The 144,179-nt window shown below is 34.1% G+C and overlaps 1 protein-coding gene across 1 annotated transcript; it reads right to left on the reverse strand.

Moving 5' to 3' along the window:
• Positions 1–8,142: 8,142 nt before the first annotated feature.
• Positions 8,143–96,564, reverse strand: ccbe1 (collagen and calcium binding EGF domains 1). Its single transcript, XM_073825050.1, has 11 exons — positions 96,376–96,564; positions 96,170–96,250; positions 41,833–41,885; positions 40,850–40,984; positions 38,524–38,661; positions 33,332–33,438; positions 29,012–29,120; positions 28,794–28,933; positions 15,995–16,030; positions 11,020–11,055; positions 8,143–8,700 (listed from the first exon to the last, which is right to left on the reverse strand). Exons 1-11 carry the CDS (start codon positions 96,480–96,482, stop codon positions 8,443–8,445), a joined length of 1,200 nt encoding a protein of 399 aa, XP_073681151.1. The 5' UTR covers positions 96,483–96,564; the 3' UTR covers positions 8,143–8,442.
• Positions 96,565–144,179: the final 47,615 nt, after the last annotated feature.

A 144,179-nucleotide genomic window follows, 5' to 3' on the forward strand; every position in this document is an offset into this window, starting at 1 on the left:
TTAATGCGTTAAATGTCGCTGGCCCAAAATTAACTTGATGGCGTCACTTATTGGGTAAGAGAATTTACTTGCATTAGTAGTTCACTTTCAGAACCAAAAATTTACAGATAATGTACTCACCCCGTTGTCATCCAAGATGTTCATGTCTTTCTTTCTTCAGTCGTAAGGAAAATTACATTTCGGGATTTTCTGTCCATATAATGGACTTCTATGGTGCCCCTGAGTTTGAACTTCCAATTATTATTTTTTTTTAAATTACAATTTATGTACTTTTTTAACCTCAAATGCTCATCTTGTCTAGCTCTGTGTGTATTCTGTGTAGATTAAAAAAGTATATGAATTGTAAAATGTTTTTTCGTTTCGCTAGATAAGACTCTCCTTCCTCGGCTGGGATCATTTTAGAGCCCTTTGAAGCTGCATTTAAAACTCCATTTTGGAAGATCAAACTCGGGGGCACCATAGAAGTCCATTATATGGAGAGAAAATCCTGAAATGTTTTTACTCAAAAAAACATAATTTTCCTTACGACTGAAGAAAGACAGACATGAACATCTTGGATGGACAAGGGGGTGAGTACATTAGCTGTTAATTCTTGTTCTGAAAGTGAACTACTCCTTTAATGATCCCAGCCGAGGAAGAAGGGTCTTATCTAGCGAAAATTAACGATCTTATTTTCTAAAAAACATTTACAATTTATATACGTTTTTAATCTCAAACGCTCGTCTTGCCGAGCTAGACAAGACGAGCATTTGAGGTTAAAAAAGTATATAAATTGTCATTTTTTTAAAATAACGCATCGTTTTTACCTTCTTTCCTCGGCTGTGATTGTTTAGAGCCCTTTGAAAACTGCATTTTTGGAAGATCAAAACTTGGGGGCACCATAGAAGTCCATTATATGGAGAGAAATCCTGAAATGTTTTTACTCAAAAAAACATAATTTCTTTATGACTGAAGAAAGAAAAAACATGAACATCTTGGATGACAAGGGGGTGAGTACATTAGCTGTAAATTTTTGTTCTGAAAGTGAACAACTCCTTTAATAACTTTATTAGCACAGCGTTTCTGTCTCTTAAAGCGACAGTTTACCCCAAAATAAAAGTTCTTTAATCATTTTCTTACTCTCATGTCATACAAACCTGTATGACTTTTTTCTTCTGTAGAACTCTTTTAAAATGTCTTGTATACAGTGGATGTCTATGACTTATTGGTGAGTAAATTCTGAAACAAACAGACAAACAAAAAAACTACTACAGTGGTGCCGTATTTTAGCATATTTTGATATAAGAGAGAATGGGGTTAGTTTATTTGATCAAAAATAAGAAAAAGGGAAATATTATGAAATATTATTGCAGTTCAAAATAACAGATTTTTATTTTAATATACTTTAAAATATTATTTATTTCTGTGATGCAAAGCTGAATTTTCATCAGCCATTACTCCAGTCTTCAGTGTCACATGAGCCTTCAGAATCACTCTAATATACTCATTTATTACTGTATTATCAATGTTAGAAACAGTTCTGCTGCTTAATACTTTTTTGGAACCAGTGATACTTTTTTTTAGGATTCTCAATTGAACACATGCTTGTTGAATAAAAGTATTCATTTCTTTCAAAGAGAGAAAGAAAAAAAACATACTGACCTCAAACTTTGAACAAGGTGTTTATTGTTACAAAAGTTTCTATTTTAAATAAAAGCTGTTCTTTTTAATGTTTTATTCATCAAAGAATCCTGCAAAAAGTATAAAAAAATAATAAAAAATGTATATTAAAATAGAAAACCACTATTTTAAATTGTATTAACATTTTACAATATTACAGTTTTTTTCTGTATTTTTAATCAAATGAACACAGCCTTGATGAACAGAAAAGTCTCCTTAAAAAAGTATTAAAAATCTTACTGATCCTAATCATTTGAGCGGCAGTGTATATATAGATTAAAAACTTTTGAAAACACACACACACACACACACACACACACATATATATACACATACATACATATATATATATATATATATATATATATACATACATACACAAACATATATATATATATTATATATATATATATATATATATATATATATATATATATATATATATATAATCATTTTATGTAGCAAGACTTTTTTTTGCAAATACAGGTAATTCACCATGGAAATATTATGTTTTTTAACATTTATGACCGTTATAGCGCCAGCTGTAGTCTGATCTCCTTAAACTTTGCACGCTTGTTTAGAACCACATCACATGTGCTCACCAGGTTTTATGAAGTTTTTGAGTTTTCCTTTAGACTTTATAGGATTTTGGGTAAATTCAGACAAGCCCATTTTTCTTAACGACTCTGTAACAGCGTCCCTAAGGGTAAATTACCTTATAAAGATGGGTAAAATGTCCTTATAGATCATTGTGGCACTTTGGACCAAGACCGTGCACAGCGATTTTTATGTTGATAGGACAAATGTTGCGTAGGTATAGCCATTTTCATGTTTTTTCCCGCTTATAGTGCCACCAACTGGCCAAGCTCAGAGATTTTTGTCCTGTGACCTCAGATTGAGCTCTTACATAAGAGTTTGGCAAATATATGTCATTCCTTTCAGGAGTTATAGGCATTTTACCATTTCGAACATTTTTGCGCCCTTTTGCGACAGCGAGTCGAAAGTTTGAGTATTTTTTGATAGTTATTGATATTCGCTCTCCAGAGAATCTTTCTGCATGGGTTTGGTTCCGATCGGGTGAAAAAACTTGGACTAGTTCGCAAAAGTAGGCTTTGCAAAAAATCCAAAATACCCGAAAATTTCACCAATCAAATCTGAAGCATGCGTTTTGTCTGGTGTGAGTCAAGGATTCCAATGACATATAGTGCCCCCGACAGGCCGATTAAAGCCTTGGTTGTCAACGGTGTGAGTACTACCATCCCTCCAAGTTTCAAAAATAATATAATTATATTTTAAAATAAAAGGGAGTATTAAATACAAATATAATTAACGTATTTTATAGTAAACTTTAAAAATAAAATGATTAAATTTATAATATTTATTTGAATTTTCACCATTTCCAAACTTAAAATCAGCAAGCTTTTATTTTGGCACTGCCGGGTTTATGTCACGATTTGGTCAGTTTAGGGTTGTGCCGATAGACGATAGTATCGTGTATCGACGATAGTCAGAGATATCGCCTGTTGCTGATGCCTGTGACGATAGTAAGACGATTATTATTATTATGCGTCAAAAAGGCACCTAACTTTAGCGATGCGGCGTGGAGAGTCGGTTCTAGGATGCCTCAGAAACTTGCCGCGGTATAAACACAAGCATACAGATGCTTTGTTTACCCTACTGTGTCGATGGAGAGCACCAGGCTCGAGTAGTGAAAACACGGAATGGAGTTTAATTTATATGGACTCTTAATGAGCCAAGTGGAATGGATTTGAGGAAGCAGCAGTGTGGAAGTCAAGGCTATAGCTAAAACCCGGAATGGAGTTTAATTTATTAGGGCATTCCTCAACCAGCTTGCTCATGCTGGAAGACTAACTAGACCAGCCTAAACCAGCCACCTAAGTTTGGTTTAGCTTTTTCAGCATGATGAACCAGATCAAGTCATTATCTCAGCAGCACTGGTGAAATAATTACTTTAGTGGAAACAGATCTAAACAGGGATGGACTTTAATTACAGCCTGGGGAACTGGGGCGCAAAACCTCTCAAAAGAGAGACATGGAAAGGGTGTCAGGCTTTTGAGGGGAGATAATTGGGGCTAGATCTGAACATGGATTGATTTTTGGGGATTGTGCCACTCGGAAAGCAAGCCAAGGTATTCCTGAATGAGCTTTAATGTGCCTCTCCATCTCCATTCAAACATACCAAAGGCTCTGAAATGTCAAAACAAGAGCCCCTTTTTAGTAGTTATTATGCAATTGCTCCATATTTTTGGTTTATTTTTAAAACTAGGCCTAAAATAAATCAAGGAAAGTAAATAGTTCAACCTGATTGAATGTGTTTGGAAAGGTGGCTTGAGATGCTACAAACACTCATTTAAGCTGTCTCTATTGTCTATTTTACATTTATTATATTTAACTGACTGAGTGAAGTGCTTACAAAAGGCATTTTGTGTTTACTTCACGCTCCACCTGATTATTTATCTCATTAGGTGGCGGGAAATGAAGACACAAAGAATAATGGTACTCAGTGACCTGTGCTGTATTAGAATGGAGTGATAAATTTACTCAGTGTCACAACACATTAGTATGATCATACTTCACTAGTTCTCGTTTGTAGGTTTGTCATTATCATTCATTCTACCACAGGATGGGACAAAGTCTGGAGCTTGTGTGTTGTTGCTGCCATCTTGTGGACTCACCTCATAGTATTATATGCATTATTTTACACCACTGCTGCCATCCAGTTGTTAAACAGCCATACAACAAAGAGTGTGGAATAAAAAAGGCAATATAATGAAATTAAATCAAATCCAGGCAGAGTATATTACACTTGCAAAGTAGAACAATAAAATAAAATAAAAATCGAGACTAAAAATATAAATATTTATAAAATAAAGGGTAAAACATATGAGTATTTTTAAAAGCAAATAAATTAAATTAAATTAAATCCAGGCAGAGTGTATATACACATTTCTAAAATAAAATAAATTAAAATAAAATAAAATAAAGGCTAAAATGTACTTGTAAAATAAACCAAAATAAAAGAATATTATGAAAAATAAATTAACTAATTAATTAAATAAAATCCAGGCACAGTATATACACACTTGTAAAGTAAAATAATAACAAAAAAATAAAAATCGAGGCTAAAAATATAAATATTTATAAAATAAAGGCTAAAATATATAAATATATGATTTTTTTTTCTAAAAGCAATAAAATGGAATAAAACTAAATAAAATAAAGTAAAATACAACAAAATAAAACTGAGGCTAAAAAATATAAATAGTTGTAAATATAAATATTTAATATAATAATATAAAAAAAAAAAACAGATGATAAAATAGTGGCTAAATTATTGTATTTTTTAAAAGCAATATAATTAAATTAAATAAAATCCAGGCAGAGTGTATATACGCATTTCTAAAATAAAATAAATTAAATTAAATCAAAATTTTAAAAGCAATACAATGAAATTGAATAAAATCCAGACAGAGTATATATACATATTTGTATAAAATATATGTAAAATATAAGTATTTGTAAAATGAAATAAAATTTAATCCAAGCTAAAATATATATATTTTTAAAAGCCATAAAATCCTATATATAATATATATTACATATAACATACACATTTGGCAAATAAAATAAAATGAAATTAAGGCTAAAAAAAAAAAAAAAAAAAAAAAAAAAAATTATATATATATATATATATAAAAAATCCAGGCTAAAATATATTAATATTTTTTTTTAAATAAAATAAAATCACAGCTAAAAATATAAAGATTTGTCAAATAAAATAAAATAAAATCCAGGCTAAAATATATATAAAGGCTAAAAATGTAAACAAAACAAAACAAAACAAATAAAATAAACATTTTAAAAGCAATACAACGAAATTAAATACAAATTGAAAATCATCTGTCACTCTTAATGTGATTTTTTGTCTATTTAAATGGCAAACAATAAAAGCTTCATTTTTTCTCGTATCACTTTCTATTGACTATTTTAACATCATTCTTGGCTGTCCTTTTGTATATTATTATTGTATTCAAAATAAATGTCCTGGATTACAGCTGTACACATCATTAATTGGGAAAATTGTAAATATACTGTAAAATCATTTTTTAAAATAGTAGTTTTTTGCAATTAAAATGTACTGTGAATCTATTTTTCATTCACAATTTGAAAAGGAGATCAAGTACCATACAAATACACATCTAATACCTCTGACACGTCATTCTTTAATAACAGGTAGTGTAAACTTACCGTCCCTTTCCAAACTTTCATAATCGGTTCAACTTGGTCAAATCTAAATATTGTCTTTGCGTTCACACAGTACTCACAGCTCAAGTTGTTCTTGTCTCATTGGGAAACGATGTTTTGATGAAGTCTGTATAACTGGCCTACAGGGTGAACTGGCCGCAGTTGTTGGCCGGTTACTTCAGACAGCTTCCCTTCACGGGCCATTACTGAGCGCCTCTCACAGGGATCAGTACAATTTAACCATGAAATGCGGAGGGGAAACAGTGTCAGAATCAGACGGGTGCCCGATGCTGGGAATGTGGGTAAGAGGTCAGTCAAGCATGTTTGGATCTAATTTACAAGCTTTAAATGGCAGAATTAACAAGTTTACAGTACAGCAACCTCAACTATGATAACTGTTCACAGGACAAACAGATTTGACATTATATACTGGCTATGTTTGAAATATTATCCCACAATGCAATGTGCTTGACTTGACCTCGCATTTACATTCTACAATACAATGAAATAGAATTAATTTATTTTAAAAAGTAATAATATTTCACAATATTACCGTAGTTTTGCTAAAATATAATGAGCATAAGAGACTTCTTTCAAAAACATAAAAAAATGGTAGGCTATTGACCCAAACTGGACAGTGGTGTATATTATTAAAATATAATTTTGTAGGTAAATATCTCTTAACTAATGTTTCCACCACTGAATAAAAAATAAGAAAAGGTAATTGTGACTTTTTAATCTTACAATTCTGAGGGGTTTTTTTTCTCGCAATTGCAAGTTTACATCTCACAATTGAGTTATAAAATGAGAATTGTAAGATATAAACTACCATTAAAACCATTAAAAAAAAGTTCTGACTTTTTTCCCCCAGAACTGTAAGTTTATATCTTTTTTTCTCAGAACTGTGAGCTATTAAGTCAGAATTGTGAGATATAAAATTGCATTTGCAAGAAAAAAAGTCAGAATTGCTTAATGCAAACTTGCAATTGCGAGAAAAAAAAGTGAAAATCACAAAATACAAACTTGCATTTGCGAGAAAAAAAGTCGGAATTGTGACTTGGAATTGACTTTATAACTCGCAGTTCTGACTTTATAATTCGCAATTGCGAATTTATATCACAGTTCTGAGAAAAAAGTCAGATTTGCTTAATACAAACTCGCAATTGTGGGAAAAGTTAGAATCTCAAAAAAAGTCAAGTTTATCTTGCAATTCTGACTTTATAACTCGCAGTTGCAAATGTATATCTCACAATTCTGAGAAATTTGTCAGAATTGCAAAATACAAACTCGCATTTGCGAGAAAAAAAAGTCAGAATCACAAAATACAATCTTGCATTTGCGAGAAAAAAATCTGAATTGCGAGTTTTTATCTTGCAATTCAGACTTTATAACTCGCAATTGCAAATGTACCTTACAATTCTGAGAAAAACGCAAGAATTGCAAAATACAAACTCACCAGACAAACTCAGTTTTGCTAGAAAAAAGTCAGAATTGTGAGTTTATATCTCACAAATCTGAGAAAAAAGTCAGAATTGTGATAAAAAAGTCACAACTAACTTTTTTAATTCATTTGTAAGCAAAAAAATTGCGAAATACAAACTTGCATTTGTGAGAAAAAAGTCAGAATTGCGAGATCGCTTCTGTGAAATGCATGATTCTGTGAAAAATTTCTTTAAGAATTGAGTGATAAAAAGGTGCAATAACATTTTTTTATTTTGTATTCAGTGGCGGAAACAGGCTTCCATACTAAACTAATAAATCCAAATTAATTGTAATTAATTTAAAAAGATACATAATGGCAGATATTACCTCTGATTCATTTGTCACACTGAAAACGGAAGGTGGAGGTGAAAATCACCAGGTACGCAATGGTATTCCCCAGGGGTCGGTATTCAGCCCACTTTTATTTTACCTCATGTTCCAGTTTTACAAGGCTCTCAGAGCGTTAACAGACAGCCTGTCCCAGAGTTCCTTAGTCATGTCAACACCTATGGAAAACAGACCCAAAAGAAGATGCGGAAGCAGCTATCCACGATCTTGTTTTCCTCAGAGATAAATGAGCACACAGGCAAGTCAAAAGGCAGTGGCGTTCCATAGCTGTGAACCTCTTCATGAACTGTGAGGGGGGAAAACACAAAGAGGAGAGAGTTGAGAGATATGGCAAGGTGTTTTATAGGTGAGGATGACAGAGCTGTTGAAAACTTACACTGGCCGGCCTCTATTACTGCTGAATCATGGGTTCCAGTGTCACAAGATCCTTCAGAATTCATTCTAATTCTTATAATTATCAATAGCTCTAGAACAAGAGAACTATGGTATATGTAGACAAATGACACATTCAAAATAGCCAAAATACAAAATGTACATCTTTTATGTTATAAAAATAGAAATTTCATACAATGAAATACATTCAGCCTTTTTCTCAGCGAGTATACAGTTAAATAGCAGTCATTCTGTGATATTTACACTATTCATTCTCTCTAGAATCAGTTCTTTCTGCCAGTTCTGCCACAATCTTTAAATGGGCCAATCTGGATTATTTAAGGTCCGGGGCAATTTCCTCTTTCTGGTGCTCTTAGGTGGGATCTGGAGTTTGTAGTCTTCTCCAGACCCAAAGTCCAGGCTTTCCGGGCTGTCCCTCCAATTGTCCGGGGCAGATGGGAAGTCCTCTACGGAGTGCAGTGGTCTGCTGAAGACTTTGTTCTGCAACTCTGCGATGTCGTTACGAATGTCTGCCATCATGAGTAACAGGAAGTCAAAGGATCCTGGCGGGCCCTGAAAACACAAACACAATCATCATCACATGAAATTCCAGGTCGCTGGAGTAATCCCACACCCATACGATCAACAGAAATGGGCATTAAGCAATCATGTAAAATACAGATGAGTCACATTTTCAACACAATGTCTCTTTCTGCATGTCTCATTAAGTGAGCTGTTCCTCCCTTCCTGTTGAGCTTGGATACTTTAAACACAAAAGTCAGTTCTTATCAATGAGAATTCATGAGTACATGAGTTGCAGTAAGTTTACAAAGTTTAGTCTTATTTGAGCTTCACGTACACAGGAAGTTACCGCCATCGCACCATAGCAGCTTTCAGTTGTCCACACTGCCATCAGTTAGGGTTAATATATAAGTCTTGCCATTTCATTTTAAATGTATCCTTTATTTTTTATTTCTTTATTATTTTTATTCATTTAATTTTATTTGGAACGTTCTACAGATTTTGTTTAAATAATGCATGTAAAATTCCTGAAAATAAGTTTAAAATATGTTTTATTTCTAATTTTGTTTCCCATTTTCAGTGATTTTGCCCACATTATTTCAGCAAAATCCGCAGAAGGTTCTACATATATATAAATAATAATAATAAATGAAGAATAAATACATAATGAATACATAAATACACTGAAAAATAATTTTATATTATATATTATCTTAATTTAAATGGTAAAATGGTCATTTTATATTACCATGTAAATTGTAATATAAAATATGATATAAAAAGAAAAAGGGTTTTAAAGGGAATAAATAAATACATTTTTAAATTACATTTTTACATTACATTTGTATTTATTTATTATATGTATTTATTTATTCTTGTTTTTTTAAAAATTTTATTATTATTTAATATTATTTTGTTATTATATATATATATATATATATATATATATATATATATATACACATACACACACACACACACACACACACAATAAATTTATAAAAATGTATAAAAATAGAAATAATAGGCAAAAGAAAAAAAAGAGTAATATTTGTTTCCTATTTTTAGTGATTTTGATATTTTAGAATAGCAAAATCCTTAGACCGTTTAAAACAAAATAATAATAATAATGAAAAAAATCAAGAATAAAAAATAAGTGAATTTCCCCACAAAAAATATTTATATAAAAACAATAATGAATCAATATATTTAAAAACTTTATTTTAAAAAAAATTATAACAATTTAAATGGTAATATAAAACTTTGGCAAAAGAAAAAAAGCATTTTAATAATTTAAATTAGCAAAATGTTTAAAAGAATTATATAAAAATAATAATAATTAAATAATTAAATAAATAATTAAATATATATATATATATATATATATATATTTGAATTTATAATAATTTTAATGGTAACAACCTAAGCAAAAGAAAAAGAAAATGTGTTTCACATTTTCAGTGATTTTACAAGTCCCTAGACAGTTTAAAACAAAATAATAAAATAATAATAAAACTAAATCAAGGAAAAATAAATAAATAAATAAAAATGATCAGTGATTTTGCATGCTTTATTTTAGAATAGATTTTTTTTTCATGCATAATTAAAAAAAAAAGACATGGTTAAAAAATACCTGATTATTAATTTTGTTTTATTATTATTTAAAGAAGAACATTTTATTAAAAAAAATGAGTTGGCTTTTACACAAAAGTCTAAAGTTATTTAAATATACAATAAAATTAATAATATTCATATATTTACTATTACTATTAATTGCTATTTATTATTATTACTGGTTATTAAAATAAAATGTATCTTTTTATAATATTATTAAATTATAATATAATATATATTTTTAAAAATATTATTTCAAATAGTCAGAAAGTCAGTTTGTCATTATTTCACATGATTGCTAATTGTTAATTTTTTATCTATAAAAACAATTATGATATAGCTCCATTTTTACAAATAAATATTATAATAATTATAACAATAATAACTTATTATAATACACATCTATAATTAAATCTTACTTTAATCTAAAATGTAGATATAACTTTTTTGTATAACCGAAAGTGTAGCAATTTTGTTGTTGTGCACAGCCCTCTTCCAGTTGAGTATAAATAAGCACTGCAAAATTCGCAAGAGGTAGAAGAGTGTTTTGGTCTGTTTTCAAGAAAAATAAACCTTCTAGACCTGATCCTTGTGGATAATCACAATAGGATGTCTGTTTGAGTGCTTTGAGAGAGAGAGACAGACAGACAGACAGATGAAGAGTGATCAAAGGTAAGAGTGAGAGAGTCCAACACAGACAAATACATTTCAGACATAAGAACCATGAGAGAAAGTGCCATGATAAGAAGTTCTTACTGGAGGTCCGGAAGGGCCGGGAACCCCTCTCTCTCCCTGGAGAAACCAAACAAATATTTGGGTTAGCAGGATTACAGTAAAGAAGCCATGAGAAGTCCAACGGGACAGTTATTGCCCGCTATCTCTCAGTAACACGATCACACGTGAAAAAACAAGCCAACGTCAAAATCAGACGTCTCTACTCCGTCCTTCAAATGATTGCAATTGCAATTTAGCTGGAATATAAAACCAAACGACAGAAACAAGTTTATTCAGCGTCTAAGAGTATATAAATGTTATCTTAGCAGCGTTTCTGCGCACCATTTGGAGCTGGTCTCTAGCTCATTTGGGCTGAGGTATGGCAGTAGGTACCACACAGACAGACGTTGTGAGATATTGACCCCTCTGTGGGGATTATGTCGGGTCAGGGATCACAGAGAGGTAGTAAGCGGCCCAGATGTTTTTGATTTGTGAATACAAAGCCAGAAAAAGTTCTATGCAAACATGTAACAAAAGTGCACTATACATGGATCAACCTTGAACCTTTGCATGTACACATATGTCGGAAAACAAACAAAACATTGGAAATGTAGTGCTTTATATGTGACCCTGGACCACAAAACCAGTCATAAGGTTAAATTTGACAAAACTGAGATGTATATATAATATGAAAGCTCAGTAAATAAGCTTTCTATTGATGTATGGTTTGTTAGGATAGGACAATATTTGGCCGAGATACATCTATTCTGGAATCTGAGGATGCAAAAAAATCAAAATCCTGAGAAAATCACCTTTAAAGTTGTCCAAATTAGGTTCTTAACAATGCATATTACTAATCAAAAATTACATTTTGATACATTTACAGTAGGAATTTTACAAAAAATCTTCATGGAACATGATCTTTACTTAATTTCCTAATGATTTTTGGCATAAAAGAAAAATCAATAATTTTGACCCATGCAATGTATTTTTGGCTATTGCTGCAAACATACCCCAACGACTTAAGACTGGTTTTGTGGTCCAGGGTCACATATGTGAATGCAAATGCTCTGGGATAAGCTAGATTGTGTTCTGAAAATGCAATTCATGAAGTGAGAACAGGTATGTTACTCTTACAGTATTAAGAAACTTTTGTATGAAAACTTTTGAACAGGGTCAGTTTTTATAAATTCAACGGTTATTTTCTCTTGTGGACTATATGTAAATGTCTTTAATGTGAAATATCTTATTCAGGTCAGTACTAAATAAAAAATAACATGCATTTTGTATGACCCCTCTTATTTTGCTAAAATAATTAACATTTTGAAAATTCTGTAAGGTGTATGTAAACTTTTGACTTCAGCTGTAACATTGGAAATGTGCTTATGTAGTTTGCAAAGTATGTAAATACTTTGGGATAAGCTAGACTGGTTTTGTTGTGTTGTGAAAATGCAATTCATAAAGCGAGAACAGGTATGTTGTGAATTATCAGCGTTGATTTGAAGGCTGTGAGGAGTTTTTTTTTTTCTTGTAGATCAATTAGGGATAATCAAGGGACAATCAATCTGGTTAAACTTAGTTCAACTGTTGACATATTTATTGCTAGCTACCTGAATAATAACATCCGTTATCCGTTAGTTGCGCTGACTAGGGGTGTAACACACACTCATGATTCAGTTACATGAAACTGATACTTTAAATAAAGTATACTAATGTTAACAAACAAATAGTCCACAAGAGAAAATAATAGCTGGATTTATAAAAATGACCCTGTTCAAAAGTTTACATACACTTGATTCTTAATACTGTGTTGTTATCTGAATGATCCACAGCTGTGTTTTTTTTGTTTGTTATAAAAGTGATAGTTGTTCATGAGTCCATTGTTTGTCCTGAACAGTTAAATGGCCCACTGTTCTTCAGAAAAATCCTTCGGTTCCCACAAATTCTTTGGTTTTTCAGCATTTTCGAGTATTTGAACCCTTTTTAGATCCATCTTTTCACACTGAGGACAACTGAGGGACTCATATGCAACTATTACAGAAGGTTCAAACGTTCACTAAAGCTTCAGAAGGAAAACAGATGCATTACGAGCCGGGGTTGAAAACATTTGAACAGATTGAGGATTTGTATATTTTTCTTATTTTCCTTAAGGCGAGACACTGCAGGTGAATAGGGTAAAATATTAACTAATAGTTATTACCTTACTTACCCAGATAATTGATTACATTGATAACTGCAAACATTTGTTTCACAAGTCTTCTAAAATCATAGGTTTAAGTATGCAAATGAGGCATTATTTAATGAAATATGCGCTTATTTGCATACATTTCTAGTACAAAAATATAACACTGGATGTTTTCAGTTTCAAAATTCTTGTTTAATTTTTTTGACATATTAGAGTCAAATGTTTTTACAGAGGGGATTTTGGGTATTTCCTATTGCCACATAATTCAGAAAAAAATTAGAACAGACAGAAAACAATGTATTTTTTTTTTTTTTTTTTTTTTTTACAATTTTTCGGGGGAATAACATGTATAAAATCAAGCAAATTATATATGAACAAATCCCTCTGTAAAAACCTTCATTTAAAGGATAACTGTTGCCAAAATGCAACCTGGGCTGTTTTTTTTTTTACTGTAAACGAGACAAACTTATATCTAAAAGCATAATTACGACAAACGAGCCGTTTTTGAGATTGACCGTGATTTCGTTTTGTGGTCAGTGGCCGGTGAATGGTAGAACTAGGGGCATAGTTTTGAGCACATCAAAATCGATGTTTTTACAACACTAAGAAGGCTCGACACACCATGAAACTTTGCTTGAAGTATCGCCTGGGTCTCTACACATGAACTCCAGCATTGAGAACATTGTTCGTGTACACAGAGTTTACTAAAAAGACACTGTTTGAGTCTCCGCGCGCGACCGTCTTGCCAGTCAAGAGGTATCGATCTCCGAATGTGAGATTCTTATATATTAATGTTTCTTATATGAGGCTCTTTTTACAACTAGAAGGTTAATATTGTTTTTCACTTGCGACAAAACCACGAATTAGCCGTGCATTTATATGGAAATATGCTTTAGGAGCTATCCATCTTTACTCTCCTCAGTATTACGTCGCATTCGGAGATCGACACTTCTTGACTGGCAAGACGGCCGCGCGCGGAGACTCAAACAGTGAAAGTGAGTTGTTCAAAAACTTTCTTTTTAGTTTATTTAAATTAAAAAAAATGTCTCGTTTGTCGTAATTATGCTTTTAGATATAAGTTTGTCTCGTTTACAGTAAAAAAAACAGCCCAGGTTGCATTTTGGCAACAGTTATCCTTTAATTTAATGTTTAGTGTGTGTAAGTGTTACAGAAGTGGTTTTTTTATAAAAAACTCATTTGAAGAAAATATGGATTGTAATTGAAATCTATTGACACAAATAGATAAAGTGCTATAAAAGAAACACTTAATAAGGTTTTTTGGGTGTTTCTTTCCACTAGTCTGATAAAACACTTCATGAAACACCAAAAAGCCCAAAATCTTAAACTTGACAGGTGCATGAAAAAAACTGAATTTTGCCTGCAGTGTTTCCCCTTAAATATCATTTCTTACTATTTAGTACTGCCCTTCAGAAGCTACAGAAGATACTTACAAGTTTCCCAGAGGACAAAATAAGTTAAATTTAAAAAATTGGGTCTTGACAGTAGTATTTACCTGGGAGTCAATGGGACAGTGACAAGTCTCCTGGTTTTCATCCAAAATTACGGGTTTGGAACGACATGGGGGTAAGTAATAAATGATAAATTTAAATTTTGGGCTGGAGTAACCCTTTAATGTATTGTGTTTCCTTCTGGAGCATCAGGGAGCGTTTGAACTTTCTGTAATAGTTGCATATGAGTCCCTCAGTTGTCCTCAATGTGAAAAGATGGATCTCAAAATCATACAGTCATTGCTGGAAAGGGTTCAAATACACAAAAATGCTAAAAAACCCCCATAAAATCTGTGGGAATTTTCTGAAGAACAGTGGGCAGTTTAACTGGTCAGGACAAACAAGGGACTCATGAACAACTATCACCAAAAAAACAAAAAAACAGCTGTGGATCATTCAGGTAACAACAAAGTATTAAGAATAAAGTGTATGTAAACTTTTGAACATGGTCAGTTTTTATAAATTTAACTATTATTTTCTCTTGTGGACTGTATGTAGATGTCTTTTATCTGAAATATATTATTCAGGTCAGTACTAAATAAAAACACAAATAATTAACATTATGCAGATTCTGCAAGGTGTATGTAAACTTTTGACTTTTATTGTATCTACAAAATAAAAGCACTTGCAATATCTCAAACATTTGCATATAGATGTGTATAATTGTGAAAAAATTGTTTCTGGATTCATTTTGAGCTATATTCAGTGGATTTTAATGTATAGACCAGTCTCAAAGCTTCGTCTAGTTGTTTTTAAAAAGGCCTACCTCAATTATTCTATAAGCTGAACAAGTTTTAATATAATATTTGTCAAAAAACATTAACTTGAAGTATTGTTTCAGCATTGTTTTTAGACCATGAGGTGAGAAGGCCACATGTAACTGTTGATATCTTTTGAAATATCTGTAGTTCACAAATTGTGAGAGTTATATAAAAATATACAATCATGTGGTAATATAAATATATGATATCAAAGCTTTAATATATCATGACTATCCATGGTGTACTGTGAAATCCCTCTGTGTCTCTTCACTCAATATTTGAACTAATTATATTTGCCATTTCAAGAACATAATAATGGTGTTTTGACATTCTAAAATATCCACAATTCGTCCTGCCATCTATGATGTCATTTTTGAACATTTTGGTCTTTGGTCATCGACCCGAAGCCATCCAAGAGTTTATTTCATTAGCAATCAGTCACCATTGATCTTAGACATCTTTATCCTGTTTTTCCAAATATTTGCATTCCGCACATGGAAAACAGCCTTTGGCCTCTGAGAAACAGTGGACAGAGATAAAGATAGATAGAAAACATACCGTACCTTCATGCCATCTCTCCCTGGAGCCCCGGGTGGACCCTATGAACATACACACAAAAACATCCTGATTAAACACACAACCATACATATCTAGTTAAAAAAATACAGGAGTTTTTTCCCCCATTAACTATATATGTTTAATTTCTTGTGACTGCATAAGGAAAAGGTGTATACTTTATTATACTTTTTTAAAAATCACAATTTTTATCAATATTTTACATTCAATATCTGACAAGTACATTTATAAAACAGACAAATATAACATGTGGTCTTTCAAAATGTATCATCTTGATCATGAAAAATGCAGTTTATAAAATATTTTTTATTTCTAAAAAGTCTTTGAACTGTAAAAATGTTTATTAAACTTTAGAATTGTGCTTTTTAAATAAATAAATAAACATATAAATAAACATATAATATATACACTACTGTTCAAAAGATTAAAAAATAGTAATATTATGAAATATTATTGCAATTTAAAATAATGGTTTACTATTTTAATATACTTTGAAACATAATTTATTGCTGTGATGCAAAACTTTCAGCATCATTACTCCAGTCTTTAGTTTCACATGATCCTTCAGAAATTATTATCATATGCTGATTTATTATCAATATCGAAAACGCTTTTGCTGCTTAATATTTTTTTTTGTAACCTGTGATAATTTTTTCAGACTTAAAAAAAGGTGAAAAAGGTTCTAAAAAAGTATTAAGCAACAAAAACTGTTTCCAACATTGATAATAAATCAGCATGATTTCTGAAGGATCATGTGACACTGAAGAATGGAGTAATGGATGATGAAATTTCAGTTTTGCATCACATGAATAAATGATTGTATAGTATATCAAAATAGAAAACTGTAATTTTAAATTTTAATAATATTTCACAATAATACAGTTTTTTTAAATCAAATAAATGCATCCTTGATGAGCAGAACAACTTTGAAAAACATAAATCTTACTAATGGTCATAAATAAATAAAAAATAATATTATCTTGTTCATATTTAAAAGTTCAGTGTAGTAATATAATTGTAACTGTTAAAAAAGTCTGTCCTGCTGTAAAAATAGTGTAAATACAATATTTTAAATTTATTTTAAATGAATGAATGAGTGAATGAATGAATAAATTTGTTTAGAAGTTCATCATCTTTTTATCTGACCAATGATAATATTAAAATGTATTAATCAAAATAAATAATAAAATAATTTAATATGTAACATTATTCATTAATAGTTTAGAAATATAATAATGAGAAAGAAAGAAAGAAAAGAATGAGAGAAAGAAAGAAAGAAAGAAAGAAAGAAAGAAAGCACCTAATATTAAATTGTTCATGTTTATTGCTTTATAATGCTGCTTTATAATGGTCCTAAATTAAAATAAAAAATAAAAAATAATAATATTCTATTATTCATATTTAAAAGTTCAGTGTAGAAATATAATTATAACTGTTAAAAAAGTCTGTCATCCTGTAAAAATATTGTACATTTATTTTAAATGAATGAATGAATAAATAAATAAATTTATGTTTAAAAGTTCATCTTTGAAAAGGCTTCATAGACCAGCTTTTTATCTGACCAAAACAACATGACAGCTAAAGGCCAAACTAAGGACCCTCGGCACTCCGAGAAGACATATTTATATTCACTGAATTATAGATTTGATGGTCCTATTCATTCAACTCTCAAATATTTTCACACATCAAATCATGCCTGTCAAAATCTCTAGGGCAGATCTGAACCATATTTGTAGCAGAATGGAAAACATGATTCATCGATCTAAAAATACTGCATTGAATTCTTTATGCGGGTGATTAGAGAGTGCCGGTTCTGGACCAGCGGCAACGTCAACAGTCCTTCAGTAAAGACACAAAGTGCATGCGTTCATGAATGAAGCGGCTGTGACAGACACAGGAGGCCCATGACAACACACACTGGATTTAAGACTTGTATTTACGCACAACCAAAACACAACAAGATCCTACAGACGTAGACGTTTTCCAAGAACAATGCATAACTTCTCATTTCTTAAATTAAAAAGTGAAACTTTAAGCACTCCCGAACTAAATTCATGTTATGAGCTACGTCTCCAAAGCATTGAAAGGCTCATGTTTCTACATCTAGGATTCATAAATTATTACAATGCTTCAGCTGTATTTTTCTTCATTGACGACTCGTGCTTCAGCGATGAGGTCCAATGCATTAAAAGCAAAAGGTTGACTTTATCGGATGGGTTAACAGTCAGCTTCGAGAAGCACACGGGCCAAAGAAAGCAACCCATGTGCAGTAACGCAGTCAGCCTTTTCCCTGTTATTGCCATTATCATTTGTCATTGAATTTTGTGCTTCAGCATATTGAAATATGTATTGTTTCTACACACACAAACTATAAGAAAGGCTTGGCACACAACCAGCTTTCTGGTAGGAGATATATCAAGCAACAATCAAACAGAACAAGGGATCAAACATGATAAAGGAGGACAGATCCTGTTAGAAGAAAAGAACAAAAAAAAGGATGAAAGTGATTCCTGTAACCCGTCCTAGTTTCCACTCCACCTGCAAAGACGCCCCCTTCAGAGAGTCAGAGGTCATCCAGCTGAAGGTCAGGGGGTTTGGGGGACACGTGTTCAAACCCCGGCCCAGGCGGAGGTGACCCAGCTAGGCATGAGCTGATAGCACGATCCAGAGAGTTGAAAATCTGCTTGCTAATCTTCAAGCCAAATCTCTACTAAATTTCTAAATAAAAGAATAAGTATTTTAAAGTAAATTATACTTAATAATAGATTTATTCATTTATAATGTTAATATTAAAATGCATAAATCAAAATTATTGTTAACGTAATTGAATAATAATATATGTAAAATTATTTATTAATACATTAAAATATTAATGTTACACATTAAATATATTCATATTTAATTAACATTTTTTAAAAGGTTTCAAGTGTCTAGTGTTAAAGTGACATTTTGTAAACTTAAAAGTCACAGCCCTAATTTAGTTAAAAAAAATTAAATACATTTAAAAGAAAAATCAATATATTAATAAACTTTTAGCTTTCTATTCTGACTTCTTTCTGGCAATTACGAAATCACGTCTCACAATTCAGACTTTTTTTCCTCATAATTGAGATTAAAACTTGCAATTGCGAGTAGTAAAGTCTTTTCTTGCAAATGCAAATTGATATCTCGCAATTCTGACTTTTTTACAGAATTTCGTCAGAATTGCAAGATAAAACCTCACAATTATTTAAAAACATTAAAATATAAATGTTATAAAATAATAAAATGTATTAATATTTAAATCTTTCAAAATGCAATCTGATAATTTGAAATAAAGTAAGGATGTCGGATTAGTAAATTAAATTTAAAGCCACTTCCATACTTTATTTACATAAAAAATGTACTTTAATTAAATATTAATATAACTAAATGCATAATTTAACAGTGTATTTAAACTTATTTACTTCCTTTTTTTAAATATCTGTCACAGACATTGTTTTGGATGCCCATTTTTGCCACTGAATAAAAAAAATTAATTGCAGCCTTTTAGATTACAATTATGGCTTTTATTCAGAATTGTTATTTTTAAACTTGCAATTGCGAGTAATAAAGTCAGAATTGGATGATATGAACTCACAATTCTGACTTTTTTCTCATAATTGCGTGATATAAACTTACAATTCAGTTTTTTTTCTCAGAATTATGTGATATAAACAATAGATAAAAATATAAATAAATATATTCTAGATAAAAACTTGCAATTCTGACTTTTTTCTTGCAATTCTAAACTTTTTACAGAATTTTGAGATTTAGACTCGCAATTGCGAGCTATAAAGTCAGAATTGCATGATATGAACTCACAATTGCGAGATAAAAACTCGCAATTCGGACTTTTCGCAATGCGAATTCACAAATTTTTACTTTTTTTTTTTCTCAGAATTGCATGATATAAACTCACAATTCTGCCTTTTTTTTCTCAGAATTGCAATTAAAACTCACAATTCTGACTTTTTTTACTTTTTTCCACGCAATTCTGACTTTGAGACTCAGAATTGTGAGATTTAAACTCACAATCTCAAGTTATAAAGTCAGAATTGCGTGATATAAAGTCACAATTCTGTCTTTTTTCTCATAATTGCGTGATATAAACGTACAATTCAGTTCTTTTCTCAGAATTATGTGATATAAACAATAGATAAAAATAAAAATAAATATATTCTAGATAAAAACGTGCAATTCTGACTTTTTTCTTGCAATTCTAAATTTTTTACAGAATTTTGAGATTTAGACTCGCAATTGCGAGCTATAAAGTCAGAATTGCATGATATGAACTCACAATTGCGAGATAAAAACTCGCAATTCGGACTTTTCGCAATGCGAATTCACAAATTTTTACTTTTTTTTCTCAGAATTGCATGATATAAACTCACAATTCTGTCTTTTTTTTCTCAGAATTGCAATTAAAACTCACAATTCTGACTTTTTTTTTTTTTACTTTTTTCCCCGCAATTCTGACTTTGAGACTTTGAGATTTAAACTCACAATCTCAAGTTATAAAGTCAGAATTGCGTGATATAAAGTCACAATTCTGTCTTTTTTCTCAGAATTGTGTGATATAAACTCACATTTGCAAAATGAAAACTTGCAATTCTGACTTCTCGCAAATGCGAATATTTATCTTACAATTTTGAGAGAAAAAAGTAATAATTGTGAGAAAAAAGTCAAAATTGTGAGATACAATTTATTATAAAGTCAGAATTGCATGATATAAACTCACAATTGTGTAATAAAGTCAGACGTGCAAGATAGAATTGCAAGTTAGAAAGTCAGAATAGCAGGATATAAATGTGCAATTGCGAGTTTATATCACGCAATTCTGACTTTCTTTTCTTTTTCTTTTTCTTTTATGTGTGATATAAACACATAATTCTGAGAAAATTCAGAATTGGGAGTTTACATCTTGTAATTCTGACTTTTTAAAATTTTTATTCAGTGGCAGAAACTAGCTTCCATACATTGCCACATACATATGAAAAGAAAAAAAAATTGGGCAACTTTCAAATGTGGTCCTAAATGAAAAATCAAAGCTGTTCTGCTCATCACAGCCAATCAGAGGAACGCAGAGTCTGCACAGCAACACCCTGCAACTGCTCCACCATACTGCTGCATTAAGGTGGCACTGTGTTCAAGCAATCAACACTCACATTTGTAGTTGATTTGTACTCCTAACAATATACTTTAAATGAATGATGTGATGTTACTGCAAGCAATGTTTGAAACTGACACTACATATATAATTTTTTGACAGGGCCAGTATGATATGGCACAATGATTAAGAAACAAAAATGTTAAATGGTACTTCACATTAAAAAAGTGTGTCTTAGTGTGTCTTGGCAGAGTATTGAGTATAAACACAGTCAGTAATGTCTTAAGCGAATGTAAACGATCAGAACATTAAAACGAGTGAGTGTCAAAACACTGTATCAGTCCATTACGCCTTGCAGTGTAACAGTGTGATAAATTGACACAATCTCTTTACATAAATCTAGATTTTTCCCCAAGCAGACGCAACCGTGAGAAGCAGGATATTTTGTTGCAATCTCACTGGTCCGAAAGCCAACAACCACATATCCTAGAAGTGCGAAGCCTCTTCAAATGATACGAGTGCAAATGAAACCGATCCTGCACCTGCTGATTCAGTTTCACTCTTATGAGGCTGCTGAAACTATTAAGAGCCTCCCGTAAAAGCAAACACGAAGTGGAACTGCATCCAAAAACAAAGAATTCCATGGCTACAAGAGCTCAAAACTGATTATGTCCCAAATGAGACCAGACATCACAGATTTACTCAGCGTTCGTGACCTTAGAGTAAAAATATTTCAAGTACAAATGCATCTGAAGTGTTTAAAGAAAACATCCAGTGACATTTCCAGTCAACAACATACCGAATTGCTCAGTAGGTCTACAAATATCCATGGTCGTGAACTTCCAGAACACACAAATTTACAGTTAATTCACTCACCCCGTTGTCATCCAAGATGTTCATGTCTTTCTTTCTTTCTTAAGTCGCAAAGAAATTATGTTTTTTGAGGAAAACATTTCAGGATTTCTCTCTATATAATAGACTTCTATGGTGCCCTCAAGTTTGAAACTCCAAAATGCAGTTTAAAAGCAGCTTCAAAGGGCTCTAAACAATTCCAGCTGAGGAAGAAGGGTTGACAACTGACAATTTATATACTTTTTAACCTCAAATGCTCGTCTTGTCTAGCTCTGCTTCAACTCTGTGTATTCTGGTTCAAGACAGTTAGGGTATGTCGAAAATCTCCCATCTCATTTTCTCCTTCAACTTCAAAATCGTCCTACATGGCTGTTTTACCTTTTTTTGTAAAGGCTGTTTGACCTTCTTTGCATGTTCACTTTGTAAACACTTGGTTGGTATTCAGGATTTCTCTCTATATAATAGACTTCTATGGTGCCCTCAAGTTTGAAACTCCAAAATGCAGTTTAAAAGGCTCTAAGTGATCCCAGTAGGGATGCGCCGAATGTTTGGCAACCAAAATCGGCCGAATAAGTGAAAAGGCAGAATAAATTATAATGAACAATGTTGTGACGTGATCAAATAGAGGCACTAATGCAGCAAACATGTCGGCAGTGTGGAAGCATTTAAAACTGTCAGAGAAAGACGCAAAATCATTACAAGCACCGACAACGAGAGACTGTTTGGAACTGCATCACATGTCTTCCATGAGAAGAGAAAGGGGTGGTTGTTGCTGGTTTCTGTATGATGACTGAAATCAGGAAATGGCCTTAAACCATTAGTAAATAAACTACAGAACATTATGTTGTCTAATACACGCATGAATTGTATTAATTCTGACAGCGCTGCACAAGCTTGTTAGCCAGGGTTCAAAGTCCAAAATCTGCCTAGAGAAACATTCATAAATCTGCTGCTGTCAGCAAAAAGTAGTACTGAGGTCTTCTTTTGGGTTTCTGCCAAAATAAAAGTCAACATTCATAAATATTAGCATTGTAATTTTAATGTTGGTCCGTAAAAAAAAATAAAAATAAGAAAAATAATGATAACAATCATTACAACAGCTCTATTAATACATTTATTATAACCTTTTCCTTTGCTCAGCAAGGCTGCATTTATTTGTACATTAAAAAACACAAGGTTGTTTCAAGGGGGTCTTAAAAATGGCCAAAGAATATTATTTTAGTAACTTATTAATTTTAAGTTAAATTGTGCTTTGTTGGTAGGCTATAATGTCTACTAGAATGTTAAAAATGTTCAGTGTTAAGCAAATATTTTTAATTGTTGTTTTGTAATTGATTTTTTTGTTGGAAAAGCAAGACAAAACTGTAAAAAGCACATTTTGGCTATTTAATTCATGCAATGGTAAAAAAAAAAAAAAAAGGCAAAATACATGGTAAAACAAACGCACACACACACACAAAAAATGCGTTCGGTAATCGGCCTTCAGCCCAGGGTTTAATTTTGTTTGGCTTCGACCAAGACTTTTCATTTCGGTGCACCTCCAGATCCCAGCCGATGAAGAAGGGTCTTATCTAGCAAAACGATCGGTTATTTTCTAAAAAAATAGCCAATTTATATACTTTTTAACCTTAAATGCTCGTCTTGTTTAGCTTTGCGTCCATTCTGTGTATTCCGGTTCAAGACAGTTAGGGAATGTCGAAAACTCCCATCTCATTTTTTTCCTTTTTTAACTTCAAAATCATCCTACATCAATGCAAAAGTACCAACCAAGTGTTTACAAAGTGAACATGCAAAGAAGGTCAAACAGCCTTTACAAAAAAAAGGTAAAACAGCCATGTAGGACGATTTTGAAGTTGGAGGAGAAATTGAGATGGGAGTTTTTCGACATACCCTAACTGTCTTGAACCAGAATACACAGAGTTGAAGCAGAGCTAGACAAGACGAGCATTTGAGGTTAAAAAGTATATAAATTGTCAGTTGTCAACCCTTCTTCCTCAGCTGGAATTGTTTAGAGCCCTTTGAAGCTGCTTTTAAACTGCATTTTGGATGTTCAAACTTGAGGGCACCATAGAAGTCCACTATATGGAGAAAAATCCTGTTTTTCCTCAAAAAACAATTTCTTTACAATTTCTTTATGTTTGTTCTGGAAATGAACTTCTCCTTTAAGACGTCATCTCCAGAGGCTACGTACACACATGCCGCAAAGTGATGATTTGGCTAAAAAGATGTTAGAAAGTCTGCTGTGATTCACGGCTTTGTAATTTGAGTGTGAAAAGTGTGTGTGTGAGATAATTCATTATGTCCGTCGGTCTGGGGAAGAATGTGTGAAAGAGTAATGAGGGTTAACCATCCGTAACAGGAAGTGTGAAGCGTGTCACCGTCGAAAAAGCAAGCACAGGTCAGCGAGCTGTAACACCTTCATGCTGTGTCTAAAATGAAACTTGGCTCAATAAATTTGCAAACACTCCAAGTGAAGAATGAAGACGCTGTGCAACAATGAAGATCAAGTGCAACTAACGATTAGGAAGTTACTCAGCGTCTTAAGAATGTAAGTGTAATGGGATGTTTATCATCTTTTCAGCAGGGGGGCTCAATCCTACTCCTGGAGGCCTGACTTCCTGCAGAGGTTATGTCTAAATGCCTGATTGCAGCAAGTCTAGGTTTCCAGCATAAAGAATATGCGTCACAAGTTTTCAAACACAACAATGCGTCTCTGTTAACTCTTTGATCCACCATTTTAAACAGTTTGAATGCTGAACCATTCTATCCAAACTTTTTTCTCCAAAGAATAGAGAAAATTCATTCTGTTAAATGTGACCCTGGACCACAAAACCAGTCATAAGTAGCACGGGTATATTTGTAGCAATAGCCAAAAAATACATTGTATGGGCCAAAATGATTGATTTTTCTTTTATGCCAAAAATCATTAGGATATTAAGTAAAGATCATGTTCCATGAAGATATTTTGTAAATTTTCTACCATAAATATATCAAAACTTAATTTTTGATCAGCATTTCTAAGAACTTCATTTGGACATCTTTAAAAGCAATTTTCTCAGTATTTAGATTTTTTGCACCCTCAGATTTAAAAAATGGACCCTTATGGCTGGTTTTGTGGTCCAGGGTCACGAATGGTTTAGCATAAAATCTGAAATATATTAAAAATATAAATAAATAATACAAATATTGGATGAAATGTAAACTTAGAAAATTACAAATGTTGCCTTGGCAACTAACAAAAATAAATTAGGTTAAGTTACATAAAAAAAATACAATTAAGCAAATGATAAATAGATATATAGAAACCATGACAAAATACAAATGACAAAAGCAAATAAAATAACTAAAACTTAAAGTATAAAAAATATAAAAATAAAAGCTAATTTTAATACAATAAAAAGAACACTTAATATTATATTATAATATATTATATTTAGTGTAATTGTTACCTAAAACTATTAAAAATTGTTTTATGTAATTGAAATAAGCTGAAAAAAAAAAAAAAAAATATATATATATATAAATGTAAATATTAGATAATAAAATAGATAATATTATAATATTAGTAAATACTAAATGTATTTTACATCACATTATACATAATTAGCAATAATATATATTATATAAAATATACATATTCATTTGTTTTTGGTAATTCAAATAAAACTGAAATATAAATAAAAAAAAATTAAATATAAATATTAGATGACGTGTAAACTTAAACAAAAATGAGAAATTTTGCCTTGACAACTAACTGAAATAAATTAGGTTAAGTAAAAAAAAAAAAAAAAAAAAAATATATATATATATATATATATATAATTTTTTTTTTTACTTATATATATATACTTATATATATATATATATATATATACACACACACACACACACACACACACACACACACACACACACACACACACACACACACACACATATATACACATACATATATATATATATATAAACATACAAATGACAAAAGCATATAAAATTACGAAAGACTTAAAGTAAAATGAAAATGTAAAAATAAAAGCTACTTCTGATACAATAACAGTATAAAAATAATACTAATGTAATAATAATACTAATGATATATTATATGATATTATATTATAATATTATATTATATTATATTATATTATATTATATTTTGGTATTGTTAGATGAAAAGTTTTTGGTAAAACTTAAATATAAATAAATAAATAAATAAATAGATAAATAAAATATAAATATTAGATGAAATTTAAACTTGAACGGAAATGAGAAATGTGCAACTAACTGAAATAAATTAGGTTACATAACTTAAAGTAAAATGAAAACTGAAAATATAATAATAAAAGCAAATTCAAATACTAAACAGTATAAAAATAATACTAAAAGAATACTGATTATATTATAGTTTTATATATTATTTTACAAAACAAATTTTTACAATAAAAAAATATGAATTATCATTGTTAATATTATTATTTTGATATTTTAGCTTATATCCACCACCTAGACCACCTACACACACACACACACACACACACACACACACACACACACACACACACACACACACACACACACACACACACACACACACACACACACACACACACACAAATAAAAAGATAACTTTTCACACACAAAAAACTATCGCCTATCCTTTTGAACAGAAAACAGTGTCTTATTACCCCCAGTAAGTTGACTACTCCAAAAGAAAAATAATATTTGCAAATATTGTTTACTTTCACACCATTAAGCTCCTTCAGGTGTGAACAGGTCTTTACTCAAGGTCTCAAGGGTCATTTAACAATGACAGGTCTGTGTGTTATATGACTACTAGAACTAAACCTTAGCAGGAAACTAGATTTCCAGAGCAACCTCTGCATTACATCCTTGAACCTGCTTTAGCACATCCTTTAGTAAATCATAATAAACGTGGACACCCATTGAGACTGATATCAAAGAATGTAAACCACAGGCCACCCAGATGTCACAAAACAGACGCTGAGCCAAAGCTTTAAGAGTTATCTTCATTGAGCTTAATGGTGCGGCAGAGACAATCGGTAATGAGAAACAACACCATTACACTGTGTCCCAAGCGAAACACTAAGAATTAATGAAGTAGTGCAATCAGCTTGGATGCTTATACAGTCGTGGCCAAAAGTTTTGAGAATTACATAAATATTGGAAATTGGAAAAGTTGCTGCTTAAGTTTTTATAATAGCAATTTGCATATACTCCAGAATGTTATGAAGAGTGATCAGATGAATTGCATAGTCCTTCTTTGCCATGAAAATTAACTTAATCCCGAAAAAAACATTCCACTGCATTTCATTGCTGTCATTAAAGGACCTGCTGAGATTATTTCAGTAATCGTTTTGTTAATTCAGGTGAGAATGTTGTCGAGCACAAGGCTGGAGATCATTATGTCAGGCTGATTGGGTTAGAATGGCAGACTTGACATGTTAAAAGGAGGGTGATGCTTGAAATCATTGTTCTTCCATTGTTAACCCTGGTGACCTGCAAAGAAACGCATGCAGCCATCATTGCGTTGCATAAAAATGGCTTCACAGGCAAGGATATTGTGGCTACTAAGATTGCTCCTAAATCAACAATTTCTAGGATCATCAAGAACTTCAAGGAAAGAGGATCAATTCTTGTTAAGAAGGCTTCAGGGCGTCCAAGAAAATCCAGCAAGCGGCAGGATCGTCTCCTAAAGAGGATTCAGCTGCGGGATCGGAGTGCCACCAGTGCAGAGCTTGCTCAGGAATGGCAGCAGGCAGGTGTGAGCGCATCTGCACGCACAGTGAGGCCAAGACTTTTGGAAGATGGCCTGGTGTCAAGAAGGGCAGCAAAGAAGCCACTTCTCTCCAAAAAAAACATCAGGGACAGATTGATCCTCTGCAAAAAGTATGGCGAATGGACTGCTGAGGACTGGGGCAAAGTCATATTCTCAGATGAAGCCTCTTTCTGATTGTTTGGAGCATCTGGAAAAAGGCTTGTCCGGAGAAGAAAAGGTGAGCGCTACCATCAGTCCTGTGTCATGCCAACAGTAGCATCCTGAGACCATTCATGTGTGGGGTTGCTTCTCATCCAAGGGAGTGGGCTCACTCACAATTTTGCCCAAAAACACAGCCATGAATAAAGAATGGTACCAAAACACCCTCCAACAGCAACTTCTTCCAACAATCCAACAACAGTTTGGTGAAGAACAATGCATTTTCTAGCATAATGGAGCACCGTGCCATAAGGCAAAAGTGATAACTAAGTGGCTCGGGGACCAAAACGTTGAAATTTTGGGTCCATGGCCTGGAAACTCCCCAGATCTTAATCCCATTGAGAACTTGTGGTTAATCCTCAAGAGGCGGGTGGACAAACAAAAACCCAGTAATTCTGACAAACTCCAAGAAGTGATTATGAAAGAATGGGTTGCTATCAGTCAGGATTTGGCCCAGAAGTTGATTGAGAGCATGCCCAGTCGAATTGCAGAGGTCCTGAAAAAGAAGGGCCAACACTGCAAACACTGACTCTTTGCATAAATGTCATGTAATTGTTGATAAAAGCCTTTGAAACGTATGAAGTGCTTGTGATTATATTTCAATACATCACAGAAACAACTGAAACAAAGATCTAAAAGCAGTTTAGCAGCAAACTTTGTGAAAACTAATATTTGTGTCATTCTCAAAACTTCTGGCCACGACTGTAGACTAATTAACTATTATAGATGAACTAGAGCACATAAGTCCTCAAATCTGACCCTTTAGATACTGATGACAACAGTGTTTTGGTTACTTATGAAGATTGGTACGCACCACTGGGCCACGCCGTCCTTGTTTGATATGTGACAGGTCTGGGGAGGGTCCCATGGGCCCCATGTCACCTCTAGGACCAGGCATGCCTGGTGACCCCATCTGTCCTGGGGAACCAGGGGATCCTTTGGGTCCTGGGCTCCCTGAGAGAGACACAAAAAGTGGCAGGTTTACAGAAGAATGGCACTGGGAATAATAAGCAGCTTATTGACAAAGCTCACCTGCAGGCCCAGGTGGCCCTTGAGGTCCAGGTAAGAATGAGTGTGGCATTATCATTTTTTCATTGGTCATTTGTTTATTGATCTCTGTGTTGCTCGGCAACAAGGCGATCTGAGGAGAGTTAAACAAAACACAAAAATAATTCAGGGATGACTATGCACAATCGGACTAGAAAAGACTTAACAAAAACATAGCATGCATGATTTGTTTGGCTCTGAAGCTCAGTTTTACAGGAATAGTGACACATAAATGAAAATAAATGTCATTATTTGCTCCCTCTTATGCCGATCCAAAGTTAAAATCTTATTTCTTTGTGGTAAGAATCTTCAATGAAATGTAATAAAATGACAAATTCATTAAAAATAAATCAAATAAAATGACAAATAAAATAAAATTAAATGACAAATAAAAAAAAATCTATAATAAAACGATGAATTAAACTATAATAAATTGACAAATAAAATGAAATGACATACAGTATTAAATAAATAAAATAAAATGAAAACTTAAATAAAATGAAATAAATAAAATGACAAATAAAATAAAATGAAAAAAAAAAAAATAAAAGACAAATTATATAAAATTAAATGAAAAATAAAATAAAATGATAGGAATAGTAACCCATAAATAAAAATAAATGTCATTAAAATAATAAAATAAATAAAATGACAAATAAAACAAAACAAAATAAAATGACATATTACATAAAATAAAATGACAAAAAATAAAATGACAGAGATAGTAACACATAAATAAAAATAAATGTCATTGGAATCTTTCATGAAATTAAGTAAAATGAAATAAAATGGAATGAAAAAAAGAAATAAATAAAATGACAAATAAAATAAAATTACAGGAATAGTAACCCATAAATAAAAAAAGTATAGTTATTAGAATCTTCAGTGAAATTACATTAAATGAAATAAAAATAAATAAATAAAATGACAAATTAAACAAAATGAAAAATAAAATAAAAGGAAAAATAAAATAAAATGACATAAATAAAATAGTAACATAAATAAAAATAAACATAATTAGAATCTTCAATTAAATAAAATTAAATAAAAAATAAAATAAAATAAAATGACAAAAAATTATAAATTAAATAAAATAGAAAAAAAATTAAAATATGGAAAAAGTAAAATTATAAAAATTCTATATGAAAAGATTATTAAATTAGATTAAGTTAAAATGGCAAATTATTTTTTAAAATTATAATGTAAAATAAAATTAAATAAAAATAATAAATAAAGAAAAAAAATAAAATTAAATAAAATTAAACAAATATGAAGTATTAAAATACAACAAAAACAATAAATATAAAAATAAAAATAAGGTAATTAATAAATACATGACTTAGGAATAAAGAGGACAAGCCAAATAGACAACTTTTTAAAATGCTATGGATTTTTCGACAGATATGCCACTGTCAATGGTTTCACATGCAAAAGAACTGCGTTAAGAGGTGACATATTCAGTAACATAACGGTGAGTAAATCTGGTCAAACTATTCCTTTAAGAAAATGTCTAAGGACACTACTAATCATTTGACAGGTGGGAATGGCCAAATATGCAATATTGCAAGGTAGATAAAAGAATTATAATTTAAACCAAAGTAACGTGAGCATGAAATCTGATCTACAAACCGTAACATCTGTTTGCAGAAACAGGAAATCTCTGAATTATTTAACTTGGTGCATGGACTGAGATCAGTGCCTGTCTTTTACAAGCGCTCTTTGCTGAATATTTCACTTCAAAGGACTTACTGGAAGTATCCATTACCTGCTAACCTCTGAGCTCTGGACATCGGCACACACACAGACCTTTGAGGTCTCGCCACACACAGTAGATACAGCCCTAGGCCTAGCGCATAAATCTGTGTAAGTGTCTGTGTCCAGCCCTTTGCAAGCAATTTAAATCTCATTTGTAATTGTTTCTGGTTTTGATTTGTGTCTGGTTCTTTGGACTGCACATATTTCAATTCCATGTTGCTTCGAGTGCCAACGTCAACCACTTACGATGCCTCCAGAGATGAACTGAATTATGTGCCGTGAAAAACAGTCCATTTTGAATAAAAGATCTGCAGTTGAACTAAAAACATTACAGTTCTGTTCCAAAACCTAGAAAACTTAGCAGTCAAAAGCCTACATAAGTAAGCTGGCCTCTAAAGCATACTTCTAACAGTCTTTAAATCTCATAAATAAGTGATTTAGTAAGAATGCAATACTCTTTACACTAAACTAGTACATTCAGAATTTGACTTACATTTGTGTACTGATATTATTTAGTATTACAGACTTTTTGAACAGTTTTTAATGTTGAAGATGTTACTAATGCTCACAAATGCTTTTTCTTTTTTAAAATATATTTGAGAATGTAATTTATTTCTCCTGGAATTTTATTTTATTTTAAAAAGTTTGAGACAACAGGATTTATTTTAAATGGAAATCTTTTGTAGCATTATTATGTCTTTACAGTCACTTTTGATCTATTTAACGCATCCTTACTGAATAAAAAGTATTATTTCTTTCCAAAAGAAAAAAAAAACAAAAAACGTCCTATTCAATTTTTATATATAATTTATATTTTTTTCATGGATTAATTTTAACTAAGCTTGTATTGCATAAAATAAATTAAAATACAATAAAATAATATAGTACAATACAAAAAAAATTAAATAAAAGAAAATATGAAAAACATAAAGAACATAAAAATGATAAAAATGAAATAAAACAATAAAATACATTAAATGAAAATTAAATAAAATATGAAAAATAAAAATAAATAAAACAAAAGAAAATATGAAAAGTAAAATGAAAATATGAAAAATAAAATGACAAATTAATAAAATATAAAAATGGAAAATTAAAGAAAAATGGAAAAAGTAAAAAATGGAAAAAGTAAAATATGAAAAAAGAAATACAACAACAAAATTCATAAAATAAAAATAAAATACAATAAAAATTAAAAAAACAAAATAAAATAAAATATGGAAAATAAAATTACAAATTAATAAAATAAAAAATGTAAAAAAATAAAATAAAAATGATAAAAAATTAAATATAACTATAAAATACATAACATAAAAAGAAAATGAAACACAATACAAATAAAATTATATAATAATTAAAAATAAAACAAAACAAAATAAAAGAAAATATGGAAAATAAAATTACAAAAATAATCAAATAAAAATGGAATATAAAATAAAAATGGAAAAAGTCAAATTAAAATAAAATAAAACAATAAAATACATAAAAGAAAAAGAAAAAAGAAAAAGAAAATGCCAAATGAATAAAATATAAAAATGGAAAATTAAATAAAAAATGGAAAAAGTAAAATAAAAATGATAAAAATGAAATAAAACAATAAAATATTAAAGTCACATACATTTACAATTTATATAAAATATAAAATGTAAAATTAAAATAAGAAATAAAAACAATAAAAACAAAATAAAATATGGAAACAATAAAAATAAAAAAAGAATAAATGTAAATGCATGATTAAAGAACACAAGCCAAATTGATTACTTAAAAAAAAAAGAAAAAAGTATGGATTTGTTTTTTGACAAACATGTCACTATAAATGATATGGAGAAGAACTGCATTAAGATGTGACATATTCATATTATATATATATATATATATATATATATATATATATATATATATATATATATATGAAATATTATATAATAATATATTATATAATAGTATTAATTTAATTCCAATTAAATTAATAATTTAATTTAATTGGAGGGGGGGGGGGAATTAAAACAACGGTCAGATAAAAATATTTGTAACAATCATATCAATGTTTTTGTGTCACCTTCTCAGAGAACCATAAACCTTGCTTCACTCTTACTAGTTCACCACATTTTTTACTCTCAGTCTTTTCCCTCATAGTCTGCTGGACCACACGCACAAGAGCTATATATCACGGTGCGACCATGAGGGTGCTGAGTGGATTTGTTGACAGTCTCGCTTTGACTGCAGAACACGGACTCTGCGCCCTCAGCCCGTCTAAACCGCATCACTGCGCTCACCGTGATTTACTAGCCTGCAGCAAGGACAGACATAAGTCACACCATCAGATCGCTCAGCCGCTCGGCCCGTGTTTTAGCGCTTTTTATTTTGCCTATAAAGTCACCAACATATCCCTGAAGACTTGTATAACCTGAGTCCGACTTGCTCGTGAAACATTGGCAGGTAGGTTCTTGTGGGGTCGACTCACGTATAAGAATGAGAACATGCATATAAAAGGAAATCTGCTGCTTGTTTTAGCGAATAAGCCCTGCAGGTGAAACTGGAATAGGGTACCTTCTGTTTGAGTTGGAGAACGGTCATCTTCATCTGATGGAAGTCTTCACACGTGGCCGAGCACGTTCTCTCTTTCATGACGTTGTCGGATTTCTCAAACAGCGGAGCTGGAAGGAAACAACATGAATGTGGAACTTAAGGAAGGTTGTTGGACAAAATTAAAATGTCAATAAACTGTTGATTATCAGTACACATAATTAAAGGGATAGTACTGACCTGAATAAGATATTTCACATAAAAGAAGTTTAGTCCACAAGAGAAAATAATAGTTGAATTTATAAAAAGTGATCCAGTTCAAAAGTTTACATACACTTGATTCTTAATACTGTGTTGTTACCTGAATGATCCATAGCTGTGTTTTTTTTTTTTTGTTTAGTGATAGTTGTTCATGAGTCCATTGTTTGTCCTGAACAGTTAGACCTTTGGTTTTTCAGCATTTTTGTGTATTTGAACCCTTTCCAACAATGACTGTATGATTTTGAGATCCATCTTGTCACACTGAGGACAACTAAGGGACTCATATGCAACTATTACAGAAGGTTCAAACACTCACTGATGCTCCAGAAGGAAACACAATGCATTAAGAGATGAAAACCTTGAATTTGAAGATCAGGGTAAATTTAACTTATTTTGTCTTCTGGGAAACACGTAACTATCTTATGCAGCCTCTGAAGGGCAGTACTAAATGAAAAAAATATGATATTTAGGCAAAATAAGAAAAATGTACACATCTCCACTCTATTCAAAAGTTTTCACCCCCAGCTCCCCAGCTTAATGCATTTTTTTCCCTTCTGGAGCATTAGTGAGTGTTTGAACCTTCTGTAATAGTTGCATATGAGTCCATCAGTTGTCCTCAGTGTGAAAAGAGGGGTCTAAAAATCATACAATCATTGCTGGAAAGGGTTCAAATACACAAAAATGCTAAAAAAAAAAAATCAAAGAATTTGTGGGACCTGAAGGATTTTTCTGAAGAATAGCGGTCAGGGCAACTGTTCAGGACAAACAAGGGACTCATGAACAACTATCACTAAACAAACAAAACAAAAACAGCTGTGGATCATTCAGGTAACAACACAGTATTAAGAATCAAGTGTATGAAAACTTTTGAACTGGATCACTTTTTATAAATTCAACTATTATTTTCTCTTGTGGACTACATGTTAACATCTTTTATGTGAAATATCTCATTCAGGTCAGTTTTAAATAAAAAATAACATGCATTTTGTATGATCCCTTTTATTTTGGTAAATAATTAACATTTTGCAGATTCTGCAAGGTGTATGTAAACTTTGGAAACTTACTTTTAAAAAGAGCAATGAGTTATAATATATTTTGAAATAATATATTTAAGGGTCAACCGAATTTAGTGTTTTTAGACACATAATTGCATATTACGTACAATTAAGTTAAAATGTATTATAGTCTAAATTTATATGAAATACATTTAGTTAAATGTACTTTTTACGACTCGCTTAAGTATGTCATTTCAATTAATTCCTTTTATTGTTGTTGAAATACTATAAGTGTGAAATATATGTTTACTGCCAAATTTGCTGACAAGCATTTAGGGTAAACATGTCTTTAAATATTTTTGTAATTACAAGGGATGTAAAATTGCATGATATGATAATATCATGATATGAAGATTATAGAAAATTAAAAGCTCCAATCCATGTTCTTAACTAAGAAAACTTAAGTCAGAAAAAAGTCAGTGAATTGACTTGTACCTCAACTTTAAAGGGGACTCAGCCCTCTTTTTAGTTGTGGTTTACTGTCACAATCTAAACTACATTCATTCTGGTGTTTTAAGAAGGCAAAAAAACTGATTATAATAATAATTATAACAACAACAACAATGACAGTAATAGCCATATATTGTAAAACAACTGTACTGTAAAGTTTTAGTTTGTTTGGTTTTAGTTTGACAGATACCGTGCCAAAGCATAAAGGCCCAAAACACTTTAAAGACATTTTATGTTAGAATAAGAAGTTTAAATATATTTTTAACGTTTTATTTTCAATACCCTAACTGCTTTCTGGGCCTTAAATGTGTCAGTTGCATTGCTGTCTATGCAGGTCAGAAAGCTCTCGGATTTCATCTAAAATATCTCAAATTGTGTTCTGAAGATGAACGAAGGTCTTACAGGTTGGGAACAACATAAGGGTGAGTAATTAATGACAGAATTTTCAGTTGTGGGTGAACTATCCCTTTAAGTGCACTCCAAAAGAAAAATCTCTAATATGTGACATATATGGCTGTTGACTAGTGTTCTAAATCAATAGCTTACAAGAGTCTGTAGACATCCTGACGGCTCGCTAGGCTTTAAAACAGAGCCAAAGTTGCCATAAAACTGTGCCACAAACCTATAACAGGGATCTGAAGTCTTGCTCAAGGTCACAATGATCAGAAATGTAATGGCCACTGTCATTCCTGCCAAAGGTCTGCTGAGTTCTATCACAATCTCTTTAAGACTCCTACAGCTCAGTTTGACTCATGGCCGATAACCTCATTTGATCCATGCACTGTAATCTCAGTGGTCTGGAATTCCCTGAATTCCTTTTTTGTACATCTGGATTGTTGCAACCCTGAATGCCCTGAAAGGTCATCTTGTTTTGCGCTCCAAAAGAGAGGAAACAGCAGACAGGAAACTCTGAAAGACTGATACGCTCCACAAGAAAGCCTAGAAGATAGATGGACAGAGGAGTGGAGAGGAAGGAGTGATTGATGCTAATGCTAACCGCTAGCTGGTGTCCCAAGTCATTAACCGCGATGGGTCAGTGGACTTCCTGCAGGGAGGCAGGAAGTAATGTCTTATAAATGTGTCAAAGCAGAAGAGGCTGCAGAATGGATTTTTTGTAAATAGTGAGGAGATTAAGAGCTAAACCATAACTGACATGAAATGAATGGCCCTAAATATTTAATAATTCTCTGTCTATCTGTCTAGGTATCTGAATATTTATGTTAAATGTTTAATAATAACCAGAATTATATATTTTATTATATATAAACTTCCATAAATATCTAAATATTTTATAAATAATATATTTATGTATTTTTAATATTCATACGAAATGATACATAAATAAATATTTATAATAAATCAATACATATTTAATATGATATGTATTTTTAATGTTCATATGAAATGATAAATATTTTCTATCTATCTGAATATTTATGATATCTGTGTAATAATAACCAGAATTATATATTTTATTACATATATACTCACATAAATATTTCTGTATATTTATGTTTTTTAATATTTAAATAAAAGATTAATAAATAATTATTTGTAATAAATAAATACATATTTAAATATGATACGTCTTTTTAATATTCATATGAAAGGATAAATAAATAAATATAGTAATAAATAAATACATACTTAAATTTGAAATGTATTTTTTAATATTTATATGAAATGCTAAATAAATATTTTTCTATCTATCTGAATATCAATGATAAATGTTTAATAATAACCAGAATATAAACTGCCATAATTATTTAAATATTTCTGTATTTTTAATATTCATATGAAATGATACATAAATAAATATTTGTAATAAATAAATACATATTAAAATATTATACGTCTTTTTAATATTCATATGAAAGGATCAATAAATAAATATAGTAATAAATAAATACATACTTAAATTTGAAATGTATTTTTTAATATTTATATGAAATACTAAATAAATATTTTTCTATCTATCTGAATATTAATGATAAATGTTTAATAATAACCAGAATATAAACTGCCATAATTATTTAAATATTTCTGTATATTTCTGTATTTTTAATATTCATATGAAATGATACATAAATAAATAAAGTAATAAATAAATACATATTTAAATATATGTATTTTTTTATATTCGCATGAAATTATATTTTTCTATCTAAATATTTATAATAAATGTTTAATAATAACCAGAATTATTTTATATAAACTCCCATAAATATTTAAATATTTCTGTATTTTTAATATTCATATAAAATGAAAATAAATAAATAAATATTTGTAATAAAGAAATACACATTTAAATATGATATGTATTTTTTAATATTCATATGAAATGCTAAATACATATTTTATCTATCTGAATATTTGTGACTTTATATGTTTAATAATAATAACCAGAACTATATACTATATAACTATATATACACTCATTTATTATATATTACCTGTCATAATTATTTAAATATTATATGTAATTTTTAATATTCATATGAAGTGGCAAATAAATAAATAAATATTTTTACTAAATTAATATATTTTTTAAATAATTGTATCTATCTATCCATCCATTCATCCATCCATCTGAATATTTATGTTAAATGTTTAATAAATACCAGAATTTTATATTTTAGTATATATAAACTGCCATAAATATTTAAATATTATATGTATTTTTATTATTCATATGAAATGACAAATAAATAAACAAACAAATAAATACATATTTCTAATAAATAAAGTTTTATATATAATTGTAGAAAAAATTGTAATATATATTTCAATTATTCAGATACAGACATTTTATTTACATTTTACGTCCAGCCTTATTTTCGGCACATCTCTCTTTGTGTTTGCACTGTTTTAACTGGATGATGCATCCATGACCTGTCAGAGCATTTTATAGACCACACTCAATCCTTTTCACACCTGTGTGATGGAGAGATCTGTGGACGGTCAGGTCCAGACAGGAAAACGAATATGTCTGGTTTTTTGTGCTCTACTTAAAACCTCAAAACGCACTGATTCGCCTTTCCATGCTCCCCTTCTGTTGTTTGTTGGAAATGCATTGGGCGAATCAAAGCAGGACTGAGATTTGCAAAAGCAGATTCTAACAGGAAAGCGGCTCACAAACTGAAAAAGCTAAAGCATTGCGAATTATGTAATAAAAACAACTGATTAATATAGAACACGGAAAATCTAAGTTTATAACAAAAACACGACTGCCAAGTTGATTCATTACCCTGTTAACAATGATTTCACTGGATCTCTCTACAGCAGTTATTTCAGCAATTAAGCTTTGCCCGAAAGAGGTGTTTATGAAAGTTTCAGGGTTTGTAGATTCAAAAAAAGCCTGAGAAACTCCCAAAAGACCACAGAAGAAAGACCAAAAAGAAAGAGTGTTGCTAAGGAGGACAAACAAAGATCCAGAGAGTATACACTCACCTCGCTCACCCTTGGTGCATGTTTTCCCATCATCCTCTAGGTAGAAGCCTTTCTCGCACTCACACCGGTAGCTGCCGGGGGTGTTCACACAGATCTGTGAGCACACCGTCTCGTTATTGTTGGCACATTCATCAATGTCTGACGCGAGAACAGAGAGTGAAAGTGTGAGGGACGGAAAGTTGGCAAAGTGCAAAAGACGTGATGTTCGCTCCTGAGGCAGTATAGAGCGCTTCTGACAGATCAGGCTGAGAAACAAAATTTGACTCCCATTGAATCATCTTAACACTTCAGCAGTCTGGGAGGTCAGACCATTTAAGAAACGCTCATGCTATTATTAAAGTGGCATTGAGAGATCAACCCTGTGAATTAAAAACATAGAGACCCATAGAGGGCGCTAACAGGTCCACACTGTTAAATATTCCTGCTAATTTAAACAAGTGATACGTTTTTAAGTGTTCTTTTGAAAAATAAAATAAAATAAAATAAAATAAAATAAAATAAAAGATTTTTACAAAAAGCTTCCATGGTAATCAAATTTTCTAGATATATACAAAGTATGACTGTATATGATTTTACAGTAGGAACAACGTATATTCATTTTTCAAATATTCATATGAAATAAATAAACAAACAAACAAATAAATAAATAATGGGTAAAAATCTATCAGTCATTACATAAAAATATATATTATATTTTAATATTTACATTTTACATATTTGTATACATATAGTAACTGTGACTATGATTGTACACTAGAAAAAAAATAGAAATATATATATATTTTTTATACATGTTTTTGTAAACTTGTATGAAGGAGAAATTTATTTTATTATTTATTTACAGTATAAAAATCATAAAAATAAAAAACATAAAATGGGTAAAAATCTGTTAATCTAATTTGAATTACATTACATTTTACATATTTGTGTGTGTGTGTATATATATATATATATATATATATATATATATATATATGTATGTATATGTGTATATATGTATATATACACATAACTATATTAATAATTTCTGTATATAATTTTTAATAATCTCAATCCATCTAAAAATATATATATTTTTTATATTCATATAGTTATAAATCTATTAATCATGTTACATTTTTAAAAATTATATTAAATTTTTATATTTACATTTTACATATTTGCATTTATATAGACTATGACCATCTATGATTTTACAGTAGATAAAATATAGAACCATATATTATATTTTTGTAAACTTGTATGAAGGAGTTTATTTTATTTATTCACAGTATAAACAATCTAAAAATCTAAAAATAAAAAATGTAAAAATTTATCAAACATGTTACATTTTTAAAACGTATATTACATTTTAATATTTACATTTTACATATTTATTTATATATATATATATTTTTTTTTATACATAATCTTTTTTTTTTATAAAAATCATAACTATACAAAAATACAAATAAAATGAGTAAAAAATGTATCAATCATTTTACTTTTTTAATAAGTATATTATTTTTAATATTTACATTTACAAATTTGTATATATATATATATATATATATACATACACACACACACACACACACACACACACACACACACACACACACACTATGGCTATCTATGATTTTACAGAAGGAAAAATATTTTTATTATACATAAACTGTAATAAATATTTAATAACTATATTAATAATTGATGTATATACATTTGAATAATATATCCATCAATCTAAATGTTCTAAATATTCACATGAAAAAAAAAAAAAAATTGGTAAAAATCTATCCATCATGTAAAATTTTTAATAATCCAATTATAATTACATTTCACATAATGCAAATATAAAAAACATGACTGATACAATTTTACCCATTTTATTTGTATTTTTATTTTATGTTTTTTTTTATACTGTAAATAAATAAATAAATAAACTCCTTCATATAAGTTTACAAAAACTTCTGTATAATAAAAATATAATATATAGTTCTACTGTTAAATCATAGTCATAGTTAGTACATATTTTATTAACTATGATTTTACAGTAGGGGAACGTATATAGAACTATGTGTTATATTTTTTATTATACATAAACTAAAAAAAATAAAATATAATGAGTAAATGTACACTTTGAACCTCACAAAAAAAAGCATACACAATTATGCCACAATGGTATGGTATCATAATCACTTTTTCTTGTTTATGACTGATGCATTCACACCTGTGAATTTGCACATTTGTTGTTGCACATTTTTTGCAATAATGCCAAACCCTGACTAACACTGGAATATTGTGCATCTATGCATTTGACACACTCAAATAAGTACACAAATCTTACCCAGGCAGTACGGTTTCTCTCGATTTCTATGTCGCTCCCGGTCATAGCGATACCCGGTGTAACAGGTGCACACCACACGACCAAAATGATCGGTACACTGCTGTTCACATGGGGCGCCAGCGCACACATCATAGTCTGCATATACAAAGACAAACCCACAAACAAACACATGTAAACACAGCGAGAGAGAAAAGCACAAGACAATCAAATCCGACATAAACCTATAATTTCCCCAAATCATACGCAAATGTGCTACTTTAAACATCTTTTCCCTTAAACTTTATTATAATAATAAAAACAAAACACTGAGGTCTGGGAATCCAGCATTGCCCGTTCCAGCCCAAGAACTCTCGCATCTTTTCCCGATTCCACGGTTTCTCCTGGAAGAGCCAAACCATCTCAGACACAGCATGGAGCGCCATGTGAGTCAGAGAAATATGTGTCCATTCTCAACCCTTACATTTTGTGTTTCTCATCAGCAGAGAGAGGGCAGGTAAGGACACCAGAGAAGCAGAGAAAAAGAAAAAAGTCTAAACAAACTGTAGACTGTCTCAAAGGGTCCCAGGGACCGCTATACACCGTCTCGATGTGGCACGGCGAACCGCAGAGAGCAGACAATATAACTGCATGTTTTTATTTGACAGTTACGAGTAAAAACTCGTTAGTGGTTTGAACCCCTCAACCAAAGATCGAGAAGTATATTACTGTATTCATAAGCTAATATACAGACCTGTTCCCACTATAAAAATACACACGAGGTAATCAAGCGATCGTTACGGGTGGGGAAACTCTGCCAAGCTTTTTAAGGTGTGCTGGAAATGTTAAAACAACATTAAAAGCACCAGCTGAGTGGTTTCCAACAGGAATGATTTTGTTTAGAACGCTAATGGGAGACGAGGGAAAACACCAGAAATATCAGAGCAAATTCAACCCAGAGGAGTCCAATCTGGGGAAAGAAAGAGAGCGAGGGAAAGAGATCTTACCTTCTGGAATACACTGTCCCAGCACAAACTTAAAACCTTCACAGCACTTCTTTCTGAAAGAGAGAAGTTATGAAAATAAATTTTAGATATTCTTTAGAATTGCGCAAAACTTGCTGTGTTTGCATATACAGTTGAAGTCAAAAGTTTACATGCACCTTGCAGAATCTGCAAAATGTTATTTTACCAAAATAAGAGGTTATTTTTTATTTAGTACTGGCCTGAATAAGATATTTCACAGAAAAAAAAAATACATTTAGTCCACAAGAGAAAATAATACTGTACATACACTTGATTTTTAATACTGTGTTGTTACCTGAATGATCCACAGCTGCTGTTTTTTTTTTAATTTGTTCATGAGTCACTTGTTTGTCCTGGACAGTTAAAATGCCTGCTGTTCTTCAGAAAAGTCCTTCAGGTCCCACAATTTTTTTGTTTTTTCAGCATTTTTGTGTATTTTGAACCCTTTCCAACAATGACTGGGATTTTGAGATCCATCTTTTCACACTGAGGACAACTGAGGGACTCATATGCAACTATTACAGAAGGTTCAAACACTCACTGATGCTTTAGAAGAAAACACGGTGCAATAAGAGCCAGGGGGTGAAAACTTTTGCACAGAATGAAGATGTGTACATTTTTCTTATTTTGCCCAAATATCATATTTTTTCATTTAGTACTGCCCTTCAGAAGCTACTTACATGTCTCCCAGAAGACACAATAAATTAAATTTAACCCTGATTTTTAAATTCAAAGTTTTCACCCCTGGCTCTAATGCATGGTTTTTCCTTCTGGAGCATCAGTGAGCATTTAAACCTTCTGTATTAGTTGCATATGAGTCCCTCAGTTGTCCTCAGTGTGAAAAGATGGATCTCAAAATCATACAGTCATTGTTGAAAAGGGTTCAAATACAGAAAAATGCTGGAAAACCAAAGAATTTGTGGGACCTGAAGGATTTTTCTGAAGAACAGCAGGCAGTTTAACTGTTCAGGACAAACAACGGACTCATGAAACAACTATCACTAAACAAAAAAACAACACGGTATTAAGAATCAAGGGTATGTAAACTTTTGAACGGTGTCATTTTTATAAATTCAGCTACTATTTTCTTTTGTGGATTATATGTAAACGTCTTTTATGTGAAGTATCTTATTCAGGTCAGTACTAAATAAAAATAACACGCATTTTACACGATCCCTCTTATTTCGGTAAAATAATTAACATTTTGCAGATTCTGCAAGGTGTATGTAAACTTTTGACTTCAACCGAAATGTGTTAGCAGTGTAATAAAAATCCATTCACTTTGTTTTTTTTAGTCCCACAAAACCCAAACAGTCTCAATTATCAAGCTGACGGATTGTCCCGTATTTGCATATTTCCTTCCTCAGTTAGTTGTACGCTAGCTATAGCGACAACAATGTCTTGTGAGCAATGCAGGTGTTTTGTAGTTGGCTGTAAAAGTCAACATAAGAGTCTTCAATTCTCCCGTCATCAGAGCCACTGAGAACACAGTAGATTAGTTTTGTTTCTGATGGTAACGTGCCAGCAAATACACAAAAACAGAAAAGAGGGGCGGGGCGAGCAGGAGCTTATTAGCATTTAAAGAGCCATGCACCAAAATGGGTCGCTGTGAACAGAGCTGTTTTTGACAGGGAAAAAAATGGTGTTTTACATGACTATTGAGGAATTTTAACCAAAGTATGTTGCAGACATTTCATGAAGACATTCATGTGGAAAAAAGGGCGTCCGATGTCCCTTTTTTTAAAAAAAAGTTACATAATTTATAATAGGCCCGTATGGATGGATGCAGGATGTTGCATGTTGGATGAATGCACATCGAAGACAGAAATTGCTGAATAAAGTCGTTTATCTTGATTTCTTTGCACACAAAAAGTATTCTCGTAGCTTCATAAAATTAAGGTTGAACTGATGTCACATGGACTATTTTAACATTGTCCTTACTACCTTTCTGGGTCTTGAATGTGTTAGTTGCGTTGCTGTCTATGCAGGGTCAGAGAGCTTTTGGATTTCTCGAAAATATCTTAATTTGTGTTCCGTAGATGAAGGTCTTACGGGTTTGGAACGACATGAGGATGAGTAAATAATGCCAGGATTTTCATTTTTTGGCTTAACTATCCCTTTAAACAAATAAATGCAACCTTGGTGAGCATAAGAAATAAAATAAAACACATTTTTGAACAGCAATGAATGTGGTTGGATGGGATTCCTGGGTTAGTTGCTGCATAGTTGCATACTGGCCCATTTCTTAAAATCTAATCATATTTTTTTTCCTTTGCCTGTTTTAATAATCTGCCAGTAAACCAAAAGTGCTTAGAAAAGTGTTATGAGGTATCATTCATGTCTGTAGCACGAACAGGCTGGGATGAGTCACGCACAGGGTTTTGGGGTTTTTTAAACCCACAAGTGAACGGATGAGCTATGATAATAGCAATGCTTGCCTAAGAAATGACAAAACAGTGGCCTTAATCCAGACCGAAACAAACTTGCATGAATTATTAATGTCACTCTTCTGTTTTTGTGCTTTTCCTAATCGTATTTAATTTGAAATCCATGTCTGCAATACGAGACAGACAAAGGGGGGAAAAAGGTGTTCTGTACAGTGATGGAAAACTCACCTCCAAAGTAAGATGATAATATTCCCCCAACATTTTCTAAGTGGTCATCGTGGAGATGTTCCTCTTTTGGAATGACAAGGGAACAACTCACAAGAACTAACAGAGATGATTCATTTCAACACTATGCTACAATGATTCCCAAATGTTCTCAAAAAACTAAAAACTAAAAATACAACGGGGGAAATGGAATTTGGATATTAAGTAATGGTGATATCCTTTCCAACAGTATTACTCACAAACTTTGTGGAACTGTTTTGTCTAGTCTGCCAAAGTAAGCTCTGTTGGTTTAATCTGGAAGCAAACTGATCAACAATGCCTAAATGGCGCATATTAAAAAGTATATCAGCATGTTAAACAATTAAATGCATTGGTTTACAAGTTAATAAGAACATAAACAGCTAATATATTTCCATGCAATCGCTTTTATAGCCACAGACGGCGTAAGGGGTCTGATGTGGGCTACGGCGGGCTGGTATGGTTTGAATCATGGGATTTGTTTTGGTGGTCTGATTCACATAGGAAAACTTTATTGGTTTCTTTGATGTTCGAGATGAATATATAAAGATCTACAATCACTCTCACACACACAAACCTGAAAAAAAAAACATAAACCCTCCAATATTAAGGGACACCATGTGTATCTTTAAATCTTGAAAAAATAATAACTACACGTAATATGAGACTTCAACTACATGAAACCATATGAAATTCCTTTACGGAAATGAAAGTGCAAAATGTAAATATTAAAATTTTGATTAAGGAGGGGAGAAAGCACTGATAATTAAAGAATAATCATGAACCACAACTTGGCATTAAAGTTAATAGACTTGAACTGACTTTATTAGCTTGTTTTCAGAGAGACTTGCAGTCTTTCCACACCCCACACCATTTTTTCTGCTCTATGTTGCCCAGAACTAATGTGTGTCTTTGGAGTTCCCTCCAGGATAAAGCATTTTCCCACGCTAACAAGAACCTGTAGCATTCAGGCTGCTGACACACAGACTCTGGGTGTTTGTCCCTTTCTAGACTCCTAATGAAGGTTCAAATGTGATTTTAAAGTTTGATTCCATAGCGATATATTTTCTGATTCGATAGTTATGATGCGAAAGAATTAGAACTGTAATGACATAATAGCCATTTATTAATGTGCTAATGCTTTAAATAACTCTAAGCAATAAATAAATGCATTTTTACTCTTTTATGAACCTATACATATAAAAAAACTCCAAAATAACATTTAGCCAATTAAAAGAACCCTAGAGTTGAAGTCAAAAGTTTACATACACCTTGCAGAATCTGCAAAATGTTAATTATTTTACCAAAATAAGAGGGATCATACAAAACGCATGTAATTTTTTTATTTAGTACTGACCTGAATAAGATATTTCACATAAAAAATGTTTACATATAGCCCACAAGAAAAAATGTATAAAATGTTTTATGTATAAAAATGACCCCGTTCAAAAGTTTACGTACACTTGATTCTTAACAATTAAACTGGCTGCTGTTCTTCAGAAAAATCTTTCAGGTCCTACAAATTCTTTGGTTTTTCAGCATTTTTGTATATTTGAACCCTTTCCAACAATGATTGTATGATTTTAAGATCCATCTTTACACACTGTAGACAACTGAGGGACTCATATGCAACCATCACAGAAGGTCAGAATGCTCACTGATGCTTCAGAAGGAAAGACGAGGTATTAAGAGCCAGGGGTGAAAACTTTTTGAATTTGAAGATCAGGGTAAAAATAACTTATTTTGTCTTCTGGTAAACATGTAACTATCTTCTGTAGCTTCTGAAGGGCAGTACTAAATAAATAAAAAAAATACTAAAATGTAAACATTTTCATTCTGTTCAAAAAATTTAACCCCCCGGCTCTTAATGCATTGTTTTTCCTTCTGGAGCATTAGTGAGCATTTGAACCTTCTGTAATAGTTGCATATGAGTCTCTCAGTTGTCCTCAGTGTGAAAAGATGGATCTCAAAATCATACAGTCATTGTTGGAAAGGGTCCAAATACAAAAAAATGCTGAAAACCAAAGAATTTGTGGGACCTGAAGGATTTTTCTGAAGAACAGCAGGCAGTTAAACTGTTCAAGACAAACAAGGGACTCATAAACAACTATCACAAAAAAAAAACAAAAAAACAGCTGTGGATCATTCAGGTAACAACACACTATTACGAATCAAGTGTATGTAAACTTTTGAACAGGGTCATTTTTTTAAATTAAATTATTATTGTGGATATATCTTGTGGACTATATGTATATCTTATGTAAAATATCTTAATTAGGTCAGTACTAAATAAAAAATAGCATGCATTTTGAATGAACCCTTTTGTAAAACAATTAACATTTGGCAGATTCTGAAAGGTGTATGTAAACTTTTGACTTCAACTGTATATAGCATGTATAAACATTGTTTTATTTATTTATTTTCAGAATCTCAATTTATAAACTCAAAAAGACCCATTCTAAAACGCAGAGCTGTAAAATCAACTGTGCAGTGCCGCACAAGTGCCGTAACTCATATTAACATGCTGAAAAACATCAGAAACTGAGAGAATCTGTGGGGAGGAAGCATTGAGAAGTGAAAGAGGAGGGCTGAAGAGGCACAAATCTCCTGCTGTGGGAGGTGATGATGGGTGTGAGAGCAGAACGGTTTGAAGGTGATTTTCACACTTCAACGCATGTTTGCAGTCATGTACACACAGACACTTAGGGGGTCACATTCACTCTACCAAACCAGGATCACACATGCATATGCACACCGCTGCTATAGAAGCATAAACAGCACATGGCATGTGTTACAACACAGTTGTCAATTTGCAACATATGCAGATGAGATCTGTGTAACATCTCAACCGTTTCTCCTCAATGCCAATCAGATTAAATGAAGTGGAAATGGAGACCTCTTGCTTCTTGCATAGTCCCATTAAAACAAAAGGAAAAATCAAAAATCTAAAAATGAAAGAACTTCCATAAAAACATCCAGCAGGATAGTAAAGACATAGAAAATCTCTGTTTTTCTAGTATGCTGACACCAAAGCCACCCTGATCCTCCACAAATACACAAACTTTGATATGTCTCTATCTTAACAAACACGCGACACTCAACAGAGAAGAATGCATAGAGAGAGCAGCCAGAACTGACCCTGGACCTGTGTCTGCCAGAGTAAGCTTTCCAAAAATATTTTTAAAGCTTTGTTTATTGACTCTCTGAGCTGTTTACGCTCAGGTTTCCATCCATCTGGTGCCTTCACAAATATCCATAGTCTGAGGGTTTGACTTTTCATTTAATTTAGTAAAAAATGACTTAATAAAGACACATAAAACCCACACTTTGGGTACATTTTATAATTAGAAGAGTACAATTATTAGGTTTCGCTTTTTTTATATAATGTGTTCATGAGTCCCTTGTTTGTCCTGAACAATTAACTGCCTGATGTTCGTCAGAAAAATCCTTCAGGTCCCACAAATTCCTTGTATTTTCAGCAGTTTTGTGTATTTGAACCTGTTCCAACAACGACTGTATGATTTTGAGATCCATCTTTTCACACTAACTTATTTGCAACTATTACAAAAGGTTCCAATGCTCACTGATGCGCCAAAATAAAATACATTGCACTAAGAGCCGGGGGGTGAAAACCTTTTGAATTTGAAGATCAGGGTAAATTTAACTTATTTTGTCTTCTGGGAAACATTTAAGTATCTTGTGTAGCTCCTGAAGGGCAGTACTAAATAAACAAAATATGATATTTAAGCAAAATAAGAAAAAATTTACACATCTGCATTCTGTTCAAAAGTTTACACCCCTGGCTCTTAATGCATCGTTTTTTCTTTCGAGAGCATCAGTCAGTGTTTGAACGTTCTGTAATAGTTGCATATGAGTCCCTCAGTTGTCCTCAATGTGAAAAGATGGATCTCAAAATCCCACAGTCATTGTTGGAAAGGGTTCAAATATACAAAAATGCTGAAAAACCAAAAAATTTGTGGGACCTGAAGGATTTTTCTGAAGAACAGCGGGCAGTTTAACTGTTCAGGACGAACAAGGGACTCATGAACAACTATCACTAAGAAAAAAACACAGCTGTGGATCATTCAGGTAACAAGACAGTATTAAGAATCAAGTGTATGTAAACTTTTGAACAGGGTCATTTTTATAAATTCAACTATTATTTCCTCTTGTGGACTATAAACATCTTTTATGTAATATTTCTTATTCAGGTCAGTACTCTTATTTTGGTAAAATATTTGCAGATTCTGCAAACTTTTGACTTCAACTGTATATTGAATGTGATGCAGTATGAAGCATGCAAAAACTAAATCTGCCCTGCATGAAAGAATTTATTAGTATGTGCATCATTAATATGAAAAATTATAGAGTCTTAATGGATAGGAGAACATGAAATCCAGCTGGACCAAATCCCATAATGACCTAAACAGAGCCAGAAATGTTCAAACACAGAATCAAACTTTACTGTATACATCACACAATCCAAAACTATGTAAATATACGAAACTTCACAAGAGCTATAATATTTTGCCTTGAGCGACCCCAGATGTTCTGTGCTGAGGTCTTATATAGTCTAGAGCTACTTACACAGATTCATATTATCTGTGTGACATAGCGTTGGTTTAATCTCAGAAGCTTAAAAACACAAAACTAATCAAGAGACTGTGCTGGGTAAGTGTTCTTAACAATGTACAGATGAACAGCAAATTACAAAATCAGTGGAAATAAACAACATGATTTTGTTCTAAAGATAAGGTCAATGGCACTAGCGTTTAAAAACGTGACACATATTAACGTGAAGCCTTTAAATCGCTCCCCATAGTGGCGCGTCTGTCAGTGTTTTTAAAGCCTGACAGTCTGATGCAGGCCAGAATCTTAAGAATCAGTTTCCCTGATGACCATTTCTCATGCCAGGACCTCTTAGAGTTACTCCAGTCTTCATGATTGCAGTCAGACACATGCTTCTGAGATACGTTGTGCAACATTAAGCTCCAACACGTGAAAGAAATACCACAAAATATTATTAAAATACTTGCAGATTAAAGTCTGATTATATAACATGCATTTCTTCTCAACTCTGGAAATCATTCAAATGCATATTCAGAACAGCAGGTGCTACACAAATACAAAAAATGACACATGGTTTGAGCACATCTAGTTTCTAGTTTCTGTTTCTTGTCTCTGCCATTTGTAAGCTCTTTCAGTAGCTGTGGTTGACTAAAAGACTCAAAGCATTAGAGCTAAAGTGAAGAGAAAAAAGACACGGGTCTTCAGGAAGTTTTTGACATCCACAGGCATCTTCTCATTGTTTTTTCCTCTTCTTATCGTTAGGAAAGCAGTGAAGACTTACGGTGCGTTCACACTGGCACGTAGCGAGCGGGGCGAAGCGAGCGTTTTCAATTCATTCATATGGAAGTTGCGCGTAAACGGTCGCGTGGTGCATTTTGGGATTGGAAGCGGCGCGAAGAAAGCGTTGAGAGCAGCTGACAGCGTCAAAAGGTTGGGCATTCCTCAACTCTATGCAAATTTCGAGCGCAAAACGCCGGCGACAACCAATCGGTGTGAGAAGTTGGCAAAGAAAGACTATGACGCGTGTTTCCGAAACTGGTGGATTACTGAGCTGAAATCACATATTATTGAAAAAGTCAGGCAAAAGTAAATGTACTTTGCATGTTGTTAGTATATGCTACAGTTTATTTTTCGAACCGCCGTTAAAAGAAGACAATGGAACATAAATAGGGTGTGAACATTGTTTTTCAGAGGTGTGCTCAGCCCTAAATTAGACACTCCCCAAAGCAGTGGCGTTGTAGCGTTGCTAGCGGCACTGAGCGTGGATTTGACGCTGTAGTGTGAACGCACCGTTACGGTGCGTTCACACTGGCACGTAGCGAGCGGGGCGAAGCGAGCGTTTTCAATTCATTCATGTGGAAGTTGAGCGTAAACGGTCGCGTGGTGCATTTTGGGATTGGAAGCGGCGCGGAGAAAGCGTTGAGAGCGGCTGAGAGCGTCAAAAGGTTGGGCATTCCTCAACTTTATGCAAATTTCGAGCGCAAAACGCCGGCGACAACCAATCGCTGTGAAGAGTAGGCAAGGCAAGATTATGACGCGTGTTTCTGAAACTGGTGGATTACTGAGCTGAAATCACATATTATTGAAAAAGTCAAGCAAAAGTAAATGTACTTTGCATGTTTTCATTATATGCTACAGTTTAGTTTTCGAACCGCCGTTAAAAGAAGACAATGGAACATAAATAGGGTGTGAACATTGTTTTTCAGAGGCGTGCTCTGCCCTAAATTTGACACACCCCAAAGCAGTGGCGTTGTAGCGTTGCCAGCGGCACTGAGCGCATATTTAACGCTGTAGTGTGAACGCACCGTAACGGTGCGTTCACACTGGCACGTAGCGAGCGGGGCGAAGCGAGCGTTTTCAATTCATTCATGTGGAAGTTGAGCGTAAACGGTCGCGTGATGCATTTTGGGATTGGAAGCGTTGCGGAGAAAGCGTTGAGAGCGGCTGAGAGCGTCAAAAGGTTGGGCATTCCTCAACCTTATGCAAATTTCGAGCGCAAAACGCCGGCGACAACCAATCGCTGTGAAGAGTAGGCAAGGCAAGATTATGACGCGTGTTTCTGAAACTGGTGGATTACTGAGCTGAAAACACATATTATTGAAAAAGTCAAGCAAAAGTAAATGTACTTTGCATGTTTTCATTATATGCTACAGTTTAGTTTTCGAACCGCCGTTGAAAGAAGACAATGAAACGTAAATAGGGTGTGAACATTGTTTTTCAGAGGTGTGCTCAGCCCTAAATTAGACACTCCCCAAAGCAGTGGCGTTGTAGCGTTGCCAGCGGCACTGAGCGCAAATTTGACGCTGTAGTGTGAACGCACCGTGAAGGTGCGTTCACACCGGACGCGAATGAAGCGGCAAGCGCGAGTGATTTACATGTTAAGTCAATGCAAAGACGCGAATAGCCATCCTGCGGCGCGAAACGCGCGAATAGCGCGAATGGCGCGGCGCGCATTGAGCGTTTAAGCGATTGCCGCGCCATTCGCGCGAAATGCGCGAGTTCAAAAATCTGAACTTCGGCGGAATTCCACGCCGCGGTAACCAATCAGGAGCTTGCTCTAGTAGTGACGGAGGCAGAAATCCGAAACAACAATGGCGGACAAAATCACCGTTGCTGTCTGTGGTTCCTCGGAGCTGTACGATACATCTTTGGACTTTTGTAGAAACAGGAATAAAAGGGATCTTGCTAAGAATAAAGTGAGTGAAGAGGTCGGACAATCTGGTTAGTTTTAAAAAACGCTCTTTACTCAATTTAACCTACATATACATACATATTGAGACGGTAAAAATAGCAACAGGTAGCGCCAGTAGCTCACAGAGTGCAACAATTTCACGTTATCGAAATAATGGTGTCCCCCATAAGCCAAAATGTGACCCTGGACCACAAAACCAGTCATAGGTAGCACAGGTATATTTGTAGCAATAGCCAATAATACATTGTATGAATCAAAATGATACATTTTTCTTTTATGCCAAAAATCATTAGGATATTAAATAAAGGAAGACATTTAGTAAATTCCCTACCGTAACTATATTAAAACGTAATTTTCAATTAGTAATACGCATTGCTAAGAACTTAATTTGGACAACTTTAAAGGTGATTTTCTCAATAATTCGATTTTTTTGTACCCTGAAATTTCAGATATCCAAATAGTTGTATCCCAACAAACCATACATCAGTTAATAATGTGAATCTTTTATGGGTTTTCTACTACATATTGAGACATCATTTACATTATATTGAACCATACAGGTCTTAATACCTGGGGTTCCTTTTAATAAACAACACAATAAAAAACAAGTATTACACAAATATGCATTCCTTTTTTGAAATCCACCGAAAAGTACTTCTACAGATTAGGATAAGCAACTGAATTCGATTTAAATATTTTGGGGACCTTCTGTCAGACAGATGTATTCATGTAGTAGATTATTATTCCAGAATACCAAGCAACTGCAGGCTGTTACATCATTTACTATGTAACATCCTCTTGGGGCAAGATTGCAATGAAACGTTCACATTGTATGTGGGGCATTGTAGTGAGGTCCGATTGCTCTGATGGTGTGCATGTCCCAGGAGGGGAGGATCCAGATGTGAACCCAACCTCGGGAGGTTTAAAACGGGATGAAATGGATTAGTTCAGGTTGGGTCACTCAGACACAACCAGACTTCTAAACCAAATCATTGTTATGCAAGACAAAAAGAAAAAGCAACAGAATTTGCATGCAGCAACACACGGTTCAATACAGATATCTGTGACCCTGGACTATAAAACCAGTCAAAAGAGTAAATTTTTTTCATCTAAAATCTGAATGAATAAGCTTTCCATTTATGTATGGTTTGTTTGGATAGGACAATATTTGGCTGAGATACAACTATTTGAATCTGGAATCAGAGGGTGCAAATTAAAAAAAAAATCGAAATACTGAGAAAATCGCCTTTAAAGCTGTCCAAATGAAGTTCTTATGAATGCATATTACTAGTCAAAAATTAAGTTTTGATATATTTACAGAAGGAAATTTACAAAATATCTTCATGGAACATGATCTTTACTTAGTATCCTAATGATTTAGGATCGATAATTTTGACCCATACAATTTATTTTTGGCTATTGCTACAAATATACCTGTGCTACTTAAGACCGGTTTTGTGGTTCAGGGTCACATTTATAAGTGACTGGATGTCTGATCACGTTATTCAATATCGCCTATTGAGAATTCATTTAGATGATTCACCTTGAACCCTTCTCACTCACTTAAGCACTCACTTGTTTCAGTCAGGTGCATTTACTTAGACAGTAAAAATGATTTGCGAGTGTTTTGTTTAGATACAATAGTGCAGAAAAGGAAATGTGTTGTTTTTCTTTCAGCCTCTGCTAAATGATAGATGGAAATTATGGGAACCCCATGAATGAGCGGTGAGATTCCAGTACTATGTCCAAACAAAAACAGGTGCATTAACACTGAGTCACATGCACTTTTAAACAGAGCCTTTACTTGACTTGTCAGGCGTTATTAGTGGGTTACGGTAGCACCTGTGCTTTCCTAATGTTGTGTTTATTTAATTTCCCATGCTGATGGGGATCCGGTTACCAGGAGAAAACCAGGTCTGGATTAGCGTGACCTCAGCCCCACTTGCTGGGCTCTGAGAGATCTCTAATTACCTTATAAACAAACTGAGCTGAGACCTGGAGTAAACACACACACCGACACAGACAGTGCATATGGAGGAAATAACATTACATTCTGGTTAATTCTGAGAAATGTACCACGAGTCTATGAGCAACTGCAGTTCAATTTGAATCAAATATTTATCAAATATTTATTTATAGCTCTAAATAAAGGTTCCGAAAATAAAAGTGATAATGAAGTTTCTATGATGGCATACAAAAACCATTTTAATGTCCTATGGTGTCATGAGAAAACTGTCATGAAAAAATTATCTTATGAGAATTTTTTGGAGTTCAATGTTCTGAAATCAAAATAATATTAAATTGAATTCAATCACAGCTCCAACACATTAAAGGGATAGTTCACCTAAAAATGAAAATTAGCCCATTATTTACTCATCCTCAAGCCACCCTAGGTGTATAAAGCTTCCTTCTTTCAGACAAATCCATTCGGAGTTATATTAAAAAAATATCCTTGCTCTTTCAAGCTTTACAATGGCAATGGGTGGGTGTTTCCCTTCAACAGATCAAAACAAATCCAATAAAGTGTATCCATACATAATAAAAAGTGCCTTACATGGCTTCGGGGGTGAATAAAGAACTTCAGTAGTGAATAGATGCGTTTTTTGTAAGAAAAATATCCATATTCAAAATGTAATAATCACTTTAATCTAGTTTGCTCTCACTGTTCTACACAGAAGTCATTCTGGCCGGATAGCGTAGGTTGTAAGCATTGCGCATGCACGATGAGTCTTGCGTAAACCAACGTTTGTTTACAGGAGCAAAGGAAGCAAAAAAAAAACTGTCTCTTCTTGCCTAGTCTCGCGTAGCCAGACCTTCAGACTGATGGCTGAAGGTCTGGAATTCATGGCAGCTTTCACTGTCCAAGGCCCGTGTCACATCCCCGGACTTTCATGTTGGTTTCTCCCATTCTCCCCCACAGTTCAGTGTGTTCCTCCTTCATTGTCTCCACCTGGATGTGTAATCAGTCTGTGTATTTAAGGTGTGTGTTTTCCCCTGTACTCTTGTCGGTCTTTGATGTTATATGGATGTCTTACCCTGCTGTTCCTGTGTCTGCTTGTATTCCGTTGGATTTATTAAATATTCGTCCCTTCGGCTCCGCCCTGGTCAGTCGTCGCCCCACCTTCGCCTCTGGACTCTACTCCTCCGGCTGTGCCTTGTCGCGCCGTCCCACCGGCTCTGTGGACCTCCTCCCTCCCGCGGGCACAGCCTCGGTCCTCTGTCGCTCCGGCTCCGCCGCGGATCTCCGGATCTCCATCTCCGCCTTGGTCGCCAGAGCCTTGGGTTCCACCTTGGCCCTCCGGATCCGCGGTGTCACCCAAGATCATCGGCTTTCCGTCTCCGCCTCAGGCTCTCCCACCACCTGCTCCGCCTCCGTCGGTCGGCCCCTTGGAGTCGTCAGCCCTTCCTCCACCATGGCTCCTCCCTCCATCGGCTCCACCGTGGGAATACATCTTGGCTGCGTTCTGGGTCCCACCTGGCTCCTCCTGCTCCAGCCCATTCCTGTCACATCCTTGGCTCCTCCCTCCGTCACCACCCTGGACTCCATCTTGTGCCCTCCTCCCGGGAGTCCGTCCTCCGCCGAAACCCCCTCCTAAGACTGTTTGTTGTTTCCTGTTTGTCGGCGTGAGGACACGCCTTCCGGGAGGGGGAGGTAATGTCACATCCCCGGACTTTCATGTTGGTTTCTCCCATTCTCCCCCGCAGTTCAGTGTGTGTTTGGTTCCTCCTTCATTGTCTCCACCTGGATGTGTAATCAGTCTGTGTATTTAAGGTGTGTGTTTTCCCCTGTACTCTTGTCGGTCTTTGATGTTATATGGATGTCTTACCCTGCTGTTCCTGTGTCTGCTTGTATTCCGTTGGATTTATTAAATATTCGTCTTTTACTACGTCGTTGTTCGTGTGTTCCTGCCTACATCGTGACAGCCCGCCCATAAGGCCGTTTGACCAACATGTCAAACAACCAATCACAGTTCGTTTTGTTCAGCGTCACGTTTTGGAAATGCCCCCACAACAACAGACTGGCGTGCAACAAGACAGTCATTGAAATAACCCAGATTGAAAGTTAAATAAGTAGAGGGAGAACAAGCAGTAAGTCAGTAATTTGTTCGCGAACGTCGCAAATGTGTATAACAACAATGCCGTCTGCATAAGCACATTTTAGCAAAACGCAGAGTAAATCAGTCTGCGCTTTGTTTCCCGGCGGACCGAAAATAAACGCGACACTCGCGTCTCCCGGAAATCCGATCAAATTCAACTAATCAGATGACGACTTCGACTTCGACATTCCTGAAGTGTTTCCAGTTAAGTGTACCGATATGCATCAGACGTTTAGCCAACATTCCGTGGGCGTGACGTCTGAGGCTGAGACTACTTCTTGGCTAATATCGTAATCCTCCGACATTCTTCTTTACAAAATCCTCGTTTTGTAGTTTTAATTTTTTTTTGTTCTCTCTACTGTACGTCCGTGTTCGTTACTTCGCCAACGTCATCCGTCATCCACCATCCACCTGGAGCTGCTTCTGTGTAGAATAGTGAGTGCAACGTAGATTAAAGTGATTATTAGGTTTTGAATATGGATATTTTAGTTACAAAAATGCATCAATTCACTACAGGAGGCCTTTATTCAACCCCTGGAGCTGTGTGAGGCACTTTTTTATTATGGATGGATGCACTTTATTGGACTTGTTTTGACCTGTTGAAGAGAAACAGAGCCAGGACATTTTTTAATATAACTCTGATTGGATTTGTCTGAAAGAAGGACGTCCTATTCACCTACGAAGGCCTGATGAGTAAATCATGGGAATAATTAAAATTTTTGGGTAAACTATCCCTTTAAATTAAATGGATAGTTCACCCAAAAATGAAAATTTTGTCATTAATTACTCAAACTCACGTCATTTCAAACCAATAAGACCTTCGTTCATGTTCTGAAAACAAATGAGGATATTTCCGATGAAATCCGACAGCTTTCGGACCCTGCATAGACAGCAACCACATTCAAGGCCCTGAAAGGTAGTAAGGGCATTGTTAAAATAGTCCATGTGACATCAGTGGTTCAACCTTAATTTTATGAAGCAAAGAAAATAAAAATGACTTTATTCAACATTATTTCTTCTCTTCCATGTCAGTCTTCGCCACACATTCACAAGAGTTCCTGAATGTGCATTAGGAGGAAAAGAAATTGTTGCATTAAGTTATTTTTGTTTTCTTTGTGCACAGAAAGTATTATTGTAGCTAAGTAAATTAAGATTGAACCACAGATGTCACATGGACTATTTTAACCATGTCCTTATTACCTTTCTGCTACCTTTCTACCTTTCTATGCTTACCCATAGAGGTGGATTTTGTAAGGGTCAGTGGTGTTTATGCACATATGAGCACCAGCATAAACAGATTTAGAATGTATTTTCTGTATTTTTCATTTATACGTTTATTTTATAATAAATACAAACAGTAAATATTCAGTCACTTAAGAAAGAGTACTCTGAAGTTGTAAAGAATGTCTAAATTAAATAATTTAGGAGATTTAAGTCTGTGGCTTTTTTTTACTAAGCCACAGCCATATCACCCTGCAGCCCAAGACTGGTTGCTCACTGAAGCTAAGCAGGGTTGAGCCTGGTCAGTACCTGGATGGGAGACCTCCTGGGAAAATTAGGTTGCTGTTGGAAGAGGTGTTAGTGAGGCCAGCAGGGGGTGCTCACCCTGTGGTCTATGTGGGTCCTAATGCCCCAGTATAAGTGATGGGGACAATATACTGTAAAAAGCACCGTCCTTTGGATGAGACGTTAAACCGAGGTCCTGACTCTCTGTGGTCACAAAAAATCCCATGGCACTTCTCGTAAAGAGTAGGGGTGTAACCCCGGTGTCCTGGCCAAATTCCCTCTACTGGCCCTAGTCAATCATGGCCTCCTAATAATCCCCTTTCATTGAATTGGCTATTTCACTCTCTTCTCTCCACCTGTAGCTGGTGTGTGGTGAGCGCACTGGCGCTGTTGTACTGTGGCTGCCGACGCATCATCCAAGTGGATGCTGCACACTGGTGGTGGTTGAGGAGAGATCCCCCATATGATTGTAAAGCGCTTTGGGTGTATGGCAATACACAATTAAAGCGCTATATAAATGCATCATTCATTCATATACATGTTAAAAAGTTTTTCAATTCAAAAGTATAGCTTTGATTTAAAGTTTGTTTGAATATTTTTTATAAGATGCAGGAGAAAAATAAAAAGGCAAAACAAATGTTTTGGTTAATAAAAAGGTTCAAAAATAAACACCTTTAGAGGAAATGTCAGGCATAGGGGGGCCTTGCAAAATTTACCCGAGAAGGAGTGGGCCCCTGGTTTAAAAAAAGGTTGAGAACCCCTGTAATAAAATAATATGTTGCAAGCAAGCACTGAAAATAAACATGTTTGATATATTAATGCTTGACTTTGTTGTTGTTTTTTTTACTAAACTGGAATCGAAAAGAATCGGAATCGATAAAATTCAAATGATACCCAACCCTAGTAATTAATGACACGCTTTTCATTTTGGGGTGAACCATCCCTTTAATTCTAAAAGAGTTATGTGATAATGTTAAATCAAAAATATTAAAATCAACATGAAGCAGCATATCCAAGTCATCTTAATTTCATAATCCAATATTTCCAACTGAAACTGGAATGAATGAGAAGGAAGGGGATAGAACAAACGAACAATAGAACAAATTCTAAATATATAGACATAGAACAAGCAACAGAACCATACAAAGCAGCCAAGGTTCCCACATTGTAAAAAGTTTTCACCAGATTCAACTTAAAAACCTAAGTTCAGCAGCTGCCATAAGTTTTTAAGTTAAATCAGCTTATTACAATATTATAACTTATTATATTATTATAACTTACAATATTAGTTGATTTAACTTGTGAGTTTAAGTGACTTAAGTTGATTTAACTTAACATTTTAAGGCAGCTGCTAAACTTAAGTTTTTAAGCTGAAACTGGTGAAAACTTTTTACAGTGCAGACCTTCTGCTGTCGGTCTAAAGGTCTGGCTATGTGAAATTTGTAAAAACTCAGAGCCAGTCTGAAGGTTTGGCCAGTTATAGGCAGAGAATCAAGTCAGGTAGTGCGTGATCCGCTGTTAGTTAGTGTATAATGACGAGTTTTCCTCTGTAAGCATTTACAAAGTAGACAAGTATGATGCCTACTGCTAAAAAATCTGTTTACATTCCAGACAAGCTAGGTAATTTCAAAGACACAATGAATCACGCACACTGCACAATAAGTCCAGAAATGTGGATAAAAAACAAATAGGGAGTGATGACTTTAAGATTAGCATACCACTTGAACTTGATACCCTGCATTTAATATTCACTGATAAATTTTCCAGACTATCTAGCCAAGCACAGCACAGCACAGCACAGCACAGCACAAAGAGCCATCAATGATCACAGCTGGAAATCGCAGGCTAACAAACACATAACAAAAATCTCAATTTCCTTCATAATTAACATCCACAAAATTGGCCAGGAGCCTAAGCCATTAGCAGCTGCTTAAGGAGGGCGGTCGTCTTATTTCACAAATTTGTGGCGGGCATCTCTCTCCCCTTTCCTCTGCAGCTGGAAACTGTAAATTACACAGACCTCCATTAACGTTTGGTGATATATAATGAGTGCATAACTCAACGCAGGCTTTGTATACGTGTGCGGCTGTTTGAAGTTTCAGTATTACACATGTACGGGTCTTATTAGAGCCTAGATCTCATTGTATCTTATATTGCATGTCAGTAAACGCCGTTCGCTCCAGTTGGGCCTCTGATTTGATCTCTGCGCTTTTGTGCCAAGTGTATGTGTGTTTACGTGTTCAGGAGGGTCTAATTGTTTTGATGGTGTTCTGACGCAGAGGGTCACTTCACCTTCTCTGCTTTAACGCTTAGAAGAATCTTGATAATGTGGCACAGATCAAGAGCCCGAAACACACACCGACGAAAACTCACTCTACATTCCTCCACACTGGCCCCAGATGTGGCTCCTCGTTTTTCTTGTCTTTTCTCTGCGCGCTCTGTAACACCACCCACAGGTCTTTTATGAGTCGGTGTGCCTCCGGTAACCCACTGGACTGATTTTTTTTCTTCCCCGTGCTTTAACGTTCACATTAAATCACAGAAGTGCTGGTGCTTGTTTAGGTGTAACTGCTTGGAATGGAGCCTGACAGAACCAGCCTGCCAATGCAAAGATCTGCCTGTCAACATTTCAGACATGCTGAGGTGACGAGAAACTGAAATTAATTCAGATTGATGCTGTAATGGGCATTTAGTTTGTATGGAAACCCTATGCTGGCATGGGCACCATGTAATCCAGTTACAGTTATGTAGACTTTTTCTCTTTACTATGCTGATTGAAATCATTCATATGTAAAGTAATTCATATGGCAGGGAGTGGAAGTCAGTTAAAGTTTACATTTTAGTTGAATTCAATGTGTGCTTGTCAATTGCTTCAACCTGATGATAAAGCTGCATAGTGGGCAATTGTGACACTTTAAATATGTAGAGTATTATTAAAAACTGAATGTCAAATTGAAGTTATGGGAGGGAATGTAGTGGGTGATAAAACTTTCCAGGATTTATCTCCATATAGTGGACTTCAATGGTGGCCAACAGGTTGAATGTCCAAATCGCAGTTTTAATGCACCTTCGTAACGCACATTGCAAAGCTAGTGGAAAGTGAGCATGTGTGGTAAAAAAGTCCATCAATTTTTTTCTTTTTTTTTTAGAAAATGGCTGATCATTTTGCTAGATAAGACCCTTATTCTTTGGCTGGGATTGTTATTTTACAGCTTTATACCTAAAAAGGTGCAACAATGAATAGCTAAGTATTATGTATTATAATAAGTATTCATGAAATCATACAATGCATTATAAGGTTTATTACAAGGCATGATAAACACAGTAAAAAGGTTTTTATAATGCATTATATATAAAGGCTTTAAAGTGTTACCATTAAGTAAAATTATAGTGGGCAATAAAAATAAAATAATACAATATTTTGGTTGAAATAGTTGAAAAAAAAATATATATATATATCACATAATTTGAACAGCTATCAAAGCCCATTTCTGCCACTGAATAAAAAACAAAAAAAGTTAATTGTGACTTTTTATCTCACAATTCTGACTTTTTTTCTTGCAATTGTGAGCTTACATCTTGCAATTATGATTTTTCTATACGATATAAACTCGCAATTTAGAGTTATAAAGTCAGAATTGTAAGTTATAAACTTGCAATTCTGAGAAATTATATCAAAATTGTGATATAAACTCGCAAATCTGACTTTTTTTCTCAGAATTGCGTGATATAAACTTTTAATTGCGAGATATAAAGTCAGAATTGTAGGTTTATATCTTGCAGTTCTGACTTTATAACACACAACTGGGAGTTATAAAGTTAGAATGGTGAAATTCTAATATATATAATTCTAATATATAACTCGCAATTGCGAGTTTATATCTCATAATTTTAAGAAAAAAGTTAGAATTGAGAGATATAAACTCGCAATTGAGAGACAAACTCCCAAAAAGTCAGAATTGTGAGATATGAACTCACAAATCTTATTATTATTATTTTTCCAGAATTGTGAGTTAATATCTTGCAATTCTGACTTTATAACATGCAATTGGGAGTTATTAAGTTAGAATGCTTCAATATAAACCTGCAATTCTGAGAACATAGTCTTTTTTCCTTCAAAATTGGACTTTAAAACTCAAAATTATGAGATATAAACTTGCAATTGTAAGAAAAAAGTCAGAATTGCAAGAAATTGTGAGATATAAACTCACAATTGCAAGACATAAACTCACAAAAAGTCAGAATTGTGAGATATAAACTCACAAATCTTATTTTTTTTTTCAGAATTGTGAGTTAATATCTTGCAATTCTGACTTTATAACATGCAATTGGGAGTTAGTTAAAATGGTTAGATATAAAGTCATAATTCTGAGAACATATCAGTCTTTTTTCCTTCAAAATTGGACTTTAAAACTCGCAATTGCAAGTTTATATCTCATAATTTAAAGAAAAAGTCAGATTTGTGAGAAATTGCGAGATATAAACTCACAATTGCAAGACATAAACTCGCAAAAAGTCAGAATTGTGAGATATAAACTTGCAAATCTTATTTTTTTCAGAAATGTGAATTAATATCATGCAATTCTGACTTTATAACATGCAATTAAGTTAAGTTAGTTAAGTTAAAATGGTTAGATATAAAGTCATAATTCTGAGAACATATCAGTCTTTTTTCCTTCAAAATTGGACTTTAAAACTCGCAATTGCAAGAGTATATCTCATAATTTAAAGAAAATTTTCAGAATTGTGAAATTTTTCAGAATTGTGAGTTAATATCTTGCAATTCTGACTTTATAACATGCAGTTGGGAGTTATTAAGTTAGAAATGTGAGACATAAACTAGCATACTTATACACTAAACTAGACATAATAGTCTTTTTTTTTTACCTCAAAATTGGACTTTAAAACTCACAATTGCAAGTTTATATCTCGCAATTGTGAGAAAAAAAAATCAGAATTGGGTTTTTATCTTGCAATTCTGACTTTATTTTTCCACAACTGTGAGTTTATATTGCAATTTTGAGAAAAAAAGTCAGAACTGTGAGATAAAAAAAAGTCATAATTTAGTGGTGGAAACAGACTTCCATAATCAAAACCAAATTTTAAAGAACAGAAATATAATATAATATAATATAATATAATATAATAATATAATATAATATAATATAATATAATATAATATAATATAATATAATATAATATAATATAATACACAAATTTCCACACTATGGAAGTGCACTTTTCCAAGCCTTCTCATTTTCCCATTTTCTCCTTCATGGTAATTTTACAATGATTAGACTTCCCAACAATGCTGTGCTGTTTTGCACAACCGTGAAGTAAATACACCAGTTCATAAATTTGTACGGGTTCACAGTTTTAACCGGTATATAGGTCACATCAATGCTTTGAAAGAAATTCAAGTCCAAGAAAATTCCTGAGCAAGACTGGCAAGCTGGAAGAGTTTCAGGAAACCTGAGATATTCCAGAAACACAATCTCTATGTTGAGTTGTTGCTTTGGCAAATCTTCCTTCTTTGTCGCTCTGCCTCCATTGTTTTCACGTCACTCCTGTTTGCAATAAACAGCTCGAGAGAGGAATCTAAATCTGGAGCCGGCCAACTTTAAAATCGCTTACGGACAGCCTAATGTCATTCTGTGGAAGCATGTGCTGACGGGATATGTCTACTCTACGGTTTTAAAAAAGCAGTGTTGGTTACATCTATCCAATGTTTACGTTGTGATACGTGATCAGAAACTGCTTAGTAGTCTCTCTCCATAGAGCAGCCAAGAACTGGAAGCAAACACATGGGGAATTATTTGGAAGTTGTGCAACATTCAGTCTGAAACAGTGATCACGCGCTACTATTCCAACAATCATTCAAAGTTTTATTTATAATATGATACCTCACATTTCAGCCATTTTCTTGAAGGCTCTATTAAACCCCTGAGCATATGATGTTGCAATTTTAAGGAATCACCAAAATTTTGACATCTATTACGGTTCTCCATGTCCTTCACATATCAACACCTGGGGTCTGCAAACAATCTTAAGCCCCCAAACCGACTTTTGGGTGATCTGCTCACTTTATGCAACCCTCTTTATGTAATCTATGGTTAGTTATCTGTCAAAACGTACACTCATGTATAAACCGCACCATCGGTGCAGGGGTGAACCAAATGTCTGTCATGGTGCACTGGTTACTCAAGCGAGTGAGAACGAAAGGCCTCGCCAGAAAGTTCAAGAGAGGAGAACTGTTGTCGGAAAATACTAGTGTTATGTCTCCAAAACACTTTGCCTTCTGGGAATACAGTTACAGGAAGGCATAAATTACAAAGAACAGTTACCTCTGAAAAGTGCTTGGATGTCTTTTTGCTCTCCATATTTTATGCCGCTCTTTTTTCATATTTCTTCGTCCAAACGTCATATTTGGAGGAACTTCCTACCCCTGCTAAAAATATCTCTTGTCAAACCACAGGATGCTTTGCAGACCTGAGAAAAGTACCTTTTATCACGAATCGCAGATGATTTTTAGGAGGAACTGCACTTTTTCGTAAAAGGCATAATTCATCTTGTCGTCTTCTTTTTTACGGGAGTAAAATGTTTTTCCTGTTACGCTCACTTCTTTGATTTTGCCCCACCTCCATTGTCTGATTTCAGCCTGTACAGTTTTTCTTGAGACTCTAACATAAACCTAACAGGCTGAATTGACTGTGGCATTTATTATATAATTGAACTTGGTACAGAGGACAAGGCAATTTGTCTTGAAATAGGATATTACTCTAAAGACATGCTGCGTGCAGGTCAGCGTCTGTGACTCGCTCTGCCCGTAGTGCTGCTGGATCAAATCTTTTAGCTCCTGAAGTGTCTAGTCATCTTATTGTTGACCAGCCAAAGTTTAGTTAGTCTCCATGGTATGCTGTACAGTGGTCATGCACGGAACAAATTCAAGAACACTTGGGAGGCTTCTTAGTTATGCTGTCTCAAAAGCATCTGCAATACAAGAGGAATCTACACTTTATGTGTCTCAAAACTAAAGTCAAAAGTTTACATACATCTTGCAGAATCTGCACATTGTTAATTATTTGACTAAAATAAAAGGGATCATACAAAATGCATGTGATTTTTCAATTAGCACTGACCTGAATAAGATATTTCACATAAAAGACATTTACATATAGTTCACAAGAGAAAATAATAGTTACATTTATAAAAAGTTTACATACACTTGATTCTTAATACTGTGTTGTTACCTGAATGATCCACAGCTGTGGTTTTTGTTTTGTGATGTCCCTTGTTTGTCCTGAACAGTTAAACTGTCCGCTGTTCTTCAGAAAAATCCTTTAGGTCCCACAAATTCAGCATTTGTGTGTATTTAAACCCTTTCCAACAACGATTATATAATTTTGAGAGCCATTTTTTACTCTGAGAACAACTGAGGGACTCATATGCAACTATTACAGAAGGTTCAAACGCTCACTGATGCTCCAGAAGAAAAAAAACCCGATGCATTAAGAGCCACAAAAGAGAAACTTTTGAACAGAATGAATATGCGTACATTTTTCTTATTTTGCTTAAATATCATATTTTTTATTTAGTACTGCCCTTTAGAAACTACAGAAGATACTTCAATGTTTCCCAGGAGACAAAATAAATTAAATTTATCCTGATCTTCAAATTTAAAAAGCTCTTAATGCATTGTGTTTCCTTCTGAAGCATCAGTGAGCGTTTGAACCTTCTGTATATGAGTCCCTCAGTTTTCTTCAGTGTGAAAAGATGGATCTCAAAATCATACAGTCATTGTTAGAAAGGGTTCAAATACACAAAAATGCTGAAAAACCAAAGAATTTGTGGGTCCTGAAGACACCTTTTTCAACATCACAGTTCAGGACAAACAACTATCACAAAACAAAAAAACACAGCTGTGGATCATTCAGTTAACACAGTATTAAGAATCAAGCATATGTAAAATGTGAAACTGAGAACTGGAGTAACAATGCTAAAAAATTCAGCTTTGCATCACAAGAATAAACTACATTTTAAAATATATTCAAATTGAAAAGAGTTGGGCTAAATGGGAATATTATTTCACAATATTACTGTTTTTAATGTATTTTTTTACTAAATAAATGCAGCCTCGATGAGCATATGAAATGCACAAAACGTTTTACAAATCTTTTCAATGGGTCTGTGTGAGAGAAACCGCTTCTCCAAAATTCCTTGCCAAGCCTTGTCTTAAACCAAACAAACAATATATCAAACCTGCATGAATGGTTTGCACAATTTAATAATGTTCACTTCACGCTTAGTTCCGCATTCTCAACTGAAGCATTGTTAAGGTTTGGAAAATATTAAATCTGTCTCCATGCACTCAAATCACACCACTTTTCACACTGCAGATGTGCAGATGGACTGCCACACTTCCCACATTCACTACAAAACACCACTGAAAAGCAAAACTAAAACTGCTTCAATAATCATTTTGAACCCAAATTGCATGAGGCGACCTGCTGCAGAATATTTATGTCATTATCGTGTGAGGTCTTGTTTTTCCATCACATTTTAAATTCCCGACCTGAGACGCACATGTGAACGTCTCGCTTTTTGTTGTTGCACATGCTCGCTGCCACTAGAAATTGCCGACTTCTTTGTTTTCCTGACAACAGTCGGAGGGTTCTAGAAAAGACCCCCCAAAGCCCATGTGGTTGTGGTTAGATGCAGTTCTGTCTTCTTTTGGCCAGTAATCACATGTGGAACAATCTCTATCCTCATCTCCATCTCCACACTCAGTAACCAGTTTCTCTATCTGGACCATCTAAATATCTCCCGATATCACTTTTGAGCCTGTAAGCGATAAGGCTAATTAAACCAAACAAAGAAAAGATGTGCGCCGTCTCAGATACACAAACACAAACCCTTGAACAGTCTGAAATCTGCAACGTCTGGCTTCAATATAAAGCAGGCGGAGGAAGTCAAGGTATCTTTAGAAGCGTGTTAAGGAGCACTGGCACTGAATTTAACCGGTGTGATGTCTCTCACCCTGACAACCCCGGAAATTACAAAGAACATGCCCGTCTATAAGTTGTTATACAGAATCCACGTTTACGGACGTCCTTTCTTCACATAATACTCGCCTAACTCGAACCATACTCCAACCGCTGGCCTTGGGCCAGATCAACGATGAAGAAAGGGCTTCGACTACTGGAACCTCAACAGAGTAACGGGAGTTTTTTCCAGGAAAATGTCAAGACTGACCACTTGGGCTGCTTCATAAACAGTGACACGTTTACTGCCGAAGGACATGAATGAATGATGGGATGAATGAATGAAAAATCGATCCTGGAGGCACTGACCTCTAGAAAGAGGTTTACAAAAACACCAAATCAGGACAAAGAGATGTTGCCTGGAAACAAATGATTCAGTTAAGCGGAAAATATATTAGATACGTCAACAAGGCGATTTTAACGATAGCCGCAGTTAAAGTATTCTCAGACAAAGAGGTTTTTTCTTTCACATCCAATTTGTTGGCGAGTCAAAGGCTTATGGGGTATCGGATGACCAAGTTTTTCCCTGCGATTTAGCAAGAAAACAGAGCGGGTACAATTTGCATGTCTTGAGTCTTTTTATGTCCTGGAAAGTCCATCTGACTGACAAAAATATTAAAATTCAGAAGCATACTAGATTATAATGGTGGTACAATGTCAAAACACACTATAAAAGAGGCCTGGCATCCAAATGGTTGAATATCCAGCTGTTAGCATTAGAAAATGATTGGTACTGTAGCACTTAAACAGTGCAGAACATTTCCTTTCCCTAGTTAAAATCCTAGAGGTCTGATGAATTATCGTCTCTTCTCCTAATGGGAGAATAAATTAAGAGTTAAAATGACCGCAAATTGGGACAGCACAAAAGAAACGAAATGCTTCGCCTGTAAAATATGCATTGAAAATCCCAAAACAGGCAAACGGTTAACCGCCTACAGGAGGAAAAAACCCAGACTGTGGTTTTGCGGAACCACGTACAATTTCCTATGCAAACCCACATAAACAGTTTCTTGACAATTCATGCTTGACTTCATTATCCGCTACACATCAGTCACGCTGTTTAACACATTTAATGCCTTTCCATAAAAATGAAGAATTAAAATAAGCACAACTTAGCCATGCTGGGAATTTATAGCATTTGTGGGAAAAGTCTTCAAATCCATGAAAATCTCCAAGCACCAAAATGATCCAAATTCATTAATTCAGACAGTTGATTCTTATACCGTTTTGTTACCTGAATCAGCCATAGCTGTGTGTGTGTTTTTTTTTTTTTTTTTTGGTTTTGTTTAGTGATAGTTGTTTGAGTCTCTTGTTTGTCCTTAACAGGTAAACTTCCTGCTCTTCTTTCCTTCAGGAAAAATCCTTCAGGTCCCAAAAATTCTTTTTTTTCAAGCCTTTTTGTGTATTTGAACCCTTTCCAACAATAACTGTATGATTCTGAGATCCATCTTTTCACACTAAGAACAACTGAGGGACTCATATGCAACTATTACAGAAGGTTCAAATGCTCACTGATGCTTCAGAAGGAAACACAATGCATTAAGAGCCAGGGGTGAAAACATTTGAACAGAATAAAGATTTGTACATTTTTCTTATTTTTCCTAAATATCATATTTTTTCGGAAGCTACAAAAGATAAATATTTCCCAAAAGACAAAACAAGTTACACGATCCAAATTCATTAATTCAAAATGATTCAGATTCATTATATAATCACTTGCTTTGATTTCTTTAAAGCTTGAGTTTTAAAAGGTGCAAAATAAATAAAACCACTGCTACTACTAAAACGATTTTTTTGAAGTTGTGTATATATAAAAAATATTGTAAGAAAATATTATTTCAGTCTGTCTACTTAAAAATTGCATGCTTAATTTAAAGTTACTAGAAGTTTATTGTAACTATTTGTAAAATGTACTGCCAATTTCTGAGTGAAAACTGTTTGTACACCAACTTTTTTAAATACACTTAAAAAAATAATAATACAAAAGCACTTATTTGTAAACAATAAAATAAAATAAAATAAAATTTAAATGTTTACAAATACGTGCTTTTGTATTATTAAGGTGCATTTAATAACGTTTTTCAATGAGGAAGTAAGCTGTTTTCTGGTAATGTGCGAGACTTCCAGTTCATTAGCTGTCGTAAGAGAAATAACAAGAAGAACGGCAAAGTACCGTAAATGGTAAAACTGTTTTCACTAACAACCAATGTGTTCATAATTGGGATAATACAGTAAAATGATATGGTAAGAGACACAAGTTTGCAATACCAAGCAGCAAAACAAGCTGTTTTGTAGAGCTAAAAATATCTGGACGTGAATGAGACCGAAAGCCAGACACATTAAATTTACAAATGGCTGCATCCGTTTTTACCGGAAAAATAAGGAGGATAATTCACAGAATTTTTACAACTTAAGTTTTAAATGTCATGCTTCAGATTCAAATCTGGAAACCACATTTTTACACCTTTCCCAGGGTGTACACACAGGGGTCATGTTGATGCAAAATGTAGTCCCACTCTTGTATTCCTCTTAAATAATCATTAGGCCCACGGTAGTAGTTCCATTAGAACCTACTTAACAGGATAAAGGCACGCACACACACACTCATACACATATGTTGACACAGTACAAAGCCCTATACATCATCAACCTGTGTCTCGACCATCCTGCTTTAATTCTGGCCAAAGCTAACATCTGTTTCTCTTTAGGAAGCCAAATCCTCAGTAGTCTGCATTCGAACTACTGGCACCTTTTCAACACGAAACCCCCCTGAAACCATGGCAGGGGCAAATGAATATTGTCAAAATTACGCTTAAAAAGGATAAGTGTGCGGCAAAGGCAGAGTGACAGCGCTATTTTTCATGCACTTAGAAAGAGCCAAAAGTTTGTCAGTACTGCAGGGGACTGAAACGGGAAGTTAGAGCGCTGGCTATTTTCGGTAATGACTACACTCATCCTCACATTGGGGTCTGTAACGGTATTGTCATAAGAAGGTAAAACAGGAAAACAAATCATTTTAAATAAATGCTGTTCTTTTGAAACTTTTTACATAAACATTCATAAAAAAATTAATCATTAAACCCAAGGTAGTTTCTTATAGTTTTCCAAAAAATATTGAGTGGCACAAATGTACAGATGTTTCAGATGGTGCGGGCTGATTATAACTCTGGTTATAAATCTGATACAATAACATCATTACTCACATAGTGCAGCTGATTGGTTTCTTTTCACATCAACAGCCAATGAGCTTGCTGCTTAAATTTAAATTAATCAGCAAGTGCTTGTGGTAGCAGCTTCGGCACATTTCAGAAACCCTCCAACTTCCCCAGCTCCACCTGCATAGATCTGCTACAGGATTTTGTGCATGTTATATATGGGGGTTATTTCATGTATGTTAAATGTGCAGCAGCAGTATTTCTACATGCTCACAGCAGCATGTCTGTAGATGTATTGACAGTAAAATTGAGCAACTTTGAGTGATTTAGTCTATTAAAATACATGTAGAATCCCCCCAAAATTCAAGATATTTTTAAGTTTGTATCAATATCATCTGATATAGTTAATATCACACAAAGAGTACCATTTTTTCTCCTAATATCAGTATGATTGCAAATGCAATATTGATTTTATAAAACAGTTCAATAAACAAAAAGTTAATAAAAATGGGCTTATGTTTTAGACACAAGTTCCTGTTTTTCTGATTTCATCAATTTTATTTATATATTTAAAGTATATTTTTTCTTTTTTTGCTAAATCATTTCAAATATCACTATTGATTTTTTTTTAAACATCAAAATATGATATATGCATTTGTAATTGCAGGTTAAATGTCTTGCATTAAAAAAGCAACACAAAAGATGATGCATACAGTTGAGGTCAAAAGTTTACACACACACACACACACACACACACACACACACACACACACACACACACACACACACACACACACACACACACACACACCTTGCAAAATGTTAATTATTTTACCAAAATAAAAGGTATCATATAAAATCCATGTTTTTTTTTTAAATTTAGTACTGACCTGAATAAGATATTTCACGTAAAGGGCATTTACATATAGTCCACAAGAGAAAATAGATGAATTTATAAAAATGACCCTGTTTAAAAGTTTACATATGCTTGATTCTTAATACTGTGTTGTAACTTGAATGTTTCTTTTTTGTCCTGAACAGTTAAACTGCCCGCTGTTCTTCAGAAAAATCCTTAAGGTCCCACAAATTATTTGGTTTTTCAGCATTTTTGTGTATCTGAACCCTTTCCAACAATGACAGTATGATTTTGAGATCCATCTTTTCACACTGAGGACAACTGACAGACTCATATGCAACAATTACAGAAGGTACAAATGCTCACTGATGCTTCAGAAGAAAACATGATGCATTGAGAGCCAGGGTGTGAAAATGTTTGAACAGAATGAATGTGTACATTTTTTTTATTTTGCCTAAATATCATATTTTTTTTTATTAGGTACTGCCATTTAGAACTACAGAAGATACTTACATGTTTCCCAGAAGACAAAATAAATTAAATTTACCCTGATCTTTGTGTGACCTGAAGGATTTTTCTGAAGAACAGCAAACCGTTTAACTGTTCAGGACAAACAAGGGACTCATGAACAACCATCACAAAACAAAAAAAACACTGCTGTGGATCATTCAGGTAACAACACAGTATAAAGAAGCATGTGTATGTAAACTTTTGAACAGATTCTTTTATGTGAAATATCTTATTCAGGTCAGTACTAAATCAAAACAACATGTCTTTTGTATGATACCTTTTATTTCGGTAAAATAATGAACATTTTGCAGATTTTGCAAAGTGTAGGCAAACTTTTGACCTCAACTGTACATTTAATAAAAAATTGGCCTCATAAAGGTGAAAATGCCCATAATGTCACGGGAAGAATAAGGGAGGTCTAGGTCCAAATGCAGGGTGAGTGATTTTAATGAAATGAAAACAAACTAAACAAACAAAAAGGCCAACACGGCAACACTAAACATAAACTGAGGGCCTGTCCACACGGAGACGCGTTTCGCTGTATACGTATACATTTTTTATCGTATTTGCGTTTCATCCACACGGATCCGGCGTTTTAGGAGACTGAAACCGCTATTTTTTGAAACCGGGTCCCAAAGTGGATAAATCTGAAAACGACACCCTCGCGGTTTCGTGTGTACAGCCAATCCGTATATTTTGTGAAACGATGATGTCATCACATCACGTGTCGGCTGCGTCACACGTAACAGCAACAACAATATTGGCGGACTACATGATTGTGTTCGTGTTGCTACTAAGCCTACTAGCTTTATTACAGCAAAATCTATTGCTTCTATGCAACTGTTATGAGCAACAAGCGATAATGTTCGCATCTTCATCTGCTTCTTAGTTCGTATACAGCGCGCAAGGTTATGCGCATGCTCAAAGTCTTCTTCTCCGTGTATAGTGTATCTCTATGGCAGAATTACAGCACCCCATACTGGTCTGGCATATATACTACACCGTTTTCAGTGGTTTCGTGTTTACGGAACTTTTTTTAGAACGAGGGAAAAAAAAATGATCGGATAGGGAACGCACCGGCTTCGTGTGGACGGAGCCTGAAACACTAAATAAACAAAATCAAGAACTGAATCAAAGGCCAAGGATCTGGGAACACAGAATACAAAACAAGACTAAAGACAATGCAGACATGAAGCAGGAGTGAGAAGTGAGAGTTCTTATAGTCCAGATAGTGAACAGATGTGGGTGATCAGTGCTAATGACAAAGACAGGTGAATGCAATCAGGAAGTGCAGTGCAGGAACAGCGACCTCGGGAGGCTGAGGGAAGACCCACAGCCCCGATCATGACACATAAAAGAAAAAAAATCAATTTAAACTTATTGAAAAAAGGTCATTTCTGTTACTCCTGCAAACTAATTACAGCACAGAATATGAAGAATATAATTTGCATAGCTTTAGAATTTATTTATAAATCCTTTAGAATATAAATTACATTTGAATATTTAAATAGTAGAAAATAGTTGTGTCTGAAGTAACGTTTCAATTAATTGCATTCAATCCCATCACATTTGTCACTGTTTAAATACAATAAAGTCAACATAATTACAGGAATTCAATATTGTATGAACCCACAGTAAAATGAGTTCATAAACATTTAAGGGTCTCAAATTAAAGTTGCTCACATATGATTACTACTGAGATCACATTGCCTGGTCTCATTCTTGCCTTCTTTGTCTCATTTCCTGTCCACTCGCTAATAAATCCTGAGGAGAAATAATAGAAACAAACATCAATTATACGCTAAAGATCTGTTTACAACACAGACAAAGTGATTTTCAGGTAAATGGTCAATTTACGCACAAAGTTCTGTGCAATGTATACAATGAATGAGCTGCCAAGTAATTCAATCAGAATTTTGCCTAAGAAGTATGGCTCTTCCAAGCAGTGCACAAATATTTGGTAAAACAGGATGTTTCTGTCACGCTTTTACAAGTGAGCTGAACATGAACAAACAAACCTTTCACAGCATTGTGCAAATGAGACTAGTTAATAGAAACACATGCCACTCATAACAGCAAATAATGAACAAGAAACACATCATCTCAGACTTCAACCGTGATTAACAGAAGCTTGGAAGTTTGCGGTAAACATGTAGACAGGATGAGTGGACCTCCACCAAGCCAAAACCTTGAGGCTAATCCACAGCAAAGGGAGACGTGGATCAAACTCCTCATTTTTTGGCAAGTATGTCAACAGTTTTAGCTACCAACATGCTCAGTCACATTCTTTTTGACCTGATCGCTAAAACACATGGATTACAAGATGTTTCAGTGCCCAACTTACAGGTCCGGACAGCTAGAGTTACTGTAAACCTGGATCAAAATGAAATAATGCTAACGCCCAGTTTTACCATTTTTGTGCCAAATTACTTCATCTTTAATTATAGAGAGCTTGTCATCTGCCATGTCTCCCATTAACAAAGCACATATAAAATATTATTAATATAAATTATAGGTAATCATCTAGGAACCTCGAGATTTATATTCACAGCCGCAAACAAAGATGCAAAGAGAGATAATAATTCAAGCCTAAACAAGTTAAATCCCATTTGGTTGAAGGTCTGTTTTACTTTAAGCCCTTCTGTGTTGGTAGCTTTTGTAGTGCTGAAATCGGATCTCAGAAGAGGAAACCAATCGGAACTGGAGCACTTATAAAGGATCACGGAGGTCATAACTATAATTTTAATAAAATGACCTGGCAAAGAAATCAAAGAACCGTGGAAGCTACATTCAATGAAATGAACAGTAAATGAGAACAATGAGCATGTTATGGAAACATCCGCTATGTAAATAAAACTCAAGGCTGTGAAAAAGGAGACACTCCAAAGCCAAGATTATATATATATATATATATTAAAAAAAAGATTAGGTGATGATTCTATAGTAAAATAAAATAAAATAATAGTTCACAATTTTTAAGATAACTTTGATCGCCAACAAAAAAATGGGGAGTAAAAGTAAGGTTGGACCGCATTCAGGACAACATTAAAATAGATAATTTTTGGACTAATTTTAACTAATTACTACTCTAATCATTTTGCTAATTCTGTGATTGTGTCCACGTAAAATAGTTGATCATTTAAAATGTGTGCCAGGGTTTAACAGTGCTAATCTACCTTAAGAGAAGTAACATGATTGACAGTTTTAGATATTTAGACACAAAGTACAAAATTACTGTAACCTGTTTGACCATGTAAGATCAATAACTTCTGATAAATTTAAAATATAAAACCACTTAAAGCGATCAACTTAATTGTACTTGCAGTTATTTCCTCAAATAAACAAATAAATATTTTATATTACATGCATATTAGTGCTGTCAATTAATCGCATCAAAAATAAAAGTTTGTTTAGATAATGTGTGTACTGTGTTTATTTATATGCATATATAAATATATACACATTCATGTACAGTATCTCACAAAAGTGAGTACACCCCTCACATTTCAGCAACCATTTTAGTGTATCTTCTTAAGGGACAATACTATAGAAATGAAACTTGGATATATAGAGTAGTCAATGTGCAGCTTGTATAGCAGTATAGATTTAAGGGGGTTGCGCCACGTCTTTAAAATTCGAACACATAGTTTTCTATGAGTATACGCACACCGGCGGCGCCATTCGGCGTCTGTCCGCGGCGCCCGGCTACGACTCAGGAAGCTGTTCAAATTTCTTCCAAGCCACAGAGCGCCATCTGCATAGTTTTATATTAAATAGCATCATACTTGTCTCAAATCGTCCTATTAGATTACAAAAACAAGATACCACTGCTGCAAAATACTACTTACATTAGGTTTACAGCTTGAAAAAAAAATGTAAACCTATATAATTAATTCATATTTTATTTTCTCGAGACATTTTTACACACACAAAGTCCTATGATCTAAAGTCCTATGTAACATTTGCCTGTCGCTATTACATTCACTGTCTTTGACTGCCACCTACTGGATTTACAAGGTCACAACCGTCACTTCAGGTCATTTAAATAACGGTGTAGCGGTGCGCGATGGACGACGAAAAACTGATCGACGAAGTAGGGAAATACCCAGATTTATTTGCAACAAATCATAGATTCTTCAAAGACAACATAAGGAAGTCATCAGCGTGGAGGAAGATTGCCGATGTCATCGTTTTTTTCAAGTAAGAATGTCCAATTTTGTTTACGTACGATCTGAGGTAAAATGTATAGTGAGTAGTTAGCAACAACTGTATGTACAGTAATTGTACAGTACAATCCTAAAATAATGTACAGTACAGGCATTGTCATTTCATAATGTCCTTAAAAATATCAATACTGTTGACCACAAATGACAATTATTTTATTTTAAATACAAACCCTCATGTTGAATTAAGACTCCAATAAACTGCCTCAACAGGAATACGATTATAATTGAAGTTTACAAAGAAATAAGTATACCTTACACAAAAAAAATGAGCTGGCGCGTATAGAATGTGCGCGTCCGGTGTGCGCTACCTCCAGCTGTCCTCGGTGCGACGCGACGTTGCGCTGCGTTTCTCGTCCGGTGTGCGACCCCCTTTACTGTCCTCTGAAAATTACTCAACATACAGCCTTTATTGTCAAAATATCTGGCAACAAAAGTGAGTACACCCTAAGTGATAACAGCAGTATGTTTTTTAACCATGCAAAGCCACATGTCCTATTCATCATGCTTATGTTTTTGTCTGCTTGACAGGACCATACAAACTTGTGTATCTTGTATTAGAGCAGTTAAAATTAGGTGCTTTAAGTACAATTCTTTATACTGACCACTGGATGTTCAACATGGCATCTCATGGTAAAGAACTCTCTGAGGATTTGAGCATTAGAACTGTTGCTCTCCACAAAGATGGCAAAGGCTATCAGTAACATCCTGAAACTGAGTTACTCTACAGTGGTCAGGGTCATACAGAGGTTTTCCAAGATGGGTTCTATTTGGAACAGGCCTCGCAAGGGTCGATCAACGAAGTTGAGTACTTGTTCTGTGCGTCAGGTGCAGAACCTGGCTTCAAAAAACAGACGCATGAGTGCTGCCAGCATTACTTTAAAGGTTTCAGAAGTAGAAGGACAACTTGTCAGTGCTCAGACCATACGCTGCACACTGCAACAAGTCTGTTTGCATGATGGGGTGGCCAAGTATGTCTCCAGACCTGAACCCTATTAAGCACCTGTGGGGCATCCTCAAGTGTAAAGTGGAGAAGCACCATGTGTCTAATGTCCAGCAGCTCCGTGAGGAGTGGAAGAGAATCCCAGCAACAACCTGAACAGCTCTAGTCAATTCCATGCCGAGGATGATTTAGGCAGTGCTGGATAACAATGGTGCTAACACAATATATTGACACTTTGGACAAGTTCACTTAGGGTGTAAGCACTTTGGTTGCCAGCTATTTTGACAATAATGGCTGTATGTTGAGTTATTTTCAGGAGAAATCTATACTGCTATACAAGCTGCACATTGACTATTCTAAAATATATCCAAGTTTCATTTCTATAGTATTGTCCCTTGAGAAGATATGCTAAAATGGTTGTATATGCATATAAATATACACAGTACACACATGTAAACAAACTTTTATTTTGAAAGTGATTAATTGTGATTAATCAATTTGACAGCATTAACACATACAGATGTTTTATTTACATTTTACTTATGTAAATACAATTTACATGTATATAATTATATTTGCATTTACAAAAAGGCCTTTAATTCACTATTAAAAGTCTATAGGCTTTGCATCATATTTACACACCACTGAGGGACAAAAAAGGCACTAGGTTCATAGAATGATTCATGCATCTTGCAGAGAGCACTTCACAAATGAATTACAATCTAAGACATTGACCTTTTACTGTAATTTACTTCACTGGCCTTGTGCATTGCCCTGGCACATCATATGCCACAAGGAGGAGAGATTCTTCAAGCTTGGCACTCCAACACAGAGACAATTAGGAAGGAAGCACTATCCACCACAGAGAGTTTCAAGACAAAAAAGGAATTCAAAGCCATCCAAAAACTGTGCTGAGTACTCATAAACAACAGCACTACATTTTAATGGATTACATTACATAACAGTAAATTACAACTTAATTTGGCCTGGAAAGTCCAGAAAGACATCAGGAAAAGAAATGGGAAACTACTGCACATCTCGCTTAGATTTCTGCATGAATACATCTATAAATACCGCAACCTTTCAAGCGCAGCATAATACAATATCTATAAATAGGAGACTTTTTCCCTTCAGTACACACTGAGGAATCCACAAATGCAAAGATGTGAAATGAACTGAATCAAATGATTTCATATTTAACTCGGTATTGCTTTATTGTAAAAAGTCACGCAATGGTATAATACTGCAAATAAAATAAAGACTGCCTACAGCTTTGGTTTACGGCCGCCTCAGAGAACGAAATGAATTCTTACCAAGCGTGCTCATGATGATATATGAGACTTAACAGATATATATGACATTTATAGCGCTTGTTTGCCAATGCTCTGGCGTATCACAAGATATCCCGCTGTGATACTCCTATACCAGCGTACTTCATTACATATCATGGGCCTAGGAAGAAAGCCAGTGTTATCTGCCGGTTGAGATTTAGGACTGCTATATACATTGAATATTAAACCCATTAATTTGGGTTTGTTTAGAGCCACCTGTCAAATGTTATATTCATCCAAACTAACTCTAAACTCTAATCGAACAACTGCTCATATTGGCTTTGCCTCTGGCTCTTTCTGGGTGGAAAAACGTAAGTAATTAAATTCAGAGAACATCAGTCAATGTGTCTATGTCTCAAATAACTACTGCTTGACATCATGCGAAATGAGTTGGATAGCACAGCAAAGAATGTGTTATGCAGAAATGAAGTTTTTAATTTAAAAATGAATCAATAAATCCAGTGGATATTTCTAGATAAAAGCAAATTATGTCTGCTTATCCTTTAACAACATGCTTTGTTAAAATGTTTAACTTAATAAAAATGGCTCTGGGGAGAGAAAGACTATATAATTTTTCTGCTTCTCCAAACAGTGGAGAGAAATTACTGAAGACTGTCCAAAAGAAACGACAAGGCAAATTTCACTTTTATTTACAGCTCTTGAAAGTGCAAGGAAAATGGGTTCACGCTCGAGGCAAGCAACATCACGGTTTCTCAATCATCATCTTATGCAATGATTTTATCATAGAACAAAACACTTGAATCGCATTAACAGTTTCCTTGTCTTGTGATTGGCCATCATTTACAGACAGCTGAAGACCTCTGACATAAAGGTCAGGTTGTTCTGGTGACAAAGTGTTTTAGTTAACAGCATCTGCTCTATGTTGTTTTCAAAAAGACTGACAAGAGAACAGTAAGAAACTTACAATAATGGCAGATTTCAATCTACACCCAATGCAATTGCTTACAGGTGGATCGAAACACTTGCCAAGATGGAAATCACCACGGCAGACATGAAAATTTCACCTAAAACTTGTGCATCTGTGTTTTTAAAAAGTGTTAGGGCACAGTGCTAGTTCTGAATAAAAATTAGGTAATGAATATTTAAAGAATAGTTCATTTAAACCTGTGTAAGTTTCTTTCGTCTGTGGAAAACAAAAGTAAAAAAAATTCTCAAATTTTGTTTTTCCATTTAAATTTTAATTCCATTTTTAACGTTCCTAGACTCTGTTTTAATGGTCAAATAAAAAAAAAATCAAAAGCATGTCTAAATAACTGAAATCATGAAACGTACACAATTTAATAGCAATTTATTAAAAGTTTAGCTCAAATTTTATTTTTAAGGCCCTATGAAACTCATTTTATTTTTTCACAAATTAATTTATTTTAATGTACACCAGCAACAGCAATTTATTAAAAGTTTAGCAGAAATTACATTTTTAAGGCCCTATGAAATCCATTTTATTTTCCCCCATTTATTTTTTCCATTCGAATTTTTTTGGATTTAATTTTTCCATTGTAATGTTTATAGACTCTTTTTTAAAGGTAAATAAAAAAATATTCATTAAAAAGAATGTCTAAAGCATGTTTAATTAAGTGAAATCATTAACAGCAATAAATTAAAAAAATATTTTAAGGCCTTATGTAATCGGTTTTATATTTTCCAAAATTTCTTGAATTTCTTGAAAAAAAAAAATCAAAAAGCATGTCTAATGAACTGAAATAATGAACTGTACACATTTGAACAGATATGTATTACAAGTTTGCAAAAATTTAATTTTTAAGGTCTTTTGAAATCAGTTTTATTTTTTCCCAAATTGATTTTTCTATTTAAATTTTTTTGAATAAATGTTTTCTGTTTTAATATTTTTAGCAATTTATTGAAAGTTTTTAAGGCCCTATAAAATCTTTTTTTTTTTTCTTTTTTTCTTCTTCTTCTTCCATTTTTTAAGTTTGAATGTTTCTACACTTTTTTAACGGTTAAATAAAAAAAGAAAAAAAAAAAAAACATACACAATGTAACAGCAATTTATTAAAAGTTTAGCAAAAATTACATTTTTAAGGCCCTGTGAAATTCTGTGTGTTCCATTAATGTTTTGGATTCCATTTAATAATCACAAGTATTTTTTTTAAATATTTGTTTCTGTTTTGTATTTACATTTTACATTACTATATCATTACATTTAATAATATATATTTCTGTCACAATTTCTTCAAGTTAAACCTAACCTTTATTTTGACAGGTTGCTGTGAAGACCTTTAAATTTCTGTTTGTATATTACATGACAATAGTTTTTTTAGACTCAATAGAAATGGTAAGAAGCTCATGAAATGACTCTCAGAGCAGTTATAGAGATTAGTTATGTGTTTATGTACTCATTTATTGAGGCAGCAGAGGCTGACATTCCGCGTTTTTAAATAAATTCTAAATACATTTTTATGACTAGATTCCGCGTTTCCACTGCTAATTAATCAGTTCATGACAGCCATTGACTTCCATAGTATGGGAAAAAATTACTACCAGCAACTGTTTGGAATTGGAGTAAATAACAAAATGTAACGTTTTGGGTGAACTGTCCCTTTAATTATCACATGAATAAATATAATATTTTACTGTTATAAATGTGATGTATTGATCAGTAGAACAGGTTTGTAGCACAGCATATATGCATATTCAAGTCAAACTGAAGCATAAACCATAATAATTAGACTAGAAATGTATATAAAAAACATGAACAATTTCAACAGCACATTGAACTGCTTTCTCTTCCAGAAATGTACAGTCTATCTGATTGTGTACAGTACATCTGATCCTGACTCTCAGTTGATGAATGCACAGATAAGAAATTAAATTGGATCCTGCCATAAAATAATTTTTAGATTTTAATAAGCCAAAATTGCAGCTGTAGCACAGTAGATGTATATCAGCAGTGGGAACACATTTGTTAGCATTTTGATTTGTGATTTCACTGGAACGGACAGTGAACCGCAGAATAGCGAAAGGGCAGTAGAGCGCACAGCTGTGTGTGGTAGAAAACATGGCCGCTGTACACCACTGGTGACAAATGCACAATAACTCAGCAAATGACTTACAGATCGCCACACATTATAACACATACAAACACAATGCAAACTTCGGGCTAAGAACTTCAGGACAAAGATTCCTTGACGCCACTTTAAATGACGATGAAAAACAGAGATGTGATAACTTTGGGGATGGATAACAGGAAAAAATGATGCGCAATCAGCAAACGTGAACGAGAGCAAGACCAGAGATCCGAGGCAATTCATACATCACTGAGGAATGCAACACAACAAAAACAACACGTCCTCTCCCCCGCACGCCTGCCAAGATATCCCAAACAGCACTGCAGACTCCCTGTTGCTCAACTGCGCTCTCAGATTGTGCCGAAAAGAGGTCTTCCTCTTTTTTTCCAGTCTACTACTGGAAAAAAACGGGCCTTAAACATCAAGTTTCCCAGGTCCGTCTGATGCCAGGATGGAGAGACACACATTTTACATTCATTTTAGCTGAGAGGGTTCTCAATGAGCTGAGGCATTGAGTTATTTATCCTCAACGACTGGCAGAACTCAAGCAGGGAAGGTTCTGACAACTGGCAATGTCTCTGAGGGCTAAGATTCAACAGTTATACACGCAAACCCATCCTACGAGTACAACATTTCAAGTGAATTTGCTAAGAAAAGTCTATGGAAACCTAAGGCTACCAAAGGTAGGGGCTCCACGACTAGACAATTAGTTCTGGATCACATAAGATTTATTTGGAAAATTTTCCAAAGAGAGCTGGGTTTTGACAAATTGCATGCTTTGATTTGATTTTGATTCACAAGCTTGCAATCCGATTCAATTTCCAATTAGATTCTATTTGATTATTTTGGATATATATCAGGTATAGTACATGCCAAATTTTCTCAAGGGGAAAAAAACTCAACTAATGCTGAAAAATATACATGAGAGTCAGCTGGTAGAACATTACTATAATATTGAAGGTTAAAATTAACTGATTTGTATACAAACGCTTACATTTTAATTTAAGAATCAATATTGTTTAGTGAAAATGAGAATCGATTAAAAAAGAGAAATTAATATTTTATTACCAGCCCCATTTCCAATTGTATAATCACCTATATTAATTTTCTGTTAATGTTATTGAGATGAAGGAAGTAGTAGTTCACTAGTAATGGGATTTTAACACAGTGGCAACTTACTGTATACACTGTAAACTAAAATTGTGGTTTTTGACAACTAAAGTGACAAAAACAAATATAGCCTTTTAAAAAAGTTTGAGGTCAGTAAGTTTGTTTTTAATTCAGCAAGAATGCATTAGATTTATCAAAAGCAACAGTAAATACATTTATAAAACTACAAAAATCTCTATTTTAGAAAAAGTCTGTTGTGTTCTTATATTCTGTTTGAACTTTCGAATCATTAAAAGAATAAAATATATCACTATCACCACTAAAAATATTAATCAGACTAATAGCTGTTGAAAATTCAGCTTTGCCACCACAGGAATAAAGTACACTTATTGAAGTATTAAAAATATTTTAAATAGAAAATTGTTTTTGAAAAAAAAAAAAAAGCATTCTAAATTGTAATAATATTTCACAATAGTACTGTTTTTACTTTATTTTTTATCAAATAAATGCAGCTTTTATGAGAAAAATGTTTTTTTTTTTTTTTTTTTAACGTTTATGACTGTTATAGCGCCAGCTGTAGTCCAATCTCCTTAAAACTTTGCAATCCTGTTTAGAATCACCTGTGGCATGTGCTCAGCAGGTTTCATGAAGTTTTGAGTTTTCCTTTAGGCTTTATAGGATTTTGGGTACATTTAGAAAGACCCCTTTTTCTAAACGACCTTGTTATACCTTCCCAAAGGGTAAATTTCACTTTTTTTATCATTAATGACCTAGACAGTCCAGAGAATTATACTGCAGTGTTTTTTTCCTAATTGAGCAAAAAACCTATAGAACTAGTTTGCAAAAGTAGGCTTTTTACATTTTCTCAATCATTTAACAAACAATTCGATTGACAGCAGTTTTTCTAGAGGTAAAGTTGTCCAGAATGAGGAGTGCTATCATATAATATGAATATTGCGTGTATGTGCAAAAAATTGCACAATGTACAATCGTTTATGCCCTTGAAAAATGCAATAGCGCCCCCCAGTTTCACTCATTCAGGGCCGTGAGTTAAAAAGGCCCACCAACTTTTCACAGTGTTTCAAGTCTCTACGAATTACAGTTTGGTCAGCATGATCAGTTTTACGTAGCTACGCACTTAAACCATTAATTAAAAGAAAAAAGAAAATCTTACTGACCCCAAATTTTGTGTACAGTAGTGCAAGCATCAAAAGTGCAAGATGAGATTTTCTTGCACTTCTTAAATATTAGCAACATTAGCTACATACAAACAAAGAAATGAGGTAATGGGAACTGGTTAAACAGCAACATGGTTTACTGGATTTACCACATCAGGCGTCAATTATTCAGGTTGTTGCACTTTGACCTTCTAATTGCACGAACAAACCATTACCGGCCTAACCATGAGTTTGTATGACTTTGACTAGTGAGACAAAACAGACCACCATTGCTTCTAATTGCTGCAAGAAAATCTGCGATTAATAGCAAAATTAGTTACAACTATGGTCAGGAAATTAACCTTTGCGAACACAAGACAGAGAGAGGAATGGCTATCATTTGTATGTAACACCATAACGTCACTTCACAATAACACGGCATTGCTTTGATGCTTTAAGAGAAACTGTACACTCATAAAAATAACAGTGCTTTAAAAGGTTCTTCACAGCAATGCCATTGACGAACCATTTTTGGTTCCACAAAGAACCATTTAGTCAAAGGTTTTTTAAAGAACTCTCTCTCTTTACCTTTTTATAATCTGAAGAACCTTCTTTTGCCACAAAGCGAAACAGCCTTTTGTGAAACAGAAAGGTCTTCAGATGTTAAAGGTTCCTTATGGAACCATTTAGACAAAAAAGGTTCTTCTATGGCATCGTGAAGCACCTTTATTTTTAAGAGTTTATACGTCTAAAACAGTGTTTTGGTGGTAACGCATTACAAGTAACGCAAGTTACGTAATAATTTTTCCAAGTAACTCATAATTTTTTAATTGACAAGAAAATATCTGAGTTACTTTTACAAATAAGTAACGCCAGTTATCCCCCCCCCCATTTATTAATTAAAAGCTGTCCCTATGTTGAGAGAAATCGTGAGTAAGATGTTACTTTAGTTCTAGAATAAATGTGAATATGCATTAATTCATCTCACTCATTAAAAAAAACAGATACAGTATTCCTCAAAGTGAATCAGTTAAATTCAATAATTAAATATTTTAAATAATACAAATATCCTTTATGCATTTAATCCCACTTTATTAACCGATATCTTTGCTGCCGACCTTCGATGATCCAATTCATCCATAATAATAAGCTAAAATTACTCAAGATAATCTAACATTTTTTTTTTTATTGCTGAAGAGTTTCTTCTGCGGTCTACTGTACAGACGTGAATTTACTTTTCTCCAAGCCTGAGGCTTTTGGTGTAAAAAGGCTTTTACATTTGCCAAAAATAGAACTTTTTTGTATTAAAAACAAACAAGCAAGCCCTGCCCAGATTTAAAATGTAATGCAAAAGTAACGTAACACATTACTTTCCATAAAAAGTAACTAAGTAACGTAATTAGTTACTTTTTTAACCTCAACTCAATATTGTAATGCATTAGTCTTAATCGTAACTTTCCCCAACACTGGTCTAAAATATGATTGAATATAGTTTCACAAGCTTATTGAAATAGTAGTAAAAACATGGTTGCATAATTTATAATCTTTAATCTTTAAAGCCATTCATAGCTTTTTGTGAGAGATTCGGTGAAGATTTCTTAAATAAAAAGCACAGCTAATGGTCTACTTTACAGATTAATATCATGTTTTCATTATATTCATAAAATCACAAGAGCAAATCTGTCTGAAGCTGACGTAATTTGTTTAGATGTCAATGGGGCGTTGCAATTTTCACCTTGGATAATTTCTTCAAGACTGATAAGTTCATGAACACATCTGAATTCATAGCTTACAGCTGTGTACACACAGCAACACGGCATCACCATCCAGACCTGCGTTGAAAGAAACAGCTTCATGACAAGATGTGGAAAGCAAAGAGAGAAAATTATTAAAGGAGAGCGCTAGAAAACAAATGTCTCTTTCCAGCGCCACTATTTTCATCGGAATTATCGCGGAATCCATCAGGGACCTGTGTAAATTCCAGAGGTTGTTGGGTAATGCATTCAGTTTTCTCCATGCTTTGACTAGCTTGGCTCAACTGATCCCAAATAAACTCTGGCTGCGTCCCAACTAGAATCAGTCACTCGATCTAGAGCGTTCTTGAGCTGGCTGAAAACACTCGGACATTCATTAACTTTTTGGTTTTTGCAGAGGACAACGAGGGTCATCCCTGTCATAAATACCGGTCAGTTGAAAAGCTAATAAATCAGCTTGAGTAGTGTTGACTTGGTGGTCAGTGGTCCATCTGATTTAAGCATCTACAGAGCTTGTGACTCACTTGTGCTTTATAAAGAATCGTAACCCCTGCTTACAATCATTGTGGTTGTAAAAACACCCTATAACACAGACTACATAACCAGAGCTCTGTATGAGCAAACAAGAAGGAATTTGTATGATATTCGAAAAAACAATAGCACAAACAAAAGACTGGCACATTGACCACTGTTTGATCTGCTGCCATTAATCCCCACAGTCATCGTAAAGACGCAACAGAGAACAATGCAAAGGATTTCCTGTGAAATCACCCTTTTCGTTTCATGGGTCAACAACGCCAATATCCGATTCCCCGGAATTTCACGAGCTGGTGGTCAAACCGTTTTGTTTGACAGCGCGTTCGGCCTGATGAGCACTTTGAGCTGATTGATGACGGCTTTTGCTGATATGAACCATCTGGTTAACTTAACCAAGAAGGGTATTAATCACTTTAAATTGCGTAATATTTCTGCCCAAGTCATAAAATGAAATGTACTGGAATCCCAAAGGGCAGATGCTCAGAGAGTGATTCGCATCAATTACTTCCAGCTTGTGTCTATTGAATATTAAATGGGAGGACAAACCCTTCGTAAACTGTTTGCTGGAAATAAATCACGCTTAAATATTTTCGCAATTAAGTAGCCGAGGTCTCTTACGTATTCAGGCTGCGCATGTGTTGCCGTTAAATGAAATTTGTTCCATATTTCATAAGTGTTAATCTAGCAGACAGAGTTCATGCTCATAAAAAAATAGTTTGGATAAACTGTTCCTGATGAAATATGAACACTGGCAAAGACAAAATCAATTAAAAGTGACGGATTTTAAAATTGAAACACAATAACAATTGCAAATAACCTTGGCGAATACATCTTTTTTCTAACAAATGATGTGAGTTTAATTATTGAGAAAATTAACAAAAACATGTCAACCATTTTTTTTTAATCTGCGCTACACTTTTCTCTTCATCACTGTGCTCTGATCACTATGGAAATGTGTTTGCATGAATAAAAAAAATCATTTTATATCATTTTATCAATTGTTAGTTTATCTATGGAAGCCCGTTTCCACCACTTTTTATCTCGCAATTCTGACTTTTTTTTCTCACAGTTGCGTGATACAAACATGCAATTCTGACTTTTTTTCTCAGAACTGTGAAATAGAAACTTGTAATTGTGAGTTATAAAGTCAGATTTGTGATATAAACTCGCACTTCTAAGAAATGAAGTCAGATTTGCTTGATATAACCTTGCAATTGTGAGTTATAAAGTCAGAACCGAGAGACATAAAAACATAAATTCTGACTTTTTCTCATTTTCTGAGAATTGCAAGTTTATTTCTCGCAATTCTGACTTTATAACACACAACTGCGAGTTATTAAGTCAAAAACTATGAGATATACGCTCGCATATTAGTAACATATTAGTCGTTTTTTCCCTCAGAATTGGACTTTATAACTCGCAATTGCGAGTTTGTATCTCACAATTCTAAGAAAAAAAAGATATAAACTTAATTGCAAGAAAAAAGGCGAACTTTCTGATTTTTTCGTTTATATCACACAATTCTTGCAATTCTGACTTTATTTCTTGCAGTTGTGAGTTTATATCACACAATTCTGAGGAAAAAAAATCTGAATTGCGAGATATAAACTCGCATTTATGAGAAAGAAAGACAGAATTGCGCGAAAAAAGGCACAACTGCGAGATATAAACTTGCATTTGCAAGAAAAAAGACAGAATCGTGAGATATAAACTTGCATTTGCGAGAATAAAGGCAGAATTGGAAAATATAAACTCGCAATTGGGAGAAAAAAGGCAGACTTTCTGATTTCTTGCAATTGTAAGTTTATATCATGCAATTCTTGCAATTCTGACTTTCAATTGTGAGTTTATATTAAACAATTCTGAGAAAAAAAAAATCAGAATTGCGAGAAAATCAGAATTGTGAGACATAAACTCACATTTGCGAGAAAAAAGGCAGAATTGCGAGATGAGAAAAAGGCAGAACTGCACTTTTTCCTCACAATTCTGACTTTATTTCTTGCAATTGTGTTTTTATCACACAATTCTCCGGAAAAAAAAATATATTTAATTGTGAGATAAAACTCACATTTGCGAGAAAAAAGGCACAATTGCAAGTTTTTTCCTCACATTTCTGACTTTATATCTCGCAATTTTGACTTTATATCATGCAATTCTCACAATTCTGACTATTTTTATATCACACAATTCTGAAAAAAAAAAAAAAATCTGAATTGCGAAACATAAACTCGCATTTGTGAGAAAAAAAATGCAGAAAAAGTTTTTTCCCTCACAATTTTGACTTTATTTCTCACAATTGGGAGTTTATATCACGCGATTCTGAGAAAAAAAGTCAGAATTGTGACTTTATATCTTGCAATTCTGACTTTAGAACTTGCAATCACAAGTTTATATCATTCTGAGAAAAAAGTCAGAACTGAAATAAAGTTGCAATATTTTTTTTTTTATTCAGTGGCGAAAGCAGGCTTCCATATGTATCTTACAGTTTTGAGCTTCTCGGAATCCCGAGTTTAAATCTCACAATCTGCAAATTGAGAGTTTTCTGATTTCATTCTACAATTCTAAGTCAGACTTGTGAGATATGAAGTCAAAACAGCAGGAACTGAGATTAAGTCACAATTACCTTTTTTCAAATTTATTTTTCCTGTGGTAGAAACAAGTTTCCATTGATGGCAGCTTGTCTACGTGTACATGGACTCACAAAACAGATGAAAAGAATAAAAATAACTCAAATATTCCCATGTGTATTTAAGAGAACAAACAATACGTCTGTTACAAATACAAAAGAAACAGGACACTGACAGATTCTTCAACTTCAATTCTCTTCTCCCCAATACAGACCTCTGACAAGAAAAAAAAAACACATTTCCTCGCCTCACAGTCATAAACATTTGAAGCCAAAAAAAAGTGTTTTGTGAAAGACAATGTTGTAACGTAATAATGAATTCCTTAAGTTTAACTTCCAAATTTATCCAAACAATTGAAATCTGGGGTAGAAGTATTTTGTCCTTCAGCGTTGAATTCCAAATCTCACAGTACTCTAACAATCAATCCTAGAGCTGTTCAGTGGTAGGTAACCAGTACCCTTGTGAAGCCAACTTACAGGTTTTAGTTTACCGTGCTTATGCCAGACACATCTGCATTTGCTCAACAGAGCTTTTAGACATGTCTGGGTTGAAAAGCCCAATATGATCTTGTTTCTTTTAATGGACACTTCTGGAAATAAATTCCCTCGACACCCACTGGACATTAAAGATGAACTAGAGGGTCGAGAAAGACATGCGACTGGACTCTAGAGGTTTCCCAGTTTGTATAAAGGTTCAGGCGATAATTAATAAGCTTTGTTCTGGCGACGAACAAGTGCTTGTGGTCAGATGAACTTTATGTTTAAGTTCATGGCTGGTTTTCAGTCCTAGAGGAGTTAGTGAGAGAGAAAAAAACGAGAGGTTTATATGATATGGCTCTTGTCTGTTTGGTTCCCTTTGCCTTTTGGCCTGGAATGCTTCAAGAGTGTAGAAACAGGCCTGAAACCACCAGAAATATTTGGAAGAACAACCAAGGACCAAGTTCTCCAGAAACACCTTCAGTATGTTCTGATGTATTTTGATCTGGCTTCATAATGTTGTCCCTGATCCCAGTCGTGAGAAACAAAACGTCTGTTAATCCAAAACTACAGTACTAACTCACTTTGTGTGCTGCAGCTCATTTAAAACTAAGACCTATAAATTCTATGGCACAATATCAACAACTGCACTGCAGACTTTCAGAATACACTGCTTGCCTTTGTAAAACTATTTCCTCCAATAAAACATAATGTTAATTAATCTTCAGCTCATATTTTGCTATATAAAAACATTCAGATCAGAGCTGTTAATTTATTCTCTTTGTGTGATTATACTCATATAAATGATGTTTAAAGGAGTAAAAAAAAAAGATTCAAATTAAAAACTAGATTAAAAAAAAGTTTGTCAAGACAAACTTTAAGTTGGCTTGAGAAAGCCGGACCAGAAAGTTTAATAAAAAGTTTTTTTTTTATTTAAAAAGTTTTAAAGTTTTAGGTTTGACAGTTTTTAGTCTGAAATAGTTTAAAGTAGTTTTAAAAGCTTGAAGTTTACTAGCATGTTTCTAGCATGACTAGCATGTGCCTAGCATGTTTACAGCATGATTAACGTGTTACTAGCATGTTGTTAGCATGTTTCTAGCATGTTGCTAACATGACTACCAAGTTACTAACATGTTGTTAACATGATTAGCATGTCGTTAGCATGTTTACAGCATGATTAACATGTTACTAGCATGTTGTTAGCATGATAGCATGATTAGCATGTCACCAGCATGTTGCTAGCATGATTAGCAAGTTTACTAGCATGTTGTTAACATGATTAGCATGTCGTTAGCATGTTAACCGCATGATTAACATGTTACAAGCATGTTATTAGCACATTTCTAATATGATTTTACTACCTACCATGTTAGCATTATTTACAAGTTACTAGCATGATTTTATCACGATTAGCATGTTACTAGCTTGTTGCTAGGATGTTTCTAGCATGATTACCATTTTACTAATATGTTACTAGCATATTGTTAACATGTTGCTAACATGATTAGCAAGTTACTAGCATGTTAACATGATTAGCATGTCGTTAGCATGTTTACAGCATGATTAACATGTTACTAACATGTTGTTAGCATGATTAGCATGTCACCAGCATGTTGCTAGCATGATTAGCAAGTTTACTAGCATGTTGTTAACATGATTAGCATGTCGTTAGCATGTTTACAGCATGATTAACATGTTACAAGCATGTTATTAGCACATTTCTAATATGATTAGCTTGTTACTAGCATTTTTAGCATTTTACTACCATGTTAGCATTATTTACAAGTTACTAGCATGATTTTATCACGATTAGCATGTTACTAGCTTGTTGCTAGGATGTTTCTAGCATGATTAGCATTTTACTAACATGTTACTAGCATGTTGTTAGCATGTTGCTAACATGATTAGCAAGTTACTAGCATGTTAACATGATTAGCATGTCGTTAGCATGTTTACAGCATGATTAACATGTTACTAGCATGTTTACAGCATGATTTGCAAGATTAACAAGTTATGATTAACAAGTTACTAGCATGTTGTTAACACGATTAGCATGTCACTAGCTTGTTGCTAGCATGTTTGTAGCATGATTAGCATGTTACTAGCATTTTGTTACCCTGATTAGCAAGTTACTATCATGTTGATAACATGATTAGCATGTTTCTAACATGCTTAGCAAGTTGCTAATATGTGTTTAGCGTGATTAGCATGTTACTAACAAGATTCTAGCATGATTACCATGTTACTAACATTCTAGTATTATTAGCAAGTTGCTAACATGATTCTAGCATGGTAACAAGTGACTAACATGTTAACATGATTCTAGCATGATTAGCACGTTACTGGAATGTAGTTAACACAATTCTAACATGATAAGCCTGTTACTAGCATGTTTCTAACATGATTAACATGTTACTAGCATGATTAGCATGTTACTAGCATGTTTCTAGCATGGTTAGCAAGTTAGTTTGAATGAGTTTGAATGGATTAGCTTCTTGCTAGCATGTTTCTAGCATGATTAGCATGTTACTAGCATGTTTTAGCATCATTTGCATGTTACTATCATGTTGCTAGCACATTTAAATGTTACTAGCATGTTGCTAACGTAATTAGCAAGTGACTAACATGTTGTTAGCATGATTAACAAGTTACTAGCATGTTGTTAGCATAATTAGCATGTCACCAGCATGTTGCTAACATGTTTTTAACATCATTTGCAGGTTACTAGCATGTTACTAGCATTTTGTTACCATGATTAGCAAGTTACTAGCATGTTGATAACATGTTAAGCATGTTGCTAGCATGTTTCTAGCATGATTAGCAAGTTGCTAGCATGTGTTTAGAATGATTAACAAGTTACTAGCATGTTTCTAACATGCTTAGCCAGTTACTAACATGATTCTAGCGTGATTAGCATGTTACTAACATGTTGTTAGTATTGCTGCGTCCCAATTCGCATACTATTCGTCCTAAATATAGTATTCGAAAATAGAATTATGTTGTGAGTTTGAAAGCCTTGGAGTTTGAATAGTGTTGGCTCATTGGAACATTCCGTCAATGTAAGTCTATGGGATTTTTCCCAGTTTTAATCGTCATTTTTAGGAAAATTGTAAGTCCGATCAGTTAGAAAAGATGTAGCAACTGGAGTCAGATCACTCTGAAGATCTGGGCGTAAATAGCATTTCATTAGTTGGCTTTCTCAAACCAACTTAATTAGATTCTAAAAAAAAATTAATTAAATAAAAAATGTGGGATTTTTTTTTTTTATAAAACATGCAGTTAAATTTAATGAACAAAAAACAAAAAATGTAGTTTAATTCACAATTTAATCAACTGATAGCCTTTATTCAGAAACAAATGTTATCCATTAATACTTTCGCACACATGGATAGGTTTTTATCAAAGACAAAGCCAATAAGATCTCAAAAAGTTAACACTCAATGATAGACAGAACGTTTTAAGCGCTACATCCCTGGCCAGTTTTTGCAACCATCCAACTCCGGGATGGATCGCAACCAAAGCAAATGTCACACTGCGATGCATGAACGTTCTCCTCTGTTTGACATTATGATCTATTCAAGAGACAAACCCTGGCTTGCAGGCATGTTTCTAACACAAGAACAGATGCGCAGAAGATCAAATCCAATCAGAAGCATCAATTGAATTCAACAATCACACACACAGATTTCCTTATGGCATCATGAGTTTGAGAGCCGCCAAACCACAAACAAAAAGAGGTGTGGTGGCTTACCGGCAACTGTTAGATTTTCAATGAGCTCATATCAAAACTGGAATTGAGTCATTTTAGTCATCTGCATTTTAATAGCAAGCCAAAAAAGCTCACATTAGACACTGTGTGCAAAACACTTTCAATGCACGCTTGAGAGACTCAGGGACTCCACAGGTCAGCAGTGTTGGTGCACCACACACGGCAAGAATTTACAAGGACAGGCTTAAAGGCAATTTTGGCCAGCGTTTCAAAGCATCGCACATCAACGCCTGCTGAAATAAAAAAAACCTGTAGTAGTTTTGTGCTTTACATTGCTACTTCCAGCATGCAGGTGGAATGAAATGCACCCCTATAGAAGAGAAAGAGCGACAACTAAGTGATGAGAGAATAAAACAAATTTTATGGACTAAGTTTATGCTTTCTGTCTTTTAGAATTCAGCAGCCCGTATCCTTGTTAACTCAGATGACAAACATAGGAATAGGAAAGTTAGTTGGTTTTGAGGGCAAGTCAAGTTACCACGGTAAAGCTGAGGTGTCTGGGTCTGCTTTGCATCCGGAGCCGGCTTAAAGTTCCAGCATCATAATCCCTAACCTTCAAAGAATAATATCTCCTTGCTTTCTTTCACTAAATCTAAACGGTCACAGGAATGAAAACAGGATTATTTTACAAGACACCAACACAGGGAATCCAATGAAAGACAACCCTGGCCAATTTAGGGGAACAGAAACAGCACAAGTTACTCTAGAGGAAACATTTGATAATTAAGTGATAATCTGGTGATATATGCTATGAAAATCTTCAAAAGTTTATATCCAGTTGAAGTCAGTAGTTTACATACACCTTGCAGAATCTGCAAAATGTTAATTATTTTACTAAAATAACAGGGATTATACAAAATGCATGTTAGTTTTTATTTAGCACTGACCTGAATAAGGTATTTCACATAAGAGACGTTTACATATAGTCCACAGTATAAAGAAAATAATAGTTTAATTCATAAAAATGAGCCTGTTCAAAAGTTTACATTGACTCTTAATACTTAACGCTGTGTTTTTTTGTTTAGTGGTAGTTGTTCATGAGTCTCGTTTGTCCTGAACAGTAAAACCGCAAGCTGTTCTTCAGAAAAATCCTTTAGGTCCCACAAATTCTTTGTTTTTTCAGCATTTTTGTGTATTTGAACCCTTTCCAACAATGACTGTATGATTTTGAGATCCATCTTTTCACACTGAGGACAACTGAGGGACTCATATGCAATTATTACAGAAGGTTCAAACACTCACTGATGATCCAGAAGGAAAAACAATGCATTAAGAGCCGGGGGTGAAAACTTTTGAACAGAATGAAGATGTGTACATTTTGCCTTTTTTTAATTTAATACAGCTCTTCAGAAGGTACAGAAGATACTTACATGTGTCGACAAAAAAAATTTACCCTGATCTTCAAATTCAAAAAGTTTACACCCCTGGCTCTTAACGCATCGTGTTTTTTGGAGCATCAGGGAGCGTTTGAACCTTCTGTAATAGTTCCATATGAGTCCCTCAGTTGTCCTCAGTGTAAAAAAAATGGATCTCAAAATTATATAATCATTGTTGGAAAGGGTTAAAATACACAAAAATACTGAAAAACCAAAGAATTTGTGTGACCTGAAGGATTTTTCTGAAGAACAGCTTGCGGTTTTACTGTTCAGGGGTCCGTTCTTCGTACCTCGCTAACTAAGTTAGCTGGATTTGATTGTTGACGATTTGGCATGATCTTGGATTGTTCGGTTCTTCGAAGCTCATCCTGGACTTGCTGTCATAGCAACAGCTCTGCAAGCTTAAACCTCCTCTGGAGCAGGTTTATTTCATGTAAACAGGATTTAGGCTGCGCTCCTGGCGGGTTATGATTGGTTGAAATGGCGAGGTCACATCTGATTGGTTAAAGAGCACGACTGACGCGGACTGACTCACGTGGGAAAAGAAAAGTATCTTGCAAGAAAGTGTATATATATGACAGGTTCCAAAAAATATTTGGCAGCACAACTGTTGATATTATCCAACATTGATCATTCTAATAATAAATCAGCATATTAGAATGATTCCTGAAGGATCGTGTGACACTTAAGACTGGAGTAACAGCTGATAAAAATTCAGCTTTTCATCACAGGAATAAATTCTATTTCAAAGTATGTTAAAATATATTAAAAAAACAAAAACATTATTTTATTTTGTAAAAACAATTTGCAATATTACCGTTTTTTTCTGTATTTTTAATTAAATAAATGCAGTCTTGATGAGCATAAGAAACTTCTTTAAAGACTATTACAAGTCTTACTGACCCCTAACTTTTGAACGGTAGTGTATAAAAAAATAAAAAAATAAATAAAATAACATATCAAGGAAAAAACATGTAACATGGGCAGCATTAACGTATTTAATTTGTTCACTACTTTTTGCCAGCCCTCTCTCCTTGCTTTTCCAGCCTTTGCAGTTTTCCCTTGCGTTTTAATTAAACTCTGAAACTCCTGAAATCCCTCAATCAAGAGTTCTTGCTCTGCTGCAGAAAAATACTGAGCGCGCTCCTTCCTCATGTTCGCCGACCAATCAAAGAGTTGCCCATCAATGTTTCTACTATCGATACGTAGCCCCTTTTAAGCCACCCAGTGATCTCAAATAACTTCATCCAGCTATACTAATCATCAACAACAGGTGCGTTCGGAGAACCGGAATAGCCAGCTCATAGTTAGCGCGATGATTTGATCTTGGATGTGTCATTTGATCCTGGATGTAGTAAGCGAGGTACGAAGAACGGACCCCAGGACAAACAAGGGACTCATGAACAACCATCATAAAAAAAAAAAAAAAAAAAAAAAACCCAGCTGTGGATCAATCAGGCAACAGCATAGTATTAAGAATCAAGTGTATGTAAACTTTTGAACAGGGTCATTATACAGACCAAGTTTATTATGCTTTCTGTCTTTTGGAGCTCAGCAACCCATATCCTTGTTAACTGGGATGGCAATATTCATAAAAACGTAGGAATGTCAATTGGTTTTGATGGTAAGTCAAGTTACCACGGTAAAGCTGAAAAGTCTGGGTCTGCTTTGCATGTATTTGAACCCTTTCCAACAATGACTGTATAATTTTGAGATCCATCTTTTCACACCAAGGACAACTGAGGAACTCAAGAGCCAGGGATGTGAACTTTTGAACAGAATGAAGATATACATTTTTCTTATTTTGCCTAAACATAATATTTTTTCATTTAGTACTTAAGGAAGATCCTTACATGTTTCGCAGAGGACAAAATAAGTCAAATTGTTACCTTCTGAAGCATCACTGAGCATTTGAACCTTCTGTAATAGCTGCATATGAGCTCTTCAGTTGTCCTCAGTGTGAAAAGATGCATTTCAAAATCATACAGTTATTGTTGGAAAGGGTTCAAATACACAAAAATGCTGAAAAACCAAAGAATGTTGGGACCTAAAGGATTTTTCAAAAGAACAACGGGCAGTTTAACAGCTCAGGACAAACAAGGGACTCGTGAACAACTATCACTAAACTAAAAAACACAGCTGTGGATCATTCAGGTAAAACACGCAGTATTAACAATCAAGTGTATGTAAACTTTTGAACATTGAGTCATTTTTATAAATTCAATTATTATTTTCTTTTGTGGATTATATGGAAACATCTTCTTTGTGAAATATCTTATTCAGGTCAGTACTCAATAAAAACTACCATGCATTTTGTGCATTTTGAATGATCCCTCTTATTTTTATAAAACATATAACAATATAACATTTTGCAAATTCCGCAAGGTGTATGTAAACTTTTGACTTCAACCGTATGTATACATGTATCAGTAACTGACTGAACAAATTTGAGTCATTTGCAATTTAAAAGGACAAAATGTGGGTCTGGTTTTCTAAATATAAACTCGGTACACTGCATGAATCACAGCTGGAGTCTGTGTGTTGTTAGTGATGTAGAATACCATGGTACATTAAAAACTGGCTGCCTTCAGAAATGGAGACAGTGGTACCATTTCAAACTTAATCATAAAACAACTACACATAATTTTTTGGCAACCTAGCAGCAAACAAGATTTTCAGGAAAAACTTGAGGCGAAACAGATTTCATCGCATAAAAATGTAAAATAAACAACCGTGATAGACAGATAGATAGACAGACAAACAGAACACTTTATTTGTTCCATATGGGAAGCGGTGATGCCCAATTCAACCCGCTTCAATAAATACAAAACTTTCACATTACATGACATATTTTACATACGACGCATAATCATAAACAAGAAGCTACAGATGGAGGCGTAAACAGTCCCTTACCTGTAACATGTGGTCACCTCTCCTGTGGATTTTACGCACGGGTATTTCGTCGTTGCGATTTTGTTCTCTGAACACACTTCTCTGTAAGACAAAGGAGCCGTCAGCGGTTTCTTTTTCCGTAAACAAATCTGCCTCACTCACAAGAAACAAACTTTCAATCCTCTTGAGTTCGCGTAAACAGCGAGCTGACAGGACGGGCACTTTACCTGTCCACATCCTCCTTCTCCTCTCGGAAAGTCCACGGCGTTCCCGATGAGAACAGTATTACCACCACAGCAAGTCTGAGAGGAGTTCCGCTGCCCGTGTAGCTCATTTCAGACACTTTGAGATGATATAAAGATATTTGTCCGTTTAAAGCCAGCGTCTTGAAGTTCGGCGTTTCTTTGAGGAATTGAGAGAGTATTGATTGGTTACCTCCTGCGAAGCCCCACGCGCAGATTCCCACCAGCCCCTCCTACTCACGCACTTGATCAACTTCCATAGGTTCAGGAAAGCAAATTATGAATTTAATATTTCATAACTGACACAGGTAACACTAAATACATTCCTGTGGCGAAATCCTTACGGTGTGAGGTTTGAGTTCAAAGTTATAATATATTTTAAGACGTTGAAAAAAAGCATTGATATCAGTTTTTAACATTTATTTTATTTTAATATTCTATTAATATATGTATTACTACATATCGGCGAAATCCTTATGATGTGAGTTCAAAGTTATAATATATTTTAAGACGTTGAAAAAAAGCATTGATATCAGTTTTTAACATATGTTTTTATTTTAATATTTTATTAATATATGTAGGCCTATACTACATATTATCGAAATTCTTATGATGTGAGGTTTGAGTTATATGTTAGAATATATTATAAGACGTTGAAAAACTTTAATATTATTTTTAACATATTTTTTTATTTTAATATTAATATATTTGTTATTATATAACGGTGAAATCCTCACGGTGTGAGGATTGAGTCAAAAGTGTTATAATATATTATAAGATGTTAAAAAAAGCTCTGATAACAGTTTTTTTCATGTATTTTAATATATATGTAGTATATAGTGGCGAAATCCTTACGGTGTGAGGTTTGAGTTCAAAGTTATAATATATTTTAAGACGTTGAAAAAAAGCATTGATATCAGTTTTTAACGTATGTTTTTATTTTAATATTTTATTAATATATGTAGGCCTATACTACATATTATCGAAATTCTTATGATGTGAGGTTTGAGTTATATGTTAGAATATATTATAAGACGTTGAAAAACTTTAATATTATTTTTAACATATTTTTTATTTTAATATTATTAATATATTTGCTATTATATAACGGTGAAATCCTCACGGTGTGAGGATTGAGTCAAAAGTGTTATAATATATTATTAGATGTTAAAAAAAGCTCTGATATCAGTTTTTTTCATGTATTTTAATATATATGTATATAGTATATATTGGCAAAATTCTTATGGTGTGAGGTTTAAGTTTAATGTTATATTATATGACGTTAAAAAAGCATTGATAGCAGTTTTTAACGTATGCTTTTATTTTAATATTTTATTAATATATGTAGGCCTATACTACATATTAGCGAAATTCTTATGATGTGAGGTTTGAGTTATTAGAATATATTATAAGACATTGAAAAACTTTAATATTATTTTTAACATATTTTTTATTTTAATATTATTATTATATTTGTTATTATATAACGGTGAAATCCTCACGTTGTGAGGATTGAGTCAAAAGTGTTATAATATATTATAAGATGTTAAAAAAAGCTCTGATATCAGTTTTTCATGTATTTTAATATATATGTATATAGTATGGCAAAATTCTTATGGTGTGAGGTTTAAGTTAAATGTTAGAATATATTATATGACGTTAAAAAAGCTTTGATATCAGTTTTTGTAAACATATTTTAATATATTATTTTTTATTGCAACATTTTATTAATATATTTATTGGTGAAATCCTTATGGTGTGAGGTTATATAAGATGTTAAAAAATTATATCAAAGCTTTTTAACGTCTTCTATAACCTCACATATTTTAATATATATGTTATAAGACTTAAAAAAAGATTTGATATCAGGTTTTTAACATATTTTAATATTTTATTAATATATTTATTACTGCATATTGGCGAAATCCTTATATTGTGAGGTTTGAGTTAAATGTTAGAATATATTACAAGATGTTAAAAAACTTTGATATCATTTTTAACATATTTTTTATTTTAATATTTTATTAATATATTTATTACTATTTACTGGCAAAATTCTTATGGTGTGAGGTTTGAGTTAAATGTTAGATTATATATTAAGACGTTAAAAAGGCTTTGATATCAGTTTTTTTGAAACATATATGTTTTAATGTATTATAAGACTTTTAATATTGTATTAATATATGTATTACTACATATTGGCAAAATTCTTATGATGTGAGATTTGAGTTATATGTTAGAATATATTATAAGACGTTAAAAAAGCTTTGATATCAGTTTTTCTAATGTAGGCTACTTTAATATATTATTTTTTATTTTAATATTTTATTAATATATTTTTTATTATATATTGGTGAAATCCTTATGGTGTGAGGATTGAGTCAAAAGTGTTATAATATATTATAAGATGTTAAAAAAGCTTTGATATCAGTTTTTCTAATGTAGGCTACTTTAATATATTATTTTTTATTTTAATATTTTATTAATATATTTATTATATATATATTGGTGAAATCTTTATTGTGTGAGGTTTGAGTTAAATGTTATAATATAAGATGTAAAAAAAGCTTTTATATCAGTTTTTTAGCATTTTAATATATTATTTTTTATTTTAATATATAATAAGATGTTAAAAATGCTTTGATATCAGTTTTTTTAATCATATTATTTTTATTGTAATATTTTATTAATATATTTATAACGATATATTGCCGAAATCCTTATAAATGTTGTAGTACAAGATGTTACAATAAAAAAGGTTTTATTTTTTTTTAACATATTTTAATGTATTCTTTTTTCTATTTTAACATTTTATTAATATATTTATTACTATATATTGATGATATTTTTTCATTTTTACTATTTAAGGACATAGCTGAAGTCATATAGAAATATAAAAACGTATGCTAATATGCGTGCTGAAAAAAAGGCGCGGAAATAATTTTCACAAATAGCACAACAAAAAATTACAGTAACATTACATTTTCAAATTTTACATTTTAAAACCCTCCAATAGTCTTTGTTTTATCTGCAACTATGAAATATCATTTTTTAAACATTGTACATTCATTTATTTTTTTTAGTTTCTGAGTAATCTAACAAATTTTATTTGTTTACTACTTATTGACACAACTGAAGTCATAAATATATCCTAATATGTTAATCAAAACATGTCTCTCAATCAATTAGATCATAAAAATTGTGTGCATAATAATTATAAAATTATTACAAAAAAGCTCAGACAGACCATGTCAAAGATAAACAGCTGATACTTAACCTCACCATGTTTGGTTCTTCAAATATTCTGTACATTGTTTATATGTGAAACATTAATGACAATCATATAATTCATCACAATGATTGCCCTCTAAGGTTAAACTAGGCAAATGAGACTCTATTGGCAAACTGAATCCCTCACAACCGGGACTGTTTGCACCAATTCTTCATCCTTGACCTCTGACTGCCACAAAAGCCATTAAGGGACTCAAATGTCCCACAAGGCCAAAGGACTATTGTCATAAAAAGAATTAGACTAATAGTACACATATTGAATTTTATACTTATTGCTGTTAGTGCTATTGATACCCTTTTGACTGATTAAACTATTTAAGTTATAGCCACTGATGAACTGAGCAGACTTACTCATTATCTCGCCCCCTAGTGGCTGACAAAGCAGCAGCTGTTTCTTGTTTGTATGCAGAGGAGTCCTCACTAAGAATGATATCCCCATCTCATCCCCAACCATCTGATGAGCAATAAATGAAGACGCTCTCGCCAGCAAACCTTCCTGATGACTAATCTCACATCTCCCATGAGTAAGCAACTCTAAACATATCAGACGGTGTCGATCTCAAGAGCTTGGAAGGCCAGATAAATCAACGGACGTGTTTCCATGGAGCTGTTTGCATGATGCTGCTGATGAATCTTGGCTGAGCTTACCTTGGTTTTTTTTTGGTAGTGATAAACCCTCCTTGTCTTTTTCTTTCAACACTTTCATTGGAATCCAAGCAACCGATTTTGGACGCAAAATGGATGTCATCAGAGCCAACGTCTAGACTTTAAGGAGACTTTAAGATAAGTATTAAAAGTTCACTCATTATTAGTTGATTTCTTATCACAGCATTTTTAATTTCACTGACCCGGCGTTTGATTTCAAATTCTGTCCAGCTGTTTTCATACGACTTTTTGGTCTCAGGTGTTTGCATAATTCATGCTGTGCTATTCAAACACCCAAACAGAACAAGTAAACAGAACAAATGAATTGTTTTCAGACGGAGAACACCTGCTCTTTTTAAGAATATCCCTCTTAATCAAACAGCTATGAGCTATTTGTTCTTTTTAGTGTTTAACTAAGCAGTGTACCAGGACTGCATTAGTGGTAAGACAACAAATTGGCAATTCCTGTGCTTCGTAAGCAAGCATGCTCTCATTTACAACTGTTTTGACAGTATTATGAGTCAGCCGAATTCGAAATGATACAAATATGTGCTAATGAGAACAAGCACGCTTGTGAGTTTTGTTTTTAATTAGAGCATAGGAAATAGGTCAACTCGAGCTGTGTGAAAGCTGGAAATTGGAAATGTGCAGTTGTTTAAATGTTTTAATGCCAATGGTAAATGCAAATATTTGCAGCTGGGGTGAAACAGGTCTGGCTTTTTGTTGCGTAATGATTTCAAGATTCTGAGTTTCAAGAAACAATGATTTGCTTCGACGTACAGTAACAGTAACTATGAAGTTTCAGGCCAAAAGTCAATTACACAATTGAAAAAATACATGTGACCCTGGACCACAAAACCACATCTTAAGCGGCACATGTATATTTGTAGCAATAGCCAAAAATAAATTGTATGGGTCTAAATGATTGACCCAAAATGATGTTCCATGAAGATATTTTGTACATTTTCTTACCGTAAATATATTGAAACTTTATTTTTGGACTTTAAACTTTAAAGGCGATTTTATCAATATTTCGCTTTTTTCTGAACCCTTAGATTTCAGATTTTCAAATAGTTGTATCTCGGCCAAATATTGTCCTATCCTAACAAACCATTACACCAATAGAAAGTGTATTTATTCAGGATGTGGACAGGTTATGACTACCAGTCAAAAGTTTTGGTAATGATTTTTAATGTTTTTTTTTAAGAAGTCTCTTCTGCTCACCAAGCCTGCAATTATTTAATCCAAGTAGAAACAGCCAAATTTTGAAATATTTTTACTATTTAAAATAACTGTTTTCTATTTTAATCTATTTTAAAATGTAATTTATTTCTGTGATCAAAGCTTCAGTTTTTTGCATCATTACTCCAGTGTGTCACATGATCCCTCAGTTCAGTGCTCAAGAAAACATTTACTATTATTATTATTATCAATATTTAAAAGAGTCGAGTATATTTAGGATTTAGGATTCTTTGATGAATAGAGAGATCCAAAGATCTGCATTTATCTCAAATAAAAAGCGTTTGTAAAATTATATACTGTAAAAGCTTGGAGTCAACATATATATATATATATATATATATATATATATATATAATTTTTTTTGGCAAAGAAATTATAGAAATAAATATATGTATATAAATTGCTCAAAAGTGATGATAAAGACTTTTATAATGTTACAAAAGATTTCAATTTCAGATAAATGCTGTTCTTCTGAAGTTTCTATTCATCAAAGAAACCTAACAAAATTCTACTCAGCTGTTTTTAACAAAATTAAAAAAAATTCGCAGAAATGCGAATTAATATTGCGCAATTTAGATTTTTTTCTGAGAACTGTAGAAAAACAAAGTCTGAATTACTGAAAAACTGTTCTAAACTGTGAGATATAAACTCAAAATTCAGAGAAAAAAGTCAGAATATAAGATTTAAACTCAGAATTACAAGAAAGTCAGAGTTCTGAATTTACATCTCACAATTCTGACTTGTTTGCCTCAGAATTGGGAATTTATATTGTGCAATTCAGAATTTGTGGAAAAACAAAGTCTGAATAAATAATAACACTATATGTTTTTCTGAGCAGCAAATCAGAATATTAGAATGATTTCTGAAAGATCATGTGACTGCAGTAATGATGCTAAAAAAATCAGCATTGAAATCACAGGAATAAATGACATTTTAAAATATATTCAAAGAGAAATCAGTGATTGTAAATAGTAAAAATATTCAACATTTTGCTGTACTATGGATCAAATAAATGCAGGCTTAGTTTTTTCTTTAAAAACATTAACAATCTTACTGTTCAAAAACTTTTGACTTGGAGTGTATTTCTGAATCTAAAATCAAATTTTTTCCTAAACCTATTTTTGAATGATTCGTTTTAAGACCTGTGCCATTTTTCTTCACGCAAAGTGAGAATCATCTGTGTTTTGACATGGAGGTACAGCTCCTTGTGATAATGACATTTACATGTGTGTATTTGGTGCGTGAGAACAGGAAGAATTCACCATGTTGACCTCAGGGTCACCCAAATCAATGGTCCATAATCAAGGTCATCCGGGGCACAGCGCTGTTATTTTTCTCTCCTCTTCCCTGTCTCTCTTCAGCTGATAGTTGACACAGAATCCAGCTCTGGCTTTTAAATCTATGTGAACAGAATAAAAAAAAATAAGTTATAGGATTTACTACTGCTGTGCATTAACAACACAATCTGTGGCCAGAATGAAACCTACGATTTATATTTAGCACATCATGTGCTGAAACACACACACAAAGAGAGGAAAATCTTGAGATTTGCAGTCTGTCGGATTATCTACCTCACATGACCTGCCTGGACGCTAAATCTGTGAACCAAGATTAACTCTCACTGTCCGGTCTTCGTGTCGCTACAGCAAGCCACTATAGATTAAAATGCTCATACATGTGCACTTAACATGTGAGATCAGTTTTTTATTACCTCTTATTGTTGTTAAAGCTGGTATGTGGCAGAAGGCATCTTTAAAAAGCTGTGGTCTGCAGGAAACCCGACAGAAACTGCAGTTGTAGTTCCGCTGTTGACCGCTAGATGACTCTTCAACTCCAGCCTAGCGCTGCACATCTCCTTCATCGTAAACAAAATGGATGACCAGTGTTATAAATACCGGGGTGCGTCACGACTAGGGAGGGTGCCTGCTGTGCCATTTAAGTTTCTGCAGTTTTTGATGGCTCAGCAGAGAGGAGGAAAAGGCATGATAGATAAATAGATAGAGCAGGGTCATTATGTCTCCAGGTGCAAACATCCCTCACACAGCCGGTCTTAAGGAAGAGATGCAGTGTATTTTCTTGGGGTAGAACTAAAAATCTTTCATTTTTGTGGCTGTGGTGGTGGTGTGCAATGTGAGTGTGAACCATTTCAAATAAGTTGTGCAACTGCAAAGTCTCACACTTACGGTTTGTGTTGTCACTAAACACAAAGTATGAAGTAGGCCTGTTAAATTATGCCACTTTTTTTTGCACTAGTTCAAAGGAGTAGTTCACTTTTAGAACAAAAATGTACACATACTGTAATGTACTCACCCCCTTGTCATCGAAGATGTTCATGTCTTTCTTTCTTCAGTCGTAAAGAAGTAGTTTTTTGAGGAAAACATTTCAGGATTTCTCTCCATATAATGGACTTCTATGGTGCCCCCGAGTTTGAACTTCCAAAATGCAGTTTAAATGCAGCTTCAAAGGGCTCTAAATGATCCCAGCTGAGGATGAAGGGTCTTATCTGGCGAAACGATCGGTTATTTTCTAAAAACATTTACAATTTATATACTTTTTAATCTCTACACAGAGTACACACAGAGCTAGACAAGGCAAGCATTTGAGGTTAAAAAGTATATAAATTGTGTTTTTTTTTTTTTTTTTTTTAGAAAATAACCGATCGTTTTGCTAGATAAGACCCTTTTTTGCTCGGCTGTGATCGTTTAGAGCCCTTTGAAGCTGCATTTTGGAAGTTCACACTTGGGGGCACCATAGAAGTCCATTATATGGAAGGAAATCCTGAAATGTTTTCCTCAAAAAACATATTAACTCACGACTTAAGAAAGAAAGACATGAACATCTTCGATGACAAGGGGGTGAGTACATTACAGTATTTGCATTTTTTTGGGGGGGGGGTTCATTATCTGTACATTTTTGTTTTGAAAGTGAACTACTCCTCCTTTAAATGAGGCTACAAATAAAGAAGAGGAATTTATTATTTATTGCTGTCAGATTGTTTCTTGATATTTATTTGACTTTTAAAAATACCAGATTCCTATGGAAACCAGTTTTCGCCACAGAATAAAAATACAAAATTGCGACTTTTTATCTCAATATTCTGGCTTTTTTCTTGCAATATCTCACAATTCAGTTTTATATATCAGAATTCTGAGTTTAAATCTCATAACTGCGAGTTAATATCTTGCGATATTGCAAAACCTGTCCCAATTGTGATAATGAAAGAAAATTTGGAAATATAAACTCACAATTCTAAGACGAAAATCTGAATCCTGAGATATAAACTGAGAATTTCAAGAAAGTCAACAGTTTACATCTCACAATTTTTACTTTTTTCTTCAGAATTGGAAATTTAGATTGCGCAATTTAGATTTTTTTCTGAGAATTGTGAGAAAAAAATGTCTGAATTAAAAAAACTGAAATGCAAGATGTAAATTCAGAATTTTTTATTTAAACTGATAAAACGTTCTGAGTTTACATCTCGCAATTTTGACTATTTTCCTCAGAATTGGGAATTTATTTTGTGCAATTCTGATTTTTTTCTGAGAATTGTGAAAAACAAAGTCTGAATTTAAAAAAAGCCTGAACTTATCTGCGAGATGTAAACTCAAAATTCAGAGAAAAAAAATCTGAATATTGAGATTTAAACTTTGCGAATTGCGAGAAAGTCAGAGTTCTGAGTTTACATCTCGCAATTCTGACTTTTTCCCCTCAAAATTGTAAATTTATATTGCGCAATTCAGATTTTTTCTGAGAATTGTGAAAAACAGTCTGAATTGTGAGATACAGTATGAACTAAAAATTTTTTAATTTCATATAAAAAGTAACATTAATTATACTAATATAACATTCAAATACGCAGTGTATAATAGACAGCATGACAAACCGTTTTGGAGATTGTGGTCCTTCCCCATTCAAGCAGAAGCCGTGCTTGCATGACTAGAAAATAGCTGCCAGGGGGTTTCGCCAAGATGGCTGCCAAGCGAACAAACTTGCTCCAATAAGGATTTCGATTGAGCAGAGAGAAGACTGGAAAAGATGGGGAGCGAGAAGGGAGAATAAGATCTGGAAATGCCACAAGCTGGATACAAATTCAGAACGCCTTAATGAGCCTCACTGCTCAGTGCGTCAGAGCATGTGCGCTAACTACTAGGCCACAGCTCCAAAAAACAAATGCAATCTTCTAACAAGCTTATAAGCAGTTTTATTTAGTTTAAACCATGCAATCCAACACCAGGGCTATTGTTTGACTGTACTGTATCTGCAGTTTGCATGTGTATCCTTGGGCTATTAGTGAATCCTGTGCACCACTTTTGTCGCCCCCCTTTATATTTTCTTCTTTTTCTCTCTCCATTTTGAGGGACAAAGACATTTTCGGTCACATATTACCTTGCCTGAGCACTGGGCCCACAGGCAGGGAAGATTCTCTGTGGCGGGCATAAGGTGATTACACAACGCCTGGCACATCAAGCACAGAGGAGCACCATGCTGACTCCTGGACACACTCTTGGCCAAACTAATGTCTCTTTCTCAATTCATCCTTCTGTTCCATTTTCCCCCTCCTTGATTTCATCTTTTCCCTTATCTACCACTTTATTTTCCTCAGTTTGTACCATTTTTCTCTTTCAACACAGTACAGTTGAAGTCAAAAGTTTACATACACTTTGCACTATCTTCAAAATGTTAATTATTTTAGCAAAATAAGAGGGATTATACAAAATGCATGTTATTTTCTATTTAGTACTGACCTGAATACGATATTTCACTTTCACAAGATGTTCACATATAGACCAGATTGTTTTGTTTAGTGAAAGTTGTTCTTGTTCGTCCTAAACAGTTAAAATGCCTGCTGTTCCTCAGAAAAATCCTTCAGGTCCCACAAATTCTTTGGTTTTTCATCATTTTTGTGTATTTGAACCCTTTCCAACAATGACTGTATGCTTTCGAGATGCATCTTTTCACACTGAGGACAACTGAGGGACTCAGTTGCAACTATTACAGAAGGTTCAAATGCTCACTGATGCTCTAGAATGAAACATGATGCATTAAGAGCTGGGGGTGAAAACTTTTGAACAGAATGATAATATGTGCATTTTTTTATTTTGCCGAAATATGTTTTTTTTTTTTTTTCATTTAGTCCTGCCCTTCAGAAGCTACAGAAGATATACATGCTTCCCAGAAGACTTAAAATTAAATTTACCCTGATCTTCAAATTTCAAATGTTTTCATCCCCGGCTCTTAATGCATTGTGTCTCCCTCTGAAGCATCAGTTAAGGTTTGAGCCTTCTGTAATAGTTGCACAAGTCCCTAAGTGTGAAAAGATGGATCTCAAAATCATACAATCATTGTTGGAAAGGGTTCAAATACACAAAAATGCTTAAAAACCAAAGAATTTCTAGGACCTGAAGGATTTTTTCTGAAGAACAGTGGACAGTTTAACTGTTCAGGACAAACAAGGGACTTACCAAATTTTCAACTGCAATATCTACTTAGAAATAAAGATTTGTCATGACATTTTCTTACCCAGATATCTCTAAAGCTTGCTTGAATTGTAGATTATAATGATATTAAGCCTTGGAAGGCAGAAAACCTTCATACAAAAAAGCAAGTGGCAAGTCATTGACTTTCTGGACAACGAGGCAGCAAGACAGCCTTCGGTTTCAGATACAGCCTTGGAAAGCATTGCAGCTGAGAGAGGACGTTGCAAGGCATTGTGGGATAAGCAGAGAGCGAGAGCTGCAGTGCAGCCATCATAATCTGTTTACAGTGTCTGTCTGTACAGATGCCAGCTTCTCTTCTCCTCTCTCACAGTTCATAGTCTAAGCTGCAGCTCTACACAGTGCAGTCAGCAAATGGAGGCTGTCATAATATCAGCATCCATCACTGTCAGACAGGCACCTGTCAGCTAGAATATAGGAATGTCCCACAGTGCCATTGCTTCAGACAAACACCCAGTCCGCAGGGGAACCGCAAACCCACGCATATATAAACCAGCAGCCTGCCTGACCACCTCAAGAGAGGTGGTGCACAGTGCTTGTGATTTATTTTGGTGGTATTTTATTTAACAAAATCAAAAATACCATCATGATCCTAGAACCAAAAATTTATATTAACATTTTTGAAGAGTTTATTTTATTATGTAATGTATATAGTGTTATTTGCCTGTGCACAACTTGCTACCATGATGCCAGGGTGTCATGCAGTTGTTAAAATATTGAGGTTTTTAGTGTGTTGCTATGCAGTTGCTAGGGTAGCAGCTCATCCAGTCACTCAAATCAATCATATAATAAGTCACAGAATGAGAAAGATGATAAAAAAAGAAAACAAAGGATTAAAAATGAAAACACAAGAAACGCCCTGTTTCCACATAATTATAATAATAATAATTATTATTATTACTATTAATAATATTAATTGCATTTATTATCTGTTATTTATTAATAATTTATATGAAATAACAGTAATGAAAATTTCATTAATAAATAAATAAAGAATAAAAACATAGTAAATGAACAAATAATATTTTACTAATTGTTATAATTATTTATTATATTTTTATTATTTATAATAATACCTGTTGCTTAGTTTTAAAGCCTTGTTTCCACATCAGTGTAGTTTCTAGTAATTGTTAATAATAATAATTTATTACTATTATATTATTAATAATAATAATGTCTGATGCTTAGTTTTAAAGCCTTGTTTCCAATGCACTTTCCCAGTAATTGTTAATAATAATAAAGATTATTATTAATATTATTTAATTAATAATAATAAAAATGCCTGATGTTTAGTTTTAAAGCCTTGTTTCCAATGCAGTTTCCAGTAATTGATAATTGTTGGGTTTACATGTTTTATGGGGACAGTCCATAGGCGTAATGGTTTTCATACTGTACAAACCGTATTTTCTATGGCCCTAAACCTACCCTACACCTAAACCTAGCCCTCACAGGAGATTGTGCACAATTTTACTTCATCAAAAAAACTCATTGTGCATGATTTATAAGCCTGTTTCCTCATGGGGACCTAAGAAATGTCCCCACGAGGTCAAAATCTACTGGTATTACTATCCTTGTGGGGACATTTGGTCCCCACAACATGATGAATACCAGGTACACACACACACACACTAGTATTGCATTCCTAACATTAAATAGTTCCTTCATTACCCACACTATAGGTCTCTAAATAGTCCCTGCCAGAAATGGTGTAACTGCAGTATTATGCAGGTATAAAGTATGAGTGAGTGATGAGAGTCTGCAGGTAAGATGACACCCCTTGTACAGTTCTTGTGTAACTCCAGACACAGTGTCTCCACCTGAGTACACCGGACGCATCAGACCTGCTGTCCTCTGGCTGCAGTCCACAGGGAGCTGCTGTCACTGTCTCGCAGACAGGCCTGATAAGACAAATGGTTATGTAAATTGTAATATGAGCTATTTAAAACTATGAAGGTGTAGAAAAGATATCAAATTAATTTCACTGCCATAAACAAAATACCCAATTAAGTTGCCTCTGCAAACAAACAAACAGGCCTTTTCTTAGAGCTAACACTTAAAAATACTATTGCTCTTTTTCAAATCATTATATATATAATATCATGTACATCATTTTGTAATTAAAATTTATTAAAAAATTAAAAATACTTACTTTTATAAATATATACAGGCAAACCTGTTTGTTTTTTTGGATTAGAAGTGACACAAATGTCTCCCAGAAGATAGGCATCATTGTGGAAAAAATTATTACTCATCTTTTATTTACATTGGAACAAAAAGTGGCATCTCCAAAATTATTCATACCCTTTTCAATAATCAATAGAAAAGCCTTTATTGGCTATTACAGCAATCAAAAACTTCCTATAATTGCTGACCAGCTTATTGCATGTCTCCACTGGTATTTTTACCCATTCATCTTTAGCGATGAGCTCCAACTCTTTCAGGTTGGAGGCTCTCTTTGCCATCACCCTGATCTTTAGCTCCCTTCACAGATTCTCAATTGGATTTAAGTCAGGACTCTGGCTGGGCCACTGCAAAATGTTAATGTTTTTGTCTGCTAACCATTTCTTCACCACGTTTGCCGTGTGTTTTGGGTCGTTGTCGTGCTGAAATGTCCACTGGTGTCCAAGGCCAAGTTTCTCTGCAGACTGCCTGATGTTGTTGTTGAGAATTTTGATGTATTGCTCCTTTTTCATGGTGCCGTTTACTGGGATTAGGTTCCCTGGTCCACCGGCTGAAAAACACCCCTAAAACGTTAGGTTCCCACCACCATGTTTGACAGTGGGGATGGTTTTCTTAGGGTTGAAAGGCTTCTTCTTTTTTACGCCAAATACAGGCTACATCATTGTGGCCAAACAATTCAATTTTTGTTTTATCTAACCATAAAACAGGAGACCAGAAGTCTTCTTCTTTGTCCAGATGAGCATTTGCAAAGGCCAAGAGGGATTTTGTGTGTCCTCCTTGGTCTGCGTCCATGGAACCCAGCGGTGTGCAGTGTCCGCTGGACTGTCTGCCCTGAGCCCAGATTCATCAGAATGGCCTTGGTGGTGATCCTTGGATTCTTTTTTTACCTGTCTCACTATCCTCCTGGCCAGCACAGGTGTCACTTTTGTTTTCCGACCACATCCTCTGAGATTTTTCACAGTGCAGAACGTCTTGTATTTTTTAATAATACTTTGCACTGTAGCCACTGGAACTTCAAAACATCTAGATATGGTCTTATAGCCCTTTCCTGACTTGTGAGCAGCCACAATGCGCAGCCGCAGGTCCTCAGTGAGCTCCTTTGTCTTAGCCATGACTGTCCACAAACCAACAGCAGAGAGCTTCTGTTTTTCATCTGTTGAGTTGATTAAAACAGCTGTTCCCAATGAATCAGGGTAATTAGGATGCTTTAGAACAGCTTGGACTATTTGGAATGGTATAGAACTTTGGAATTTCCCATAGACTGTGACAGTTTGCAAAGGGTATGAATAATTTTGGACATGCCACTTTTTGTTCAAATGTAAATAAAAGCTGTGAAACATTTTTTTCCACAATGATGCCTCTTGTACATCATCTTATTATCTTCTGGGAGAAGCCTGTGTCATTTCCGGTCAAAAAAAAACTTGCTGGTTGAATAAAAGTAACTTTAATCAGAATTTGCCAGGGGTATGAATAATTTCGGGCTTGACTGTATAGTGAAACATCATTGTAAAACATCATATAAAGACAATATTTATATAAAACAACATACAGTCTAATCAAAATATATCAATTTTAGAAGTTCCCAAATAATAATAATCAATTACTTCATTTACAGCCATTTGAACTTTAACCCAAGAGCTACTGAAGGGAAAAACACTTCAAAATCAACTCAATCCTTCTTTGAAGCCTTGAAGCCATGAGAAGAGTGTTAGCAGGTAAAAATGGTTCAGAACAACCACTGACATTCAACAAATGTAAATCCAATTGATTCATTCACAGCATTAGAGATCATTAAATATCCATATAGAGCCGCAGAACACATCTGAATAACTAATCTACATTATAATAGACAGCAGTGACCTTTCCATCTGACCCCAATCAATATACCTGACTGCATATCTGGAAGTCTCTTCTTTATAATTACACCAAAATGGCTTTTAACCATTTTTGTCAAATCGGATCCATTCTGTGGCCTTTCTTTTCCGGTGGCAAAACAAGTAGAAATTTAAAATTCTATGATTATATAATGCTTGCATATGAAATATTCTGTAAATATACCAGTGGAGTATGATCTGTTTGGTCAATGCTACATTGTCAGATAGATGTTCTTGTAAATGCATGTCAGAGATTGATGCAGAAGTATTTGTTGAATAAAGCCTTACATTTTTTAATTTAAATTAATTTAATTTAATTTTGCAGATTTCATTACAAATACCTTTATTTGTGTTCAGATGATGAGGGTGAGTAATCAATGACAGATTTTAATTTTTGTGTGAACTATCCCTTTAAATAAATTGCTCTCTGCAACACAAAGAAAACGTATATTTGCATAAAATTTAACTTTCAAATATTTATGAACATATTTGAATTTGTATTTTCCCCTAATGCAATTAAGTCAAAAATATCTCTGTGTCTCTCTCACACTCTCTCTTTCGTTTTGCCTTAATAGTTCCTTAAATGTCACATCTCAAAATAACAAAGGCTCTGATTGGCCCCGGAGCAAGCGTCCTGCCCACCCTCTCAGCCTGAAGCTGACATCTTCATCTCAGGGATGTGTACAAGCACTGAGGGAGACGTCTTGGAGTATATTGACTGCCTGTGTTTCTTACGTCTGTTTAATTAAGTGCAGTAGGAGCGTACACTTAACGCCTGAAGCTTAATGAATCAGTGACACTGAGCTGGAATTGATTCCTTCAGGACAGTGGCAACACCACACTGTCAGCTCATGTCAGTGGGTTCAGTGCATCACATTATTAGGCTGTGGTCATGCCATAGATTTTTCTCTATTTATTAATGTTTTTCAAGGTCGTAATTGAGTTTCACATAAGCGTTTTCCATATTTGCTTTGACGCTTTGAATTAAGCAGGCTTTGCATGTAAAATGAGTAATAGCTCTGACTTGCCGGTTGTGAGTTTTCTGCCTGCTCTGAAATGGGGGTTATGTTGTATACATGATCATGTATCATGAATTAAATTAAATTAAATTAGGTATCATAAATTATTATTGTTATTTTTTATACATCTTGGTTAATTTATAAATACTTTTTCCAATTGTTAGGTCATGTTAGTTCGGTGCTGCATTACTTTAATATTGATTATAATTTAGACTAATGACTGAAAGAAAACACACAATGAACATCTGACTGGCAATGAGTGAACTTAAATCTCAAAATTCTGAGTTCATATCTTGCAAGTTTATATCACACGATTCTAAGTTTAGATCTTCTGATTGTAACTTTTATACCCTCAGAATTCTGAGTTCAGATCTAATGATTGTGACTTTTATTCCCTTGGATTTCTGAGTTTAGATCTCGTGATTGTGACTTTTATTCCCTCTGAATTCTGAGTTTACATCACACGATTGTGACATTTTTCCCCCTCTGAATTCTAAGTTTAGATCTTGTGACTGTAACTTTTTTATCCTCAGATTTCTGTGTTTAGATCTCGTGATTTTTAACTTTATACCCTAGGAACTCTGAGTTTACATCAAACAAATGTGACTTTTTTCCCTCTGAATTCTGAGTTTACATCTCGTGATTGTGACTTTTTCCCCTTCGGAATTCTGAGCTTACATCTCACGACTGTGACTTTTATTACCTCAGAATTCCGAGCTTACATCTCACAATTGTGACTTTTATTACCTCAGAATTCCGAGTTTACATCTCACAATTGTGACTTTTGTTCCCTCGGAATTCTGAGCTTACATCTCACAATTGTGACTTTTGTTCCCTCGGAATTCCGAGTTTACATCACACTATTGTGACTATTATTACCTCAGAATTCCGAGTTTACATCTCACAATTGTGACTTTTATTACCTCAGAATTATGAGCTTACATCTTTCGATTGTGACTTTTATTACTTCAGAATTCCGAGTTTACATCACACGATTGTGACTTTTATTCCCTCAGAATTCTGAGCTTACATCTTTCGATTGTGACTTTTATTCCCTGGGAATTCCGAGTTTACATCTCACTATTGTGACTTTTATTACCTCAGAATTCCGAGTTTACATCTCACAATTGTGACTTTTATTACCTCAGAATTATGAGCTTACATCTTTCGATTGTGACTTTTATTACTTCAGAATTCCGAGTTTACATCTCACAATTGTGACTTTTATTCCCTCAGAATTCTGAGCTTACATCTTTCGATTGTGACTTTTATTACTTCAGAATTCCGAGTTTACATCTTACAATTGTGACTTTTATTCCATGGGAATTCCGAGTTTACATCACACGATTGTGATTTTTATTACCTCAGAATTCCAAGTTTACATCTCACAATTGTGACTTTTATTCCCTCGGAATTCTGAGTTTACATCACACGATTGTGACTTTTATTACCTCAGAATTCTGAGCTTACATCTTTCGATTGTGACTTTTATTCCCTCGGAATTCCGAGTTTACATCACACGATTGTGACTTTTATTATCTCAGAATTCTGAGCTTACATCTTTCGATTGTGACTTTTATTCCCTCGGAATTCCGAGTTTACATCACACGATTGTGACTTTTATTACCTCAGAATTCCGAGTTTACATCTCACAATTGTGACTTTTATTCCCTCAGAATTCTGAGCTTACATCTTTCGATTGTGACTTTTATTCCCTCGGAATTCTGAGTTTACATCTCACAATTGTGACTTTTATTCCCTCAGAATTCTGAGCTTACATCTTTCGATTGTGACTTTTATTCCCTGGGAATTCCGAGTTTACATCACACGATTGTGACTTTTATTCCCTCGGAATTCCGAGTTTACATCTCACAATTGTGACTTTTATTCCCTCAGAATTCTGAGCTTACATCTTTTGATTGTGACTTTTATTTCCTCGGAATTCTGAGTTTACATCACACGATTGTGACTTTTATTACCTCAGAATTCTGAGCTTACATCTTTCGATTGTGACATTTATTCCCTCGGAATTCCGAGTTTACATCACACGATTGTGACTTTTATTACCTCAGAATTTCGAGTTTACATCTCACAATTGTGACTTTTATTCCCTCAGAATTCTGAGCTTACATCTTTCGATTGTGACTTTTATTCCCTCGGAATTCTGAGTTTACATCACACGATTGTGACTTTTATTACCTCAGAATTTTGAGTTTACATCTCGTGATTGTGACTTTTTCCCCCTCGGAATTCTGAGCTTACATCTCATGATTGTGCATTTTTTCCCCTCAGAATTCTAAGTGTACATCACATGATTGTGACTTTTTCCTTCCATTTGGAATTCTGAGTTTACATCTCACGATTTTGACGTTTTCCCCCTCAGAATTCTGAGTTTACCTCTCACGATTGTGACTTTTTTTCCTTCAGAATTCTGAGTTTACATCTTGCAATTGTGACTTTTTTTCCCTCTGAATTCTGAGTTTACATCTCACGATTGTGACTTTTTTCCCCCCTCGGAATTCTGAGTTTACATCTTTCAAATGTGACTTTTTTTCCCTCTGAATTCTGAGTTTACATTACATGATTGTGACTTTTTTTCCAGCTCGGAATTCTAAGTTTACATTACATAATTGTGACTTCCCCCCCCCCCCCCCCCCTTGGAATTTACATCTCGCAATTGTGACTTTTTTCCCCTCTGAATTCTGAGTTTACATCTCGTGATTGTGAGTTTTTTCCTTCTTTGGAATTCTGAGTTTACATCACATGATTGTGACTTTTTTCCCCTCGGAATTCTGAGTTTACATCACACGATTGTGACTTTTTCCCTTTGGAATTCTGTTTACATCTCGTGATTGTGTCTTTTTTCCCCTCAAATTTCTCAGTTTACATTACGTGATTGTGACTTTTTTTCCTAAGAATTCAGAATTTAAATCTTTGCGATTGTGGCTTTTTTCTCCTCAGTATTCTGAGTTTACGTCTCATGATTGTGACTGTTTTTTTGCTCGGAATTCTGAGTTTACATTTTGCGATTGTGACTTTTGACTTTTTTCCCCCTTGGAATTCTACATTTACATCTCAAAATTCTGAGCTCATATCTTTCAATTCTGAGTTCACATCACGCAATGTAAAAAAAAAGCTAACTGCAATGTTTTTCTTGCAATTGCAAGAAATTTTTAGCTCACAATTGGGACTTTGAGGATACAAAGTCCCAGTTTTGTTATAAAAATTCAAAATGACCTTTTTTACTTTATTTTTCCATGGTGGAAACAAGCTTCCATAACAAATCTGTATCTATGGAAGAGCAGAGATTTCTGGCTCATTTTTTTCAGCATCTCACATAATGTCAATGTTACAACCCAATACATTTCAAAATTACTATTCATAATCCTTCAGACCTATCTTGACATTCACAAGTAAATCTTCAAATCTTACAAGTATGCTTCTTTCTCCAACCCCGCCAACATCCTGTTTTGACATCCTTCAGGGGGTAATATGCACCCAGGCAGTACAATTATGGATTACAGTTGAACGCTCTGTCTCCTGTATAAAGGGGTTAAGTGTTGGTGCTACCCCGTGACAGCCGTCTGTCTCTCTGACTGAACATTTCTCCCTTACGCAACACAAAATTGAAAGCCGGCTCTCCTGTGTTTTGTCCTCCGGAAATTTAACAGCTCCCGGAGAGAAAATGAAACACCTTGTAGTCACATCCTGACCAGACTAGAGCGACAGAAAAACAGGAGCGTTTGCGCCCATGTCTACCACGTTCTCAGCACAAAGGCTTCCTGAGGACGCTTCCGCTAGCTGTAAGAATGGGCATATGACAGCTCACCTGACAGACAAAGAACATATACACTTCAGATATCTCATCATCCCCTTCAGATAAAGCTGTACTGTTGCTACAGGAACTCTGCGTTTCAATGGCCTGAGGTTTCAGTCCTTCCAACCCCAGGAGATCTTTTTATTTAGCCATGCATTTCTGCACTCACAGATCAGCCCTGGAGGTCACCGCATTAGACACACACTAGCGGCACTTCAACGTGACATATGTTAGCAAGATGTGCGGATATGTGTTGTGGTTGTGAACATTTTATGAAACATACATTTTGCCGCACTGAAAAATTATGACCTGAATTAAACTTTTTTTTTGTGTACTGTGCAAGACATCTGAAAAGAATCAACTGCCATTGTAGCAATGCATTTTCCCCACCAGATTTATGCAAAACCGCTCTTCAGAGATGTTTAACTGGCGACATCAGTGCTGTGAAAACCTCTTGTTCTCTAAAGTGCATGCAATTCTTGATTCTCTAACAAAAAAGGAGAAATATTTTCGAAAGCTGCTGTAGAACCTGCTAAAACAACACATTAATAAAATGCCAAACGATACAGATAATTGACAAATATTTGGTGCAAAATATAATATAATAAACTATAATATAATTTAATATATATTAATATATAGTAGTCAGCATTTGAAGTGGATTAAAATCTTTCATCAAAGTTGTCCTAAAACCTAAACAATTACTGTTTTTTTAGGACAACTTTGATTAACTTTTTTGATTCACTTCAAATGTTGACTACTGTGTATTATTTGTATGCTTTGTCTATAATAATAAAAAATAGTAACAAAAAAGTTAGAAATAAAGAAATTTTTAATAACATGCTTTTCAATACAATGCTGGAAATCAGATTAGCATAAATAAATAAAGTGTACTTAAAATACAATATTACTGCAATATTACTGTTTTTTTTTCTGTATTTTTAATCAAATAAATGCAGCCTTGATGAGCATAAGAGACTTCTTTAAAGACTATTACAAGTCTTACTGACCCCAAACTTTTTAAATTTTATTTAATTTTTCAATGCAATAATATATATATATATATACATATTGATACAATGCTGGAAACAATTAATAATTAATAATATTAATTTCATCGTTCATCACAAAATCAGCCGTTATTAAAATCATTAGTCTAGTGTTAGTGTAAAAAAAGTGTAATAATAATTTTGTTCTTTCAATAAAGGTTAAAAATGTATTGAGAATAAATTGGGTGAGTACTTATATAATTTGTATGTTTTGTCTGTAATAATAATAATAATAATAATAATAATAAATGAATAAATAAATACCCTTTCATACAATGCTGGGAATAAGATTAGCCTTTAAAAATGAAAAAAAAAAAAAAAATCTTAATACTAACTTCATCATTCATCAAAAAAAAAACTAAATGATTAAACAGTTAATAATAACAATAATAATAATAATAATAATAATAATAATAATAATAATTTTTATTCTTTTTTTCTTAATAAATCTTAAAAATGTATTAAGAATAAAGAGGGCTAGTATTATTTTTATGTTTTGTCACTAAATAGCTAAATAAAGAAATATTTTTTTTCTACCATGGAATAAAATATTTCAATAGCTGCGAGTTTACCTCACAATTCAAACTTTTCTTCTCAGAATTGCAAATTTACAAAAAGTCAATGAATTTAATCATATATCACAAAACCAACAATTATTAAAATTTAAAAAGTAAAATATTTAAATGAAGTTCTACCAAGGGAATCAAAGATAAATTAAATAAATAAATAAAAATAAATTAAAGATTTTCCCTCAATAGAAGCTAAAAATTTCTTCTCACAAATTGTCTTGCGACGCACAAGTGTTTTTAGTGCTGTTTGGATGCCACCGCATGAAAAAAAAAGGTCAGAGGTGTTGGTTTCGTAAGACGGAATAGCATATCCTCTGCGTATTTTCTCTGATGTGTCCTCTCACAGGCCTCATTGCACTGGAATAAGTGACTGCTCACACCATTCTGAATTTTTCATTGGGCCCTGAAGTTCCAGACTCACATAGTCTCACAGGTGTCTGCTACAAGAATGTGTGTGTGAGAGAGAAAGAGACCAGTCACCTGATCTCTACCTAAATCAGTTAGACAGTCATTCTAGACTTTAATCGGACCAGGTCAAGGAGTTTCGACCGACAAGGGCAAGTGTGGGAACCAGAGACTGAGTATTTGTGTGTTTATATGCCCCTATCTCTCTCTCTCTCTCTCTCTCTCTCTCTCTCTCTCTCTCTCTCTCTCTCTCTCTCTCTCTCTCTCTCTCTCTATCTATCTATCTAGTCCTTTTCTAGCAAATAAGTGGTTAAGTGAATGTCTTGGTATTTATTTCAAGGCATGAGTTTATGTTTGAGAAAGTAATTTGTTTAAACAGCATGATGTCTTCTAGTGTTTCAGAGCTGGATGTTGTGGCTGTAGGTGACTGTCAATCATGTGTCTCTTTCACATCAATGTGACATCCTCGCCTGGAAGACCAGACAACATATCGCTGTAAATGTGTGTATATTTGTGTCTGTTTTGTTGTATTGACACACTAACAATATCCTAGAAATCTCTCAAAATCCCAGTCTCAATTCGTATGATGCAAAAACGACCTCCTAGGGTGGTGGTAAAGCTATGAGCTGTCAATCAAGTCACAGAAAAGGGTGATCCATGAATTGGAAAGTATGTTTTTTCTTGTGCCTTTGTGCAAGGTACTTAACCCTCCGGAAGCCTGTTTCCACCACTGAATAAAAAAATAAAAAAGGTCATTGTGACTTTTTTTTCTCAGAATTGCAAACATCTCGCAATTCTGACTTTTTTTTTTTTTTTTTTTTTGCTTAGAATTGCATGATACAAACTCGCAATTCTGACTTTTTTTCTCATAATTGTGAGATACAAACTCACAAATCAGACTTTTTTCTCAGAATTGCATGATATAAAGTCGCAATTATGAGTTATAAATTCAGAATTGACCTTATGCACGGAGCGTTCTTTAGAACTTCCGCATAAAGATAAGCCAGCTCGTAAACTTCCGCTGAAGCTCATTTTATATGTGCTACGTTATAAATTAGGTGGACACTCGTGAGACTCATCTACTGCCTCGTTCTTATCAGAAACTGAGAAAAAATATAATTGCAACATTATAAACAATGTTAGTGGCATGAACATTCAGTTTCATATTATTTAACAACATAATTTAAATAGCTAAATAATTTAAATGCGGAGCCTGGCAATCTCCATATCTGCATAGTTGTATATTTAAATGCTGACAGCTAAACACTATCATAATGTGTTTATGCTAACGTTAGCTAGCTAGCGATATTTCTCTTCAAGGACATCTTAATCATATTTTTGATAATCACTAACTTGCCTTCATAGTCATGAACACATTTTTACTCACTTTTCATTCATAAAAACGGCATCGGAAAAAATGACTTTTCACGGAAAACGTCTTTTTTTGGCTAAAATAATATGGAATGACCGCATATAACCAATAGATGGCAGCAGAGGATGATTTATTATGCAGCTGCCTTTCAAACTCCCTCTATTTTCAAGACGTCTTGCTTTTCGATTTAGTATAATAAATTGTAGTACTTTTACCGCCCTTAAGTATATAGTAGCCTATAGCAAGTGCAGAAAGTCATTAAGCTTACACACAAACAGCCTATAAGGGTGAATTATTTAAATACTAATACAGTTCACTACAAATATGTTAAATATTTATGGTATAATAATTAAATAATGCACTCAATATGAATCGATAAGAATTTGAAATACTTTATAAAATTGAATCTTTTAAAAGTTTAATCTTTTTAGTAATCTTTTTATCTTTTAAGTTTTATCTTGAACTGTAAAATCTATTAAATAGCCTATATTTAACCAACACATACTTGTTACTGCGGTAGTTTTGTTACTCTGTATTTAATCTGAATCATTTAAGCTCTTTTTTTGACATCAGATTGTCAGATGTTTGTCCGGTTATTACTGTCAATCATAGCAATAACTCGCCATATTTAGCCGATTTACTCGCAAATTTTTTTAAACTGGCATTTGTCATTCTTGAAACGGTATACATGGACGTTTGTTCCTCTTAGAAAAACAACACTTTTCTTCGATTGTGAATGGATTATGTAGAGAAAACGAACAAAGTACGCTCATATTACGGCACAGTACAGTTGGCCGGAAATGACTTAGCTGGCCTGACTAAACAAGGAAGTAATCCGTGCATATGGTCAACTGCGAGCTACAAACTCACAAATCAGACTTTTTCTCATAATTGTTAGATATAAACTCGCAATTGAGTTATGAAGTCAGAACTGCAAGATACAAACTCACAAATCAGACTTTTTCTCAGTATTGCGTGATATAAACTTGCAAATCTGACTTTTTGGAGTTATAAAATCAGAATTGTGAGATACAAACTTACAAATCTGACTTTTCTTTCTCATAATTGTTAGTTATTAATTTGCAATTACGAGTTATAAATTCAGAATTGCGAGGTACAAACTCACAAATCAGACTTTTTTTCTCAGAATTGTGGGTTATGAAGTCAGAATTGTGAGACATAAACTCACAAATCTGACTTTTTCTCAGAATTGCGTGATATAAATTGAGAGATACAAACTCACAAATCCGTTTTTTTTTCCTCATAATTGTAAGATATAAACTCGCAATTGAGTTATGAAGTCAGAACTGCAAGATACAAACTCACAAATTTTACTGTTTCTCAGAATTGCGTGATATAAACTTGCAAATCTGACTTTTTGGAGTTATAAAATCAGAATTGTGAGATACAAACTTACAACTTTTTTCATAATTGTTAGTTATAAATGTGCAATTACAAGTTATAAATTCAGAATTGTAGGTACAAACTCACAAATAAGACTTTTTTCTCAGAATTGTGGGTTATGAAGTCAGAATTGTGAGACATAAACTCACAAATCTCACTTTTTCTAAGAATTGCGTGATATAAATTGTGAGATACAAACTCACAAATCTGACTTTTGTCTCATAATTGTGAGATATAACTCGCAATTGAGTTATGAAGTCAGAACTGAGAGTTTGTATCTTGCAATTCTAATATTGTAACTCGCAATTGCAATTTTATATCTCATAATTTTAAAAAAGTCAGAATTTCGAGTTTGTATCACACAATTCTGAGGAAAAAAAGTAAGTAAGAGAAGTCCCAATAACCTTTTTTTATTTTCTATTCAGTGGCAGAAATGGGTTACTTGTAATGCATTACCCCCAACACCGATGCTCACAGAAGCTGCTTTTATTTCATCGACAAAATACAGTAAAAACTGTAATATTGTGAAATATAATATATAACAATTTAAAATAAATGGTCTTTAATATATTTTAAAATGTAATTTATTCCCATGATGCAAAGCTAAATCTTCAGTGTCACATGGTGACACATATGCTGTTTTAATGCTCAGAAAACATTTATTATTGTTAATAATGTTGAAAACAGTTGGACACTTTTGATACATTTTTTGATTCCTTGCTGAATAAAAGTATTAATTTCTTTCAAAAAAAAAAAAATCCTTGTTCTGGCAGTTTGGTAAACTAATAGGGAAAGTGGTTTGGTAGTGTTTGAAAAATGAAACACCCTGTGTTGTTAAGGTCCATTTAGAATTTCCAAATCAACCTAAACCATATTTAAAAGTAAATTATTATTTCATTGATTTAAAGGGGTCCTATTATGCTTTTTCACTTTTTGAATTTTAGCCAATGTGTGGTGCATATGTTTGGGCATAAAAAACATCTACAAAGTTACAAATCTCAAAGTCTACTCCAAAGGGAGATATTCAGTTTTAAAAAAATCCCTTTTTAAGAACTACAACGACTTTGGACTACAGCGTTTGTTTTCCGCATGCTATGAGCTCACAACGTAAATCCTGCCTACGGAAATTCAAATCGTTGGTGGGTGGGGAAGAACAAGATGGGGGATTCGCTTTAGCTACATTTTAACGATGTAGCATGGACAGCCGCTTCAGGGAAGCTACAGCGAGAGCGGCTCGTATAAATGCAAGCATTGACTAAAGTGTCCGCGAACTGCTCCGGTAGCCGTGCTGGAGCCGCGCCGTTGGCATGTGCGGTATAGAGGGTCAAAACACATGCGAGCTATGGCTGAAGTATACGCAAGCCTTGACTAGAGTTGCAATCAATGGTTGTTTCTCTTCATCAGTCTACAACAAGTCGATCCATAATAAAAAGTGCCTCACAATGCTGCGGAGGGGTCAGTAGGAGCCTCCTTTAGTGATCCGATGTGTTTTTGTATAAGAAAAATATCCATATTTAAAATGTAAGAATCACTTTAATCTAGCTTGCGATAACAGTTGTACACAGAACTAGCTGCTTTGGAAAGGGGCATGGCAGGACAGAAACGCTGTCTAAGTGGTTCACCAATTGTACGTAGTGGGACTGCTAACCAATCACAACATATTCAGTTTTTCGGAAGGCAGACCTTCATCAAACCCAGAACTAATCGAGCCATTTGTGCCAGCCTGGAGAGAAAGCTATTGTAATAATGTAAATTATGTGAAAATGCATGAGAGCATGTTCTAGTGCACCCCCAAAACAAAATAAAGACTTTGTAAAAGAGCATAATAGGAGCCCTTTAAACAGGTGGGCTATCCTTTAATAAAAATGTTTAAAAAGAAAAATCACTAATCAGTGCATATTTCACAGTGGAAAAACTTTGACATTAAGGGCTCATAAGAGGTTTTAGGTTCTTAAGATGAAGGCCTTAATCTAACCACTCAGATCTGAAGGGTTTTGCACAGTCAAGATATGATTACAAAGGAGGCTTTCATCTACTGCCCTCAGGTTAGTTATGGAAAAGTTTTTAGTCTCAGGCAAGTAGATTTCTTTTATAGCTCTTGATAGATTTTTGACCTCGGTCTGAGGGTGCATTATTCAGACAAACACATACATAATTTATGGTCTGTCCATCTGCCACTCTCTCTGCCTGCCTTGTTTCTGGCTTTCAACCCCGTTTCTTCCAGGTATTGACCAATCGTGGATAAAATCGCCCAATTCTGCAGTCTAGCCACAGGAAATCGCATCACTCTGTCCAGTCCAGCTTTATGCATCATCTGCTGAACAGCGGTTTTGATTTCTCCATATAATCATCTGCGATTAAATGACAACCGAACATGAAGGGCATCCGTGTCTGTTTTATAGCGCCCGCTCTCTTTTTATCCGGAATCATTTTGCATTCTTGGTAATCACGAACATCTGGTGATTCCCATCTGCTGCAATGATGTGTGGATGGGACGCAGAGATTATAAGACCAAAAAAATATATTAATGTTGGGGTTCAGGCTGGCAGGGTTATTTAGAGACAGCAGAAGGTCAGAGTTGCTCATAAATACAAACATTTACACATATATATATATTCCGTATAAGCAAAACAGTCCACAGAAGCCTATTTATGCTTAGGCACTTTTACTGAATACTAAATTCAGTATATTCATCATTTATATTAACTATCACAGTTTAAAAAATATTAAGCAGCTTCTGAAGGATCATGTGACACTGAAGACTGGAGTAATGATGCTGAAAAGCTGAAAACACTTTTTCTACTGACCCCATCCTTTCACGATCAGATTTCATTGATCTGATCAATACAAAAGCATAGCGGCCATGTATATATTCCCTCATAGAAAGACAAGAAAGCTGGGAAAGTACCAGGATGAAATGATGCTGCTGCTGACTGAGCATTATGATCATTAAATCATAAGAGGCATTTCAGACAGCGCTGAGGAAAACAGTCACAGGAATATTAAAACCCCTCTTCGACTGCAATGCAGAGAGGCAAATAAAAATGGCTTCTAATAAACTAAGTGACCTGATATTTAAAACAGAGCTCTCACTTCAAGCCCTGTTACTCTGATAAATGATTCAATTAGTTAAAAGGCAAAGCATGCTTTTTTATTCAATGTTTTTTGTTAATTTATCCCGCAGTTTATTGCACAGAGAAAATGTCACTAACTCTACCAGCTACTGGAAAAATAAAAGAATCACTATTTGGAATCTGTTCACTGCGCAGTAATCAAATATAGATTTTTGATTGTATAAAAACAATTGAACTTAATGGAAAGGCCTGGTAAAAAAACAATGCATGTGTGTGTGTGTGTGTGTGTGTGTGTGTGTGTGTGTGTGTGTTCGCTGAGAGGACGACACTGTGTTCTGCACTCTGCGATAATGTCTGAGAATGACACATAATCACTAGCAAGATTGTGGACATTGACTCCCTGTTGCTTAGTCATCAGCCCAAGAAAAAATAGACTCAAAAGAAGTCGATGAGAAAGAAATAAACAGAGCTACCTTTGAATGTCCAGGTTTCAGAAGCTTATACAGCCATAGTGTCTGCTCCTCTGAAAACTTTCAACCACAAATCTTCTCTGATTGGAACACAGCACTCATTCTCTGAAAGTTCAGATTTATGGATTATCATTAAAAGTGTTATTTGTGAAGGGTTTAAAAGTAATACCTCAGAAATTAATCTATTACTTTTTCTTACCAAAGACTGTGCTGCAAGATTCACAAAGCTGGGATTTATAGCTGGGCTGCCGTTTATCATGTCCAAGGCCAAAGGAACGTCACATATGGAGCCCTGAGCAATGGAAGAAAATAATGAGTCATCTTTCACATTTCCAACATCCCGATGTCTTTATAATTGGATAAAAGCTAAAGTAAGCTTTCAAACATGGTGTTAAACACATAAATCAAAGCACTCCAAACTATATATACATATAAAACACTAAATTAATTAAGATAGTGGCTATTTGCACTACGTGTAAGCGATAGATGCTATTTTCACTAAGGGTGTGTTCACACTTGTCATGTTTGGTTCGATTAAAACTAACTCTGGTGTGATTGCTCTGTTAGTACGGTTTATTTGAGTAAGTGTGAACGCTGCCATATGAACCTTGGTGCACACCAAACAAATCAAGATGGGTCTTGGTCCGCTTCCAAACTAACTCTAGTGCAGTTTGAATGAAATATGAATGGAACACAGACCAAATACTTTGAAACAAACCAAAAACAGGAAGTAATGACAAGATGCGATGCTATGCGACATGATTTCATGTGAGCAGAGGGCAAACGAGGAGGTAAAATGCCTTTGAGCTCTTTGTGAGTTCGTAGGTGGTGAAAATAATTTAATATACACACAACACTGAGTGCACTTAATCCAGCAGATGGCATTAGGTGTATTTGACTTTTGTTTGAGTGTTCGGTGAGCTTCATCAAGAAATATACTTAATTTAACCTGACCAATCAAGATCCAGTATCTTTAGGTTATCTGTCAAAAATGCCAGTGTGAACGCTAAGCGGACCAGGACCAAATGTATAATTTTCCTTTTGGTCCAGACCAAATGAACCAAACACACGAAACTTGTGGATGCATCAAAAAGAATCAGTACACGCTGTATTTATGCCAGTTGAGCGGTCATTTGACAGTTGTCTTTTGTAATGTTGTCTTGACCAACCACACTTTGGTGGGTGGAGTTAGTTTAAATAGCCTCTGCCAACAAGTCAGGCTATTTACACTTAAAGGTCCACTGAAGTGCCTTGAAACATGCAGCGTTATTCTATGTGGTGATGTACTTTTAAATGAAACAAAAACATATCGCCCAGCCCCGCCCACTAATTTTGAATAGCCAATAGCGTTCCATTTATATCTGCTCGGAGAAGAGCCGTTGAGCTCGGTAAAGCCGCATTTGTAAGCTTATGACAGCCACAGACTAATAAAGTACCCCACAAATTCAATATGAAACTTGCTTAAACGAAACAGTAATCATTATCATGCTGAGGCTGTGTAGTTTAATACATGCCGACCGCACATATGAGCGGAGCGCTTATGATCTGCTCCGCGTCTCTGTGTAGGGGGCGGGACACTACGGACTCTAGAAAGCATTTGATTGGACAGAACGTTTGATGAGAAACTGAAGTGCACGGTGATATCATCCAAATCCTTGATTCATATTGGCGGAAGTGACGAGACTGTAAGTTTTGAATGCCCATATCTTGTAAACGCGAATTTTGTCTTTGTTTTGCAGCACACTAGCTTATAGATCACCTTAAGGCTAATATATTCATACTAAAAGCCAAAAAACTTTAATTTTGATTTCAGGGGGACTTTAAGATGTGTTCACACTTGTTGTTGGGTTAGTTTGGTTAATTTGGTCCGGACCAGAAAGGAAAATGATACATTTGGTCCTGGTCTGCTTAGCGTTCACACTGACATTTTTGACAGTGATCCTAAAGATACCGAACCTAAAGGCAAAGTGATATGTTCACAACCTGGTTGATCGGGTTTAGTGATGTATATTTCATGACAGAACTTATGGAACACCCCAAACAAAAGGTGTGTTTGACTTAAAGCCACTTTAAGTTGAATACACCTAATGCAGTCTTCTGGACTAAGCATGCACATTGTTGCGTGTATATGATTTTAATTTTACAACATGTGAACTCACAAAGAATTTTACCTTTTCGTTACTCTACGTTTGCCCTCTGCTCATTTTGTTTTGAATACACTGCTTATTCGTAAAATCATGATGCATAGCATCGCATCTTGTCATTACTTCCTGTTTTTGGTTCGTTTAGAAGTACGTGGCCCGTGTTGCATTTATATTCTAACTGCACCAGAATTAATTTGGAAGCAGACCGAGACTCATCTTTTTAGTGGTCGTTTGGTTCGATTAAAACAAACTCTGGTGTAATTTCTCTGTTAGTGCGGCCCATTTAAGTAAGTGTGAACGCTGCCATATGAACTCTGGTGCGCACCAAACAAGCAGACCGAGAATGCAAAAAAGATGGGTCTCTGTCAAATATTTGGTCCATGTTGCATTCATATTCGAAATGCACCAGAATTCCTTTGGAAGTGGACAGAGACCCATCTTTTTAGCAGTTGTTTGGTTAGATTAAGGGTGCTTTCTCATCTGGCACTTTGTTTCAGAACCTGGCACGTTTCCCCCTTAGCTTAGTTCATTTGGGCATATGTGAACACTGCAGTCGTGCTAGGATCCGCGCCAAAACGATCGGTCCAAGATCGCCTGAACTAGCTGGTCTTGGCTCGATTAAAAAAGGAACTCTGAAGCGGTTTAATTAAAGTGAGAAAGCAATCCAATCCAACAGACCAACTAAACCAAAATCTTATAATGCCGTCTTATTGCTCTCTTTGTAGTAGGAGCATTTTAAAGAAAAATTCCAGATAAATCCTGGACTCCTGCTTTAAAACGAACCCTGATGCGCACCAAACAAGCAAACCGAGACTGCTAAAAAGATGGGTCTCGATCCACTTTCAAATGAACTCTGGTGCGGTTCGAAAGAAATATGAATGCGACATGGACTAAATACCTGAAGAGGTATAAAGCGGGCCATGACCCATCTTTTTAGTGGTCTTGGTCCACTTGTTTGGTGCACACCAGAGTTCGTATGGCAGCGTTCACACTTACTCAAATGAACGGCACTAACAGATCAACCACACCAGAGTTTGTTTTAATCAAACTAAACATGGCAAGTGTGAACACACACCAGTGCAGACACTCTTATTAATATCTTGCAGCTACTTTTTTGTTTCTTTTACTGTTTGGTATTGTTTGACTATTTTTTTTCTGCTCCAGTGAAGAAAGTTGTGAAGAAAATGTGTAAGAATCATAAACTATGTTAGTCACAGAGTTTTTTTTCTTCAATAAACCAAAAGCAGGGCACAACGCTTGAGAGAGCTACAAATTCTTTGCATGCCGTCTTGTAGCACATACAGTGTTGTATTAAGTCTTTGCGAAGTCGGCTCATTTGTTTTCTCTGGCCCATATATGTTGTCTTACGCGATTTGTCGTCATAGGCTGCAAGGCCATAATTCAACGGGTGATGTATCCACCAGAGCCTAGATAACTACATCATCAATCATATAGAGGCTTCATGCCGTTTGTGCGTAGTTTGAAATTCTGCACATTCAACAAAACCAACTTTACCAGCTAGTCTGCTGTACCCTCGATGCCCCAATTTCTGTCTCTCCACAGGAAGTGAGGTTTTATTCTCATCTCCAAGGCATCAGAGTGTTTTTTTGTGTATGTTTGATTTTGTGGAGAGCGTATTTATTAATTAATGTGATTGCCTCTTGTGGTTCAGACAGAAATCAGTATGCTTATTGAGATCCACCCTGGTGGTAGATTCAGCCTTGCTGATTGACGCTGTTGTTTTCCCCAACACGTTTATCTCCACGGTTGTTCAACTGCTCAGAGAACGCAAGTGAAAATGAAATAATGGACCAATTGGAGAAAATCTTAATCACACTTCAACACAGGAAGCACAACGTTGTTGTTTGCAGAGACGGGACACTGGTAAGTCAAACCCTGTGGTTGTATGTGAGAGGCAGGTGAGGTGGCTTGTGTTTCAGTTGCGTGTAAACACATACCAGCTTGGTAACAATGAAACCGGGCACACGGTAATCCAACCAGCCCAGCCCATGCCAGGGTCTGCCCTCACGCTCACCTTAGTAAACACACACGCCAAAGCTGCTTTAACCATGACAAAATCATGCACCTGTCCTATTGTAATATTTCAAAAGATGCAGCATAAAGCAGCAAAAACAAACAGAAGCCAATTTACACATATTTGAGGCTTATTTTGGAATTTGGACCAATAATGACATTGCTTGTTGCACAAATTGTGTGGTTTTCAGCATTTGTGTGTATTTGAATGTAAAATGACTATGATTTTGAACTCCATCTTTTCAAACTGAGGACAACTGAGGGACTCATATGCAACTATTACAGAAGGTTCAAACACTCACTGATGCTTTAGATGCATTAAAAGCCAAGGTGTGAAAACTTTTTGAATTTAGAGATCAGTGTAAATTTAACTTATTTTGTCTTCTAGGAAACATGTAAGTATCTTCTGTAGCTTCTGAAGGGCAGTACTAAATAGAAAAATGTACACGTTTTCATTCTGTTCAAAAGTTTTCACCCCCGGCTCTTAATGCATCATGTTTCCTTCTGGAGCATCAGTGAGTGTTTGAACCTTCTGTAATATTTGCATATGAGTCCCTCAGTTGTCCTCAGTGTGAAAAGATGGATCTCAAAATCATACAGTCATTGTTGGAAAGGGTTCAAATACACAAAAAGTGCTGAAAAACCAAAGAATATGTCGGACCTGAAGGATTTTTCTGAAGAAAGGCGGGCAGTTTAACTGTTCAGGACAAACAAGGGACTTACAAACAACTATCACTAAAAAAACAGTTGTGGATCATTCAGGTAACAACAAAGTATTAAGAGTACTTGTGTGAGTGTGTATGTAAACTTTTAAATTCAACGGTTATTTTCTCTTGCGGACTATATGTAAATGTCTTTTATGTTAAATATCTTATTCAGGTCAGTACTAAATAAAAAATAACATGCATTTTGTCTGATCCCTCTTATTTTGTTAAAATAATTAACATTTTGCAGATCCTGCAAGGTCATATACTGTAGAAGTGCCAAAGAAACTGATGAATACTCTCTTGCATTTTTCTACTCTTGAGTAAATCACTTAACTTCAGGTATTTCCAGCGGGACTGTCCCGACACTTGGGCATACCTTGAGTTGGATGAAGAATATCCACCAAATGCCAAGTTGCTAATTTTGGCTCCTCATCTAATTCCTTTTTTATTGTTCATAAAAGGCCAGGCCATCAAGCATACATACATTATACCACAACTTATGTTCTGAACGTAATGGATATGCCAAGTAGTGCGTACACAGTTATGTATGTTCAGTGATATAAAAACAGGATCTAATAAACTTCTAACGTGCTAGCAGAATCCTCTCCGTATGGTTCAGTGCGTTTCCTCCAGGCCTCAAAAATGGAAAGGCCAGAAGATCTCTTTGGTAATGATTCTCACCCTCATGCCTAGGGGAAGATCTCTTTATGTCTTTGTTTTTTGCTTTGTTGTTGTTAGTCTTGCTAGCCTCATTAGCTGGCTCAGAAAGCCTTTCGATAAAGCATCCAAGCAAAAGGAGTCTATCCTCAGATGTCCTACAGAGCTGGAACAGAGCCATGAGACATTTTATATCACGTCTTCTCTTTACAGTGGGCTGTTTGGTTTTAATCTTTTCCTGTAGCTAAAATGAGACTTGAGGATGTTTTTCTAAATAGATACTGATTTATAATCAAATAATGAGTTTCATTTTTTTTAATTTGTAAATAAAAGATTATTGGAGTGTGTTTTACATGTCTTTCTACTTGAAACTTTCATGCTTAATTTAATGACTTGCTTGACATTTATTTGTAATTATTTGTGAACAATTACTAGCAATTTCACCATTTTATTCAGTGCAGGTTAACAAAATTATTTTAATTAATGCATTAAGTATCATAATAAACAACAATTTAAAAAAAATTGTGGGTAATGTCAATTTATAAATATATTATTATTAATTGTAATTTATATTCTTTTTTTTTTTTTTTTATTAATGGTTTTTATACATTAGTTTTTCCATTTTGGTAGGTAACACCCACAATTCGAACTCAATTATGAAATATAAACTCAGAATTCTGACTTTTTATCACAATTCCAAGTTAAAAACTCAAAATTCATCAAGTTTATATCACGCAATTTGCAATATTTTTTGCAAACCTTAGAATTTTGAGTTTACATCTTGCAATTCTAACTTTTTCCTGAATACCAAATTTACATCTCCTAATTCAGTTTTTTTAAGAGAAAAAGGCCATTGTGACTTTTTTTTACAGATTTTTTCTCTCAAAATTTTAAGTTATAAACTTGCAACTTCAAGTTAACAACTTGCAATTGAGATTATATCTCATAATTCTGGGTTTATATCTCATAATTCCACTTTCAAAAATTGCAGTTCTGAGTTTATAAAATTCAAATATGACAAAATTCTGAAAAAAAAGTCTGAATTGTGAAAATCTCAAGCTGTCATTCAGCCTTGTTATAATGTTACTGAAAAAAAAATATTCATCAAAATATAACTCTCAGGATGTGCCTTTTATTTTTCGATTTTGGTAGGTAACACGCATAATTTGAACAGAATTGCAAAACATAATGTGAGAATTGGGAGATATGAACTCAGATTTCTGACTTTTACTCACAATTCTGAGTTCAAAAGTTTATATCATGCAATTCCGATTGTTACAATTGCATGTTTTAATCTCGCAAATGTGACTTTTGTCTTAGAATTTTGAGTTTACATCTTGCAATTCTAACTTTTTTTCTGAATTCCAAATTTACATCTCGCAATTCAGTTTTTTTAAGGAAAAAAAGTCATTGCAACCTTTTTTTTTTACAGTTCTGATTTTTTTCTCAAAATTATATAGTTTTAAACTTGCAATTACGAGTTAACAACTTGTGATTGAGATTATATCTCATAATTCTGGGTTTATATTTCATAATTTCACTTTCAAATCTTGCAATTCTGAGTTTATAAAATTCAAATATCACAAAATTCAGAAAAAAAGTCTGAATTGTGAAAATCTCAAAATCTCTTTTTTTTACAGTTCTGATTTTTTCTCAAAATTATAAATTAAAAACTTGCAATTGAGATTATATCTCGTAATTCTGTAATTCACAGTTTAAAATCTTCAAATCTGTGACCACTTTCAAATCTTGCAATTCTGAGTTTATAAAATTCAAATATCACAAAAAAGAAAAAAGTCTGAATTGTGAAAATCTCAAAACTGTCATTCAGCCTTGTTATAGTGTTACTAAAAAAATGTTTTATCAAAATATAACTAACTCTCAGGATGTCCCTTTTATTTTTCGATTTTGGTAGGTAACACGCATAATTTGGACAGATTTGCGAAACATAATGTGAAAATTGGGAGATATATCAGCCAATTCCCAATTTTTGTTTGTTTGTTACAATCGCAAGTTTACATCTCACAAATGTGACTTTTTCTTCTATCTTGCAATTCTGTTTTTTTAAGGAAAAAAAGGTAATTGCAACTTTTTTCCCCACAATTCTGACTTTTTTTCTCAGAATTATGTTATAAACTTGCAATTACAAGTTAACAACTTGCAATTTTGAGCTTATATCCCTCTATGGTGAACGTGATTTAACCAAGTACAACATATTCCTGGATCAACATCCTTGTTGATCCTGGAACAACATTCCAATCAACCAATCAGAAAATCACGGCGACCCTCTCTCTATAGTTCTGGGTTTATAAAATTTGAATATCTTAAAATTCCGAAAATATCTGAATTATGAAATTCTCAAAACTGTTAAAGTCTGAATTGCGAGATCTAAAAGTCACAATTACCTTTTATTATTATTAACTTTGAGGGAACCCTGGGTATTAAGACTTGAATGGCTTAATATAAAGCCTCGTTCACACTGTCAGCCCAAATCCGATTTGTATGCAAATCCGATTGAAATCCGATCATATTTAGGTAGTCTGAACAGCAGCAAACTACATGAAATCCTATTTGGACAAATTCGTTTTGAGCTACATTCGTGTGTGGTTTGGAATCCTATTCAAATTGGATTTCTGCTTTTTCACGTTTTCATGCCACGTAAAACGTAAAAACTGTCAGATGTTTTTGTGGAAAACATAACAAACGTCTTTGCAGAAACAAGCTTGTGTTGTTGCGAACTGCGGGAAAAGACGATATACAGCTAGTATACGCACCTCTTTGAGTTTGAAACCAGCGGAGACGGCAACACAGAATAAAAATGCCTATTCCAGCTTCCTGCGTTTCTGCTGCTGCTTTAGAAGACGAAATATAATCCAGCGCGATGGCAACATTGTCCTAGCGCAAGCCAGCATCTATATTGCAAACTGTATTGCTGTTATTGTTGTTTTTAGCGTTGACATAATAACCAAAGTCCTTAGTCTTTGATAATAACGCAACGGCATTGCCATAGAAACCAACGCACATTCCGTAAATCGAAAGAGCGCTTATGGACACACAAATCGGATTTGAACAGTTGCGTTATGACTGTGTGGACAGTCAGTTATTCAAATCCGATTCCATCCAGATATGGACAAAATCGGATTTGGGCTGACAGTCTGAACGAGGCTTTTATGAACAAAAATGCCAGGATGGCATCTAGCGTTTCTTGTCTCTGCCATTTGCAAACTCTTTCAATAGCTGTGGTCTACTAAAAGCCTTAAAGGCATCAGGGCTAAAATGGAGAGAACAAAGACGCGGGTCTTTAGGAAGTTTTATTAATTCAAGGATATCTTTCCATTATTTTCTCCTCTTCTTATCGCTAGGAAAGCAGTGAAGACTTACATTGATTCTCTTGTTGCCCTTTGACTGAAAATTACAACCAAAGCTTCACAATGTAGCATTGTATCAGTATTTCATTTTCCGAGTTGTGTTGTGGTAAAAATAGCAACAGGTTGCGCCAGTAGCTCACAGTAGCTTTTTTTAAAATAAAGTCAGTCTTTTATGGGTTTTATACTACATATTTGATTAAGAGAGACATTATTTACATTATATTAAGCCATACAAGTCTTAATACCCGAGGTTCCCTTTAAGTTGAGGTGAATGTTTGTCAACACTTCTTATTTTTACCATTGTGAAGTGGCTAATGACAAAGAAACCCACCTATGAATCCTTGTTTCTGAACAATCCATGAATGAATGAATGAATGAATGGTGGTTTAAATGAAACGGCTACTCAAGGGCATGACCTCTGGAAACGCATATGTCCGTATGATGTAAGCCTCGTCTCTTTTGTTCCTCTCCAATGACTGCGCTGCCAAGCAAACATATTATTAGCAAACATTACAGATCAAAAAAGAAGCATTATGTAATGAACGGGGCAAAAATAGTTTTCACTGACCTTGAGAAACATGGTGGGAAACATTTCAGCGGATCATCTCAACCAGCTGTTCGCTTGAGTGCAGATGAGTCTTAAATGCATTATTAGCGTGATGTGATTTTTATTGTTGCATAAGAGAATTTTAGGAAAGCTTCAGAGAGCTGATGGACAGACTGAGAGAGAAAGAGAGAGAGAGATGCTCACACATCTGGGAGCCGTTCCTGACATGGGTGACTGGCTCTTTCACTTCAATAGTGGCAATGTGAAGAATGATCAATCATGATACACCTCATTCCCTTTATGGCTGCGCGTCACATTTCTGGGACAGCTGCTGCTGTGTCTCATGTACCTATTCTTGTGAGTTATGGCAAGTTGCACAAGGAAACAGGGAACTGCGTGCCTGCAAACACACACGCAAGCATAAACATTAGCATATGTGCATATATACATTCGTAATGAAGAGTTCCGTTTTTTGTACAATTGTTACAATTTAAAATACTTTATTGTACAGTCGAGGTCAAAAGTTTACATCCTCCATTTTATGTATTTGAACCCATTCCAACAATGACTATGGCTTTGAGATCCATCTTTTCACACTGAGGACAACTGAGGGACTCATATGCAACTATTACAGAAGGTTCAAACGCTCACTGATGCTCCAGAAGGAAAAATGATGCATTAAGAGCCGGGGGTGAAAACTTTTGAACGTAATGGAGATGTGTACATTTTTCTTATTTTTGCCTAAATATCATATTTATTTTGTTTTATTTAGTACTGCCCTTCAGAGGCAGAACTACAGCAGATAGTTACATGTTTCTCAAAAGGCAAGTTAAATTTACCCTGATTCAAATTCAAAATGTTTTCACCACTGGCTCTTAATGGTTTTTCTTTCTGGTGCATCAGTGATCGTTTGAACCTTCTGTAATGGTTGCATATGAGTCCTTCAGTTGTCCTCAGTGTGAAAAGATGGATCTCAATATTATACAGTCATTGTTGGAAAGGGTTCAAATACACAAAAGTGCTGGGAAACCAAATAATTTGTGGTACCTGAAGGATTTTTCTGAAGAAAAGCGGGCAGTTTAACTGTTTAGGACAAAGAAGGGACTCATGAACAACTATCACTAAACAAAAAAACACAGCTGTGGATCATTCACGTAACAACACAGCATTAATAAATAGGTGATTGTAAACTTTTGAACGGGGTAATTTTTATAAATTCGTCTATTATTTTCTCTTTTATATGTAGACATATTTTATGTGAAATATCTTATTCAGGTCAGTACTAAATAAACAATAACATTGATTTCATACAATCCAAAACATTTTGCAGATTCAGAAAGGGGGTGTAAACTATTGACCTCTACTCTAAACATTTTCTGATAAATACTATGTGTTAAATCATATTTAATGGTTTTAGATGAAGACTTAAAGGAATAGTTTATCCAAAACTGAGAATTAGCTGAAAACTTACTCACCCTCAGACAATCCAAGATGTAGATGAGCTTGTTTCTTCATTGAAACAGACTTGAGAAATGTAGCATTACATCACTTGCTCACCAATGGATCCTTTGCTGTGAATGAGTGCCATTAGAATGAGAGGTATTTATACATAGAAGACTCATTTTAGCCAGAAGCAACGGATTTAAGTTAAAAATGTCTTAATGATGGATAAAAATACGCAGCTTTTAACTTCACAAGATGTTAATGGACTAGAGTCATGTGAATTACTTGAGGATTATTAGTATGTTTTTATCAGCTGTTTGGACTCTCACTCTGACGGCACCCATTCACTGCAAGGGATCCATTTGTGAGCAAGTAATGTAATGCTAAATTTCCCCAAATCTCAGCTGATTAAGAAACACATCTACATCTTGGATGACCTAAGGGTGAGTAAATTTCCTTTAAATCTCCACTTACACCATGAAAAAGCAAAATGCCAAGTGTGGCATACCTACTTTACCATTAAAAATTTACCACACTAAATTAGAAATAAAGTCCCACAGGTTTAAAATAACATGAAGGTTTATCAGGGTTGCCAGGTTTCTACAACAAAACCCGCTCAATTGGTACTCAAAAGTAGCCCAATCATCTTTTGGAAATCACGTTCCAGGGGGTAAAATACGCTTTAACCCGCAAATATGAAAAACAACCCATGGCAGCAATTCTGTGGGAAAACTGTGGACTTGGCAACACTGGGGTTTATACATTTTAACAATTGGCTTCTTCTCAAACTTTTTTAACTTTTCTGAAGCATTTAGCTATTTTCTTTAAAGTTGATCTCAACTAGCACTTTAAATTTTGAATGTCGTATCGAAATATGGGATCTGAGCAGCAGACAGTCATGATGGATTTGTTCTGGGGTTGAAGGTCAGGAAAACGGCTTGGGTTACTTGTGTGTAAGACGTCGAGTTTAATTTCAGGTGATGCCAGAGAACGCAACAAACCGAACATGATTCCTTGAGGACCGTAGTCTCTCGCTCAAAGGTCCATTGGTGACAGGTGTGCATGTGTCTGGAGAGCTTTCTTTAACCTGTAAAGCAGCCACAGGAATAAATCAATCCACAAACCATGAGAAACAAAAGGAATTCGTTTTTTAAAGAGATAGTTCACCTAAAAATAAAAGTTCTGTCATTAATTATTCACCCTCATGTCATTCGTTCATCTTCAGAACACAAAGTAAGATATTTTAAGCTTTCTGACCCTGTATAAACAGCAATGCAACTGACACGTTCAAGGCCCAGAAAGGTAGTAAGGACATCATTAAAATAGTCCATGTGACATCAGTGGTTCAACCATAATGTTGAAGCTATGAGAAAACCTTTTGTGCACAAATAAAACAAAAATAACTACATTATTCAATAATTTTCTGCAATGCTACTTACCTATACAGGTCCTAATATCTGAGATCCGAGAATAAACCAACCTTCTCATTCACCTCTGCAAATGTGATCACAGCAATTATCTGATAATTAGCATTGGTGCACCACAACAAACTGCTAATTGCAGAAGGCTTTTAAGAAGTAACCACAAACCCTGGACTGATCTAAATTAAAGTCGGAGAGGCAATTCACGCCCTTAATTTATTTGTTATTTGACGTTCACTTACAAAACTGAAGGGTCATTACATGGTAACCATTAAACACGTGGCTATCGGGAAGGACAATATCATTTTCTCAGCGCCGGGGGTGACAATTATCAGAAAAGACACTTGGAAAATAAAGTTGTGGGTATTTAATGATAGTTCAGTGTTTCATGAATCTTGCTTGACTGTCAACTTTTTAAATAAACTGAAATTACATCTGCAGATTTACATCCTACACCAGGGTCCATTTTTTGATGTTGAGATTTATACATCATCTGAAAGCTGAATAAATAAGCTTTGATGTGATTGATATGATCTGACAATATTAGGCTGAGATAGAACTGAAAATCGTGCAAAAAAATCTAAATATTGAGAAAATCGCTTTTAAAGTTGTCCAAAGTAAGTTCTTAGCAATGCATATTACTAATCAAAATTTGATATATTTATGGTAGAAAATGTACAAAATATCTTCATGGAACATGATCTTTACTTAATATCCTAATGATTTTTGACATAAAAGAAAAATCGATAATTTTGACCAATACAATGTATTTTTGGCTATTGCTACAAATATAACTGTGCTACTGGTTTTGTGGTCCAGGGTCACATATGGAACAGATATTACTTAATATAACCAACTATAGGACTGGTTTTAAAATTTTAGGACTGGTATGAGGAGTTTTTTAGAGTAAAATATCCTAACACAGCTGCTGTTTGCAGCAAATGTGAAAAGAGACCACATAAGCACAGATTTTTTGGACTGAGATGAAAGAAGAGGCCTGAAGCTTTTCTAATTAGCGTATGTATTTTTTATGCATCTACAAATGCGTCAAATGAGGACATAGTTAGAATTTAGTATCAAAGTTACCATCTGAGCATTTGATTGGCAGGTTCTGCGATAAACTGTCCTTAAATGCTGGGCTCAGACTCATGTAAAGGTCACTGTGTGCTATGCATCTGTCAAAACCGCTGCTATTCCCAAAAAACAAGAACATCAGAGATTAATTATCAAATAGCCAGAGCTTTAGCGTGGGGAACGAAAGGTTACTGAAGCTCCGTAACAGATGCAAAATGCGACATTGACCACCAGCTAAGCTGGGCTCCCTCAATATGACGTCTCAATCACAGGGACATGTCAAGGGAAAAGCTATGATTGGTAATGGCAGAAAGAACCTGCCCTCCTGTAGAGGCACTTATAGAGAGCAGAGAAGTGTGAAGGGGTCACAGATGTGTGTGTTTACCTTTGAAGAGCTTCTGTGATGTTGAGTGCTGATTCATACGATGTGAGATGAGTCATGTCTGTGACTGATAGGGGAACTGAAATAATAGGTCTAAGGATAGAAAAACACAGAGGTTTACTTAAAATGAGCATCAAATGTAAAATGACTAATCAAAGTTCATGTATGATCAAGAAAATATTATGTAAAGGATATGACAGAGAAAAAAAATGTGTGGAAGCTGCTAAATCATATAGAGGAAGAATTAGTAAGCAGGAAAGGACGCAACTACAAACTAAAGTTAATCGGTGGCAAAGATAAGTATGAGCAGTATTAATTAAAAGGGGAGTCCAATGCTGTTTCATGCATGTTAAGTTATTTACACTGAGTTGGAGTTGGAAGTTTCAAAAAATGATTTGGACGTATAACTGTGATGTATTTGGAGTATTTCTGTGATGAATACACACTTCCGGGTTTCTTACAAGTTTCAGAAAGTTTTTTTCGATCATGGCTCTTCAGGGTTGAACTTCTTGTATGGGCATTTCTCTCGAAAGAGCACACCTGCACACACATAGACAGTGTTTCCAACTTAGAAAAATTAATAGGGCACATTTCCTATGGAAGCCCATTTCTGCCACTGATTTCTTTTTTTTTTTTAAAGGTTATTGCAAGTTTTTATCTTACAATTTTGATTTTTTTTCTCACAATTGTGAGTTTACATCACACAGTTCTGACTGTTTTCTTTTGTTGAATTGTGATATATAAACTTGCAATTATGAGTTATAAAGTTAGAATCACGAGGTATAAACTTGCAATTGTGAGAAAAAAGTCGAATTATGAGATAAAAAGTCACCATTATGAGTTATAAAGTTTGAATTGCATGATATAAACTCGCAATTGCAAGATAAAGTCAGAATTGTGAGATATAAACAAATCTCGAGTTAATATCACACAATTTAGACTTTTTTTCTCACAATTTAGACTTTTTATCTCACAATTCTAATGGAAGCCCATTTCCGCCACAGAAAAAAATCTTTTAAAAAAGGTTATTGTGAGATTTAATCCCATAATTTTGACTTGTTTTCTCACAATTGTGAGTTTACAACAAGCAATTCTGAGAATTGTGAGATATAAATGTGCAATTATGAATTATAAAGTTAGAATTACGAGATATAAACTCGCAATTGTGAGAAAAAAGTCAGAATTGCGTGACATAAACTCACAATTGCAAGGAAAAAGATAAAAAGTCACAAATACGAGTTATAAAGTCTGAATAGGAACTCGCACACATCAACAGTGTTGCCAATTTAGCGACTTTGTCACTAGATTTAGCGACTTTTCAGACCCCTTTAGTGACTTTTTACCAAAAAAAGCACCTAGCGACAAATCTCGTGCTTTCCCAGCGCACGCTCGCGTTCTCTCTTTCTCTATCTGCGCCAGCTCTGTTCAGTGAGCGGCAGAGGAGCATCACTTTTTTAAATAAAAAAAAAGATATTCTGTTGCTTCTACCTCCACTACATTTAAGTAAAGCCGAAATCACAGCACAGTCATTATAAATCATATAATCGTATGTTTATCTGATTTCGTTAGAGAATGTCGTGATTATGAATCAGGATTTTAGTAGATTAATGTCTTCAAGAGCTTGTTGTGTAGTCTTAATGGGCCGCGTTTCAGTCACTATTTCATATTCACCTCGTTGTCTGACACAGTGAAATATATTAATATATATATATATATATATATATATATATATATATATATATATGAAATATATCAATAAAAACCATTTTATTGTAAATTTGGCTGCATTAAAATGCAGTTAACTGCACGTCGACCAGAGCAAGAGCGAGAGCAAGAGCGCGCCCATCAACGTGCTTCATTTGGCTGCACTGCTACCCGGGACTCACTCGGAAAGAACGTCTCTAAAGAAGTGTGGTTTTGGTTGTAAGGCAAAGATAACCTTGCTCAGCTTCCCTAAGAACCCAGCGTTAAGTTAACAGTGGATGCAGTTTGTTTTTCAGGGGCAGAAACAGTTTTGCAAGTGTGTTTGTTGACGAACGTTTTATAAACAAGGCCCAGTTCGACGCTGGATTTTCACATTGTTTAATACTGAAAGATGGAGCGGTCCCAGCTATAAAAGATCCCGGTCATGATTCAGAACTGCAGATGGTAAGTGAAACGGCATCAAATGTTTGTTTTGTTGGCAATCGGCAAGCAAGTTATCGTCAATCTAGCACACGGCGCACCTCCAGGAGCTCGCCTGTTTTCAGAGAGAATCGTAAAGCTGTATGTTTCTTTTGTAAATATGATAAAACTGAAGACTTTTTAGAGATACTCTATATTAACATAAGATTGGTTGAAACTGTGTTATGCCCCCTTTAAGATATTAGCCTAGTATTTCACCTACAGTACATGACTGGAAAAGATCAAAACAAACACGAATGTTGTGAGGAGTCTTGCTCTGGAAATCCTCTTCTCCTTGATTTGTTATAACTTTTGGCAGTCTATAGTACTCCAAATGTTTTTCCCCATCCAACCGATTAGTACAGCCCAAAACATGCCAATAATTGACCATTTCAGCAGAAATAATCAGCAAAATATGCGAGTTTCCTTCGGTTCAGTGGCATAGTTTACACTGTAAAAAATTTGCTGTAGTTCTGCAGCTGGTTGCCAGTAACTTACTGTAGATTTTTAATTTATGTTATTTACTGGCAACAGTTTGTTCAAAGTTAAATGAACATTAAACATTAACAAGTCTTTGTCTTTACAGAATAAAACTATAAAATATCAACCTACTGCAAAGCATTCTGGGAACCAGAAACCTTCATCAACCTTTTTCTGTTTTTTTCCTTCAGATTTTGGTTCCCAGAATGCTTTGCATGAGGCTGTTATTTTAGTTTTATTCTGTAAAGATAAAGACTTGTTAATGTTTAATGTTCAATTAACTTTGAACAAACTGTTGCCAGTAAATAGCATAAATTAAAATCTACAGTAAGTTACTGGCAACCAGCTGCCAGTAATACTGTAATTTCTACAGATTTTGTTTACAGTGTACATTCAGTTCTGCCAATATGGCCAAATAATGACACGTCATGAAAACACTCTATTCCCGTTAGGGCTTTCGTAGTTGACGTAATTTCCTTTCCGAGCACGGAATGCTATTATAATTTTAGCACATCAACATTTAATTTGACTATTTCAAATTGGCATTTCATTGATTTTCATACCTCTATGTGTGTGTGGTGTGTTCACACGAGACAAAGACGAACATTAAGGCTCTCATTAAGGCTGTATGTGATGGTAGTTAAATCTCTCGCTATGACACAACTGCTTACAGTTTGTTTCTTAGATCTCTGTAAGTGCTGTTAGACAGTGGGACGTGTGAGAGGAGCAGGAATCATTGTTCCAGTTATCTCTAACAAGCCTCTGGAAAAATGCCAGACATCAAACATGTGCTCTAATAGATCATTACACGCGTGGATGAAGTGCCTCAGTTGTTGTATAAAATTTGGTGTACATGTATGCAGCCAGTTTACTTTTTTAAATTTGTTTATTATTTATGATTTTAGACTTTTTCAGTGGTCCTATGTCAAAAACATGAGTTATAATCACCTCAACATGTAAAGAAAGAAATAGGAAATTACATTTTAAAGTAAATTTTATGACTATTAAGATTTGTTACAAAATTATATTGTTTTTATAATAATATGTATAAGTATAAATAAACTCAAAAATAATTTGGGGGGAAAATGAGTCAGTCACAATGCAATCAAAATGGTTCTAAAATAAGCATCATTTTCTACGCATTTATTTATTTATAATATTAAGCATTTATTTATAAGAAATATTTTTCATTTGATTTTGGTGTGAAATGTGTAATATATATATTACACACACACACACACACACACACACACACACACACACATATATATATAAAAAAATAAAAATAAAATGAATTTGCTTGTCATAAACTCGCAACTGCGGGACAAAAAAATCAGAGTTATGAGATTTTTTGAGAATTATGGCAGTTAAGAATAATGGCAGTTATTAAAATAAAATAAAACAAAACAAAACAAAATAAAATAAGATAAAATAAAATAAATGAAAATAAAATAAATATTCCCTATGGAAGCCCATTTCCGCAACTGAATTAAACATTTAAAAAGCGTTATTTCGCTTTTTTTCCTCACAATTGTGAGTTTACATCACGCAATTGACTGTTTTCTCATAATTGTAAGATAAACTTGCAATTATGAGTTATAAAGTTAGAATTACGAGATATAAATTCACAATTTGCAATTGTGAGAAAAAAGTCAGAATTGTGTGAACTCTAAAATAGGTTAGATTAATTTTGGTGTGAAATGTGTAAAATATATTCTAAAGAAAATTGCACATTCCCCATCAAAACTAAACTAAAAAAATAAAATAAAATAAAAAGAATTGCGTGTCAAACTCGCAACTGCGAGAAATAAGGCAGAATTGCAATTATTCAAATAAAATAAAACAAAATACAAAATTAATAGGGCACATTTCCTATGGAAGCCCATTTCCACTAACTGAATAACATTTGTTTAAAAAAGGTTATTGCGAGTTTTTATCTCACAATTTTGACTTTTTTTCTCACAATTGTGAGTTTACGTCGCAATTTCTGACCGTTTTCTCAGAATTGAGATATAAACTTGCAATTACGAGTTATAAAGTTAGAATTAAGAGATATAAACTCGAAATTGTGAGAAAAAAGTCAGACTTGCGTGATATAACCTCACAATTGTGAGGAAAAAGTTAGAATTTTGAGATAAAAAGTCACAATTATACTTGTTATAAAGTCTGAATTGCGTGATATAAACTTGCAATTGCGAGAAAAGTCTGAATTGAACACAATTTTGACTTTTTTCTCGCAATTGTGACTTTTTTCCCCTCACAATTGCGAATTTATATCTCATAATTCTGAGAAAAAAAGTCAGAATTGCCAGTTTGTATCATGCAAATCTGAGGGGAAAAAAAGTCAGAATTGTGAGATAAAACGTCGCAATAACTTTTTTTTTATTTTATTTTTTTTACATTCCCCATAAAAAAAACATAAATAAATAAAATCAATAAATAAAATCACTATAAATAAATAAATAAATAAAATAAAACAAAATACAAACTAATATAATATTTTTTGTGCAACCTTTTATTTTGGTAACATGGTAACGAGAATTTTGTGGGTAATGTATCATGAAAATAAAATACCAATGCAAATAATCTTAATGTCCTCAATGCAAATAGTATTACATATTTTTCCTTTTGATTATGGTGTGAAATGTAACCTAGAAATGTTTTCATGAGATTCCCCAAAGCATCTTTGTAATAAAAGGAAATTGCATCTCTAACTAATTTCGATCCTATCCAAAACTGTTTCAAACAGCGAATGTGGAAAGTTAAAATGAAATCTCAACTGACTTGTGTGAGCAACTCAACATCTCTGATTAGTTTTGGATCTTAGCCAGACAAACAGACGTCTCTGAGGATGCACCACAACTCCACAAACATGGCTCCCTCACTTTCTCTACTCTCTCTCTCTCCCTCACACACACATAGACATGAGCCCATAATTCACAATTCTGTACCTCTGTGTTATTATGTAAATGTTTCTTATGTGCCTGTCTATGTGAGTTGTTCATTGTGGGACCACATGTTCTGGGTATCTGACCTGGCGAGGCATGACACCAGCTGGTTTTACAAACGTGTTAGCCTCCCTGGCTTACAACGCTAGCTCATTAGCTAGAATCAGATGTTGTTCTGCAGGGCAAGAACAAATGTCATCAGGGTATTCAGCACTGAAGGACTGAACAAGCACCTTGGCTCTGTCTCAATTTACATACAATTATACATGATACTAGACTGTTGTTGTAGCTCGAGCTGGGAAATGAACTAAAAGGTCTCCAGCTTTAGCCAAAACAACAGTTTACATAAATGAAAATAAATGGATGAACACAACAAAGAAATGTTCAGGGCCATATTTCACCTAAAATCGAACAAAAAAGAGAGAAAAGACATTATGGTTTTTTGTAAAGACAATTAAAAATCAAAATTACACTATTTTCATATTTTTATTATGGGACATGACGATTTACATAC

The sequence above is a fragment of the Garra rufa genome, chromosome 19 (assembly GCF_049309525.1).
Source record: "Garra rufa chromosome 19, GarRuf1.0, whole genome shotgun sequence".
Lineage (NCBI taxonomy): Eukaryota > Metazoa > Chordata > Actinopteri > Cypriniformes > Cyprinidae > Garra > Garra rufa.

Excerpts from the sequence above, each read along its gene's own strand:
- ccbe1 (XM_073825050.1), bottom strand. The coding sequence starts at position 96,482 with ATGAGCTACACGGGCAGCGGAACTCCTCTCAGACTTGCTGTGGTGGTA. Across the intron at positions 38,662-40,849 it reads AGAGAAACCGTACTGCCTGG|ACATTGATGAATGTGCCAAC; the intron begins GTAAGATTTGTG and ends TTCTCGCGTCAG. Across the intron at positions 28,934-29,011 it reads AGGGCCACCTGGGCCTGCAG|GGAGCCCAGGACCCAAAGGA; the intron begins GTGAGCTTTGTC and ends TGTCTCTCTCAG.